Source organism: Arachis ipaensis, chromosome B10 (assembly GCF_059453495.1).
Source record: "Arachis ipaensis isolate K30076 ecotype BB chromosome B10, ASM5945349v1, whole genome shotgun sequence".
Taxonomy (NCBI): domain Eukaryota; kingdom Viridiplantae; phylum Streptophyta; class Magnoliopsida; order Fabales; family Fabaceae; genus Arachis; species Arachis ipaensis.
In genome coordinates this window covers 145,035,882-145,180,060 of record NC_142435.1, presented here as the reverse complement: position 1 = coordinate 145,180,060, position 144,179 = coordinate 145,035,882, and the positions used below count along the sequence as shown (strand labels likewise).

At 31.9% G+C, this 144,179-nt stretch overlaps 11 protein-coding genes, 1 long non-coding RNA gene and 1 pseudogene across 14 annotated transcripts in view; 5 read left to right on the top strand and 8 right to left on the bottom strand.

Annotated features, from left to right (window-relative positions):
* The window catches only part of LOC107621799 (zinc finger protein CONSTANS-LIKE 1-like), a 2,930-nt gene extending 2,546 nt beyond the window's left edge, over positions 1 to 384 (bottom strand). The window contains exon 1 of the mRNA XM_016323795.2: positions 1 to 384. This exon is cut by the window's left edge and continues 595 nt beyond it. Within this exon, the coding sequence (XP_016179281.1) occupies positions 1 to 227 (227 nt within the window). The 5' untranslated portion in view covers positions 228 to 384.
* A 47,486-nt stretch (positions 385 to 47,870) lies between these two features.
* LOC107622424 (P-loop containing nucleoside triphosphate hydrolases superfamily protein) lies at positions 47,871 to 53,517 on the bottom strand. 2 transcript variants are annotated; one of them, XR_015881086.1, is made up of 13 exons: positions 53,248 to 53,468; positions 51,817 to 52,753; positions 51,064 to 51,176; positions 50,843 to 50,962; positions 50,648 to 50,735; positions 50,161 to 50,252; positions 49,960 to 50,064; positions 49,594 to 49,871; positions 49,116 to 49,225; positions 48,906 to 48,993; positions 48,787 to 48,822; positions 48,580 to 48,676; positions 47,871 to 48,200 (listed from the first exon to the last, which is right to left on the bottom strand). XR_015881086.1 is itself a non-coding variant. In XM_016324300.3 (12 exons), the coding sequence occupies exons 2-11, from the start codon at positions 52,664 to 52,666 to the stop codon at positions 48,593 to 48,595; spliced, it is 1,686 nt and encodes a 561-aa protein (XP_016179786.1). In that variant the 5' UTR covers positions 52,667 to 52,753; positions 53,248 to 53,517; the 3' UTR covers positions 47,871 to 48,200; positions 48,580 to 48,592. The 2 variants fall into 2 exon arrangements, 1 of the variants encoding a protein (XP_016179786.1); XM_016324300.3 differs by lacking the exon at positions 49,594 to 49,871 and having other exon boundaries at positions 53,248 to 53,517.
* A 10,409-nt stretch (positions 53,518 to 63,926) lies between these two features.
* Positions 63,927 to 66,562, top strand: LOC110268211 (uncharacterized). Its single transcript, XR_002356318.2, has 4 exons — positions 63,927 to 64,068; positions 64,152 to 64,208; positions 64,294 to 64,351; positions 66,319 to 66,562. It is a non-coding gene; the product is annotated as an uncharacterized LOC110268211 (long non-coding RNA).
* A 4,585-nt stretch (positions 66,563 to 71,147) lies between these two features.
* LOC148582015 (protein GLUTAMINE DUMPER 5 pseudogene) lies at positions 71,148 to 71,914 on the top strand (annotated as a pseudogene).
* A 5,765-nt stretch (positions 71,915 to 77,679) lies between these two features.
* LOC107622426 (putative calcium-transporting ATPase 13, plasma membrane-type) lies at positions 77,680 to 80,983 on the top strand. The gene has a single exon (XM_088485239.1). It carries the CDS (start codon positions 77,810 to 77,812, stop codon positions 80,840 to 80,842), a length of 3,033 nt encoding a protein of 1,010 aa, XP_088341365.1. The 5' UTR covers positions 77,680 to 77,809; the 3' UTR covers positions 80,843 to 80,983.
* Positions 80,984 to 84,553: 3,570 nt separating this feature from the next.
* On the top strand, positions 84,554 to 89,744 carry LOC107622427 (alpha/beta-Hydrolases superfamily protein). 2 transcript variants are annotated; one of them, XM_016324304.3, is made up of 9 exons: positions 84,554 to 84,730; positions 84,901 to 85,109; positions 85,841 to 85,870; positions 85,971 to 86,097; positions 86,192 to 86,338; positions 87,228 to 87,358; positions 87,453 to 87,590; positions 87,737 to 87,835; positions 89,407 to 89,744. In XM_016324304.3, exons 1-9 carry the CDS (start codon positions 84,685 to 84,687, stop codon positions 89,626 to 89,628), a joined length of 1,149 nt encoding a protein of 382 aa, XP_016179790.1. In that variant the 5' UTR covers positions 84,554 to 84,684; the 3' UTR covers positions 89,629 to 89,744. The 2 variants fall into 2 exon arrangements, with proteins under 2 accessions (XP_016179790.1, XP_088341361.1); XM_088485235.1 differs by having other exon boundaries at positions 84,598 to 84,730; positions 84,884 to 85,109.
* A 1,434-nt stretch (positions 89,745 to 91,178) lies between these two features.
* Positions 91,179 to 93,661, bottom strand: LOC107622388 (6-phosphogluconate dehydrogenase, decarboxylating 2-like). The gene is made up of 2 exons (XM_016324262.3): positions 93,342 to 93,661; positions 91,179 to 92,747 (listed from the first exon to the last, which is right to left on the bottom strand). Exon 2 carries the CDS (start codon positions 92,611 to 92,613, stop codon positions 91,276 to 91,278), a length of 1,338 nt encoding a protein of 445 aa, XP_016179748.2. The 5' UTR covers positions 92,614 to 92,747; positions 93,342 to 93,661; the 3' UTR covers positions 91,179 to 91,275.
* A 766-nt stretch (positions 93,662 to 94,427) lies between these two features.
* LOC107622389 (uncharacterized) lies at positions 94,428 to 96,435 on the top strand. Its single transcript, XM_016324263.3, has 4 exons — positions 94,428 to 94,620; positions 94,785 to 94,845; positions 95,020 to 95,218; positions 96,038 to 96,435. Exons 1-4 carry the CDS (start codon positions 94,507 to 94,509, stop codon positions 96,078 to 96,080), a joined length of 417 nt encoding a protein of 138 aa, XP_016179749.1. The 5' UTR covers positions 94,428 to 94,506; the 3' UTR covers positions 96,081 to 96,435.
* Positions 96,436 to 100,934: 4,499 nt separating this feature from the next.
* On the bottom strand, positions 100,935 to 107,588 carry LOC107622390 (plastidic glucose transporter 4). Its single transcript, XM_016324264.3, has 14 exons — positions 107,366 to 107,588; positions 107,004 to 107,270; positions 105,896 to 106,010; positions 105,664 to 105,731; positions 104,984 to 105,116; positions 104,798 to 104,897; positions 104,579 to 104,691; positions 104,039 to 104,132; positions 103,636 to 103,789; positions 102,949 to 103,095; positions 102,793 to 102,866; positions 102,083 to 102,171; positions 101,847 to 101,961; positions 100,935 to 101,547 (listed from the first exon to the last, which is right to left on the bottom strand). Exons 2-14 carry the CDS (start codon positions 107,263 to 107,265, stop codon positions 101,365 to 101,367), a joined length of 1,647 nt encoding a protein of 548 aa, XP_016179750.1. The 5' UTR covers positions 107,266 to 107,270; positions 107,366 to 107,588; the 3' UTR covers positions 100,935 to 101,364.
* Positions 107,589 to 110,310: 2,722 nt separating this feature from the next.
* Positions 110,311 to 113,169, bottom strand: CCMH (cytochrome c biogenesis protein family). The gene is made up of 4 exons (XM_016326674.3): positions 112,796 to 113,169; positions 112,001 to 112,189; positions 110,873 to 111,004; positions 110,311 to 110,755 (listed from the first exon to the last, which is right to left on the bottom strand). Exons 2-4 carry the CDS (start codon positions 112,142 to 112,144, stop codon positions 110,552 to 110,554), a joined length of 480 nt encoding a protein of 159 aa, XP_016182160.1. The 5' UTR covers positions 112,145 to 112,189; positions 112,796 to 113,169; the 3' UTR covers positions 110,311 to 110,551.
* Positions 113,170 to 113,645: 476 nt separating this feature from the next.
* On the bottom strand, positions 113,646 to 116,696 carry GAUT9 (galacturonosyltransferase 9). The gene is made up of 3 exons (XM_016325321.3): positions 116,194 to 116,696; positions 114,674 to 115,891; positions 113,646 to 114,284 (listed from the first exon to the last, which is right to left on the bottom strand). The coding sequence occupies exons 1-3, from the start codon at positions 116,344 to 116,346 to the stop codon at positions 114,009 to 114,011; spliced, it is 1,647 nt and encodes a 548-aa protein (XP_016180807.1). The 5' UTR covers positions 116,347 to 116,696; the 3' UTR covers positions 113,646 to 114,008.
* Positions 116,697 to 121,720: 5,024 nt separating this feature from the next.
* LOC148582014 (uncharacterized) lies at positions 121,721 to 122,233 on the bottom strand. Its single transcript, XM_088495022.1, has one exon. It carries the CDS (start codon positions 122,231 to 122,233, stop codon positions 121,721 to 121,723), a length of 513 nt encoding a protein of 170 aa, XP_088351148.1.
* Positions 122,234 to 125,821: 3,588 nt separating this feature from the next.
* Positions 125,822 to 126,826, bottom strand: LOC107621896 (uncharacterized). Its single transcript, XM_016323872.3, has one exon. The coding sequence runs from the start codon at positions 126,737 to 126,739 to the stop codon at positions 126,089 to 126,091; it is 651 nt and encodes a 216-aa protein (XP_016179358.1). The 5' UTR covers positions 126,740 to 126,826; the 3' UTR covers positions 125,822 to 126,088.
* Between the last annotated feature and the right edge of the window lie 17,353 nt (positions 126,827 to 144,179).

Sequence of the window (144,179 nt, the reverse complement as noted above, 5' to 3'; positions counted from 1 at the left end):
GCTGCCGGGGCACGCTCGCAAGCCTCGCAGACCCACACGCGCTCGTGCCTCGACGCCACCCTATTTGCCGCGTGGACTCTGTCGTCACATGCGGAGCAGAGATAGGCAGAGTCCGCGCGGCAGTACACCACGGAGGGTGCAGAGCGGCACGTGTCGCAGGCACGTGACCAGTTGTTGGTGGAGCTGCAACTCCCGCCAATATTGATGTTTGTTCCTTCCCTCAGCATGTTTTCTGTTGTAACTGTTTTTGTGTGCGTTTTCAGCTAGTAAGTTAGTTACGGAGCGCGTTGTCTTTGGTGTTTTGGGTTGCTAGAAATTTGAAGGAAGGTAGGGAAAGGAGAGAGAGTTTTGGGGGAAAGGAAGTTGAGTTGAGTGTTGAGTGACGAGTGATGAGTGAGGGGAGTAGTGAACCAAATAGTGGTGAGGAAGAATCCGGGTGGCCACGTGGCGGGTGCTTATTGGTCCACAAAAGTTCTTCGCACTATCTTGTGGAGGTGTGCTTATTTGCTAATATTTGAAGTTTGAGTTGTGTAAAATAAAGGGTAAATTACGCTATTAAATTAAAGTGGAGGAGAAATTATGTAATTTAACTGAAGTAAAAAATGTAACCGTTATTTTTTTAAAATTGAATAAATATAATTAATCATACGAGTACAATAATATGAATATATATAATTTTATAAATTATTAATTTAAATTATATCTATTTAAAATTTAAATTATAAACTAATATAAATTTTATAATTTAAAAATTTAATTATTTAAATAAAATTAAATTGATTAAAATTTATAAAAATATACTAATACAATTTAAATCGTATTAAAATGTAAATAAGTTTGTTGGGTTCATAAACAAACTTTACATAAATAAATAACTTTAGTCAATGTGATGGATGAATTTTGTACAAATTTTATGAAAATATAATAAAAAAAATTAAATCTTAAAAAATAACATGATTTTTTTAGAATTAATTTTTTTATATTTTATAATAGAAATAAAAAATCTGATTAACATTGAACTGATCCAATATACTAGATAATTTAATTTTTTTTAGTGTAATTCGAATTGCATCCCTTATAATTCGAATTAGTGTAATTCGAACTACCCTGAATCAACCTGCATGCATAATTCGAATAAGGTAGGTTCGAATTACGTATAAATTTTGGCTGCATACTTCGAATTGATCAACTTCAAATTACCGTTGATAATTCGAATTAGTTTGATTCGAATTACATATAAATACGCTTCTAGTTGATCCATGTTACGTTTTTAGTTTTGGTTGAATCATATAATTTTTCTTCCACTTTGTTTAATAGTGTGATTTACCCTAAAATAAATAAATCGAATCAATGTAAGCTTTGCTCCAACTAGAATGCCAACAAATCCCGTGGAAATGAGAAATTAGCATCCACATTATTTATATATTTATATATAAAATAAACTAATTTCTAATCATCTCGGATAATGTTATCAACAATTCAAAAGACCAAATGTTACTCTATTTTTATAATTTTTAATGGACCTATTAACTATTTTTGTAACACGTGTTTCTTGATTTTTAAAGATTTTGTTATTCCTTTTCAGCTAAGTGTTCTAAATAATAGAAAAAAAAAATCAACCACTTGTTACGTTTTTTCTTTTTTTACCGCTATACATGTCCAACTCTCAAAATATTAAAATATTACTTAATTGAACCTAAAATATACCATGGTTTATTATAAGCACACAACTAAGCACACTACACTTGTCAAGTAAACTCACAACCAATAAATAAATGGTAACTATTCTCAATATCCTGTTTACATAAAATATAAATACTATCATTTTGATCAATGACACTAAATTTATATAATCTCTCCTTAATATTGACTCTGCCTACTAACACAAACTAAGTGAACAACTCAATTCATGGTGGAACCAAGCCCTTCCAAATAGAACTAGTAAGACTGTAACTTGAAATATCCTCTAATAATAGTTTAGCCTGCAAAACTAATCAGTCCTCTCTTCCATATATTAATATGATTGACTGAAAGACCCTATAGAAATAATTGTATTCTCCATTGAAAATGTCATATCTACTCCAATCTATTCTAAAACCCACAATATCCTATTACCGATTCGCGTTGATTTGAAATCGAAAAAAGCTTTAGAAAAACTAATTTCAGCATACCACATGATAACCAATTATCTTCCCAAAAGTAAATTCTTCTACCATCTCCTACTTCCAAAGATAATCCTCTGATCATATTGTCTCTCACATGTTACTCTTTTATTTGTAATTGACATATATCATTTCATGAGTCTCATATTTTTGGTACGGGCTGACAAGAAAGAACAATGTTTAGATTCAAATCATTATAGGAGTACATAATTTTCTTTCATAATGAACAATTTTTTGTTTTTGAAAATCTCTACTACCACTTAAACAAGAGAGCTGTATTCCGAATGACTGCATCACCCATTCCCAAACCTCCTAACTTTTTTTAGAGTTTGGACAATATCCCACTTTATTAATGGTTACCCATAATTGCCATCCTCCTTATTCACCAAAATTTTCTTTGCAAGAAAATTAACTTCTTTATCACAATTTTGGACATCTTATATAAGTTGAGGTAATAAATTGATAGATTATTTAATATTTATCATAAATTTGATGAGGACTAATTTACCAATTTTATTAAGCGTTTTTGTTTTTTACAAGTTGAACTTCTCTTCCACTTATCTATTAAAATTTTTTATATCAAAATAATTAAAATTAAATTATTCTATTAATTTCTATTATTTTATTAAATTTGTAATTTAAAATTTTTTAATTAAATTCATGCACCATTTTAAATTTTATAATTAAGATATTATCGTGTCAAAAATATTGAAATTAATAAATTTTTATTTATTAGATTAATATAAAAAAATTTAGATCGAATATTTTAGTTTTAAAAAATTTTTATTCTTTAAAAAATTTTTAAAATTATTATTAAACAAATTAATTTCTATAGCATTTTAAAAGAGAATTATTTAATTTATCTTAGAGTATTTTTCAAGATTTAATTGTTAATAATAAAATTTATTAAAAGTTTATTTTTTTTAACACGCATGTTAAAATTTTAATCAAAAGAGATAGAGTAATTAATTTGTTCAACAAGAATAATTTTTATATACTTCTAAAAAATAAAAATATAATGAAAATCCAAGTATCCAATCTAATTTTTTTAGACCAATTTAATTAAGTGTTATTTTTTAAAATTATCAGTGTTTTATTTTATTCAAAATTCAACTTCTTCCTAATTTCTACTACTAGTGTAGTATAATAACTAATAACTTAATAAGAGTATCTTCTTGGTAGGACCAAGCTTGTTCCTCTTTGGCTTTTGGAATCATTAAAGAGATGGGAAAGTGTGAAACCCTTTTGTTCATAATATATTGATTACACATTTTGGAGACATGTGTCACTTCGGATCCACAGCCGTTGATTCCTTACAACTTACATGCGGCTCAGCGGGATGATTAGGGACGACTAGGGGTGTGTATGGTCCGGTCTGGCCAGAAGATCCGATTCGGTCCCGAATACTTTAGGAATTATTTTGGTGTGATTTTACCAGGTCTAGAGTCGGATAAGGGTCTCAAAAATAAACCCGGTCATTATTTTGGGTCAGGTCCGGGTCATGGCTCGGGTCACCCGAAGTCGGTCCGGTGATCCGGTCATCATACACAATTAATATTTTGTGTTATTAGTGATGGATGATGGCTATTCTTTTGTGGAATTTAAGTATTGTAAACCTTAATATTTTGTGTTATTAGTTATTATAAGACTATAATTTAATGTTTTATGTTTAAAATGCATAAGATTTTAGACTAATGTATAATATTGTTATTTATATTGATTTAAATATTTGGTGTTATTAGACAATATTAGTATTGATTATGGTTATGCTTTAATTTTAGAGAAGAGTTGGTTCTTGTTTTTCTAAGTGAATTTTACCATGTCAAATAATGGTTGGAGTCTTGGAAATTTGGATATTTTCACATGCTAACTTATAAGAAGCTATCAAGGTAATGTAGTGTTAACGGCCCGGTTTTCACCCGGTTTTTACCCGTTATAATCGTGGCCCGAAAGTGTATAGATTTTATCGGGTCTAGGGTCAGTTTCGGGCAGTATATATTTCGGGGCGGGTCTGAGTCATATCAAATCCGGTTTTACTTGGCCCATGCACACCCCTAGGGACGACAATACTAACTTATGCGACTATTCAATTCAATTCGTTAGGTAGGATAGGGTTAAAACTTAAAAGCAAAGCAAATTAAGTTACGGACAAGGTTGCGAGAACTGAACCGGTCAAAGAACCGATAGAGTGACTGGTTCATTGGTTTAATGGTTCGACCGGGGTTCAACCGGGGTTCAACCGATTTAATTAAATATTAAATAAAATTATTAAAAATTAAATATATAATTTCAAATTAAAAAAAAATCATCAATCATCAATAAAATTATTTCAGATAATTTAACAAAACACCATCAACTATCATCCATCAAAATTTAAGAGAAGTAAAACAGCAGGACAAAATTATCCCAGATTCACTATTATCCCATATTCACTGAAATCAACCATCAACAATTATTCCAATTACATAACAATTATAGAAACCAAAAACTTAACACACTGAAGTTTGTGTGACCTACTATTATGGTATGAAGAGATCCATTGAGTGGAAAGTCCAAAAAGAAACCATGGAGGTCTTGAGTTACTGGGATGTCAATATGAAAGATCTCTGGAGAAAATGTCAATTCTTGGAGGTGAGGCAGTAACAACAAAGCATTGAACCATTCATGTCGAAAGATAGTGAAAGATCAAGAGTAACCAAGCATGTAACACAGAGGCAGCAACAACATTATTTTTCCACAAATCCAGCATGTGACAAGTTCAAATAAGTCAAGTTCTCCAATTAACACAGAGGCAGCAACAACATTATTTTTCCCTGAATTCTCACGAGTAATTAGCCATCTTTATCAATCAGCAACAAAAATATAAAACAAGAAAATTTTCAAAAATAATTTCTTATAATTCAAAAATAGAAAAATCAAAAACAAAAAATAACCTCAGAAAACCATGAACAAATAAATAATTCAGCAACCAAAATCATGAAGCAGCAAACAAATAAATTATGAACATATAACCTCAGAAAATCAAAAATCAAAATCATGAATCCAGTAAACAAATAAATCATGAACAGATAACAAATAAATCAAAATCTTGAATCCAGCAAACAAATAACAAATCGCCGTGAGAGAGACAGAGAGAAAGGACGTTGAGCTCTGACCCTCAGACAGAGAGAAAACTCGAAGAGAGAGACGGACACTAACAAATCGAGCAGCGACGACGACGGAGCAGTCCTTCGCGACGGCGATGCCAACAGCTCAGACTCGACGTCGAGGGGAGGTGACGATAATAGGTGTTGTTGACCTTGAAGAGAGCGACAGAGAGAGATCGCCGAAGAGACGACGATCGGCCGACGGCGACAAGAAGAGTAACGATTCGAAGAGACGACGACCGACTGACGGCGACGAGGAGAAGAACGATGAGAAGAGTGCGACGGTGGGATAGTGATGGTGGCTGGGTTTAGGGTTTCTCAAGACGGAGAGAAAGGGGAGGGGAGGGGTGGGGTGGGGTGAGAAGTGTGCGACGGTGAAGAGTGATGGCAGCTAGGTTTAGGGTTTCTCAGAGACAGAGAGGGAGAGAAGGGGGAAGGGTGGGGGTGGGGGTAGGGGTGGGGTGGGCTGGGTATTGTTGGGTTGGGTTTTTTATATATATATATATATATTATAAAAAAAATCAGTAACCCTGAAAAAACCTGGCCGGTTCTGACGGTTCACTGGTTAACCGCCGGTTCGGCCGATTCTTAGCCCGGTTTTTTGCTACGGTTTTACAGTGGAACCGAACCGACCAGATGACCGGTTCCCGGTTAATCCAGTTGAACCGGCCGGTCCGGTTTGATTTTCAGAACAATGGTTACAGATTTAGGCTTATTTTCATCCGAATTAATTTGGGGAGTGAATTTTTTTCAGTGAAAAAAAATTTGGATGGTGTTCAGTGTTAAATTTTATCTTTTATTATTCTCTCTCTTCTTTTTATTTTTAGTCCCATTTATAGAATTAAAGGTGAGAAATCACACTTTATTATCTCAAGTGTTAAAAAAACTGAAGAGGATCCATTTCCATTAATTTGCACTCTTGACGTATTTTATTATGTAATTAAAAAGTACTATATATCTATTATATATCTCTAATTTTAAAGCTAAAATGTGCCACATGTTATTTTTCATTGCAATTAGAATTAAATCTTTCCCTCTAAAATTAAGGAATTCTTCTCTCCTCTATTAATTTTACAACCAAAATATGCCACATGTCACTCTTTCATTGTAATTGAAATTAAATCATTCCCTCCAAAATTAAAGAATTCTTCCATCCTCTATACTAATTTTACAACCAAAACATGCCACATATCACTCCCTCATTGCAATTGAAATAAAATCTTTCCCTCCAAAATTAAAAAGTTCTCCCCTCCTCTTCCTTTCTCTATTTCTCTCATTCCTTCAACCACTCTATCTATTTTATATATCATTATTACTAATTTGATAATCAAAATGTGCAATATGACCTTCTTTAATTGTATTAAAATTAAAATTGAAATATTAAAATTGAAATTAAAATATACCTATATTATGTATCATATATTACTATCTAATTTAATAATCAAATGTGTCATATAACACTCTCTTATTAAAATTGAGAGAAAATATTTTTTCCAAAATTAATAAACTTCCTTCCTAAATTTTCTCATCTTCCTCTCTCCATTTTTCTATTTCTCTCTAATATTTTTACTCTATATATAATTTATATTTTATATTAGTAATTTGACAAATCAAAATATGTTATCCGATATTTTTTTACAATTAAAATAAAAAAATTTCTTCCAAAATTAAAAAACTCTCACTCTCTCACTCTCATTGTTCATCTTTATCTTTCTCTCTCTTTTCTCTCATTCTCTATTTTTCTATCTTTCCATTCTACATAAAACAAAATTAACGAAATAATATAATTTAAATAAAATTATTATTATTATTGTTATTATATACATAATTTTTTAGTTTTTTTATTTAGTTTTAAATTTTCACTGCTTATATTTCTAATTTACATTTTTATTTCTCTTCTTTCAAATATTTATTACATATAATTTTGAGAAAATACTAATGTTATAATTAAAAGTTAGAATCAAGATTCAATTATTTAAAAAAAATTAATTTTGAGTTAATTTTATAACTATCAATATAATTTTTTTATACTAATATCTAATTATATTTTTATATAGCAAGTATAAAAATTAATTATTTCTATTTGTGCAACAGACTTAACAGTTAACACCTAATTAAATGTAAAAGTATACACGTTAAATTATTTTAAATTTTAGATAACGAATGTTAAAATTAATTATTAATAAAAAATTAGACTTTTTTATATAAAAATAATAAATAAAAATATAATTATTTATTTTTTATCTACAGATACCTTAATTTTTTTAGCCAAATACTTTTGTCAATTTACAACTTTTTTTGTAAAAGTAGTTTGATTTTATAAATATTTTGTGCCATACATAATCTATACTGTCAAAAAAAAAGTAGACCATAATTTTAAAAAAATTTTATTCCCGTAATATTATTACGGGTAAAAATACTAGTATATAATAAAGTTGATAGAAATCGAACTCATATTTTTTTGGACAATTTACATAAATAAAATGATTGAAGAAAAATGTTACGCAAATACAACATTGGCAAACTCCAAACGCAAATGCAACAAATGCAATTGTATGTAATCTGCTACACCCTGTAGCGGAACCCAAATGCACGTAATCCGCTATACCCTCTCGCGGATTACGTTGAGAGCATGCATACCATAAACTGCTACACCCTGTAGCAGTTTATGACCAAATTTTGTAAAAGCATAATCCGCTACACCCTGTAGCGGATTATGAGGAGAGTGGCATATTATATAAACCTGTGTAATAGTAACAACCCATGTAGCAAAATGAACGAATTGATACAAAACGTAATCATCATTTGCAATAAGTCGTACAAAAATAATAGCCACTAAACATTAATACTAACACAAAATAAGTGAACTACATAAGTCATACAAATATATCTGTCACAAGTCGTTAACCCTAACAGAAAATAAATAAGTTACAATTCATACAATGATAACGGTCAGAACAAAGACAATGGGCGCTACTGCTGGTCACCATCAACATCATGGTCGCCCCCAAATGAACCAAGTAGGTGCGAGCCTGTGCCACATCGAGTCGGACGCCTAACCCTGGCCACTCGCCAATCTCCGAGTGGAGCCTCCTGTAGCCCAACTCCAAATGCAGATGGGGGCGTCCCCCATGTCGAACCAAGTGTCATATGGGCTGCCTACGGGCTCATTTAGGTCGACTGGGAGCTGGGTCTTAGGAACCTAGGACGGAACATCCGTTGGTTGTGGCCTATACTCCGGAGGGTCGGATGGGCCGCCTGGAATCGGACTCTGGTATTGATGAACATCGTCACCCCGTATGATCTCAGCAAAATCTGCATAAAACTGGGGTCCAGTCAGCTGATCGTCTAAATCCATGGTGATAGTAGTGGTAGCAAGATTAGTCATGCACCCGAAAATAGCCTGGTCATCCACGGGCTGCCCCAGCTGGTATGCCACATCCTGGAGCGTGATAGTACAATCTCCGAATGGCATATAGAAAGTGTGGGTCTCAGGCCGCTACCTCTCGATAAATGCGCTGACCAGAGGCTCATCCAACCAGAACCAATGCGCGTTCAGCCTAGCCAGGTGGTACAACCCAGCTCTCTCCAAGTAAGGTATAATCCTATCATGTAACGGCATATTCTGTTGCCTACAGACGCTATACACACATCGGATTGGCTGCATATTCAGAAATAAAGAACACCGGCTTAAATTCTAACAATGACATCACCAAACTATAGCTTATGTTTCTATTCTTAAGCTACTTAGGTTTTAAAATTACTAACTTACCATCCACAACTTAAAATCCTACTTCTCTACCTTTACTTTTAAATGTTAAATGTCAAAGTTTAAATTTCAAATTTTGATTTTCAAACCAAAAGCTAAACTAAGTCTCTATCTTTCTAATTAATAAATTACTTCCTTAATATTGAATAACATATACAGTTATTAAAATATTGAAAGAAAATAAAGACACTTACCTCTTCATTGATGGTTCTGGCTACGTGAGCAACACCGTCAAGCCGGTACACTACAAAAAATTCTGGTTAAAATGGCGATTTTTTGGGTAATTACGGCGGTTTGAACCGCCATTATTACCAGAAATGGTGGTTTTAGAAAACGACGTAATTCTGGGTGCCATTCTGGTTATTACGGTGGTTTTCAAAAAAATGCCACAATTTCTTGGGTTAAAATGGCGGTTTTTGGATAGGTTAAAACGGCAGTTCAAACCGCCATTTTTCCAAATAAAATAATATTTTTTGGTTGGTTAAAACGGCGGTTCAAACCGCCGTTATTTCCAGGATTAAAACGACGGTTTTGGTTGGTTAAAACGGCAGTTCAAACCGCCGTTATTTCCAGGGTTAAAACGGCGGTTTTGGTTGGTTAAAATGGCAGTTCAAACCGCCATTATTTTCAGGATAAAAATGACATTTTTGGTTGGTTAAAACGGCATTTACGAACCGTCATTTTTACCCTGACATAGCAACATTTTTATTGGTTAAAACGGCATTTTTAGTTGGTTAAAATGGTATTTGAAACCGCCATTTTTACCGAGTTAAAATGGCATTACATGTTGTTTAAAATGACAGTTACATACCGCCATTTTTACCGAATAAAAATGACATTTTTTAATCATTTATAAAAGCCAAATTTTAACCGTCATTTTTATTGCATTAAACAAATAATTTTTTTATTAAACTTTTTCAATAACAAAAAATCAATACTCAAACAAAATATTATATAACTCATAAACAATGTATTAAATATAATATATTATTTTTTAGTATTAAAAATAAAAAATAATAACCCCTATACAAATAAAGTATCTAACATAATATTTTTTTAATTATAAATGTCTTAACATGTATCTTTTAATACATAAAATCTCCATCATAGCTTTTGGTGCACTTTGTCATGATAATTTCTATCCTCACTCCAGTCCTTCTTTTGTCTTGATTATTTGCCTGAAAAAAATCATATTCATTTATTATTTACCTGAAAGAAAATCATGTTTATTTTAATTAATTTTCTTTCACAGCTTGGTTTATTATTATTATTATTATCTATAATAATGTCTAATTAATTATTACTAGCTATCTAAGAAATTCTTGAATGAAACACAAACTAATCAACAAGCAAACACAAAGTACTAACCCTTCAAATTTTCAAACAAAGCCAATAGAATTAGACCATTTTTTCTTCACAACTTAATAAGTGATCAGCAGTTATTCTTGTTCTTCAAGTATACTGAGTCTAAAAGAGATGGATGCATACAGAATTTTTATACCTCATACTCAAAACTTTTCTGCATGGATTAGATTCTAAGGAACAAGCCACTACTGCTATTAATAGATTCTTTAATTTCTGTCACACAAACACACTCTTAGTAGAGGAGATATCTATTATTGACTTAAATATATAAACTAATAAGTTATTCTTATGATATATACATACCAATAACTAATAAGGAATATTCTGTTTGAAAATTTTTTTATTATACTTTATATTTTTATAATTACTATTTTCTTGATCAATATATACTCATAAAATTTGAGAGAGAGAGAGAGAGCACCTTTTCTCCCTGTTCTTTTCCATCAGTTCCCTCCAAATCCAACACAAGTGTGCAAGGCTTAATGCCTGCATACCGAGCAACCAGATTCCTTCGATTGTTTTAAACCTAAAAACAAGCAATGCAAATACCATCACATATCACATCTATACTTACACCTGTCAAATAACTTTGTATATAGGGAATGAGGATTACAAGAATTACTTGCCTTCCAGCATCAGCATTCATCTCTTGGAAATTGGTATAAAACAAATGATTCAAGAGTGTGCTCTTCGCTGTCCAAAGTGAAGAGAATAGTAAGTTACCATCACAACAAGAGGGGGGGCTCCAAAATGAGTATTGCTGAATATACATAACAAGAAACCATCATGGAGAATACTATTAATACCATAAAAGTTGACGAGCCGACTTCAGATAAAACAGACTTCGCTAGATCTTTTGGAGAAATGATCTGATAATTTACAGAATCCTTCATTCCATTTTTTGAAACCCTGCAATGATACAAGAACATATAAATTATTTGTCGAATTAATGCACTATACAATGCAAACATTAGTTGAAACCTAGAATAAAATCAAGAACAAGTTACAACCCTTTTCCTACATGTAGCGGCTCAATCAACATGTATATGATATGTATATTTTAAAGTTTGCATTTAACCTTGTTCAGCATTTTTTGCTTACCTGCTAAGCTGTTCTACAACTTCAAATTTCAGTAAGTTTACATTCATCAACCTAGTTTAGTTTATTATTCAAGTTATACGTGAGTTACCATCAAGAATCCTAACACTTTAATGTTACAAATGGATGAAAACCTTAAGGTCTTATATAGATCTAAGAGAAATACCAGACCTAAGAGGAAACTAACAGCCAAAACAAAATTCAAACACCAACAGCAACAGAAATGAGACCTTTTACTAAAAAAATCAATAAATCAATCACTGTCGACATAAAAAAATTCAAAAACTAAGAAGAAAATAATACCAGAAACAAAAAATAAAATCCCTAACAGAAACGGAACATAAATGAGACCTTTGGAAGAGTGAGGGACAGTGACAAAGGCACCAAGCAGAGAAATGGAGGAACGTCAGCGGCGGCAGAGCAGCGGAACAGAAATTGCTGTTGATCTTGCTGCGCAAATAGCGGAATCGACTTCTCCACTCACGATGAATCCTCGCAAATGGCCTTAAAAGAGAGATTTATCACAGAGGAAGGAAATTAAAGGAAAGGAAAGAAAGGAAAGAAGGAAGGAAAGGAAGGTGTTGACGATTTTGGTAGAGAAGACACAGAGGTCGACAAGGAGAGGAAGCTGGAGGAGACGTCATCGGAGGAGATCGCCGCTGTAGGAGATGTCGCCGAAGGAGATCGACGCCGGATGAGATGTCACCGGAGAAGATCGTCAGAGAACGCAAGAAGATCGGAGATCGTTGCACAGGCCAGGAGCAACAGCGTCACGCGCGTGGTGTTTCGACTTTCAACTAAGGGTTTCTGAAATGTAGGTATTACTAATTCTGCTTTTATACCACGTGATAACCGCGGTTCAAGACCGCCATAATTACAAAAAACGCCACAAATCCAAAAATTAATTACGGCAGCAGCAGAAAATGCTGGAATATCCACACATTATGGCGGTTCTTCAAAGCCGCCGTAATATAAATGTCATTTTAACCTCTTTTTTTTGTAGTGGTACAACCGCCGTTCATCCTCCATTCTTCCAATGCTCAAGACTTTTCTCTCCCTTCTCTCTACTTTCTCTCTCTAACTTTCTTTCCAAATTTCCTCAAATGAATTTCGCTACAGCCTCACACGGTTTATATAATAAGCCACTCTCCTCATAATCCGCTACAGGGTGTAGCAGATTATGCTTTCACAAAATTTGGTCATAAACCGCTATAGGGTGTAGCGGTTTATGTTATGCATGTTCTCAACATAATCCGCGAGAGGATATAGCGGATTACGTGCATCTGGGTTCCGTTACAGAGTGTAGCGGATTACATACAATTGCATTTATTACATTTGTGTTTGGAGTTTGCCAATATTGTATTTGCGTAACGTTTTTCTTCAATCATTTTATTTATGTAAATTGCCCTTTTTTTTGTTTGTTATGATTTTGTTATTTTTCTATTCTATTAGTATATTTATAAACTATGAAATAATTAAATATTATATTTAATAAAAAAAGATTTATTATAGATCAAATTGAGTGTATAATTTTAAAATATGGGCAGGATCAAAATTCAAAAATTCTCAACCTACAATTAAAATAGAATTAAATTTCAAAAAAAAATTCACAAACAAAATTAGTGTAAAATATAAACCTTATCTTACTTTATTTATTGTCAACTCTAATGATAATAAGATATTGATATTGTAATTTTTATAATCGATAATGATAATAAAAATAAGATATAATAAAAAATAACATTATCAACTAAAAAGTAAAAAATTTCATTCCCTTCGTATTAACTTTCATGTATATCTTCTCTCCATATTATTAATTGTTATAATCATATTATATATATATAATTAATAATTAAATCAACTACCCATATAAAATATATACATTATGATTTAATGATTATCTTTTAGGAAGACTTTCACGTGTGCCATTTACTTTATTGGAACATTGATATACCGTGTATGTACGGGTATGTCTAAAACGAGCACAACCATTATGTGCTTATTGAATGCGACACATTTATATCGATCATTAGATTTGATTAGATGAAAATTAAAGGCTAGTATGAAAGAAGAGCATTGATGGACTCTAATAAATACAGAATATCTTAGTACAAAAATAAATACTTTAAATGACAATACTTTAATATACAATATTTTGAATGATAACAGAATCTTTTATTTTTAAATAATTAAATATAAAACATAAATACAAAAATATGAGTATTCTTTATTCAATAAGATTAATTATTATGTAAAATTTTTTTATGATATTAAAAAATCATATTAAAATAAAATTTTAAACTGTAACATAAAATATAAAATAATTAAAACTTTATTTTATATTACTTGACAAATAATTATATTATTATATTCAAAATTTATTAATTAACTAATTTTGTTAAAGATATTATTATATAAAATAATTTTTTATCAAAATATTTTGAAAATATAATTTATTTAAAATATTATATATAATACATGAAAATATTAATTTTTTTTATTTTTTTTCAATTTTTTTTAGAAAAACGGAATGAAAATAATATAATTCTAAATACATGCCTATTACATTGTATATTTATTTATATTAGTAAGGCCTAAACTAACCAAACTTACATAATTAAAAATATAAAATATATAAATATAAAAAATAAATATTTTTTATTTATTGAAATTAACATTTAAAGTTTTATATATATAATATTTAAAATTATATATTTATAATAAGATTATTTTTTATTGTTTTAGTTAAATTTTTTATTTTCTAACTCGACCAAATTTATATATATAGGTAAATTTTACCCAACATTCTCTAAAACAACATGTAAATTAGCCTCTATGACGTGACACATTTTAATTAGATGTTTAATTTTAATTTGAGTTAATTTAACTCAATGAGAGTTCACATCTTAACTAAAGTAGGACCATTTTATAATTAAATATTTTTTAAGATGGATAATTATATAATTTTTGTAAATATTAAAAAGTAAATTTATATTCTTTTACCAAATCATTATTACTTAAATTCGTTCCGCTCTTCTATTGAAAAACATATTCTCTGTTGACTGAAGTATATTTCCTCCCTTCCACTGTTCCTTCATCACTCAAAGCGCGTTGAAGGAACATACACTGTAACTCGAAGCAGGACGGAGAGTAAAGATGCAAGTATCCTTTGAATATCTAATGCAACGGATCTTGTGTACGATCCAATGATCCATAGCCATTCCAAAGAACGGCTTTGATCTAATTGATATAGTCCAATTTGAATTCTAATAGACGGATGGATCAAATACATATCTAATTCAAATATCACTTTAATGTATGCAATAATTATCTATCACAACCCTAAATCATAGATTAATGTATCCTGATAATCAAGAATTTATATGTGACACGAAATTATGTGAACTACAAAATAGCAGCACGACCAAATACACTATCTTCAACTAATCACATATCCACTACAAATTAAAATCAACACAGAAGAGTAATCAGAGAGAGAAACAACGAGGTTGCAGAGAGCAAAGATTCAGTTTTTAGTATTTTATCAAATTATGCATTTATTCTTTTAAATAATTTTTTAATTACAAAATAGCTTAATCATAGTTAACATAACAACCAATTAGAAAGTGACATGTCATATAGGGTAATTTACATGTTAAAATATAAAGAATAGAGTAGAATTGACCACACACACACACACACACACACACACACATATATATATATATATATATATATATATATAATTAGTGTACAAATGTCATAATATTTTCAAAATACTTTTATTTTTTTGTATTTATATGTTTTATATTTTTAATTACGTAAGCTTGATTAGTTTAGGTCTTACTAATATAAGTAAATATGTAATATGATAGACATATTTTTAGAATTATATTATTTATTTCTTTTTTAATTGAAAAAAATAAAAAGGTTAATATTTTCATGTATTATATATAATATTTTAAATAAATTATATTTTTAAAATATTTTGATGAAAAATTATATTATATAATAATATCTTTAATAAAATTAGTTAGTTAATAAATTTTAAATATAATAATCTAATTATTTATCAAGTAATATAAAATAAAATTTTAATTATTTTATATTTTTATGTTACCGTTTAAAATTTTATTTTAATATGATTTTTTAATATCATAAAATTTCTTTCATAATAATTAATCTTATTGAATAAAGAAGACTCATATTTTTGTATTTATATGTTTTATATTTAATTATTTAAAAATAAAAAATTCTGTTAGTATTTAAAGTATTGAGTTACTATTTTTAATTATTTAAAAATAAAATATTTCTATTTAAATCATATTTTAATATAATTTTTTAATATCGTAAAAATATTTAATTATAAAATAGTCCTATTTTTGTTAGGACGTTAGCTCTCATTAAGTTAAATTAACTCAAATTAAAATTAAACATCTAATTAAAATGTGTCACGTCATAGAGACTAATTTAATGTTGTTTTAGAGAGGGTTGGATAGAATTTACCTATATATATAAATTTGGTCGAGTTAGAGAATAAAAAATTTAATTAAAATAATAAAAAAATACTTGAAAATAATAAAAATAAAAATGATCTTATTATAAATATATAATTTTAAATATTATATATATGAAACTTTAAATGTTAATTTTAATAAATAAAAAATATTTATTTTTTATATTTATATATTTTATATTTTTAATTATGTATGTTTGATTAGTTTAGGTCTTACTAATATAAGTAAATATATAATGTAATAGGCATGTATTTAGAATTATATTATTTTTATTCTATTTTCTTAAAAAAAAATAAAAAAAGTTTAATATTTTCATGTATTATATATAATATTTTAAATAAATTATATTTTCAAAATATTTTGATGAAAAATTATTTTATATAATAATATCTTTAACAAAATTAGTTAATTAATAAATTTTGAATATAATAATTTAATTATTTGTCAAGTAATATAAAATAAAATTTTAATTATTTTATATTTTTATGTTATAGTTTAAAATTTTATTTTAATATAATTTTTTAATATCATAAAAAAATTTTGCATAATAATTAATCTTATTGAATAAAGAATACTCATATTTTTGTATTTATGTTTTATATTTAATTATTTAAGAATAAAAGATTCTGTTACTATTTAAAGTATTGTATATTAAAGTATTGTCATTTAAAGTATGGGGCCTGCTACACATACAAGCAAAGAGGCCCTACAAGTTTTACAAGTTTCCAGCCCACACTTCATTCACACGCGCACTCATCTCTCTTTGAATGGAACGTAAACTACACGCGCCCCACTCAACGGTTGCTCTTCGCAAAATAGCGCTCCTTAATGGCGCACTCTTCCACTTCTCCGAGCCCTTCGAAGAAAACACAAACTGTCCGTTTTCGAGCAACATTCCAAACTGCAGAGATAGGACTCGTCGCGAAGATTAGAACTCTCCATCAACACAACATAGAACTCTCGATCAACAATCTCCAGAAAAAACGAAGTTATAATACTCAAGGTACGTTACGTTACTATTTTACTCATATTGTATATTTTTCACATTTCGAAAACGAAGAACTAGGTTTTACTATTCTTCTACGTTCTTCTAGGTTTTACTGTTCTTCTTGTTCATTGTCTCATTTTACAGTTTTTAATGTTCTACTTGTTCTAAGTTTTATTGTTATTCTTGCTTCTAGGTTATTCTGTTCTTCTTAGTTGTTCTAGGTGTTACCGTTCTTGTTGTTCTAGTTCTTCTGGTAACTGATTTTTGGGAGTATATTGCGTGATTTGGTGGGTGTATATTGAGTATTTTGTTGGGTGTATATAGCATAATTTGTTGGGTGTATATTTCTGAACTGATATACTGTAATATAGTCAACAGTTGCAACTGTTCTAATATTTGCTTGTCCATGGGTGTATATTGCTTGACCTTGTAATATTGCTTGACCTTGTATATTAATCCATGTTTAAGTGATATTTGACTGATATCTATGGATGTATCTGACTCATATCTATGGGTGTATTTTTCATTTCAGAAAAAATGGCAGGCAGAAACCAAGCTGAAAAAATGTAAGAACAAATACATGTCTTAGATGAAATCGGTTTTATATAATAGAAATATATCTGACTATAATTTTGCTTTGTTTACAGCAAATCAGAGACCTTAAGTGTGCAACACATTTGTTAAGTGAGAAATTCAGAAACATGAGCGAGGAGAAGAAAATAATTGTTAGGGATTCGGGATTTGGTGGCCTGATGCACATCCCGCCGCTAAGGGTGCATCACCAAATTGTCAGATAGATTCTAAGGATATTGACACTGATTAATATAAATGTTATATAGTCCTGTAACAAATTGAACACATGCTGTAAAAATTTTCCAATTATAATCCAGTTTATTGTAAAATTTCTTTCAATAATTAAACTCTCTCTGCTGTATTCAAAATGTATGAATTACAGGTACTATAATATGAAGGAAAACATCAAACCAAATATACACCCATAACCTGCCATTTTTTACACCCAAAGAAAGTTGAATATACACCCAAAAATCTATCCCCCTGATGCTTTATCCCTAAAACCCTGAACCCTAAATACTTAAAACCTAAACCTTAACCCCTAACCTGTAAACCCTAAAACATAAACCGTAAACCCTAAAACCCTAAACCCTAATACCTAAAACCCTTAAACCGTTGTAAAAAAAACAAACAGTATTTTATAACATAAAAACAAGATTCTGAAGTATATATGTATATATATGTAAAATGTGAAATACAAGAAAATTTAGAAATACACCCAAAAGAACACTGCTTTTACACCTAAAAGAATGCATGCTCTCGCTCCTTTGTGTGCTTCTCATCCCTGCCCAGAAGTGGTGATCCAGGTAGATTGGAATCCATATATGACGGTCTTCATAGAGATCTGTAGAATACACCCAAACACAGACTATAAATACACCCAAAAAAATTAAATTTACACCTCTGCTGCAGATTTTAAACAAACATTACCTGAAAGCCACTTGTTGTCCACAAGACCAAAATTCAGCAGAAAATTATTCCAATTCCTATCAAATAAGTCTTTAAGCACACCCATGCTTCTCGCACTTCTCTCGTAATGTAATTCCTCACATCATTTTCAATAAAATTTAACAAACTGGTCATTAACAGAGAGAGGCTGCAGAATACACCATGTCAAAAACAAAAAATACACCCAATCATGTCTAATCTAATACACCCGAACGACAACAACTCAACTAAAATAACAAAAAAAAGCCATAAATTGTAAATACACCCACACTTCCCCCAAAAATACACCCAAAAAAGTCTGATCTACACCCGAGCGTCTGCTATAAATTGCAAATAATTAATCAAAACTAATACATTAGATTCAATCCACAGATTTATGTTCACGCGTTAGTTTCACAGTCAATGTTCACGAATTATTCAGCTACACAATGCTATACAAATAACTGCAACAAAATTCAGAGTAATCATATGTAAATCGCTCTCGCTCCTTTGTGTGCTTCTCATCCCTACTCAGAAGTGGTGATCCAGATAGTTTGGAATCCATATATGACGGTCTTCATAGAGATCTACAGAATACACCCAAACACAGACTATAAATACACCCGAAAAAAAAAATTAAATTTACACCTTTACTGCAGATTTTAAACAAACATTACCTGAAAGCCACTTGTTGTCCACAAGACCAAAATTCAGCAGAAAATCATTCCAATTCCTATCAAATAAGTCTTTAAGCACACCCACGCTTCTCGCACTTCTCTCGTAATGTAATTCCTCACATCCTTTTCAATAAAATTTAACAAACTGGTCATCAACAGAGAGAGGCTGCAGAATACACCATGTCAAAAACAAAAAATACATCCAATCATGTCTGATCTAATACACCCGAATGACAACAACTCAACTAAAATAACAAAAAAAGCCATAAACTGTAAATACACCCACACTTTCCCCAAAAATACACCCAAAAAAGTCTGATCTACACCCGAGCGTCTGCTATAAATTGCAGATAATTAATCAAAACTAATACATTAGATTCAATCTACAGATTTATGTTCACGCGTTAGTTTCACAGTCAATGTTCACGAATTATTCAGCTATACAATGCTATACAAATAACTGCAACAAAATTCAGAGTAATCATATGTAAATCACTCTCGCTCCTTTGTGTGCTTCTCATCCCTGCCCAAAAGTGGTGATCCAGATAGATTGGAATCCATATATGATGGTCTTCATAGAGATCTGCAGAATACACCCAAACACAGACTATAAATACACCCGAAAAAAATTAAATTTACACCTCTACTGCAGATTTTAAACAAACATTACCTGAAAGCCACTTGTTGTCCACAAGACCAAAATTCAGCAGAAAATCATTCCAATTCCTATCAAATAAGTCTTTAAGCACACCCACGCTTCTCGCACTTCTCTCGTAATGTAATCCCTCACATCCTGAGGTTGAATCATCCATTATCTTCAAAATGAGTTCAAACTTTGATTTCAGAAACCAGAAAATCGAAAAGAAAACGAAGCTGGAGTTACAGAGAGAGGAACTAACGTCAATGACGAAGAACAAACCAGTGAGGAAGGAGGAGAAAAGAACGATCGAAAAAGAAGGGGAAGACGCGCAAGAAGAAGAACGAGCAAATTTGGAAAGAAGGAGATATATAGCGCGTGTAAGGAACGTAGCACTTGCAGCGTGTTTTGGGGGGTTAGGGGTTAATTGACTTGTAATGCTTACAAGCCCTAATCGCTTGTATGTAGAGCTTTTCCGTTAAAGTATTTATTTATGTACTAAGATATTCTATATTTATTAGAGTCCATCAATGCTCTTCTTTCATATTAACCTTTGATTTTCATCTAATCAAATCTAATGGTCGATATAAATGTGGCGCATTCAATAAGCACATAATAGTTGTGCTCGTTTTAGACATACCCTGTATTAAACGGTAATAGATAAAGTATTTGTCGTCTAACACGTGATACAATGTCCAAAATATCCCTGAAATAATGCATAAAAAGACTAATATAGCACTGACAAAGTGTGGGCTTCGTTGTTATATGATGATTGATGAGGAATGTTTCAAGGCAAGCCAAACTTTCTATGAATTGCAGCTCATGGGCTAATTTTTCTAAGGACCCGTGAGTTAGTTGGAGTTTTTTGGGGTTATTTTGTTGTAACATAATTAGGATTTATAGCTGTATTTATTATTTTGGGATATTTTTTTAGACATTGAAGTTTATATTTTTTAATATAATTAAACAATTTATGTTATAAAAGGTTATTTTATTTTTTCTTTTAAGATTTTAAGAGATTTTAATTTTTACTCTCTAATACAATAAAATAATTTTAATTAATTTTTTAAAAGATAATATAATCTTTCTAAAAATTCATGATTATAGTCTATGTTTTGTACCTTAAATTTGATATCTAAAAATATTTTTGTCTTTTTAAATTAATGTTAAAAAAATATTTTAATCTCTTAAAATAAATCCTGCAAAAATCTTAGTATTTTTTAAGTCATATTAGGATTTTATTTTCTAATACAAATAATCATACTTAAACCTCAAGTATTATAGTCTTTTAAAATTAATCATAAAAAATTACTATTTTTTAGAGTTTTAAAGAGGGTACTTTAATTATTACACTACAAGAGAAATGTTGATTATCATTAGATTTAGCGGCGGACATTATCGTTAGATTTACTGGCAGTTGCAACACTAAATTTGTTATCCACAAAATATTACTGTCGGATTTATATTTTCGATCCTAAATCCAACAGTAACAAATGGCGCGGAAAAAAGTTTGGTGGGCACGCATTTTACCATCCACTTCCAGAAGCGATATCTCAACAACCCTAAGATAAATGGACGGTTATCCATCTTTAGAAGTGGAACTACTCTAACGGTGGTTATTGGATCACCACTATAAATACACTGACACACTCAGGTAAAATAAAGTTCCAATACTCTAAAAACATGCTTACCCCCTTACTAACTTAGGCATCGGAGTGTCTTTGCAAGTACCACCCCCATTTTTCGAAACATACAACTCGGACGGCGGCTCCCGAACGTGAACAAGTCGGAGACCACCCCCCCACACTGACGCTTTGGCCAATCCTTCAAGTCTGATGGTTTTTCAGTGGCTAAGAGAAGGAGGGTTGAATCTTAGCCTCCTTTTTGCTCAGTAACACTTGCTGGTCTTTGAAGTAACTTCAGGAGACTTTTTGATTTTTGTCTCGTCCCTAGCCACGAGACTTTTATTTTTGTCTCGTCACTTGGCACATTTTTGTCTCGTCACTTGGCACGAGATATTTTTGTTTTAGCTCTTGTGTAGTAGAAACAGAAATGGAGTGGAGAAGAGAGAAAATTACGCCCAGATATATCCTGGTTCAGCTGCTAAGTGCAGTGCAGCCTACATCCAGTCTCCATCACAACCATGATGGAATTTCACTATAATCTTCTTGATTACAGACTGTAAAGTGCTAACCCAACTTACAAGGAGATTCCCACAAAATCATGAAACACAACATAGATGAACAAAGGAACTCTAAGGACATCTATGGCTTTTTCTTTTAATTGTGCACTCTCTGCCTTTTTTCGCTCTATGATTTTTTCATACAAACCTCACTGTTTGCCTTTTTCCATGAGACTCAAGACATGACAAAATTAAACAGAAAATTACAAAACAGAATACATTGAAGGAGAAGAGAAATCTGTTAGCTCAGGTAGCTCTGATAACTCTGTGCCTTGCACTCTCACACTTTCTCCTTGCTCCAAACCGTGGCTGTTCTCTCTTTTTATAGAAGAGGAAAGCCTCCACATTTGAAGCCAAAAACCAAGCCAACTTCTTCTTCTCCAAGAAACAGAACCGGTTCGGCCAGAGAAAGAGAAGAGATAACACATGCAACACCCAACATGCAATTACCTCTAGTCCTTCCTTGGTCATCACTCTTCATCAATCCGAGCGCTCCATCCTTGGCTTGCTCTCCAAGATGGATTTCTGGCCCTTAATGCTTCATGATGATGATGGCTTCTTCTACTCCACTTTTGCTTTCTTCCTCACATAGCCACCCTAACTACCTTCTGTGATGAGTGAACCCAAAAGCAGTGACAAGCCATCTTCTTCAAGATCTTCTCCGTGCTGGCCGAAATCTTCCTTCAACCATTTTTTGGTATGAAGAAGCCAAGATCTCATCACAAAATCTTACTACAAGTGATAAGAATTTCAGCCACTATATTTTTTATGTTTTCTTGCCATCATTGTGATGGTCTTTTAGCGTGCCTTTCCCTCTTTTCGGTAGCTCAATGTAGCTTCCATGGTTTGCTAGGTATTGTCCGAAAGAGAAGAAAGAAAGAATGAGAGAGAAGAAACAATTGGAAGAAAAGTAATTAAATGAAATAAGCAAATTAATTAAAAAGTTGTTTTTACTTCCCTGAGTAGCGTGTAGCTTTCAATGCCATCAATCATATCAATGACAGTCTCTCTCATGTTTCCAATGCTAGCAAATTAAAATTTAGAATCCACCCCAAAGGAAGGAATGAGATCCGTTGGAGGCATGAAGCAATTTTGCTTCCTTTTATAATGAGTTTCGGATTAAGCATTGGAGCAACAATTATGTGCTTGTAGCAATAAAACTCATTCTGGCCCAATTTCTTTTTTATTTCGAACCAAGTATGCAAAACAATTTTGGGCTTATGATAATGTTTGAATTCTGGCCCAAATAATCACAAATTGCTTCAGCCACTTAATATAGGAAACATTAAACAAGGTTGAATGATTTTAAGCATATTGGGCTTGCAATAATTCTGCTTTTATATTCGGCCCAATAAAAAAACCTGCATCACAAAATTATTAATTAACATATGTTAAGTGAAAATTAAATTAATAATTTTGTAATGAATTATTTCAATAATGTTTGTTCATTATTAAATTTAAAATAGAGTTTTCCAAACTCATCAAAGTCCAATCCACCTATCTCAGGTTACCTACATAACGTAACAGTATACAATTTGATTATGTATCATTAACCGAGTGGTTTGAGATAGAAAGTGTGTATGAGGTGTTTAAATTTGGGGTGAAAGATGAGAATATGGTATTTTGAGAAGATTGGGTATGAGAGTTGAGTGAAAATGAAACTTTAATAAACTTTAATCATAAACTTTGATGTTGGAAGTTGTTTGTGAACTTTGAATTAAAAAATTTAAAGAAATTATTATAATAAATTGTAAAATTTTAAATTTTGTTAGTTTAATCATTATTGAATTTAAATTTTTAAAATTATATATTAAAATTTAATTTTTTTAAAAAATTAAAATTTAAGTTTATCATAAATTAAATCTGCTAACAGTTATTAATTTAATTATTAATAAATAATATATTACCGTCAAATTTCACCGATTACAAATTCATATCCACTGTTAAATTCGTCGGTAATTAGTGACAGACAAAAAAATTTACCGTTAATTAAATAATTACCGACAAAATTTATACCGTCAAATTTATTCATTGCTAAATTCGACGGTTCCGGCGACTTTCTTATAGTATTAAAATAAACTAAATTTTTTTTTTTCGTTTTTAAAATTAACATGAAATTTCTAGTTTCTAATTTCTTATATAATAAAATAATATAAATTAATTCTAAAATGATATTATTTTGAAAATTAACCTTAGAATATTGTTTTGTTATTTAAAATCTTTTAATAAGTTTATTTTGCTCAACCTTAGTTTTTTTTTTATTAAAAAAAATCAAAATTACCATGTGTAATATAATTATACAACGTTTTACTCTAAAAGAGTAATTACTCTTTTTTAAGTAGTATTTTAGTAATTTTAAAAATGTTGCTTAAAGAATATTTTAATTTTTTTAAAATAAATGCTAAAAATTATTTTAATTATTTAAAATGAACTTTGCGAATATTTTAATATTTTTAAAGTAGAATACAAGTCTTTCGAAATACAATAAACAATATTAAAACAAAAGATTTTTTAGTCTTTTTAATATTAATAATAAAATACTGTTTTTTTAGAATAGTATAAAAAACTTTAATGCTTTTAATAAATTTATTTAAGAGAATATTTTAGTATTTTTATAATTAATTTAAAGGATATATTAATTTTAAAGAATATATAATATATTTTTACCACAATAAATTATTTTTGCGGATGATATAGTCCACATGTTAATTTATTATTAAACAATATATGTATTAAATCAATACGTATTTATTTAACGTATTATAGTAATCAGTATTTATTTTTTAACGTATCGTGGCAATCATTTTAAAAAATTTTGTTGTAAGAAATTCACAACTGCCAAACACATTCAAATGAAACCCAGAATCACACGTACTTCCGTCCTGGCTTGTCTATTGATCGGCTCCCATAATAAATAACAGCTGACTAGCATCTATGTTAACCATCAAATGATCAAATCACAGGAGGACAAAGCTGGTATTGTAAACCTGGATTGTTGGGTGAAGGAAGCAATACGTCTAGTCTCCACAGTGTTCTACATAAAAAGACTCCCATATGAAAAACTACCCTGTCAATCTGAATCTTATGTTTATTTTATTAAAAAATCAAACGCTTAATAGACAAGGACACAAGGTATAACAGTGTTTTAATAAAGTGCAATGGAACATGCGAAAACTTTCCTATCTTTTATTATACATATAAAGGTTTGATGCGATCACTACTATGTACTTTAACTTTTTCGTTATATTGACATACCAATTCAAAAGTTAGTTTCACCGGTAAGATATCATATGATTCATATCATTCGGTTAATTATTCAACTAGTAAATCACAATGGAACCACTTCAATTAAAATTAATTAATTAAATATTTAAAAATAAAACCTATATAATATATTTAAAAATAGACTACATACACTAAATAAAATAATAGCTTAATATTTAACAAAGTCTGAAATACTATAGCATTCAATCGATTCACTCGTTTAATTTGACTAAATTACATATTCAGCTCAATTACTAACTCAAATTAGTTTAAAGTCCAATTTATCGATTTGTAAAGAGTATTTTTGTAGCCAATGAGTAATAGCTCAAATGGTATAGACTCTCCATACTCAATTAAGAGGTTGCGGATTCGAGTCTCCTATCTTTCCAAATTTTGCTCCATACTCAATTAAGAGGTTGCGGGTTCGAATCTTCTATCTTTGGTAAAAAAAATTACTTTAGATCCCATGCGAATTAAGGTATTGTTTGATGAGTTGTGCTACATGGCTAAATAATAAATACTAGCTAAGTCACAAAAAAGTAGGGGCACCACCACTTCTTCCTTTTCTCTCTTCTTTTTTCCAGCATATTGTTTTCTTCTTTTTCTTGAACTTGGCAAAATTAAAAATTAGAACTTTTGAGAGATTTGATTTTTGAATTTGAATTAGATAATAGTATGTAGAGGTGACAATCAAGGTTATAGACATATGAATAAGAAAGAAATTGAGAAAAAATATTTTGAAGAAATATTTGGAAATAGAGATGCTAAAAAACCAATATCTTTAGTGAAAAAGTCACATACATTTATCCAAAAGGTAGTTTGTTTAAGAGAAAATAAAATAAAAAATCAAATACATAAATTTGTGTTGAAATTTTTGTGTTGTTTCGACTAAATTTTTGCATTATTTTTTGTAGAGTTTTTACTTTATTTTTGTAATAGCTTGTGTTATTTTGTTAATTTCTATATTAAAAAAGAAAAATAATAAAAAACAAAAAATAAAGTTTCTAATTTTTTTTGTCACTTAGTTTAAAATTTGATTGAAAATGATGGTACGCCTAGCTTTTCTTTTTTCCTTATTTTTCATGCTTGATATTTTATACGTAATCTTATCATAATTAAATATTCTTAAATGTACTATGTTATATATAAAGTGGAATGCCAACTTTGAGTGAAGAGTATGTTGCTAACCTTATATAATAGAAATTCCCTTTTCTTGGTGTTTAATTTTTTTAAAATCTTTAATTTTAAAAGTTAATTTAATCTTTTAAAAATTTCAATAATTTAATTTAGTCTCTAAAACATACTTGCGTCAGTTAAGTTGTTCGTTCCATTAACATTAGTTGACATATGAGAAAATTTTTAGTATCACATCCTTGATGTGTCACATGAAGACTGCACATAAATAGTTAGGGAATTTTTTTAGTTTTTTTTATAGTTATTACCGTAAGTTCTCAACCTCAATAAGAAAAGAGGGAGTTTTAGTATGAATAGCAAAAATAAAAACGAAACATACATGACACATATTTTTATTGGGTTTCTAATTTTACCTACTCTATCATATACATTAAAACACCAAACACTAATTATACAATAATTTTTTCGACATTAATATCAAAATTATTGTAAATAAAAAATTTATTATTATTCACCACATACCAAAAAATACTCTTATTCACTTCTAATACTTCTAGTACAATTCTCTTAATTTGCAATATTTCTCCGATTTTTAAATGAAAGTGAAGTCTTTTGGATTAGTTTTTTCAAATGTGTCTAATCTATTAGATAAAATTGTTGAATTTATTTTTCTCAAAGTTGAGCTTCCATTAAACTTGTGATGATCTAATTGTCACTTCAAAAATTGTTGTTCTTTGTTTTAAAAATCAAGGACTCCAGTTGTCCTAGTGCTTCCTCTAACATGCACTGAACTATAATTTTCAGCCCATCTACCATTGCCATGAACTATAATTTTCAGTCCATCCACTATTGCCATTAACTTGGATCTTGTACATACAAATTCATATAATAAAAGCACTATTTTATCTAAAAAAAAAAAAGCACTATTTTATAATTATCATGAAGTAGATATCTTCCAACAGCAAATTTTTGTTTCTCCTAGATAAATTCAAAATATATCCATCATGATCTAGTATGAGAAGTCGAATATGTTCTCTTCACAATGTTTGTTTTTGTCCATTCTAAAGATTAGCGAAGAGTGACGTTTGGAGAAGAGTGAAAATCATAATTATATTTTGAAAAAAAAAAAAAAGTTATGTATTGCACATGATAACTTTAATTCTTTTTTATTTTTTTTCTATCATAAAAAATGCAATCTTCATTCTTCACCGAACTTCCAACTTTACCGTAATATTACCAAATAGTTACAAGAATGATCAATTGGACTCATGTTGATATTTTTTAAGAAGCTAAGTTGAAGCATTAAATTTTTTAAAAACCAATGGAGTAGTGAAGAACATCACGATAAAACAGCCAACAGAATACTGAGGAGCAGCAGGAGTGTGAATTAGAGGATAAGAAATGTGCGGTGAAACACTGTGAGTATTGAGTTGTTTGTGCAAATATACGATTGAGGGGAGAGATAGCTGAGTGAGTGCATTAAAAAAAGAAATTATAAAACTAGAATTAGGATTGCATACACATACAAATGTGGAATCACAAAGAACATAATAATAGAAATAAAAAGTGACGAGTAATTAAGGTATTTTACTTTTAGGTTACCCTCTCAATTCAGCTGATGAAGCCACAAATCTTGCAATCTATCTTTGGAACCATTTCTTTGGAGCATCACCATCTTCAAATTTAAGACCTTTTTTCTTTTTCTCTTTCTTTATCCATGTATAAATACACACATGCTTTGTGTTAGTCTTAATTGGTTCACACTTTAATTTCTTTAAGATTTATTTTTCATCTTAATTATTAAGTGCTTATTATTTGAGAAAGTTCCTCTACTTTAAACTAAGATTGAAAAGTTCATCTTTATTTTTTCATCTTTTGGAGGCGGCGAGAAAGCGGCCTAAAACACTATATGAAAAGTCATCAACTAAATCTATGTAATCTTATTAAAATACAAACTCAAAAGTTAAATAAAAAAAAATCTAAATATTAAATATCAACCTAAGAATTTATCAATCATCAAAATCGGTAAGAACTTGTAACAAAATAATTTAATTTTTAATTTTTATACACGAATATATATAAATTATCCCATCAATAAAACTATAAAAGTAACAACTTAGTTTAACACCACTCTTCTCCCGCTCTGTGTCCGCCACAGTCAAATCACCATCGCCATCGATACTGTCACCAGCCAACTACCGCCAACTCCCTTCTACAGCACTGCAAGAGAGTTCTGAGGTGGTGGTAAAATGTTAAAAGTGAGAGTGGATAGATAATTAGAAATGGCTGTATCTGCGGCTAGGGCCGTCAAAATGGGCTAAATTCATCGGGCCAGTCCGTTTACCCGTTTAAATGGGCGGACTTTGTCTCTAAAATTAAGCCCGTTTAAATTTCGGGCTAAACGGGCTAGCCCGCGAGCTAAACGGGTGGCCCATTTATTTAATATTTTTTTAAAAAAAAGTAGCACTTTTAGCTAATATTTCCCCCAATCCGACCCGAAAATCTGACCCATCAACTAAAAAATATATTTTTTAAATGATTTTTTTACCTAAAAGTGGTATTTTTTGTCAAAATATTTTTCAAAAAATAAAATAAAATGATAAACGGGCTGGTCCGTTTAACCCATCGGGCTGACCATAAACGGTCCGGGATAGAAAATTCTGGCCCGCGAGTAAAGCGGGCTTAAACGGGCCAATCCGTTTAACTCGCGAGCTTAACGGGCCGGATCTAAATGGGCTGGGCTAACCCGTTTGACAGTCCTATCTGCGGCTGTAATTTTATTGTCAAAGACAAAAATATTAAAAAATCTGTTTTGTCAAAAATCACATGTCTTGAAAAATGAACTTTAACTTCGTGCCCACGAAAAAAGACCTCTTCCAATGAAGCAATTTTTTTGAGACCTTATCTTTGACATAAGCAAAAGTCTCTATTTTTTATCTTTAGACATAAAACACGATTAATCGCGCTGAGGAGTACACGAGAAAAATATATTTAATTTCCATTTTCACCGAAAATTCTAATTTATGTGAGTTCTAGTGTAAGATACACTTTGTGTTTATTTTTATTTACTTTATTTTAATGCTGCAAGCCTACTTGTACTATTATGATATATGAAAGAAGGGGTACTCTTTCTCCTTACCGTCAACACGGAACAAGGACAAGGGATTTTGATGAGGTCATTTTTTTTCAAACTACTTGTACTTTGTGTTAAAATTTATTGTTCGAAAACTATTACTAAGTTACGAGTGCGGCTTCCCAGGACTGACCACCTCGAGAGTCCCAGCACATCATTTCATTCACCAATTCTAATCTTTTTTACTTAAGATAATGCATATTCTCATGAGCTATTAGAATATTGTCGGATATTAACCTTCCTTTCAAGAAAGTTCTTTGGGTAAACTTCTTTATTAGAGTCCACTGTATATAGGGTTTTGAAGTATTCCGCCCCATATTTTTTTAACATCTCTGCGTCCTCAATCTAGACCCCTTCATTATTCTTTAGTGTCGTGATCTTATTACTTTTCCTTTTACTATTCGCTTTTTGATAAAAATATCTAGTATTTTTGTCTTCGAAATTTATATTTTTATTCTTAGACATCTGTAACTAATAGCTTTCTTCTTGGATAGCAATATCCATCTCGACAATTAGACTTGTCTTAGAGTCTAATATACTTAGACAAGGGATGTCTTTAACTATAATCTTAATTTTTTAAACTATCTTATAGATGTTTTTTGTCCAGTAAAAAAGTTGTTTTCTCAATCTTTTATATAGTGATTCACATAAAATTCTTATTCCTAATAAAATTGAGATTGATTGCATTTTTTAATGAAATAGAAAATGTGCAAAAGAATGTTTTTGTCGTGTCTACTGGATATAGAAGGATCCTTCTCATTTTTTGAGAAATTGATATGAGTTAATTGTTTTATCATACATTGGAGTCTCTAAGAATAGAAGAAAATAATGTAGCATAATCCTTTGTTATCCTCTGCCATCAGGTCCAAAGGTCTTATTCTTAGAAAAATTACGTTATAGTAGGTTTGGAATTTAAGGAAACCAAAAATTTGAATGCAATAGCGCTGACAAAATTCTCATTACTCCCCCCTTGATATTGAAATGACAAAAATGGCTCTTAAACTCGTATAATTTCTTTTCACTCTTGCTACGGTTAGATCCCATGCGAATTAAGGTATGGTTTGATGAGTTGTGCTACATGGCTAAATAGTAAATATCAGCTAAGTCACATAAAAGTAGGGGCACCACCACTTTTTTTTTCTCTCTTTTCTCCTTCCAGCATATTGTTTTCTTCTTTTTCTTGAACTTGGCAAAATTGAAAATTAGAACTTTTGAGAGATTTGATTTTTGAATTTGAATTAGGTAATAGTAGAGGTGACAATCAAGGTTATAGACATATGAATAAGAGAAAGAAATTGAGAAAAAAATATTTTGAAGAAATATTTGGAAATAGAGATGCTAAAAAATCAATATCTTTAGTGAAAAAGTCACATAACATTTTTTTTTTGGTGACTGAAGTCACATAACATTTATCCAAAAGGTAGTTTGTTTAAGAGAAAATAAAATAAAAAAATCAAATACATACATTTTTGTTGAAGTTTTTGTGTTGTTTCGACTAAATTTTTGTATTATTTTTTGTGATATTTTGTTAATTTCTATACTAAACAAAGAAAAATAATAAAAACAAAAAATAAAGTTTCTAATTTTTTTTGGTCACTTAGTTTAAAATTTGATTGAAAATGATCGTACGCCTAGCTTTTCTTTTTTTCTTATTTTTCATGCTTGATCTTTTATACGCACGTAATCTTATCATAATTAAGTATTCTTGAATGTACTATGTTATATATAAAGTGGAATGCCAACTTTGAGTGAAGAGTATGTTGCTAACCTTATATAATAGAAATTTCCTTTTCTTGGTGTTTAATTTTTTTTTAAATGTTTAATTTTAAAAGCTAATTTAATCTTTAAAAAATTTCAAAGATTTATTAGTCTCTAAAACATACTTGCGTCAGTTAAGTTGTTCGTTTCATTAACATTAGTTGACATATGAGAAAAATTTTAGTATCACATTCTTGATGTGTCACATGAAGACTGCACATAAATAGTTAGGAAGTTTTTTTTTTTTAATAATTGGTACAGTAGAAATAGTAAAAATAAACAACAAAATATACATGAGATATATTTTTTTATTATTTTTTATTTTTACCTATTTTATCATATACACTAAAACACTAAATACTAATTACACAATCATTCTTTTGGCATTATCATCAAAATTATTGTGAATTAGAATTTTATTACTATTCACCACATACAAAAAACTCTTATTCATTTTTAATACTTCTAGGACCATTCTCTAATTTTGCAATATTTCTCCATCTTTAAATGAAAGCGAAGTCTTTTGAATTAGTTTTTTTGAATTGAAGGGTCTAATTTATTGGATAAAATTGTTGAATTTATTTCTCTCAAAGTTGAGCTTTGATGATCTGATTATCACTTCAAAAATTGTTGTTATGTTGTTTTGAAAATTAAGGACTCCAAGTCTCCAATGGTTCTGTAATTCCTTTAACACACTGAACTATAATTTTCAGCCCATCCACCATTACCATAAAATATAATTCAGTCTATCCATTGTTGCCATTAACTTGGATCCTGTATATACAAATTCACACAATAAAAACACCATTTTAATATTATCATTAAGTAGATATCCTCCAACATTAAACTTTTGTTTCTCATTGAAGTGTTCTTTCCACAATATTTTTGTTTGTCAATTCTAAGGATTAGTGAAGATTGATGTTTGGTGAAGAGTGAAGATTATAGTTATATTTTGAGGAAAGTATGCATTGCACGTGATAACTTTAATTTTTTTTTCTATTATAAAAGTGCAATCTTTATTCTTCACCCAACTTCCATCCTCCTCACGGTAACATTACCCAAATAGTTACGAGAATAATTAATTTAACTCATGTTGATATTGTTTAAGAAGGCAAGTTGAAGCATTGAATTTTTCAAAAACCAACTAATTTAAAAATCAATGGAGGAGTGAAGAGCATCACGGTAAAGCAGTCAAAAGAGAACTGAGAGCAATGCAGGTGTGGATGAGAGGTAATGATACGAATGACGGCCCAAGTAACAAAGAGCCGAGTCAAGAGTCAAGAATCAGAGACTAAGAAAGAAGATGAACCGAATAATAGAAATAGGGGTGAAAAGCAAAAAAAAATAGGAAATTTTCAGTATGGATACCATGCATGAGAAATGTGCGTACCAGGAAAATATTGGTACTGGTATTTTTATGTAACAGAATTGGAAGTATGTAGAGGGAAGTGTGGAGCAGCGGTAAGGGAGAATTAATTTTTGGTAATTGAGCGCGCGGACTCGAATAGGGAGAATTAGTTACTGCATCATTCTATTTTTTTTGTTGATTCTCTTCTTATTCATTACACATTATTCAGTTTTATATCCAATTATGTTGATTTATTATTGTCTTTGTTCTGATATTTTACTGTTCTATTGAGCACACTAACAGGTAAGGAATGTGCAGTGAAATAGTGCGAGTATTGAGTTGTTTGTGCAAGTATAGGTGGCAAAGCGGGCCTGTGTGTCCCGCCCCGCCTAAACCCACCCCGCCAACTAAGATGGGTTTAAAATATTAGTCCGTCCCACTCTATGACGGATTGGCGGGCTAGTCCGTTTGTTTAAAATTAACCAAAAAAATAATAATTAAAAAATTAAATACAAATAAAAAATAGTCAAATTATAATATAATTTTTTTCATTATATTTTTTTAATTTTTAATTTCAATAAAATTGTTCAAAATAATATTTGTCAATAAAATCATCTTTATTTTAAAAAATAAGTCACATAATTTGAGCAAATATACAAAATTGTAAAATAAAATAAATAAAATTAATAACTAAAAAAAAAAATAAAAATAAAAACAAAAAAAGTGTTTGAAAATTCTATAATTATTAATTTTATAATAGTAATCACTCTTTTATTTAATAAAAAAATAAAAAAAATAAAAATCTTTGGCCTGGCGGACTGCCCCGCCAAAATCCGCCAATTTGGCAGATTTTTTTAATTTGGCGGACTCCAAATCCTAGCCCAACCTGCCTTTTTTTAACAGGTTTAGCGGATCGACCCGACGGGTTTAACCCGTTTTGCTACTCCTAAAGTATATGACTGAAGAGAGAGACCGCTGCTGAGTGAGTGCATTAAGAAAAGAAATATGAAACTAGAATTAGGGTTGCATATATATGCACACACAAAGAACGTGATAATAGAAATAAAAAGTGACGAGTAATTAAGGTATGAGTAAAAGATAAAGGAAAAAAGACATATAGGTCCCTGATTTTTTAAATTTTTGACAAATACATCCCTAACAAAATTTAAATACAAAAAAGTCCTGACTTTAACAAACGGAGGACAATTTAGTCCTTTCGTCTATTTGCCTCTCATTCACCAAACGGAATTGGCTGACCTGGCTGAAACGGTGTCCAGGTGTCCGTTACGGTGCCACGTTAAAAGGAGAATAAAGTTCGAAGGACAAATAAGTCCTTGATGTCATTTTGCAAATAAAGTTCGAAGGACAAATAGGTCCTTGAGAATTTTTTTTTTCATTATGCTTCTATTATGAGATTTTTTTTTCATTATACTTCTATTATGCTTCTATTATGACAAATATAATTAACTTGCTGTATTCTGCAATTTAAATTATTTGTATTAAAATTACAGAAATTGAGCTTGTTCTGTTTCTACTTTTTTTCTTAAATTGCATTAGTTCAGCTTTAGTGCATTTGTGTATTATATTAGAATTTGTTAAATTGCATTAGTTCAGTTTTCATCATACCAGTGGCATTAGTTAGCATCAGTTCATTTATGCATCAAGTTATCATTAGTTCATTTGTGCATTATTCATGTATTAAGTTAGCATTAGTCATATGTGTATTATATTAGAACTAATATTTTTATCCATAATAACATTACGAGAATAATTTTTTTTTTAAATTATAGTTCACTTTGTTCTAACAGTATAAATTATGCATGATACAAAAGATTTATAAAATCAAACTACTTTTACAAAAAAGTCGTAAGTTGACAAAAGTTTCTGACCAAGAAGACCAAGATATCTGCAGATAAAAAATTAAATAATAAGATTTTTAGTTATTATTTTTATATGAAAAAGTCTAATTTTTTATTAATAATTAATTTTAATATTCGTTATCTAAAATATAAAATAATTTAATGTGTATACTTTTAGGCTAAAAAATTTGGTTATGGGGTTTAGGGTGGTGTATTGGGTGGGAATGGGCGAACCTAGTGTATTTACGCATGGATGGAAGTGTCAGGTAGAAGGGTAACACGCAGGGAGCGTGTTGCAACACGTGGGGGCGTGTTGGACACGTGGCAGCATCCTGATCAACACGTGGCGGGCGTGTTGGACACATGGCAACATATTAGCCAATACGTGGGGGCTGGGGGACGTGTTAAAATACGTGGGGGCGTGTTGAATGATTTTCACAATACTGTAATACACTTTAAATATCAATATTCAACCAAAATACCATCTCTATTTCCATATTAAAAATAATTTCTGTATACTTTTATATTTAAAATATTTTAATTGTAAAAAAATATCGAATCACATATTTTGATTTGTCAAATTACTAATATAAAATATAATTATATATAGAGTAAAAATAGTAGAGAGAAATATAAAAAATGGAGAAAGGTAGATGAGAGAATTTAGGAAATGAGTTTATTAATTTTGAAAAAAAAAATTTCAAGGACCTATTTGTCCTTCGAACTTTATTTGCAAAATGACGTCAAGGACTTATTTGTCCTTCGAACTTTATTCCCCTTCCAGCGTGGCACTGTAACGGACACCTAGACACCGTTTCAGTCACGTCAGCCAGTTCCGTTTGGTGTATGAGAGACAAATAGACGAAATGACTAAATTGTCCTCCGTTTGTTAAAGTCAGGGACTTTTTTGTATTTAAATTTTGTTAGGAATGTATTTGTCAAAAATTTAAAAAGTCAGGGACCTATCCATCTTTTTTCCAAAGATAAATTATAAATAAGTCCTTAACCATTTTTCTGCATACATTTTTATCCCTTAAGATTTGAAAATATTTTTAAGTCCATAACCTCTTTAAAAATTAGACAAAAGAGTCTTTCCGTTCATATGGGTCTATCGGAGCCGACGAAAAAGTCTGACGTGGTCCCATTATCCTGACCTGGTCTTACGGATACATATGTGGATGGAACATTTTTAAGACGGGACAATTAATTCCCCGGCTGCAAAACAATGTCATTTCAAAGGCAACCCTAAATACGATGGAGTTCCTTCTTGCTATTCATCATTTGCAGCTTCATCCTCCCTTCACTACCACCATCTCCATCTTCATGAACCTCCAGCCACGACCACTGACGAGCTCCTCCGCATTTGAAGAAACCCCACAACCGTAAACTCATTTTCAAATTCTCTTCTTCCCCTCTCCTCTCCTATGACTTGCATATCGATTCACCATCACCACCACTCCATAGTTGTCGTTCAGACCCCAACAACCACCATCTTCCTCTTCCATCGCCGAAACCACCACTCTCGCGGTCCCAGAACCACAGTAGTCTCCACCATCTGTGATGAAAACACCACACCGAACCACCGCGGTCCTCTCTCTTCCCGCTCCTCTTCGTAATCCGACATCATTGCCGCCTCTCGCTGTTTCATCACCAGCAGTCCACGCCACCGCCACAGCCTCCTCCACTTCCTTCTCCTTTCTCCTTTCTTCCTTCCCCCAGTTCTAGCTTACATTCTCACTCTTTCTTTCCCTTCACGAAAACATAAGAAAAAGAACAATCCTTCTTAGTCTCCAACCACTATCTTCATCAATAATTTAACATCATCGTTGGCCATTTGTCTCATCTCTGGTGATCATATGTCTGGCCACCATAAAACCACCACCTACTACTTTCTTCTTTTTTACCTCCCTTTGGCCCTCACCTAATCTCTCTCTAGCTCATCCTCTTTGAGATTACAAACCGTAAAATCATAAAATGTTGTCGTTTTGTAGTGCAATGACTTATTTGTCCTTTACTTTTTTGGGAGACATGCCACATCAGCACCGTAATAGACATATAACTCTATAACGAATATGTGGATGTCACTTCACCAATCTCCGTTTGTTTTTTGAGAGGCAAATGGATGGAAGGAAGGACTTATCCGTCCGTCGTTTGTAAAATTCAGGGATTTAAAAGTATTTTCAAATTCTAAAGAACGAAAATATCCACAAAATAAAAGGTCAAAGACTTATTTATCTTTTACTCTTAAAGTATTTTACTTATTTCTCATTATAGATTTTGGTGTTTCGAAAATTCTTGCTATCTTTTTTTTTGGTGTAATAAACGGGGCCTAAGCGTAGAAAAAAGATTACACATTAATTATACGAGGCAGAGATGCCCCTTGTTCATCATCTACTAATAACTGTACTACTTCTTCTCTAGGAGTAGTGTTCCAAAAGTGGAGCCCTAATTTTAAATTTACACTTTTTCGTGCTAGGCAATCAGCACATCGGTTGCCTTCTCTAAAGAAATTCACAAAATTGATATTTAAATTCTTGTCTTTCCATCAGTTGATGTCTCTAATTAAGACATTTGGATGGTTATTGAGGTTTCTTTTGCTATTGAGTACTTCTATCACTACTTTGGAGTCACATTCCACAATAATATTCTTCATTCCCATTGTCCTAGCTATTTCAAGTCCCTGTTTAATTCTCCAAATCTCAGCATTGAAGGCTGAACATCTTCCAATATGATAAGAAAAATCAACAATCCCCTTGCCAGCCTCATTTCTTATGAGCCCTCCACACCCAACTTGTTTGGTACTTTCCTTCGTAACACCATCTGTATTAAGAGTCACCCAATCTTGTGGTGGATAATTTTATTTGATATTTATCTGATTATCTCTTCCTTTCTCTTGAAACATTGTTTCTTCTGACTGCGTTCAAAAACCTTCCTCATATCATTGACACTTTTTAAAATTTTCATATGTGGGTTCGGTGGTCTTCTATAACCTGTTTCATGGATTTCTTTGTTTCTCCATACCCATAATTTCATGTAATTTGTGAAGAGTATGTCCTTTCATCTTTGATTGGGGTGCTTGCTTAAATTTTCTATCATGTTCATCTCCAACCAATCCCTCAAATTAGATCTGAAAAAAATCTTGTATCCTCTTTGGTTTGATGAGTTGTGTCCAGATTGTGAATGTGCTCGGACAATCTCATAGGATGTGAATGGTGTCTTTTTAGTGTTCTCCGCAAAGTTGGCACGTTCCTCCCCTCCCAAAATTATGGCTTTTCTTTGAATTGTGAAGAGTCTGTTGTGCAAAACTCTTGGTCGTGATTTTGTTTTTTGGTCTTGATTTTAACCCAACGTAATAAGCATGAGGTAACCTAACTATTATAGCTCAATTATTCGATGCTAAGCCCAAATTTTTTTCGTAAGAGAAGGACAAGAAAAGCAACGCAACTCTTATTATAGCCCAATTATCGATTCTAAGCCCAAACCTATTTCGTAAGAGAAGGGCAAGAAAAGCAAAGTAACGAACCTTTCTTGGAAAATGGAAACCAAGTCAATTAGTGGACCTCGTTAATATAAACCAAGTCACTTCTCTTTCTGAGGGTTTAGTTTCATGACTTCATCTTCCTCTTTTCTATTTCACCATTTTTACCTTCCATATTTATAATGGTTATAAATTTATGAATTTAAAATGAAATAATAAATATTTTTAAATATTTATTAAAAATTATCTTTTAATTTTTTAGTATATAAAAAATTATTAAAATTTTTTATATTAAAAAATTATTATAAAATATAACTTTGACATAAGAATTAAAATTTTAAATTTTTTTTGAATTAGAAATATTTTTTTGATATTTTAGTTGAATCTAAAGAGTATTTTTTTATTGATATTTATATTTTAAAGTTAATGGTTAACTTAGATGAAAAAAATATCAATAATCTATACAAGTAGTAAATTGAATCAGTCTTATTTGATTTACTGTAGTTATCATGCACAAGTAATAAATCAAATTAACTTAATTTGATTTACTATTTTTATGTAGTATATACATAGTAAATCGAATTAACTTGATTCGATTTACATATAAATAGCGTAAATCGAATTAATTTAATTTAATTTATATAAAGGCGTTCAGAACAGTATGTGTAATTAATTATAATTTAGGTCATTTGTATAATTTTAAGATGGAATCATTTTATTTGTGTGATTTACCCATTTATATGTTTTCCGTGAATTTTCACATTTACACCTCAACTAAAGATAAATAAAAAATAGGTAAAATATAAGTTTTTATCGTGAAAATTTGTTAAAAAAGTAAAATATTTTTAATTTTTTTTTAAATTTTTAAATGGTATCAAATATATTCTTGCAACTAAATTTTTAAGAAATTTAAAATTAATCTAACAATAATATTTGACAACTAAGAGCTAGTTTTTTGTGTTAAGAGTTGTCATTATAAAATTTTTGTTGAATTGATCTTAATCTTCTTGAAAAATTAACAATTCGAAATATTTTTTATGTTAATAAAAAAATTTGAAAACAAAATTAAAATAAAATAAAACTTAAGAGTATTTTCAAAATTTTTAACAAATTTTAAAAATAAAAAATATATTTTATTCTAAAAATATTTAAAAGACAATAAAAATTAGTTTAAAATAGTTCAAAAGCTTTTTGTTTCGTACTTTTTAATTATTGTTAAAATAAATAAATAATTTTAAATATAATAAATGAGTCCAGCTACACATTCAAGTATTTTTGGAGACCAAGTCTAACTAAACTGACCCAAATTTAACAAAAACCACTCTCATTACACCAGCTTGTGCCACGCACGCATTTCAATAACGTAACTTCTTTGTCTTCGTCTCCGTCTTCTCCTTCCTTTCTCCTCTCCTTCTTCTTCCCCTTCTCCTTCTCCTTCTTCTCCTCCTCTTCCTCCTCTTCCTCTCCCTCATTCTTCTTCTTTCAAATTTGCGCACGTAGGTTCTTCTTTGCGCACGCAGATTTTTCTTATTCTTCTTCTCTTTCGTTATCGTCATTACCAACAATACCAACATTTTGTTAACATTTTTATTAGTTCTGATTTTCTCTGATGTCATCATTAAATAATTTCGGTTCATTTTTTAGTTTATTTTAGTTCATTTGTGTATTAATTAATGTTCACTTGATACTGCTGATAAATATTGACCAAATTTTTTATTCTTTAAGTAATATCTGTTCATTTCTTAGTTTAATGAATTTGATGTGTTTTTCTTAATGATTAAGTTTTTTTTATTGCTTGTTAATTGAATAGAATAGAGTGGAATCTAATGCAATTGAATAAAATGATAATGAACTATTTTATTTTATTTTGTTAAAAAAATTGGTCAATACTTATTAGTAGTATCAAGTGAACCTCAATTAATACACAAATGAACTAAAATAAATTAAAAAATGAGCCAAAATTATTTAATGATAACAGCAGAGAAAATCAAAACTAATAAAGATGTTTGCAAAATGTTAGTGTTATTGGTGATAACAATAAGGAAGGAGAAGAAGACGAAAAAGAAGAAGGAGAAGAAAAAAGAAGCGCGTAATTTAAAAAGTTGTTATAACAACTTCGTTAGACTTGAGTAAGTATTTTGTTTGAATGTAGAGATTTACACATAATAAATATATAACTATAGATATTATATATATAAAATTATAGGTATTAAATTAAATAAGGTAGTTTAGAGTTAGGAGAATTATAGTGTACAGATTGGAGGATACAGATATTCTTTTTGGAGTTATCTTATGGTGACAGGTGTCCAGGGAGAGCCGCTTGTTCGCTGAAAGGGGTGACGTGAAGCGTGCACGAAGCCGAATAGCTCATGTTGGAAGGGAATTGGCTCCGTTTGGGAAGGAGGTGCTGTGCTTTTTTTTTTTTGGTCTTGGAAAGGAGGTGCTGTGCTTGGATGGGGGGAATTGGGCCCGGCTGGACTGGACTCCATATTCCATACAAGGCCTTGGATGAAGGTGGGCTGTGAGAGAATCATGGTTGAAAGGGTGGGATGGGTTTTCAGTAAGTAAGTAACGGGTATATGATCCCTTGACCCGAAAAAAAAGAAAAAAAATAAATAAAAGATTGCATAACCCAATTGAAGGCAGAAAAAAAAAAAAAGGAGGCACTTTGATAAAGATGTTTAAAATAGGGGTGAGCACGGGTAGCAGGTACCCGATTATCCGTCCGAATCCAAACCGAACCAATTAAATTGGTTCTAAAACCAACGGGTAATCGGGTCCAACTCGAACCAAATCGATGGTTTTTGTTAGTGATTGGTTCGGGTATCGGTTTTGGGAGTGCGGAACCCGAACCAACCCGCGAACCCAATCATATATTAATTAAATAAAAAAAATAAAAAAATATATATGGCTTTTCCATTAGACAATGATTATTCATTATTAATATGTTTGGATTTTAATGAGTTTAGTTTTTAATGTATTTGGTGTTTAATATGTTTGGATTATTTCTATTGATGTTATATGTTTATTGTACTTGTTGAATTTTTAAGATAAAAATTTGTTTTTTTTTATGAATTTCAAAGTCATCGGGTACCCAATTACCCGAACCGAACCAATCCGTTCTTAATCGGTTTGGTTTGGTTCGAGTATATGTACAAAAAAATGCAAATCCAAACCAAAACCGAACCAATTACATTTTGATCGGTTCGATTCTAATTTTATCATAAACCCGAACCAAACCGACCCGTGCTCACCCTTAGTTTAAAACGTTTTTTTTAAAAGATGTTTGTTATTAACTAAAATTTAATACATATAATTGATTAAACTATATTATTTTTGTCAAAATTAGATAAGACAAATTGATTTGGTAAAAAAATAGTAAACCAAATCTTGAATCGATTTAAATTAATATTATTTTTTATAGAAAATGACTACAATAACGTTATTATAGAAAATTACTAAAATATTTTTATTATATATTTTTTAAATTTTAAAAATCCTAAATACTAACACTATAACGACACAAAGAAAAAAAAAGAGTTAGAATTTAGGGTTCTTAAAATATATATATATATAAATATATATAAAAGAATATTTTAGTATTTTTTATAATAGAAATATTATAATTATTTTTTATAAAACTTATTAATTTAGACCGGTTTAAGATATAGTTTATCGATTTTTGGCCAAATCAATTTATCTTATCTAATTTTAATAAAAATAACATAATTTAATTAGTTATATGTATTGAATTTTAATTACTTAAAAACATTTTTAAAAAAAGACGTTTTAACCGTTTTTATCTAAGTGGCTCCCAAAAAAAAAAGAAGAGAAAGAATATATGCGCCTGCACGAAATTTTTGGTGACCACAGAAGACTTAGTTTATTTAGCAGGTAGTAGTTATTTTGGTGTTGTATTCATTATAGGATAATTTTATATAATTTAAAAAGTAATGAATAAAGATATGATTGAACAAATATTAAATATCTGAGTAGGCACTACTGGATTAACAGTAAAAATATAATTCATGCAGTATCACAGGAATGTTGAGATGTAAAAATATGTTGAAGTGAATACAGTTTAGCTGCAGTTTAGATATGTTGATTCTATTTATTTGTTAGAACGTTGACTAAATAAGATAGTGAAATATTCAAATATGTAAGTATACTGGTTGGCGATATAATGACTGAACGCTGTATAAGACGACTATTTTTTTTTAGGTATGGAAGTAAGAGTAGTGATATAATGAAACACTATAATTTTTGGTATTGTACGAAATTGTGGAAGGTATAGAAATCGGACGGTCCAATTAGTGAACCTCAATTTCATTAAATTTTTTTTAACATAAATCGGATAGTCCAATTTGTATACTATCTACTAATCGGACGGTCCGATTTCTACTTCTCTAATTAAGCGATTCCACATTTAAAAATAACACCCCATCAATCCACATTTTTATAAAATACCGTTGTAACTCCAATATCAAAAACAAAAAGTTCGTATTTACATTACAGAGTTTGATCACAGTAGCTACAGCAGAATTGAAGCTAAAGCATGTCATTTAATAGCTCATTATTCATTCAGCTTTCACTCTCATATATCAGTAAATATCCCATTTCTTAATTCGTGTATCTCGTTTGGTGAAATAATACCGTAACACTATATTAATACCAATAGGCAATAACAATATTAATTAGTTAAGACAAAAAATATTAATTAACTAAAATATGAATTTAATTTTAATTGATATAATTATTTTTTAAAAAATTATGGCATAAGCGTTTCTTAATTGATGGAAAAAATTGATAACTAATTCTATATAATATATATCAAAGAGAACTTTTTTCTTGTATAATTCAAAAATAAAAAATAAATTATATAATTTTCTTTAATTCATTTGTAAACTAATACTTTGAGAAAAATTTTTGAGAATTAGCAATTTTTAGTACTTTTGGTTATTATTTAGCTAGCACAAATATTAAATTATTTTTAATAAATAAATTTTATTAATTCATGTATATAAATTTTGAAAAATATAAGTATAAATCGTATTAATTTATGTGTACAAAATTTTAGTAAATATAAATGTAAAGTATATATTTTTGTGTGTAAAATATCTATAAATATAATTATAAACTATTGTTGGTTAAAAATAATAATATTTGCTAGTAGTGATGTAACATTGCTCATATTTTAATTCAACTTACTATTTCTTTATCCATAATTCTGTATCCTTTTTAATTACTTGTAAATTTTTTATCCATATATTTATATTATGTCATATATATATATATATATATATATATAATGCTTAAAATTGTTAATAATAATACTAATAACATTTTATTTATTCAATTATGAAGTATATTTAAAAATTGGCATTATGTTTTCAATTATTTACATATCTATTTAACTATTTTTTCTATTAATCTGCTAAATACTTTTAAAGTCTAATAGTATTTAATTTATATATTGGTACATGTATTAAAATGGCTAAAAATACAAACAAAGAAAAATTTTATAAGAAGCGTCTAATTATACAATGTTTAAATACAAATGGTCCTTGGCTGTGACAGTAGGAAAATTGACTTAATTTTTTTTTTAATTTACAATTAAGTGAAATAATTACATGAGCGAAAAAATTTAGAATAAAAAATTGGAGAGTTATGTATTTATAATGTACGTTATCTTTGATTCTTAGAGTAAAAAGCACAATTCAACTTTTTTATAATATTTTTTAATTGTATATAAATCAATTAAAAAAATATTTTAATTTTTTAAATTAAATTTAAAATTCTAATTTCTATTACAATTAAAAAACTTTAACCCTAAAAATAATTACTTTAGGATATAAAAATTAAATATGAAGATCATAAACTCAGCTTTGAATCAATACTTTGTTATTGATTTTATTTAATTAATAAATACTACATACTAGCTAATATGTACAATTTAGATACTATGACAATAATTAACACAAACAATTTAAAATGAGTTAAAAATGAGATTTTTTAAAAGTTATAAGGAAAGAGAATATATATTTTATAAATAGAAGAGAGAAAAATGTCATTTTAGTATCTTTTAAAAAAAATTTCTTTTAAATTTTACTTAACACATTTTAGGTTCTTGATGTTAAATAATGCTAATTTTATCCATTTTTCTCAAAAGAATAATTTTTTTTTAACAAAAATATCCTTTACTAAAAATTTTATTTTCTGTCATTGAATTTTGCTTTTCAAAATACATTTTAGTAAATTACCTTTTAACGATTAAATTGTATTTGCATGAAAATATTATTTAAAAAATTCGAGAGTAAAATTATTTTTTTAAGATCTCGTTGAATAATTTTTTAACTATTAAGTTATTACGTTAATTCTTTTTGTTAAAAAATCTTTTAACAATTTTCTATGAATTTTTTGATACCAAAATATACTATTTTAACACTAAAAAATGTGTTAGTAGAAATTTTTTTCAATATAGATATATTTTCATTGTTGTGCATATTAGTAATGGTAACATTCTTTAGGGTAAAGTACTAAATTGGTCCTCTATATTTAGGCGTAATTTTGTTTTAGTCTTTAAGGTTTAAAGTGTTCTATTTGAATTTAAAAAAATTTTATTTAGCATCAATTTAGTCCCACAGTGATGTCAAAGTTAAATAATTAACGGAATATTCCACATAATAACAGTACAAGAACAAAATCGATAATTTAGAGAACAAGTACAAGCTACAGAGGCACAAAATCAACCATTGATGCATCAATACATTTATTTATCATTCTTTTTAGTTTTATAGAAAATATTTTATTTATATTGTAAGAAAAATAATAAATAAATGTATTGATGTATCCATAGTTGATTTTGTGCCTCTGGAGTCTATATTGTTCTCCAAATTATCGATTTTGTTCTTGTACTGTTGTTATTTATGACATTCCGTTAATTATTTAACTTTGACCTCACTGTGGGACTAAATTGATGCTAAATGAAACTTTTTTGGATTCAAATAGAACACTTTAAACCTTAAAAACCAAAACAGAATTACGTCCAAACATAAGAGACCAATTTAATACTTTACCCTATTTTTTATTTAATGTAAGAAGAATATACATTAATATCGCAAAACTAATAGTAACATAAAAAAAATGTTAACAAAAATTTTTGTGGAAAAATAATAATTTATTAATTATAAAAATTATTGAAGGATACTTTGAAAAAAAATTAATTTAATGATTAAATAACATTTGTAACTATTGATTCCTTAATATGTTTATGCCCGTAAAATAATTCGTTATAATTGTTTTTAGGATTACTCAGACGGGATTCTATTCTTAATAGTTACCTATGTTAGTTATGTATTTGCAATTAATAGGGTTCCTTCAATGTTAGCAGACTAGTGAAGCTAAGACCCAACTGCTAGCTTTCCTACATTTTTTTTTTCTGAACCCCCCAACATGGCCCACGTTGTAAGCCTCCAACCAACGGAATGAAGAATTCTCAAAACTCCGTTCCATCTCACCCAACGAAGCCGGCTTATTTGCCCATCCCATCAGCGCCCTCAACTTTCTCAGAGCCAGCTGCTTCCTGATCACGAGAACAACACGTGTCAAATGTTGAAATAAGATGATTGTAGATCTGTATATCTGTACAGAATAACATTTGTACACTAGTGCGACCCTTAGAGTTATTGTGTCTTTAGTATTGTTGAAATAAATAAGAATAGTGACTTAGTGTAATGTGTTCATTTTGTATTGGACTTTCTCTGTCTTTGGTGCTTTTAACCTTTGACATGATGACATCTACAATGTTACATAGTAGTGGAACAGTAATCAACTACTACTCCTTGAGTTTGAACACATTAACTCTCTAACTGTTAAGTTAAGCTGGTACTTTCTATACGATGTAACCGGATAATTCTCTTGCATTGAAATTTATTATCTCTATTAGGTGGTTCTCAAGTAAATGAGAAAAGAAAGAGTTAATTTTAAAATTCCGTGGTCTTAAACAGTATTTTGGTACTTAAAAAGTTTAGTTTTTGACATGAATACTCAATAAAATGGTATTTTGCCTCTCGCAAATATTATTTCTATTTTTAAGAAGTTTTAAAAATACATTTTTTTGACATAATTTTTTTGTAAGGATGCTTAGGAAAAGATATTTTCTCAATATTTAAAGTTAATGAATTTAGGCTAATTGTTTTTTTTTAATATTTTAATTCATATATTTAAATTTTTAATAAAAGAAAAAAAGCATAAAAATTAAATTTTTATCTCAGTTTTTCTTATGCATCCAAAAATTCCTATAAAATATATCAAATACATCAGTCATTTACTATTTATAAAAAAATAAATAGTACATTTTTTGTCATATTAAAATAATCTTTGGAATTCAAAATGTGATTTTTCCTTTTGAAAATTATTGTTAATTTATTAAAAATGAAATCTTTTGAAAGTAAAAAAAATAGTTTAGTATTTAGCTTATGAATAGATCTCGATTGAATTCAAATATTTTTTCCTTTTTTTTCAAATATTTATTAAGATAAATTACATAAATAAATCAATGAATACTCAAATTTTTTTTTTTTTTTTACCAAAAATAGGGAGACTCAAACTCGCAACCTCTAATTGAGTACGAGAAAACTATGTTATTTGAACTATAGCTCGTTGGCAAATACTCAAAATTACATTATAACAAATATATTATGGTATTTTATATTTTATAACATTAAATTTAAAAAATTATTAGCATTTTCTATAAAATTATAATTGCAACGTGTCTTATATTATTTTTTTGAAAAAAAAAAACTCAACACCAAAGAATAGAGCTCACTACAGATTAGGAAAAGAAATAAAAAAAAAAAAACTAAAGTGTTGAACAAAATAAAAAACAAACTAAAATACTCATCATACTCTATAAAATATCAATATACTCCCTACTCGTGTCTTTTGAATTAAGATTAATTTTTTTAAATTAAGAATATAAAAAAATTTTAAACCATTACCAATATCCATATTATAATTTCGTAAAGCGCAATAACTTGTAGAGGATTATATATTTTTTGTTTTTTTTTTTTTTGTTAGAAAACACTTATGACTTGTAACAGCTTCTCCTTCTTTGTTTGGCGGTGTATATAAAAAGAGAATCGCACATGCATATAAAACATTCTCAAATGTTGCAATCATGTATGTAATTTTGAGTGTCCATTAATTTATTTATGTAATTTGTCCTATTATAATTTTGAAAAAATATTATATTATAATTAAAATTAAGATTCAATTGTACTAAAATAAAAATTTGGTTTTAAGTTAATCTTATAACTATCAAGATTGCATATCAATCCTTATAAAATAATATTGTATCTAGAAGTGGTGTTGGTGAATATTAAGTGACCACAAAATAACAAAAAATTGCGTATTAATCTTTGTAGATGAATTTGGATCCTCTAAAATTTTGAATTTTTATTTTAGAGGATAAAATGTGATCTCTCATCCTTGAATAATTTTTCTTTCGTATTTTCTCTTGGTCCCACTTATGAAATAAATTGTGTGAAATTACACTTTATCTTCTAAAATAAAATTCAAAATTTAAAAGATTCAAATCCAATTCCTTTCAACAAAGTGATAATATATATATATATGCAGCCATTTTTAAGGACCACACTGCAAGGTAGATGGCACTTTCATTCACGAGTCCTGGTTTGCGGAGGAAAGAAAATAAGGGGAAAAAAGAAACAAAGTTCACGGAGAAAACAAGGGGAAAAGCGAAACACGAATATTAATGTAAAATTAAAACAACTAAATTTTCGAATTAAAGAAGTGGTTTATATATTGGTCATATGCAGTAAATTACTATTTTGCTTAGTGAAGTTATTTTGATTAAGAGTAAAATTTTAAATTAATCACCAACAATTTCTGAATTGGACAATTTTGTTTCTCTAAGTTTGAAATCTCTAATCATGCACATTATGGAACAAAAACGTTTCTCAGAATTTGAAAATGATAAATTCATCCTCACCATTCTCTGACAGGTGACTGGACAAATTCATTCGACAGAAAACAAAGATTAGGTTTAGCACGAGATCAGAAGAAAATCAAATCAGCACCTTAGACTAAAAAAAAAATTAACTGTTCCTTTGTGGTACCCCTCAGTCTCGGACTAAAATATCTGCATCAGCAGAAGATCATGGCCTGCAAGCAAAATTAGATGTTATGATGGCAAATTAGAGCAACTAGCTTTAATTATTAAGTTTTACCCCTGATAATAATGTCCAAAGTCACTAAAGGAAGTTCTTAATCACTTAGGACTATAATTTCTATTTTTCCATTAACGATAGGATTTAGCTAACTTAAGATTAATATAGTAGAAATTTTTAAACATTTTTACTTTAATAAATGCATAATAAATATATTAGAAACTTAAACTTTATATATTTTTTATATTTTTTGTTTATAAAAACTTTTTTAATTGTAATTTTAACATATGCCCTACATGTTAAGAAAACCATTAACAATAAAAAGAAACAGTTAATTTCTCCTAACATGATGTGTGTAGAATAAAAATATTCACCTTGTGATATGTATTATACTTTGACAAATCTAGCTATATTGGCAAGAACTGTTCTTAAGCTTCGGATACCTGCTCCAGATTTTGAGCTTACCATCATCTGCAATAGACAAAAGACAGTAAAGAGATAACTTACCTCCAAGTTCCAACGATATTATATGGAAAAAAAGGGGGAGAGAAGTATGAAGAAATCTGCAGAAAGAAGTTTACCAGAGGCTGAACTACAGACTTGTTCTGCAGGAGGCTCTGTGGACAAGCCAAAAAGAAACTTTCAATCTCCAAAAAGGATAACATTAACTTTCAGACTGAATGATAGTTTTGAATATTACCTCTTCAATTTGTGTGGCCCGGCGTGCCACATCGATTGGGAAAACTGTGTCTGTCTTGGTTAATACTATCTGGTATTTAGTTTTTGATCTGGGTTGATATCACTCATCAAATAAATTTAAGCATATGGACATGTAGCATTTGGTGTTATATAAACACATATTAAGCCATGCTTCTATGTGTGAGGCACGAATTGAACAAGTGTGTTGTACCTTTCCATTAATTCAATCAGTTCATAATCTCTTGCCTTCATACCCCATTTCGTGTCAATCAAAAGGCACACGCGTTTGAGTCCAACTCTTGTGGAAACATACTCCTTCACCTACAATTAATCAGTGCTTTTAATATAACAAGGAAAAGACAAACATGATTTCAATACCCTGCTTGGTGCACTTAACTGTAAAGCTGAAAGCAGCATATGAATGCAAGACATTTATAGTTTAGATTTAGAGCACACAAAATCAGTCGCATAAGTATATTTTACTTATCCTACTAGTATAACAGTTATGAACTGGTAGACCACTGATAAGACCCCAATGGTAGGAAGGCCAATTAAGGGATTTAGCAAAGTTTATTGGAGGAAAACAGACAAAGAAAAAAGAGAAAATAGGAGGTCACAACCGTAAATAACAAGAATTGAGTCTTAGTAGGACAGATTGCCCAGATAGAAGGGGGGCAGATCTGACTTACCTTTATGGGAGTACACTTTAAGTTTAAGTTTTATGAGAGGATTGAGTTCTGGACTGCTTAGAGCTTCTTTGTACTCTAGCTTGTTACCTAATTCCAGCTATATCTCTATTTGTCGTTTCTTCTTTATTTCCCTGAATTGGGGAGCTTTTGATCATCTCTTCAGAGTATTAAAATAAGAAAATTACTCTAGTTCTATTCGTTGTTGAGTTGTTTCTGTTTCGCCTTAACAGTGTTCTATTAACTGTGTTCTATCAATTTCTCATGCCAGCTGCCATGACCTAAACAGACAAGCATGTGTGGTATGATTGCACTTGTGAGGATTTAAGACATGAACACTAAAAGATAAAATAAAATCTGTAAACTTACAAGCTCTTCCCAAGCTTCTTTGACTTCTTCTTTTGCATATGCAAATCCATATCCTGGCAAATCAACTAAACAAAGCTTCTTTCCCAATTGGAAGAAGTTAATTGTCTGCATAAAATTCATTATTAGATCGACAAAATATTCAAAATTTTGATACCTATCTTTTGAATTGCCATACATGACAATTTTTAAGAGCATAGTCACCTGGGTAAGGCCAGGCTTGTCTGACGTTCGTACAACCCCCCACTGTCTAGTGAGTGCATTAAGAAGTGATGACTTCCCAACATTTGACCTTCCTGGTAACAAGAACATAAATCAAAATAATATCATTGTACTTGTCTCTTGAGACATCTATGTTAAGAACTACCCTGAAATATTTGTTATTATTGCACCAACACTCAATAAGAATAACCAAATTACTTTTAGTTAATTTTTTGTTGTTATTATAATAATTAGTTAATTAGTTAATTACATAATAATAAGCACATCAAACAACTTTACAAAGTTGAAGGTTTTTTTTTTATCAAAGATACAGCGAAGATAAAAACAGATAAGAAAAGGAACTAGAAACAAGATAAAAGTTACCTAGTAACCAATTGAATGCAACAACGCAATAAAATAATAGAAGTGAACCAAGAAAAACAAAGAGACAAATAAATAGAGATGAATTGATGTTTGCTCGGAATTCTACCAGCAAATGCAATCTCTGGCAGATTAGGAGCCGGAAATGATGATGAGGCTTTTGCGGCAGCAAAAAATTCCAATTTATTCCTAAAAGCCTGTTGCAGGTAATCAGCATCGAATGTCAGCATTGAACAAACTACTTATGAGTGTCTTTAATAATTCTACAAGTATATTATGTCAAATGCATTAAGCAGTCACATACATTTTCTTCAATTCTCTCTCTTTCCGAACTGCTGGAGAAGGGAATATTGTCTAATGGCGCGGAAAGATCTATGTTATAGCCTGCCCTTTTTAAGTCAATCAAACGTCTCCTCCCCAAAAGCTGCAAATAATAACCATTGTTCAAGCAATCAAAATACATTCATAGCAACAATGAATGAACAACATAATCAACACAACGATATCCCTACTCATACAAATTACATTTTGTTCCACAAAAGAAAGTATTTCAGGGGTAGGCTGTATCGCACGGAATTGGGCATTCTTGGACATCTGATGCTCTTCCTCACATTCTTTTTTCTTCACTTCTTTACTTCCTGAAATTACTTTGTGTATCAAAAGGGAAGTCCTCAAAGCACTCGTGTAAATCATAGAAACACATTTGAGAAAAATAATAAGTAATTATGGGTGTTCCACAGACAAACAGAAACATAGAACTCCACCTTCTTGATCATTCCTTTGTAGCTTCTAGATTGAAACACAAAAACAAAGACAGTCTATGCAAAGCAGATGTTAAGCATGGAGTCTCAACCTTCAACCTCATTCAGGAAAAACATATAATTGATTCATTGGCACCGCTGAATTCCTAGCATGTTGTTCTTAGTTCAGGTGTAAGTCCTCGGATATACTTAGTTTAAATTTAATAAACCTAATATTTTCCTCAATGGAGAAGGCATAGATGTCCACGTTCTTCAAAAAAACTAAGACTGTACAAACTAAAAAAAAAAACAAAGTGGGTGTAGTGGAAATCTGGGTTTGCCATTTATGCTCATGGAAAAGGAGAGGTTGCATAAAATCATTAGGGAAACATAAAATCATTATCAAACCTTTAGTAATCACCAGTATATTACTGGAATATATTTTAGAGATCCTAATGCAAATATGCAATCTAAATAAAACAAAGTACAACAGGCAAACAGCATATATTATACAAAGAGAGGAATATAAGTTACCTACCATCAATACCAATGCCATCATCTAGTCTCTTGTTTGAGATATCATTCGGGTCAATCTTGATTATCCGTTTCTTCTTCTTTGGCTTAATGTCTTGTGTCTCGGCATCATCATCACCCTCCAACCCTGCTTTATCTTGGGTTTTCTTCTTGCCAGAACTCAGAGGAGATGCAACCTTTAGGCTTTTCTCCTTGCTCACTTCAGATTTCTTTTCTCTATTTTTCTTCAATAAACCACTACCATAATCATCCTCCTTCACATTCCCTTTCGGTTTCTCAGTAGCCAATACAACACTCTCCTTGCCCATAGCCTTTCGACTCAAATTCTTTGCTTCAGACCCGGCACTGTCCCTTTGTTTACCTTGAACCCACATCCTCCCCCCATTGGTCGAACTCCTCAGTCCAACAACTTCATCTTTCAACTTCCGATCACTCCCTCTCTTCAACGAGCCTTTCTTCTTCGATGCTGCTATGCCATTCAAAACCTTCCCATTCTCAACTACTACCTCACTATCCTTAGTTTTAAATTTCTCTTCTTCCTTACCATAAATTCTCTTCTTCCTTCCACCGTCCTTAGTTTTTAATTTCTCTTCTTCCTTACCATAAATTCTCTTCTTCCTTCCACCGTCCTTCCCACTATAATCCAAAGTTTTCACATTTCTTCTCACACCAAATCCTTCTTCACCTCCTTTGAACTTCACCCTTTCCTTCAATTTCCCAGTAAATCCACCATTTCCATTTTTAGCTTCAAAAGAACCCTCATTTCTTTTAGTTCTCCCAGAATTTCTTGAAATTTTTCCAACTAGCTTAGCCTTTTTCTTGAGTTTAAGCCTTAAGCTTGCCTCACTAGACATTCTACCGAAGGATGTCAAACTTGCAAGTCTAAGTAAATTAGCGGAGATCACCTTGAGTCAACTTGTAGACACGTAAGAGTTTACCTCCTATTTTAAATATTTATAAAATATAAAAAAGTGAATAAATACATATATTAGTACTACGAAAGAATCTTTCATATAGAAATTTTACACAAATATAAGCAGTCTAAGTTAACAATTTTATCACAAAGCACATAAAAGTCAAAACAGAAGTTCTCTTGTGCTGCAGTGCATTCAAATCCTTCACAATTAGATTACAACAATTCATGATTAAGCAATCTAAGTTCAGATTCTGATATAACAATTAAAAGTTCTATTTCCTGGTGCATTCTCAGACATCCTGAAAAATGTCTAACACTCAAACCAACTCAGAATCATTCGGTAGCCACAACCTACAATCATCAACAGAGTAACAGCCATAGCAGAGAATCAATTATCAAATTACTAACACTAACAGAGTAACAGACTAAGCGACAAACATGCAACAAACTAACAGCCACAACCAAATGCTATTTCTAATTCTGAAAGAGATATAATGGAGCTGGAGAGTGAAAATGTACTCGAAGGAAAGAGAGAGGAAGCGGCAGAAACGGCGGAGCAGAAGCAGAGGCGAATGGCGGAGAAGCACAGGCGAAGACGATCACCACCGACCAGTAACTTAACAAACACGATGTCGAACGTGAGTGGACGGAGCAGAAGCAGCAGCGGCGGCGCCGAGCACAGAAAGAGCGGAGGCCGGAGAGTTTTTCTGAGTTTAGGAATAGAGAGTGAGAGAGGGGATTAGGAGAAAAAAAGGGGCTTTTGGTAAAAACCAAAAAGAAAATATTACTGTCACTAAAACAACGTCTTTTTAAGTTTTATTTAAAAGGTAAAGTATTAATTTTGACCAGGAAGTTTGCTAAAAATATTTAAAAATATTTGTAAGTTTTATGTTTTATTTAAATTTTATTTTAAATTTTTTTTATTTATATTAAATATATTTTTAACAGTTAATTTTTTAAAAATTAATGATTAATTCAACAATAATTTCACAAAGACCTTCTTTAATATCACAAAAAAAAAGACATTTTTTAATATAAATAAGTAGAACAAACACAAAGTTCTGACTCCTAATTGTTAAACAATATTATTGAATTAATTCTAAACATTTTAAAAATTTAGCCGCCATAGATACATTAGATACAAATCATAAATTTTTAAGATAAAATTAAAACAGAATAAAATTTAAAAAAAAATTGACAAATTTTAAGAATAAAAAATATATTTTATCTTTATTTAAATAATATGATAATTTCACCAAATCTAAATCTTTATTAGTTTATTATATTATTAACTAATAATGTTCAAAAATTAATATTATAACAGTCAATTTTAATTAATATTATAATAAATTATCAAATAAATTTAATGTCAAATCTATTAAAAATTAAATTTTATTTAATTTAAATTTCATATATTTTTTTAATATTTTTATTTTTAAAATAGATCAAAATTAAAATCATAAAAAGATAAAAATGCTAGGTGTCCAAGTGTTTTCATTAACTAAGTTAACCAAATTATTAAAATTTAAACTTCAGACCTCCTCCTCCTCCAACATCGTCATCGTCGCTGCCGCCAGGGACGGATTCAAGGGGGGTAAGTACAGGGAGCTCCTGGAACACCAAATAAGCAATGGTAAGGCTGACCTATCTTTTCTTTCTTGCTTGTTAGAATTGATATTGAATCTAAATTCTAGAGAAAGGAGAAGAGCAGCGACACCAATAGCAAATCGCACAAGAGGCGAAAGCCTTGGGAGTCGCTCGAGAGATGGAGATAGGTGAAACACTTGACTTTACAGAGTATGATCGATGGTGGACGGAGGGTCTAAAGAGATCTTACAGAGGAGACATGGTAGGCGATTGGTAAGCCGATGTTCTGATTCATTTTTCTAGTTTTAGACATAAAGAATGCTTGTTGAAGAATGAGCCGGCGACTAGTAAAGCCGCTGAAGAAGTGTTTGAGGCAGAAGGTATCCATTGATGCACCTTTAGCTTAGCATCAACTTTTGTGTTGTGCTCTGACGGCTCAGCACGAAGGTGCTTACGAGACGCTACTCGAAATTAGCTACAGGCGGTCAGAGTTGGGAAGGATTGGGCGGCAAGCACACAGTCGATGAAGTAGATCCGGCCCAGGGTGTTACCCTGCACTTGTAAGACGGCCCATACAATACCAGGGAGGAAGCAAAAAAAAACGTTAAGTTAATATTCTAGCGGAGATGAGGACCATCAGACACCGATTCTAAGGATTCAAGATACAATACAAGAGAGAGATAGAGTCATATGGTTGCAACACGACTTGGGAAACCTTTTTGTGGCCTTGGCCTCCAACAAATTTTAAATTCATATATTATTATAATAGATGCATTATATAGAATAAAATTTAATAGTGTAATGATAGTAAAAAAAAGTTGGTATTCTTTATGTATTAGGGTTTAAATTTTTCTACTTGTATTTATATTATTTGTATTTTTTTATTTGATTTAGAGTTTTCTTTTTTACATTTCTTTTTTTAAAATTAATTTTAACATCTATAATCATATAAAAAATAATTTAATAATATTTATAATAATATTTTTTTCTAATTTTTTTTATTATTTTTCTATTAATTTTTACCTTTATTATTATATAAAAATACTTTAATATATTTTAAATTCACATAACAAAATTGTTAGTGCAATTAATTTATATTATTTTCTATCATATTTTTTAATGATATAAAACATAAAAATATAATTCACTGTCACATAAATACTTAATAAAGTAAATTAATTAACAAAATATTTAAAAATAGATAATTTTATATTTTATTAGACGTAAAACCATAAAAAAAATTATGAAAGAATTATAAAAACTAAGATAATTCTTTTATTTAACAACTATTTATTAATTTTTTAATTAAAAAACTAACTATAATTACATTTATTATCAAATATATGACATTATATATGATTATATAACATTTTAATTTTCGGCCCCTCCATTCTTAGATTTCTGGATCCGTCCCTGGCTGCCGCCGCCATCACTACCGTCGTCGTCGCTGCTGCTGCTGCCGCTGCCACCATCTTCTTCTTCTTTAATTTTTTTTCTTTGTGCATTGAATGTACCTTTTTTATTGAGTGAGATTGAAAAGGTATGAATGCCTTTTATATTATTTTTCTATACTCAATATTTGTGTGGCATATGTATGAATTTGCGTGCTATGTTGAACAAAAATGTGTGCTATGTTTAAATATTTGTGTTTTGTAATGAACCAGAATTTGTTTAATGATTCCTGACAAAATAGTGTGAGTTACCAGGCTATTAGCTTCGGTTCATAGCTGTAAAAACCGAACCAAACCGGTCGGTTCGACTGAAAAATCAGTGAGCCAGACTATAAACCAGTTCGATTTCTTTTAGACCGTTTAATGATAAAAAACGACATGAACCAGTGAAAACCGATATGAACCGGTGAAAACCAATCAAATTTGATAAGAACCGGTAAAAACCGGTCCAACCACTTCGATAACTCTGCCACTCTATGGTGCTTCATAGCCGCGCATCTCCACCTGTGATCTAGTGCTCCTACGGTCCTCCAGTGTGCCACTTGTCAACCTGGGATCTCTTGGTTATAGAATCTCGTAGTTACCACTCTGCCACTATGTTTCTCAATACTCCATATGTCAAAGACTAATTATATAATAAAATCTTGAATTAAATAATTTTATAATAAATATCTAATTTAATTTTAATTTTAATTTTAATTTTAATTTTAATTTTGTATTCTCTATTTTTTGAATTAATTATATTTTTAATTATGTACCATTATTAATAGAAATATAAATTTTACTAAAAATTTATTAATTTACTTTATCTTTTTCAATGTTAGTGTTGTGATTAAAGTTATCTGTTTTGATACTAGTATTGAAATTTACTGATATTATAGATTGTTATTCTTATTGTGTAAAATTAAGATACTATTGTACTAGTACTAATCAAATTTATGTCTATCTTTATATTAGTTGTCTTTAAAATTTGAGATTTAGTTATTCTTAAAATGTTGAAGATATGTATTTTAAATTTTTGACTATTTTATATTTTTTATTTACATGAGACCGATTTTATTGGTTCAACCAATAATTTATCGGTTGAACCAATAAACCAGTGAACCAATAGTCTGACCGGTTTGATCACCGGTTTGATTCTTATAACTATGGCTTCGATTACTTGTGTTGTTTTTTTATACTCAGATATTTGTATGCTATTGTATATCTTTTTGTTTTTTCTTAATTATGGTTATTTATGATGTTCTTAGTTTTCTTAATTGAGTTGTTTGAAAAATTAGTGTTATTCTATGATTCTGGTTTTTGTGTTATATATGTGAATTTGTGTGCTATGCTAAACAAAAATATGTGCTACGGTTAAATATTTGTGTGCTATGATAAACCAGAATTTGTTTAATGATATCTATCAAATTAGTGTAAGCTACCAAGCTACTAGCTTCGATTACTTGTGTGCTATAAAAATGAAGGGGTGTGTGTTGTTTCACTTTATTTGATTTACACATGTGATGTGGTATGGTGTAACATAACTCAATAAAGAATATACACATAAAATTTGCTGTCGGAAAATTTGTAGCAAAATTTTTGTGTTATGGTTCAAAAATTTGTGTCCTATGTGCAAAAATTTGTGTGCTATATTATTAAGTTTATGTTACGTTCTAATTTTTGTGTGTTATACTTCAAAAATTTGTGTGCCGCAGAAAGTGTGAAATACTCGTACATGTTGTGCAAGCTCTTTGAATTGTGCGCTTATAGAGCATTGGAGCACGTGTCACGCATTTCATTTTGAGAGTGGTTTTTATTGTAGTTGGGTCAACTTGGTTGGACTTAGTTCCCAAAAACACTTGTACATGTAGCATCTATAACACCCTAATTATCCTAAGCCTTACCCCGCGTTGTAAAGCAAAGGTTAATCAAAGGTTATGACAGTTCTAAGCTTATACATAAGATATATAGAAGGAATTTGTAATATCTAGAAGCCTGATGAAGGTATACAGCTCAAAACAGGATTTCAAAAGCGCACAACGTACTCACAAAACTACTAACTTGAAGCATAAGAAATAAGTATAGAATAACCAAACATCATAGTATAATAGTATAATATCATAAGACGCTAGCCACGACTCGCGGAGTTTAAGCCGACTAGCCATATACAGAACACGTATGAAACCAGACAGTAAAAATAGCTTATACAAGTTTGTTCTCTCAAATACAAGCCTCTAGGCCAAACAAAATACAAAAGATAGATGTATAAACAAGATAAACCAAAAAGACTCCAAAAGAATCCAAGATCCTTCGCTTCAGTCACCATCCAAAACAACTCACCAAGGTGGGTTGCGACCTGCATCTGAAAAACACAACAAAGATATGGTATGAGAACCGGAGGTTCTCAGTATGGTAACAGTGCCCAGTGATGTAGGATATAAGACCCCGGGACGCCGAAGGCAATCCTAAGCTCCATATCCATCACAAAGTTTCATCTTAAAGCATACTAAAACCATAAAGCATATACACATAAATCTTATCTTGACTTAAAACCTTAATAGCATATAGAGGGAAATCTATCTTAGGGGATTACTAACTAAACTATTCACTGCTGTCCCACAGCCTTCGCCATCCTACCCTCCGTGCGATCCCATCGCCACCGTCTACCTAACCTCCTCAAAGTCCATACAAATACAGATAATACAAGCAAGTAAAACACAGGTAATATTCAAATATATAACAAGTAATTCAAGAAGCAAGTAAGCATATTATACACTTAGGCAAACTCAAGTAATCAAGCAAACAAGCACATAAGAGATGCATATGATAAATGTCTATCCTATTGACTCGTGATATCACTTGTCGGTCCATAAATGCCAACCCAACACATCCTCCCGGATGTAGCCTTTTCTGTTACGCCAGGGATATAGTGCCCTGCACACTCATGCAGCAATTCTTCTGCTATGCCAGGGATATAGTGCCCTGCACACTCATGCAGCAGCTCTTCTGCTACGCCAGGGATATAGTGCCCTGCACACTCATGTGGTAGGGAGTCTACTACGCCAGGGATATAGGCCCCGCACACTTCCTGCAGCAGAGAAGGAACCAACCACAACAAATCATGCAGCAGAACAAGCTGCTACGCCAGGGATATAGGCCCTGCACACTCTCAACATCCAACAAATCATGCGGCAGAAGTATCTGCCACGCCGGAGGTTTAGGCTCCGCACACTCTGATATAATCCAATCATTTCCTCATCATCACATCATCACCAGACGTTACCATTCCTCATCTCAAATCACTTTTAGTTATCAATTCATATATATTCATCCATATCATCATTTCTCTTCGAGTCCTCGACTCATCTCAACCGTCCTCAATTCATGATTTCCATTCCGAATGCATAGTCCCTCAGTTCTCATCTCATATACCAATTCTTCTGTAATCTCCACCCAACTCATTCTCAGTACACCAGAAACCTAAACCTCCATTTTCTAATTTATCATATAATTATCTACGAGAACCCTTAGGTTATATCCAATGTTCCAATACTCAAAACTAGGCCCAAAAGTCTTAAAAAGGTGTTACAGAAGCTTACAACCGTGTTGGGGAGGTAGAATAGTTGAAAACAAAGCAAAATTTGAAAGATAGGGCGTATGCGTCCGCACAGGGGTGTGCGTGCGCACGTCCAGGAAATTTTTAAAAGTGTGCGTACGCACAGGGGTGTGCGTACGCACAGGTAGCAAAACACAAAGGGTCTGTGCGCTCGCACAACCTATGTCAGTGCCCCCAACAGACAGTTCTCCCCGACGTGTGCGTCCGCACAGGTTGAAATGTTTCGTTAGATATGCGCGCGCACAAGCTGTGCTGGCGCTGCCACCAGCACGCACTTCCCTTCCTGTGCGTGCACACAGGTGTGTGTGCGCCCGCACTGGTCAAAATTCTTGCAAGGTGTGCGTGCGCACAAGGCTGTGCGTCTGCACATATCAGAAAACTCAGAATTTTGTAACTTTGCAAAATTTTCAGATTTTCAACACCAACTTTGAATGATCATAACTTCCTCTACAAAATTTCAAATTTAACAAACTTTATACCGTTTAGAAGGGTTTTCAAAGATCTTTAATTCTAAGAAAATTTCAACAAATTTTAAAAATCGAGGCAAAAGTTATAATCAATCAAAATTCACCAAAATTTCATTTTTACCCAAAATCACAATTTTCACAATTCCCTTTCAAAACACAACCAAACCAACCCAAGCCACTCCAAAACTCCAATTCTCATCAAATTCAACACTCTATGGCATATTACACCAAATCTACCACATTTTTCCTTATCTACAACATCAATATCAATATATCTCATATATCCAACTTCATTAACAATTTTCCAACTATATTACCAATAAATCAACATCAATATCACATTTATCAACATAATCCACTACTCAACTTCACAAATCATGCATCCTCAACATATCACTATTAATCATCATTATCAACTCAAAATTCATCATCAATCATTATCATACAATTGCACCCAATAACTCATCAACCATTCAAAATCCAATCCTATCCTATGGGTCACTAGCCTAAGTGTCCATGAATATTATATACTACATAAAGGAAATCGAAATCATACCTTGGCCGATTCCCAATATGAACCAAATGAGCTTTCAACCAAAATCCAACCACCAAAGTAGTTCCAACAAGCACCAACAAGCTCCAAACTCACAATAATCAAGCTATATGCATATAAACCACCATAAAATCAACCTAGGGCTCAACATAAATCAAATTTCACAAGAGTTTAGTATATCTTACCTCTCCCAACAGATTTGATGGCTAAGATCCAAGGCTAAGTAAGGATTAAAGTAAACCTAAACATCCAAAATCACAAAACCCATTTAACCCAAACCCTAACAAAACCCAAAATTTTGGAGAGCATAACTGGAAGGATTTAGAGCTTACCTATAGAGTTTCTTGGGTGAGTTTTGTAGAGCTCATCACAAGGAATGCGTAGCCGCTGACGGCACGCAAATCAGAGCTCTAGAACTCAAGATATGATCTTGGGAAGATGGAGGTGGTTAGGGTTTTCTTCTTCCTCTCCTCCCTCTCTCAAATCTGAAGTGTGAGTGTTTATGGAGGCTAGGGTTCATTAAATGAACCTTTATATATGTTGGACTTGGGCCCAACTTGGGTCCGGTTCAACCCGTTAGCGTTTTTAGCCCGTTTGGCCCAACTTCGGGCCGAAATTTTAAAATTAACGCCCGATTTTCTATTTCTAATGTTTTTCTAAGGTTTTTTACTGTCTCAACTTTTTCTCGCGCAGCACCGGGCAGATTTGAACTGGTTCAACTGTCAGTTCACGGTTTTTCACAGTTCTTCGCAGGAAACACATTTTCTGACTCAGAAAGACCCATTGAGTCCTAAAATAACCTTTAAGTCCTCAAATTCTTATTCTAACTTTTTGGAATCTAATTTGGGGCAATATAATCACTTAATTAACCGGTTAATTAATTGCGGTTCTTACAACATCACTCTACCTGTAACACTCTATCACCCTAAGCCTTATCTCTAGCCGTAAAGCAAAGGGTAACAAAGTGTTATGATAGTTCTAAAGCTTATATATTAATATGTATAGAAGAAAGTAATAATACTAGAAGCCTGATGAAGAAAGAAAGCTTAAAAACAGAGATACAAAGCACGTAACGTTCACACGAACTAACTACAAGCGTAAAGGTGCAAGAGATAACATAATACATATAGAAATCAAGATAAGTGTATATATGATATACAAAAGAAAACTAGTCACAGCCTGTGAAATTTAGGCCGGCTAGCTCAAACAGAAATATAATAGAGTTTTTGAAATAAAACAGCAACATCCTAACTCTCAAAGTAAGCCTCTAACACAATTAATGCAATATACAAAAGAGAGAGTATAACTACATCAAAATAACCAAAAGACCAACCGATAGAAGAGATCCTCTGCTCCGTCACCGTCTCACAAACTCACCGAGGTGGGTTGCGACCTGCATCTGAGAAATAATAACAACATATGGTATGAGAACCGGGGGTGCTCAGTATAGTAACAGTGCCCAATAGATAAGATATAAGGTTCCTGGACGCCAAAGGCAATCCTATAACTTCACACTGATACAAGATTCAAATTTAAAGAAATATATAACTTAAACCAATAATAGGGCAAACTAACTTAAGGGATTTCTAACTAACATAAACATCGCTGTCCCACAGCCTTCACCAATCTATCATCCATGCGATCCTATCACCACTGCCTACCGAACCTCCTCAATCCTAGCAGAAAACACAAGTAATGCACGCAAGTAAAACACAAGTAATATACATTTACAGCAAGTATTCAAGAAGCAAGTAAGTATATTATACATTTAGGCACAAGATGTAAGTAAGCAAAGTAAACAAACATATAGAAGATACACATGATGAAACCTGTCCTATTGGCCGTGATATCACTTATCGGTTCAACTACCAACCCGACACATCCCCTCAAGATGTAGCCTTTCGGTCACGAATAATTGGTACCCTAGGGATATAGTGCCCGGCACACTCTCCAAGGATATAGTGCTCGGCACACTCTTGCGACCCGAAAGAATGCGAACAGAATACTCAGCCTCAAACCTCACATCTCAACGTAAGCGGAATTAACCATCGTCCTTACGGCGGCACCGCAACCTCGACAAGCGGGATTAACCACCGTCCTTGCCAAGCGCATAGCGACTCATCAATCTCAATATATCAATAATATAGAATCAATCTCAGTGATCACTGCTCATAGCACAAGTTCATTATTACTCATATCATCACAATCATTCATTTTCAAGTCTCAAACTCATCATCAGTTCTCAATATATTATCATCTCAACTCTCCGCCAATCCACTCAAGTCATTCCATCCACAGAACTTCCCAAACCTAAGTCTCCATCTTCTAAATTCAAACAGAAATTATCTAGTCTAAGTTACCAATCCATCCTCACTAGCCTCAAAGTCTAATTACTAGTTAGGAGTCTTAAACAACATTTAAAGAAGTTTAGAAAGCTAGAGAACCATTTGAAATTGCAAGAAGATAAGTTTTCAGCAAAATACGGGTCATGCGTACGCACGCCCCTGTCCGCCTACGCATGGGTTGGAAAAAGGTAGGGTCGCGTACGCATGCTCCATTTGCGTATGCGAGTCCTTAAAACAGCAAGGGAGACTCGCGTCGAGTGCAACATGCCACATACACATACCTGTAAGAGTGTCATTTCCGAGTACACATGCATGTGCCACGTACGCAAGGGTGCTTTGTAACGGCCTAGCTTTTAGCCTCGAAGAAACAACGGTTTTTCGGGATCAAACGGAGATTTTTGGAATTTTTAGGAATTTTAGTGCATATAAGCACCTCTGCTGCACAGGTACTGTGTCATCAAGCTGCTGAGTCAACAGCTTGACTGCACGAGACACCTCTCCTGATCTAAGTAAGCACGTCGTGAAAAGTTGCGTTTTTTAGCCACTTTGAGTCCGAATTTCAAAATTCTGATTTCCGTGGTTAGTCTCTATGTGACGAGCTGGTCTCGAATTTTGAGAGAAAAATTATATTAATATAATATTCATATATTATTATTTTATTTGGAATATTATATTATTATTTCCTTTGCTGTGGTTAATGTTCATCTATGTTTAGTAATATAATAACTGAGCTAGAAATTTACCGGTAATGGATAATACCGGCATTCCTAGATGAACTTAGCAATGCTAATGCTTCATCATATATCTTTTATTCTCATGATTATCATGTTACTAGTATCATTTATACTAGTAAAGCTCATGCTTATCCTTTAGTAGTGTAATATGATGTATCTAGTTTTAGTAATTATCTCCAAAATGATATTTTATTATTAAACTCTGATGAGTCAGCACCCAGTGACATGTGGCTCTCCCAGAGTTAGCCACCACATGTTTCCTTTCTTTCTCTACAAGCAAAGCTTTCTTAAGGAAAAAGTAAGAAACACTTGTATTCTAATACATCTAGCTTTAGTAATTATCCTTTCTTGAGATGTTTTTACACCAAACTTTAGGATAATGCTTATCCTAACCCACGGTCTCCTAGGCATCATCATTACTATCATTTTTCTTCCTAAACAAGCTAGAATTCCATGAGAGAAAACCAAGACAACTTCCATGAACACCTGAGCTTCAATCTCCGTTCTTTCTCAAACTAAAACCTCTATCAAAAATCTAATCCGACCAAAGTATTCATCTCTTCCTCCTCTTCATTTCTATGCCAATCTTCAAAGAGTAAATCAAGGTATGATGGCTGCTCCTCCTCCTTGAAGTTTCAGCCATGGTGGAAACTCAAGCTGATGATGTTTTCTTCATGTTTTCTCTTAGGATCTCTTGTTCAACCACCATAGGCTCTAAGTAAACGTGATTTCTAGCTGCTTTAAGGTGAGAATAACCTTCTTTTCATCATCATGAAGCTTCAGCCTTCATGGTTCATATGGTTCTAAATTTGTTTTTGATGTTAAAATAGGCGTAAAAGTGCTTTTGGAAGCTTGTTTTTGGCTCAACTTTTGGCAGCAGCAAAGGAGGTAAGGTTTGGTAAATTAATCAATGATTGGCTGTGTTCTTGAAGTGTTAAATCATATCTTGTTGCTGAGGCTTGATTTTGAGTGTTTCTGTGATGGTTTGATCATAAGATCTTGTTGTTTAATGCTTGAAAATCATGTTTTTGATGGTTCTGAAGTTGTTGTTATTGTTGCTGGAAAACGTGGCTTTCCAGCCATGAAATTCATGATATTTGATGTGTTTTTGATGTGTATTTGATGGCTGAAATGTTGCTCTTTGGTTTGGTCAAAATCAGGTAAAAATCAGTTACTGAAAAGTTTGAAAAACTGGTTGAAAATCAAGCTGAAATCTGATGAACTTTTGGAAAAATATTTTTGGTCTTTGAAGGACAAGAAAAACGTTGGTTTTGATGATTTTGGGGTCAAATTATAATTATTAAAAAGTTTAGGGTTAAAAGTTAATTAAAGAAAAGTTAAAGGGCCAAAGTGCAAATATTAAAAGTTAAGGGGTCAAAATGCAATTTCCAAAAAATTCAGGGGTCAAAATGTAATTTTAAAAGTTGAATAAAATATTATTATTTTAATATTAAAATAATAAAATATTATTTTATTGTTAATATTATTTTATTAATAATATTATTTTATTAATAATAAAATATTGATAAAAAGACAGTTTTTCCTAAAAGTCTCAGGATGGAAGTTTTAAGTCTATAACTCCCTAATTCTCTTTATTAAACACCTAAGTGAAGGTATAAGATAAGATATCGAAGAATGTAAGGTAATGAAACAAGTTCTAAAAACTTGCAAACATGTTAGAAAGAAAGGGAGTTAAGAACTATATAGCAGTGTGCTGTTGTGATGTTGTGATGTATACAGAGAATTGTGAAATGAGATCACTGTGATGCTTGACTTATGATTGTGGAAAGATGAAAAATGATGATTTCTAAGTGATGGAAAGTATGGTTATATGTGACTTATGAGCCTTCGGGCGATGCTTGAGAACGGTTATGTAAGAATCTGCTGCAGAGAGGCAGTCAGATAAATGGTGGTGCGACCACTGAGAATGCTTTCCTGGGATACTTAGCTATAGTGCTGTTCTGTAAGTCAGAGGACTCTTACAGAGGTATCGAGAAAACACAACTAGCATATGCTCCTGTAAGTCAAAGGACTCTTACAGTGAGTGTTTGTGTGTGCTCTTGTAAGTCAAAGGACTCTTACAGTGAGTGTGTTGGGCAGACTAGCTCCGTCCTGCAAGTCAAAGGACTCTTGTAGTGGGTAGCTAGTGCCACTCTGCAAGTCAAAGGACTCTTGTGGTGGTTTGCCTTGCAAGTCAAAGGACTCTTGCGATGGGTATTGCCAACAGGAAAGCCTTACCTGGTCAAAGGGCTCTGGGTAATGTCGGGAGCGGGTCTATAACCGACAAATGAGCTCATTACCTGCAGTAGGACTAGACATGCATCATACTTGCTTGTGCATATTGTAATTGATTTTCCTATGTGAATAATTCTGTTTACTTGCTAATTGCTATACCTGATGTAACTGCTCTTGATTGTGCTTGAACCTCATTACTTGTGATTGTGATTGAAGTTGGTTGGGTTGTAGTGTATTGGTTGTGAATGAGCTATTTTGGCCTGAAGCCATGATTGATTATGTGATGGGCCAGAGGCCATGATTGACTTGAGTTATGGTTTAATGAGGTATGAAATATCAAGCTGGTTCAGCATAGACTTAATGAACCTATGTTTGGAACAGGTTGGTCATTCATACCATTAGGAAACTTTTAAGATTCTTTTATCTGAAAAGTGAGTTTTGATTTTTGGTTAATTAACTGATTTCTTTTAAAAAGGTTTTGCGTTTTTGATGGTTAAACCATTGATTTTCAAAGGACTTAGAAACTTGCAAGTGGACATTATAAATGAACTTAACTAATAACCCCGACCTTACTAAGAACTCCCCAGTTCTTACCCCTTCTCTCTCCCTTCTCCCTTCAGATGGAAGCATGAGTACCCTTCCGTAGTTCGCTGAAGACGCTCTACCTGACTTGAGTTTTGAAGACCTAGAATGTACTTTCCCTCACATTAGTAGTTTAGAGGGACTAGGTGAGTGAAGAGTCTAGGCTAGCCTGGGCGCCAGCTTATGGACTCCTTGAACAGGTCAGGGCCTGGGATGTTGTATGTATGTATAAGGTTATTATCTAGCTATATCTAGGGGTGTTCTAACTAAAGATCTATGATCTAATAAAGGCTGGATGACTGAATGACGTCAGTTGTTTGTGATGTATGAATTTATATAAATGTGTGTTTACTTTTGACTGCTTATCTTGTTGTTTCTTATGATATCATCTATGTATGTTCATGCCTGACAACTTAAATGTTTTGAAAAAATAATTTACCCCGCAAAATAACAACACTTCAACAACGAATCAGGCTCATATGATAAATAATAGATAATAATTAGGAAGACAAATTAGTAGCACTCAGTTTTCGGTACGATCTAGACATACTGAAAAGTGGGTCGTTACATGCTTGGTAGCAGTCAGTCCCCGCGTTGCGTGCAACAGTTCGCGTACGCATGCCATAAAATCTTGGAAAATTTTAAAAGCTGCAGAATTCAGATTTCTGCACCGATCTTTGAACGCGCATAACTTTTTCGTTTTAAAATATTTTCCATCCGTTTTTTGAATGTTTTAAAGCTCTCGGACCCAACTTTCATTTAAATCAAGTTTCATCAAAATTGAGGATCCGAAACCAAATTATGCCTCATCAAATTTAGTAAAAATCAGTTTATGCAAAAATTTGCAAAACCTCTAGCTTTTAAAACTCACAATGCCAAATCAAGTTTTCCACAGCCCAAACAACCCCAATTCAACCCAAAAGCAATAATAAACCTTCTTCAACCGTTCCTTAATTATATGACTATCTAAACCATACAATTCTCTCTCAATTCTTTCAACAATTCTTCAAAACCATCAACCTCAACAATTCCAATCCAAACCTCAATCATACCTCATTCATACCATTCTAATCCATTATAATCATTATTTATCAACATACCATCATAAGCATGCTCCAAAACATACAATTTGTTCAATCTTCATCAAAATACATATACCACAAACACAATTCAATCAACCATTCATTTAATTCAATCCTATCCTAGGGTCCACTAGTCTAAGTTTCACGAAATATTGCATATTAAATAAAAAAAATCGAAACCATACCTTAGTCGATTCTCACGTAACTCAAAACACTGAAAAAGATCTCCAAACAAGTTCGTCAAGCTCCACCACCAAAAGTCCGACTCTAATTCCACCAACTTCACCCCAAACACAATAATTCAAGCTACATACATATAATTTACCATACGTTAATTCTAGGGCTCTAAATATACCAAATCACAAGGATTTCGAAGTTACTTACCTTATCCGACGGTATTGGGACAAAATCCAACAATAATCCAATGCTAGATCACCCATAAACAACCAAAATCACAAAATCTATTCAATAACTAAAGCCAAATTTTTGAAACTGTTATTGCTGAATAAAGAAGTGTGAAATTTGAGTTCTTACTAGCAATGCCTAGCTAGAAATGACGGGTTCGGCGAGAGCTACGCGTGGCCGCAAATGACATGCAAATCGGAGCACCGTAGCTCAAGTTATGAGCAATTAAAGAGAAGAGTGAATACTGTTTTTCTTCTTCTTCTCCTCTCAACTCATCACTCAGCTGCAATCCTCACTCTCTAAGTATTAATGTGGCTGAAATGGGTTCATTTAGTGTGTTATATACGTTAGACTTGGGCCCGATCCAACCGCGTAGCGTTTTAGGCTCGTTAGGCTCAACTTTGGGCAAAAACATTTAAGATTAGTGCCCGATTTTTAATTTTAAATACTTTCTTAAGTTTTTCTACCGTTTTTATCACTCTCACGCAGTACCGGACAAACTTAAGCTGGTACTGCCGGGTAATTTATCGGTACGCATTTTTACGCAATTTTTTGCAGAAAATTACATTTCTCCACTCGAAAAAATTCACTGAATTCAAATCTCACCTTTAAATTTTTAAATTAAGACTTATAAATTTTTAAATCTATTCTGGGCAATTAAATTGTTATTTCATTTTATTTTTAAACGGTTCTTGACCTAGACCTACCTTTATTTTGTTAGGTGGGGTAAAATTTTTCAACCACATGTTTGGTAGAGCAAGCAGATTCACCTTATTTATTGGCATATTTTAAACCGTTTACCACCTTAGATTTGGACAAAAAAAAAAAGAGTTAATTACCAATTCAGTATCTAAAAGGTTCAGCTGCAAAAAAAAATTTTTAAGGATGTGTTTGTTTTGAGGTATTGGGACAGAAATTGAGGGATTGAGATTTAGTATTATGGTTGTTGGTCCAAAGACTGGTACTAAAATTTCAGTCTCCGTTTTCAAAATTCCAGTATTTCAGTACCTTCAAAAAGTGGAGACATAGGAGACTGAAATTTTTGGAGATAGAGACTGAAATTCCAACTTTACCCTTTGTACAAATCAAATTAGGGCTTCATTCTTACTAGCCCCTCATTCTTTCATCTTCTCATTCTTTCTTCGAAGACCTCCAGTTGCAGCCTCTGCATCGCCAATGCTAGGACAGCCACCTCGTTGCCGCTGTCGTAGCTGCTGTCGTAGCCACTGCTAGGTAGGTGAGTCGCCATCGAAGTTCATCTCCTATCCCCTGTGTTCTCATCTTCTCAAATAAGGTAAAATGACAACGTTTTGTACCTACCAAGCTTGCACAGCATCCGTAAACAGAGGAGACCAGATCCGTTGAGAGAGAAACAGAGAAGACCAGCGAGACAGCTCCGAGATGGTGGTGATGGTGGCGACGTAAACCCAGAGGTGCGCAAACAGCAGCAACAAGCCAACAACGCAACCCTCGAAAAAGACCTGGCGGCGCGATTGTGAACCGTGCGAGACTTGTAGACGCACCTTGTTCGTTCGGAATCTTTGGCGGTACTGTTGACGGCAGGAAAGATTGGAGGATTCTTTCCCTTCTCGGTTAAAATTTTAGGGGAGAGGAGAAAGGGACTGGATTGAGTTAGAATTGCATTTGATTACTGAAAAAAATGAAATTAGATTTGGGTTAAGGTTGTATTTTAAATTTAAAGGTATTTATGTAATTTTAAACATTTTTATTTCTACTTTTATTTCAAATCAAACATAATACTGAGACTTTTCAATCTCTATCTCTTAATTTTAGTCTCTCTTTTAAACACTACCTAAAAAAATATTATCAACAAAATAATTTTTGAATAATTTAAAAATACGACAAATATTTATTTCCTTCTTTAGTTTCCACTTTCCACATCCAGCATGGCGTTGGTTGTTACGTGGATGATGCAATGGATCATTTAAGAACACAAATATTACGATATCAAATACATTTCTTGTGTTGGCAAAAGACTTGGATCAGCATCTGCTAGAGAGAGCTTATTATACAAGCAATTAATTAAGGGACGAAGTTCCTATTGTAGTCGCATACCGAAGATATTCAACGATTTCCTCAATATTAATAGAGATACTGATCCATCTTATAGCGGATATAGTATTAATTATATCTGTCTTTGCATGCCCAGCTTAAAGATAAATACACAAAGGATAAGTGAACAACTGAACATAACATGCATATTATGTAATTCTTTTTAAGTAAATATGTGATATTATTTTAAAAAGTTTTAACCATGCATTAACTATGCATACATGATATATGTATATCATGATTGCTAATTTTCGTTGACTTATAGACACTTTGATGAAGAAAATATTTATAACTAAACTTGATTTATTTACATTTATAATAAATATAAATAGAAAAATAGAATAATGATTAATTATTTGTGATTATTTTCAATGTTCCAGAAAAATTTTGATTTTTTTATTATTTTGTGTCAAAATATTTGATTATTCTATTATAAAAAAAGTTTGATTATTGGTAGTTGATTATGTTATTAGAAAATATATGAAATATGTATAATATATACATAAATATATAATAATTAATTTTTTATTTTTATAAAGTATTTTTAATAAAAATAACTAATTTCAAATTTACGTTATTTCCCAAAGAAGTCTATAATAGTTCTCAATTTTCGCAAAATAAAAATTATATAATCGTTTCAAGATTACTGGGGCCTTCTTTGACTTTGGGATGCAATGCATGTGTGAAAGATGAAAGAACAGATAGCCACATAGAACTTTCATTAAAAGAAAAAAGGAGAGAACAAAAATAATATATATATCAATGCTTTAAGATCAGACCAGTATAATTTTTTTAATTAATAATTAATTATTAATATTTAAAAATATTAGCTAAAAATATAATACTGGACTATTTAGTTAAAGGTATTGAAATGTTAACCACAAATACTAATAACCAATATAATCTAAAATCGTTAATTTTTTCACATATATTTAAATATATATATAAAAAAAATTATTCATACATTAAAATTAGTCACTAATATATTTATATATAAATATATAATTTAATTTATTTTTAATGTATATTATATTTTAACATATATTTTATACTAGTGAGTAGTGACTGATTTTAATATATACACGCCTTATAATTGCATATAGAGATAACCCCTAATGATGAAGAAACTTCCAAGAGAGGCGAGGATGCCCGGGATATGATGCTTCAAAACACACGAAAGAATATATTATTTATGGACGAGTTCAAGCATTAGCCTATGTTATCCAAAGAAACGAATAACAACAACAAAAATTCCATTCATCACAATTTCAACATAAGTGGGTCCATTAATGTGGATGTAAGTCACCTTATGATTCAATAATTCATATATAAATAAATAAATCCCTTCTTCTATGCCATATCCCAATAACACGACTACAAGTAACTAAAACCCATCCTCAAAGCAAAGCAAAGGAGCACTAAAATTATATGCTCTTTAATAAAATAAATTCATATAATTGAGGTCTTTAATTGCAATTTGCAAGAAATTAAAGTACTCCGTAATGGATGCAGCAGGAGGAGGTGCAACAAATTTGAGAAACGTTTCATCTCCAACTCCGTACCTGTTTGGTGGCTTAGCATTCATGTTTGGACTCATTGCAATGGCATTGATGCTTCTAGCTTGTTCTTATCACAATCAACAACATTCTTCATCATCTACCGATAATACCTCGCCGGCAAAGACAACAACGGGAATGGAAGTGGAAGATTCGGAGCCTAAGATTGTTGTTATAATGGCTGGAGATAGCAACCCTACATACTTGGCCAAGCCTATGTCATCGTCCACATGTCACACTCAAGAATCCGTTTAGAGCAACATGTTTTCATCGATTGCAATTTGGATTGTCCCTGTGTGGCCGATAATCCGATACGAAAATTGCACAAATTACAGTATCGTGGCTACATGAAGATGTCTTTATACATCATTGCTATAGTACAACGATTCTCTTAGGAAATTAATTAGTAGGTGTAGCTAACTTAGAGTCAATTAATTGAAAAATAAGTTTATTAAAAAAAAATTATTATCTTAATTTTTTGAATTTTAAAATTAAAAATAAAAATTATTTTTTAATTAGTTAGCTCCAAATTGGTTACACCTTAGTTAGTTTTTTAGATTTTTTTATAATATAAATAATGAGTTATTGTATATACAAAGACGAATTCGAATTCTTATATTTATTTAAGTGGATGAGTGAACGGATTACATTTTCCTTTAAAATATACCGATGACAAAAACTATCTAACACACGGCCAAAGAAGTAGAATACAAAAGATGAAAAAATTGTATTGGACATATATTATTTTTTTATGTAAATTTTTTGTTATTTTTTAATTTAAATGTGATTTTTTAATTTGTATTATAAAATCAATGTGATTTTCGTACACACATGTAAATTAAATAATTGAAATGATTAGGAATGACAAAAGAAATTCATATTTGTAAATACCTATAAAGATTACCTGCAATGAAAATACTAACAGGATCATAAAATTCTCATAGAGACAAAAATTTGCCCCGCGAATAAATGGGGACGAGGTAGACATTAAGGTATTCGTCCTATGAAAATCAGCGAAATTTTAGTGAAAGTAAATTTATTGAAATACTCTTATATATATAAGTTATGTTAGTAATTCTAATTTATTTCATTTTAATTATATATTGAAATTTTTATGTGTAGTTATTATGTTAATTTGTGTTTATTTTAATATATTTGTTTGAATTGTATTAGATTTTATTATGGTTGTGTTAATTTTGTTTTAAAAAACTTAAAATTTAATATCCATGAATATCTGCAAGTATCCCTATCTCTCACGGAGATAAATAAACGACATTTTTTTTAATAAAAGAGCTCAACACAATAAAGTGGAGCGACAAACAAGGAATACTACGACATGAACAAATATGAAAAAAACTTACTTAATGTCATCTCCAACATAGTCATCAACAACAAAAAGGATCTAAATTACTCCATTCTCTAACACTGTTTAAAGATTTCTAAATAAACGACATTTTATTAAACGAAAACAAAAATAAAGAAAAATCCCATCTTTATAAAAACCCATGGCCATTCCTAGAAATAATAGCCTTTAGATGTTTTGGTTATGCTGGATACGGTGTAAAACATAATTGGTATATCACAAAATAAAACAGTAATAAAGATGAAGGGTTGAAATTTTTTTTTGTCGCCAACCCATTTTTACTTACAAAATCGTCCATAAGATTTAACTTAGTTTTAAAATCGTCTATTTTTACCAAATTTTAAATTTTTATTCCTAAAATACCCCTAACTAAAAAAAATAAAAAGAAAAAAGAAAAAAAAATGGGTTAAGGGGGAAAGGAATCACACTGTGGGGGGAGGGTTGGTTTAGGAAAGAAGAGCGGGAAGGGAAGGTGGGGAAGGGAAGGGGAAAGGTCATCGCCGCTGTTGCCGCTGCCGTTTCTTGTCGTTCGATCCTTGCCGCCGTCCCTGCTCCTCATCGTTCAGTCCTTGCCGCTGGATCTCCCGCGAGAGTGGACGTCGCGCGCCGCTCGCTGTTTCTGCTCCTTCTCCTCGTTCGGTCGTCGGTCATCGCTGCTCCTCGCCGGTCGCCGCTCTCCTCATCCTCCTCGCCGGTCACTCGCCGCTGTACTTCCTAGGGTTCCAATTCTTCTGTTTCTTCTATTAATTATATTGTTGAATTTTTTTATTTGTGGATTTGTTGATTTGTTGATGCTTCTGGTTGTTTCTACTTCTGGATCTTTTGTTGTTGTTGTTCTACTGATTCTATTATTCATTGTTGTTGTTATTCTTCTATTTCTGGTTGTTTTTATTGTTGTTCTTCTTCTGATTCTATTATTCATTGTTGTTGTTGTTCTTCTGCTTTTGGTTGTTGTTTCATTGTTGTTGTTTCTGCTTCTGTTTTAGGCTTTTAGCTTCTACTTAAGCTTTAGCTTCAACTTCAGCTTCTGGTTGATTTTGGAAAAGAAAGGGGAATGATATTTTCGTCCGAAACACGATTTTAAAACTAAATTAAATCTTAGAGATGATTTTGTAAGAAAAAAAGGTTGGGAATGAAAACTTTTCAGCCTCTACCTTATATACCAAAATCGTACTTAACCTTAAAGATGAACGAGGGTGAATGAAAAAAGAGGTTTTTTTCTTCGAAGTAAATAGTTTTTTATTTTTGATATATTAAGTTAATTCTATTCGACCTTTTTTAATTTTAAAAAGTAAATTATTCTTGTAATATGTCACATTATTATTAAATGAAATAGATTGACTTATAATGATCAACTTAAATTACTCAAACTCAATCCAACCGGAACATCAAAATCTCACTCATTATGCTTGAAGATAATGAACCGTAGCGCAGATGCACAGCGTACGGACCTCACGACCATAACATGGTTCGTGCTGGACAAACAATCAGAACACCCTGAATCGCGCGGTGACTTCACCATCTTACTCGATCACATTGTTCTTGGTTGCAATTTCCTCTGCTCTTTTGTTAACAAGGAAGTTTAATTTATTTTCTAATTCGCTCTCATTTCATTTCATGTAATTCCGTTTCATTTATTCTATTATATGATGATACTTTACACTTTGCACGCTGATCTTGCCAAACTGATTGGACTTGCTAGAGAGACTAATGTTTAGGCAATTATATATAAATTTTGTTGGATTTGCATTTTATTTTCATTTCAATTTTAATTTCATTTTATTTATGTTCTTTTGATGCCTTGAACACGAAAAAGTGAAGAGTATAAAAAACTTGATGTGATTTTCAACGAAGTCTTTATCAAGACATGATAAACAAACTAACTTTTTTTAATAATCCTAAGACATTTCATTATTCGAACTCGGAACACTTATTTAAGAAATCTAATGAGTTAACCACTAAACCAACTTAACTTAATTATATACTTATATTATAATATATAAATATTTTTTGTTGTGGTTTTTTTTTTTGTTGCCTTGTAGATAGGCCCAAACTAAAGACCAAACAAACCATATTCAACTACATTATTAACCCAAAAAACTACCTTCTCAACCCTGACAAAAAAAAACGTCTAAACCAAGTATTCCAAAAGCCCCAAAAAGATCAGAAATTTCATTTGCTTTTTTTTTTTCTTTTGAGCAGGTTTCCAGTTTTTGTTATTTATACATAATTTCTATACTTATCATCCAAAACTTTCTATATATTTTCAGAAAATATCTATTATTTAAAAGAACAAAAAGATAATAACTTTTAGAAAAATTAGTTTAAACTTCTTTATAGAAATATTTGTTGACCCAATATTTCTCCATGTTTTGACCTTTGCCCTTAAGTTTTAGGTGTATATGAAAAGCATATTTAAAGAAAAGTTATTCTCCATTTCTATTTTTCCCCCTTTAAACTAAAAAAAGAAATAGAAGATATTAGAACAGAAGTAAAGACAAACGCGGAATCCTGAGAAAACACAAAAAAGCAGAGGCTCCTTCTTCGTAACATCATCATCTCTTGCCGCCTCTACTTTCCGGAGAAGGCTAAGGCAAGTAAGCAACAAAAAGAAAGAAAAAACAAAATAAAGCAACTTAACAACGAGCATTCATATTCTCATTTTCGATCGACGTTCCTTCCTTCTTAATCAATAATTAGTTAATTACTACGAAGTTTCCCTAGCACTCACCATGTAACCATGTACCATACCGTACTTGGAATCCAAACATTTTTCTTTTGTTTTTTTGGTGACAAACATTTTTCTTTTGTTGCATACGGTATCTTTAAGTCGGACAGATAAAAAATTATTGGTTATAAATTTAAGTTTTATTAAGAGTTTGTTGTTAGTTAATAGATTATTATTTATAAAAAATAATATTTAAATTTTTGACATTTATTTAAATAGACGAATGAATTGTTTAAATTCAAATTACTTGAAAAAAATTTGTTCTTAAATTACAATAAAAAAAGTATCACCAATTAATTTAACACTCGATTAAGACTATCTAACTATCTGTGTCAAAATGATTCTTGTCAATATAAACAAATGGTATATATATTACAAAAAATTAATTATTGAATCAATAATTATATATTTATATATAAATATATATTTTTAATTTATTTTTAATATATATCATATATTTTAAATATATTCAAATAACTAATTAAATTACTTATTTTTTACCTACATATAACATAATTGGTCAAGATAATTGAATGTTGGATCTCTCTTGAGACTACTTGTTTCCAACCTTGCAACTAACTGCCTGGATAATTTTATGTGATGATCTGGCTAATAATAATATCTTGGGACATCATCATCATCAAAGTTTTGGTTGGGTGCGACACCAATAATAGCCTCCCAAAAGAGCACTTTTTATTTTTAATATGGAGAAAAGTATAAGGTGATACAATGTTATGGAGAATAAAAGTACTTTTTCTGCATGTGGTATTAGAGAGTTGAAATTGAATCGAAAAATTTAAAATAAGGAATTTGGACGATCCAATTAGAGAAAATCTACAAAAGAATATTTTTTTAATAAATTCGGGTCCGTTTTGATTAAAAAAAAATCTAACAACGGAAGATTCGTTTTCATTTTAAGAAAAAATTAAGAAAACAAAAATTGTAAACGAAAAATCCGTTTTCAGTTTAAGAAAAAAAAATGTAAATAGAGTCCGATTTAATTTTAAGAAAAAAAAAATCGGACGGCTCATGTACTTTTTAAACACGTTTTGAGTTTTGAGTCTTTATCACTTGTACTTGCCAATTCTCTTTTTAAGAATTTGTCGTACAATTTTGTGATAGAAATAGTGAAAAGACTAGGAAAGTAAAAGGAATAAATTTACATATCTACCAAGTGAAAAGATAAAATATTTTTTTGTCTTTTAAATTTGATAAAAATTTTAAAAACATTTATTAGTTTTATTTTATTTTAATTTTATTTTAAAAAATTTTAATTTACATTAAATATATCTTAACGACTAATTGTTCAAAAAATTTAAGATAAATTTAACAATAATTTTATAAAAACAACTCTCAATACAAGTAAATCAAATATAATTTTTATATATTATTATTATATTGATCTTAAATTTTTTAAAAATATAACTGTTCGAAATATATTTGATGTAAATAAAAAATTGTTTGTACAAAATTAAAACCAAATAAAATTTAGAAATATTTTTAAATTTTTTAACAAATTTTAGAACAAAAAAAATATACTTTATCCTTAAAAAAACAATGTTGTCAAATTTCTTAGATGTTCTATCTAATTTTGCATGTATTCATATATTCCGAAAGTAGCTACGTTAATTCATGAATTTATTTACAATTTTCGGAGTGATTGGAAATTCCCCTCGAAGAAAATAACAAGAAAAATAGATAGTCATATTAAAAATATTATTTTAATAATTATTATTGTGAAAGGAGGAGTACAGTTATTAATATCCACAGAAGTGATAAATATAAATATAATACACTATAGAAGAGTAGTAAAATATTACAAATTAAGCGTTTAGTTTAGAGTGTAATCCTTATATGGTATCTAATTTTCCTTGCAACAAGTTCAGTCTAAAGAGGAATTCTTAGTCGAACAGAAACCGAGAGCATATATAATTATATATACACACATGTATTTCATAATTCATAGTAATATAAACATCATAGCAACAGATTAAGCTTCGGCTATATAGTTCGTTTTTCATAATCGCTTAATGGTTAAGAAAATATAAAACATAATCTTCGTTTAAAGAAGACGTGTACGTGACGGTAGATGGTCAAACACAGAAAGAACACGCCATTGCATCTGCTTGGAAATGAGTCATCAGGTGACATATCTATAAAACCCAATTGTTTATGATCCAAATTTCATTAGCCATCACACACTAAACAAGTAAGCATTGGTAACAATAGTTTCATTCTTCAATTAATTCCTTGCCTTCTAGTATATACTGTATAGCCTTTGTTCTTTCGATTTCTCGTTGTTCTTGAATTTTACGGATTTGAATGAGTTTACTCACAAACATGGAGCGCATTGAGTCATTATTCAACGCACCAAACACCAAGAAAAAGTGGCACTCTGCTTTCTTAGTCATATATTGTTCTCGAGCCCTCGCGTCACACTTCACTCTCAACAACAAAACCAAACAAAGGAAAATCAATCCTTCTCCATCATTCACCGTCATTGATTTGAATCCGCAACAACCCTTCGCAATTGATCAAACCACCCTAACCACCATCGTCAAAGAAAAAGACCATGCTACCCTCAAGAAACACGGCGGCATTGAAGGCATAGCTAAATCCCTTGAAACCGACATCGAACATGGCATCAAAGGCGATGAAGACATGTCACGCAGACGCCACATATTCGGCTCCAACACTTACCCAAAGCCACGTTCTAAAAGCTTCGTTCATTTCGTATTGGAAGCTTTCAAAGATGTCACCATTCTCATCCTTTTGTGCTGCGCAGCGCTTTCTCTCGGCTTCGGAATCAAGCAACATGGACTCAAAGAAGGTTGGTACGACGGTGGAAGCATCTTCCTTGCTGTGTTCATTGTCATTTCTCTCTCTTCCATAAGCAATTTCAGACAGAATAGGCAGTTTGACAAATTGTCTCAGCTCAGCAACGATATACAAATCGATGTGGTGAGACTCGGAAGGCGGCAACAGGTTTCGATCTATGATATCGTCGTCGGCGACGTTGTTTGCTTGAAGATCGGCGATCAAGTCCCCGCCGACGGGCTATTCGTCGACGGACACTCGCTGCGAATCGACGAATCAAGCATGACTGGGGAGAGCGACCATGTGGAAGTTGGAAAGGTTCATAATCCGTTCTTGTTCTCCGGAACGAAAGTGGTTGACGGTTACGCGAAAATGATGGTTACTTCCGTTGGAATGAAGACTACATGGGGTCAAATGATGAGCTCGATTAGCCGCGACGTTAACGAGGAAACGCCGTTACAAGCTCGCCTTAACAAACTAACTTCATCAATCGGAAAGGTTGGTTTGGCAGTTGCTTTTCTTGTTCTTGTTGTTCTTCTTATCCGTTACTTCACGGGGAACACAAAAGATGAAAATGGAGTGAAAGAGTTCAACGGGAGCAAGACTAAGTTCAGTGATATAATGAACTCTGTCGTCGGAATTGTGGCTGATGCAGTCACCATTGTGGTTGTTGCAATCCCTGAAGGGTTGCCGTTGGCGGTTACGTTGACTTTGGCTTATTCCATGAAGAAAATGATGGCGGATAAAGCTATGGTGAGGAAGCTCTCAGCGTGTGAGACTATGGGTTCTGCTACAACTATTTGCACAGATAAAACAGGAACACTCACACTCAACGAAATGAGAGTCACAAAGTTTTGGATGGGATTAGAACCTGTGTTGGAGAATGCGTATTCATCGGTTGCGCCTTTTGTTCTTCAATTGATCCAGGAAGGAGTGGCTTTGAACACAACTGGTAGCGTTCACAAGTCGAAATCTGAATCCGATTTCGAGTTTTCCGGTAGTCCTACCGAGAAAGCGATCCTCTCTTGGGCGGTTTTGCAGTTGGATATGAAGATGGATGAATTGACGAAAGGATGCTCCATAATTCAGGTTGAGACCTTCAACTCGAAGAAGAAACGGAGCGGAGTTTTGTTGCGAAGGAAATCGGACAACACGGTGAATGTGCACTGGAAAGGCGCTGCTGAAATGGTACTGAAAATGTGTTCAAAATACTACGATGCTTCTGGAATTTTGAAAGATCTTGACAGCGAAATCATGATGAAATTCGAGAACATCATTCAAGGAATGGCAGCTAGTAGTCTTCGCTGTATCGCTTTTGCTCAAACGGAGGTTTCAGATTCAGAGATAGAGGTTGAAGACGGAGAGGGAAAAGCTATGGTGAAAGAAAATGGATTGACTCTACTAGGACTAGTCGGAATCAAGGATCCGTGCCGGCAGGGGGTGAAGAAGGCGGTGGAGTCTTGCCAGAACGCCGGAGTAAATGTGAAGATGATCACAGGGGACAATGTTTTCACTGCAAGAGCAATAGCAACAGAATGCGGCATACTGAGACAAAATCAAGACATGGCTGGCGCGGTGGTGGAAGGCGAGGAGTTTCGCAACTACACGCCGGAGGAAAGGTTAGAGAAAGTGGACAAAATATGCGTGATGGCGAGATCCTCGCCGTTCGACAAGCTCCTGATGGTAGAGTGCCTAAAACAGAAAGGTCACGTGGTTGCCGTGACAGGGGACGGCACGAACGACGCGCCGGCACTGAAGGAAGCTGACATTGGACTCTCCATGGGGATCCAAGGCACAGAGGTGGCGAAAGAGAGCTCTGATATTGTGATTTTAGACGACAATTTCGCCTCCGTCGTAACGGTTTTGAGGTGGGGAAGGTGTGTTTATAACAACATTCAGAAGTTCATACAGTTCCAATTGACCGTGAATGTTGCTGCACTTGCAATAAACTTCGTGGCGGCGGTGTCGGCCGGCGAAGTTCCTCTCACGGCAGTGCAACTTTTATGGGTGAATTTGATCATGGACACGTTGGGAGCATTGGCACTTGCAACGGAAAAGCCTACTTTGGAGTTAATGGAGAAACCGCCGGTTGGGAGAACAAAACCTCTCATAACAAACGTGATGTGGAGGAATCTTATGGCACAAGCTTTGTACCAAATTGCGGTTTTGTTGACTCTTCAGTTCAGAGGTGAGTCTATCTTTGGTGTTACTAAAGGGGTTAATGACACTCTGATTTTCAACACTTTTGTTATGTGTCAAGTTTTCAATGAGTTCAATGCAAGGAAATTGGAGAAGAGGAATGTTTTTAAGGGGTTACATAGGAGCAAGTTGTTCTTGGGGATTATTGGTGTGACAGTGGTACTCCAAGTTGTGATGGTTGAGTTTTTGAAGAAGTTTGCTGATACTGAGAGGCTGAATTGGGGGCAATGGGGTCTTTGCATTCTTCTTGGTGCTGCTTCTTGGCCAATTGGTTGGGTTGTGAAGATGATTCCAGTTCCAGAAAAGCCATTTCTTGATTTCCTGAGTATCAAGAAATGAACAAGAGATTTAGAAAGATGAGAACTAAATCATTATATCTATTTATTTATTTCATTTTATTATAGATTCTTTATTCTTTTAAATAAAGATTTCCTTGTATATCATTTGATTCTTTAATTAAAAAATTGGCATTTCATAGCATCAGTTTTGTCCGCCAAAATAATTTGCTTCGATAAATGGGTTGCAAAATGGTTTAATTTAACTCATTTTAGGATATATAACTCCTTGGAGCACGTTTTCTTCCTAAATAAAATAAAATTCATTTTCTATCATTCAGAAATTCTGACAAAAATTATGTAACGTTACTTTAACTAGTTTGAATAAAATATTCACATCGTACGCAAAGGAAAAAAATGGTTCTGTTCACAAAATAAACACCCATGCCTTAACTACATGTTCCATGGTAAGATCAAAGTATTAGAAATGTAAAAATAACTCGCAAATCACACCTCTCAAAGGTATTAAACAATATGATTCCATAAGCAGAGTTTCTCAACATTAGAACAGTCTACCGCTTATGGTGGGTGCATAAGTGGTGCATGGATCACATGGTGAAAGAGATTTTGCAAGCTACCTCAACTTGCAAATCTCAATTCTGTTGCATAACATAACCGAAAGATATTTTGGTTTCGTCTCTCAACTTCTCAAGAGATTATTAATTCCTCGTGGCAAATTACAAACTGCACAAGTTACTGAGAAAGGTTGATATCTATTATTTCCAATCACCTTACTCCTGTTCATCAGATTACATTTTCCTTATTCTGTTAATTCATATGCAAATATTTTGGTTAGGGAAACTGTTGCTTTATGCATAGCATCTAGTTTTAACCAAATAATCAAATACAGTTGCCTTTCATGTTTGCTAAATTGATGGAATATTCTAACCATGTTACGAGTATATAAAAAATCAACTACTAAATTAGTTATTGATATAAAAAATAAATTAAAATATTAAATAATATATATTTATATATAGATACATAATGAATAATTTGGTGATTTATTTTTTATTTACACATAGCATTAAAAAGTATTTGTCATAAGGCCTTTTATGTTTGATGCCCAATAAACACTTTGACATAAATTTAGCATTCTTTTAATTTTACTAGGTAAAGTAAATTTTTTATTCTAAAATTTGTCAAAAATTTTAAAAATATTCATAAATTTTATTTTATTTTAATTTTGTCTCTAAAATTTTTAATTTATATCAAATGTATTCTTGGCAGTTAATTTTTTAAGAAACTTAAAACCAATTCAATAATTCTACAAAAACAACCTTTAGCACAAGTTAAATACAAAATTTTATCACTAACTTGTAATTGTCAAGCATTGTTGTTATACTACCAAATTTGTCTTAAACTTTTTGAAAATTTAGTTGTCAGCAGAGATATATTTAAAGCAAAATAAAATTTAAAAGTATTTTTAAAATTTTACTTTATTCTTTTGTTAAAAAGAAATGTAGCAACAATAGTACAATACAGGTTCTTATGGTGTGTTTGTTTGAGGTGAAATTGAGAAGAAGGAAAAGGGAGAGAAAGAAATAGGAAGGAAAATAGTTATTTTCCCTTGTTTGGTTGAGGAGAGAAATGGGAGAAAAAGGAAAATGAATGGAAAATTATTTGTGGGACCCACCAATTTTTTTTCCTTCCAACAATGGAGAGAAAATGGAGAGAAAACTAAATCTCTCTCTCTACTTCCAATATTATCCTTTTACTTTTTCTATATAATTTATAATATAAGGGTAAAATTGTCTTTTTATAGCATTTCTTTCCTTCTTATTTTCCTTTCATCCAAACACATCTAAAAAAAATAAAAATTCACTCAATTTCTTTCCTTTCTTTTCTTTCCTCTCTATTTCTTTTCTTCCAACCAAACATAGCCTTATTGCCTATATAATCTTACAACTTTTGATACAGAAATCATTAATACTTTTGACATGCGCATGCAGCATCTGCGCAAGCATAAAAGGAATCTTCCGTCAATAGCCAAAGGGTACTTATGTAAATAAACATGTTCAAGTTTTGCTATAAATTGCAGCTCCACGACCTCACTTCATGTCAAATATAATTGTACCAACCAAAGTACACAACTCACTCATACAGAGAGAATTAAAGAAAATGAAGCACATAAAAAATGCATCATTAGCAAGTGAAATTAATATATGGAGGTCTCCAATTCCGTACCTCTTTGGAGGCATAGCTCTTCTTTTTCTTCTTATTTCTGTGGCATTGGTGATCCTTATTTGCTACCACAGAAAGCATGTTGCTTCTTCTGTACATTCATCATCTGAGGGTGAAGAAGGAATGAAAGGAACAATAATGCCTAGTAAGGTAGTTATTGATAATAATGAGCCCAAGATTCTTGTGATTATGGCAGGGGATGAAAACCCTTCCTACTTAGCTGAACCAATTGCTTCTTTGAATCGTTGCACTTGTGATTGTGAAGCTAATCCAACAACATCTTCATCAAGTTTAATCAATGGAAAAATAACAGAGAAACAATGATTTTTGTTATGATGCTTCTTCTTTCCCTTTCATATTCGAGTGGTTTTTAGGTCCCCTGAATATGTCAGGCAATTAAGAGTATCTATGTAATTTTGTCTTATAATGAAGGATCAAGGCCTATAGATATTACTGAGAAATACTAGGTGAATGAGTAACTTAGTATAAAAATAAATGCAGAAGAAACAAAAAAAATGCAAAAAAAAAAAAAAAAGCAAGTCAGCAACAGTTTGATGAGTTTGATTGCATTGCAGAGAGGGATTTTGCTGAATAATGCTCAAAACATTTTGTTTGCGGCAGCTCAGAAAGACATGGATATCATTTTCTGAATATAGAGCATTGGTTTTGCTTGGTTTTCATTGTTCTGAATGCAAACATGGCTATGAATGCTACCTATGTTGTAATTAACTTTGATTTGCATTCAAAGTATGTTACATGCTGAAGCATGGTTTATGGAACATGTGGAAGAACAAATTTATATTTATTGGAACATGTGCACTTAAATTTATTAGAACATGTTGAGGACTAAGTCTATCTGAAACATATCTGTATCTGAACTTTGGCAATGAATATTGCATCATATATAGAATGTGCTCTTGTGCAAAGAGAAAAAGTGCACTATAATTCAAACATCAGATAGCCAATTTTTTTTTTTAACCAAAAATAGGAAGATTCGAACTCGCAACCTCTTAGTTGAATATGGAAAGATTATGTCATTTAAACTATAACTCATTAGCAAATTGTTTGAATAAATTAGGGAAGTGACAAAGTAAAAATTTAATTATTCCTAAATTTAGAATTAAAGACGAATATTTTTAAAATTATAAATTTAATAATAATAATTAATATTTTGTTTTTTATTTTCATATCACAAATGGGTATCCAATGATAACTGTATTAGATAAATTATTCTTTAAAAAGAATATTAATAAATTAATTGTTAATTTTAGAATATTATACAAATTAATCTCAAATTTCTAAAAATAATATAAGTAAGAAATTAAATTATTTATTTAAAATTCTTAAAGATTAAAAAGTCAATTTATCAAACTTTTTTATTTAAATACTAATGTATACGAGTTTGGGGTTTCATTCTATTTTCGCAAAGCAAGGGTACGAAATGTGATTCTTCAAACTAGAGGGGCCAAAATGTAGATATGAAAGAACTCAGGGGTGGTAAATACGTAAATGAAATTTGTACTATTGTTTTGATCTTTTCTCTTTTATTATTCTGGCTGTCATTTTCTTTTTCCCGTGTCACTCAGATTTCCCTTCCTTTTTGGAATCTCCTTCCATGTTGTCACCAATAATAAAAATAGATAAAAATATTTTTAAATTCAAATGGCTCTCACTCCCACGAAGCTTCGCCACCCTCCGGAATTGAATGGTAGGTACTTTGAAAATTAAGAAAAAGCAAAATTTAATTTAATAAAGTACCATAATATTCCATTCCCGAAAACTTTATTTCCGTTTTTAGGCCGTGAGTCAAATTTGATGTAATTTTTTTTCCCCTTTCTGTTAACGATTTATTTATCGGAAGTGTTTGGAACGGTGTAGAATTGAAGGAAGTAATTGGTATCCAGAGGAAGAGAAAGAAGAGGAAAGAGGATAAGTTATTATTTTGCAGCATGAAGCAGCAGCTACCTGGCGTTGATGCTAAATTGCAGAAGATTGCAGATTCTAACATGGATGAAGCACCCGCTAGAAGACGTGCCCGTGAAGCCTTCAAAGATATTCAGCTTAATATTGACCATATACTCTTTAAGGTACCCCTATCTTTTGTTTTCTTATGAATCCAATAATTTCTTTGTTAAAAAAAAAAAATTGTTTCTTGTTAGGTATTTGTAATAAATCTTGTGTGTGTGTGTGTGTGTGTGTTTGTTTTTATTGAGAGGGTATTAATTGGGGGTGGCACAGGAGTAGTTGGGATCTGCTTCAATTCAACAGTTTTGGTTGAGGTGGATATAAAAACATTTTGTGATTGGTACTAGTAACAGTATCATGTGGCAGTTTGGCCACTCCATTAATGGTTTAAAGTGTGAGAAGGAATTAGCCAAGGTCTAACTTTTTTAGGTATTTGAGAGAAACTGTGGTGTCCCCTATAATGACCTTGTGATGATTAAGACAGTGGAAGTACTAGGTAGTTAGAGGTTCATTCATACATATAAATATATATAACTCTTAATGGAGCTCTAGTATTTTGGCCTGCTTATTTTTTTCGTTACTCTTTTTGACATTTACATAATCTTGGCTTTTGGTATGAACATCTTTGTGAAGTGATCACCTCATCCAAAGTGCCATGTCATGCGAAAGTTAGTTAAATTTTACTTCCAATTGCGCTAAAGGCACTTGTTAAGGTGTTAAATGTAGAATATATTTATTTTTGTTTTGAAAGCCTAAAAGTTTTGAGTTTATTTATTGTATGATTTTTTTTAGAAAAACTTTTTAAACTAGTTATCAAAACCATAATCTAATTCCTTTATTTTCTATTTTGCAGACTCCATGTGATGGACTAAAAATGAAAGAGGTGAGAAAAACGGCTTAATACTATTCATTGCTTGTTGTCTTTATCGTGTTTAGTTGTTGTCATACGATGATTGATGGGTATCTGATATGCAATGTAACAGTCATACGAGGTGAATTCAAGGGGCATTGAAATATTCTGTAAGAGTTGGCTTCCTGAGGCATCCAAGCCAAAAGCAACAGTGTTTTTCTGTCATGGATATGGAGACACCTGCACTTTTTTCTTTGAAGGCATGTTCCTGGTATTAATAACATGTATCTGCAATTAACTAGAGCAGTAATGCTGTGAATTAGCAACTCAAACGTGTCATGGAATTATTTTCAGGCATAGCTAGGAAGATAGCATTAGCTGGATACGGAGTCTTTGCTATGGATTATCCTGGATTTGGCCTTTCACAAGGCCTCCATGGCTATATCCCTAGTTTTGATGGTCTTGTTGACAATGTCATTGAACATTACTCCAAAATCAAAGGTAATTAAATTCTCACCATCTGCTCTGTCTTGAATTTCAGTCGGTGTTAATTTTGCTGTCATAAATCTGTTGAGATGCCATTAGTTTCTCCTCAGAAAGTAGATCAAATATGATATCTCCTGGTTGGTGGTTTTTGTACTTTAGATAAAGTGATTAGAATGGCATAATATTTACTTCTGTTCTATCATTATAAATTAGTTTGTATGAAGTAATGCTTAATAGTAGAAAGTTCAAAGAGGATATCAGAAGGAATGAGTGTCAACTAATGGTTCATTTCATGCAGCGGTCTTAGGCAATAGCATAACTAGAATTAAAGCATCAAACGGTCCAAAGTGAATGTGAAAATTTAGAGTCCCGGAACTTTAGATTTCTTTTTTTCTATAATTGAGGGTCTGAGAAGGAGGAGCTAGTTCTGGTGTCTCACCTGTGTTTGAAGTGGAACGAGAAAAATTCTTGAGCTTCGTGAAAACCTAATTCATCAGGTTGAAGTTTTTCATTCATCTTTATTAGTTGACTGAAGCTTCTATACCATGTCTTCCAATTCATGCAGTAGCTTAAGTGTATTTGTCAGTTTGAAGTTCTCTAAACTGAATCACTAGGAATTAATAGTGAACCGGTAAACTTTGATTTGTGTTTCTAATAAGAAAACTTATAAGCCTCTTCAATAGTTTCATTTTCAGTTCAAAGGGATGTATGTAACTTTTTCAAATGTGTCTTGTTGGAAACAGGTTGCCTTAACATGGAAATAATGAAAGTTCATTATTTATGAAATTGCAAATTTATTGTTATATGTATTTTATGCTGGAAACAAGTTAAAAACATTGAGACTGAGAGTTTTGATCCTTCTGTGACTGCATTCATTCAAAAGATTTGATTTATTATTTTGCAGAAAATCCAGAGTTTCATTCTCTTCGTACCTTCATATTTGGACAATCAATGGGTGGTGCTGTTGCACTAAAGATGCACCTGAAACAACCTAAGGCTTGGGACGGTGCTGTTCTTGTTGCACCTATGTGTAAAGTAAATTATTATTATTACTATTGAGTGCTTAATCAATTAGGTGAACTCTGGTCCTCTTTGTTATGATCTCTCTTTGACCAGATGCTCTGTGTAGATTGCAGACGATATGGTTCCATCAAAGTTGGTCACTCAAATGTTGATTGCTATGGCCAATGTTTTTCCGAAGAGGAAGTTAGTTCCGCAAAAGGATTTAGCAGAGGCAGCTTTCAGAGAGTTGAAAAAGAAAGAACAGGTTTGTATGTTGCAATTTAGCATAATTTATTAGTGTCATCTTTCCTTCTGCTCCTAGTTTTGACTGTTATTGTCCAACTTTGTAGTTTAATTCTCTTCATAATACATGTGTTAATATCTTCTGACACCTTTTTAATGTCACTACAGACAGCGTATAATGTTATTGCGTACAAGGATAAACCACGTTTGTGGACTGCTTTAGAAATGCTCAGAACTACTCAAGAAATAGACGATCGTTTGGAAGAAGTAAGTTTCAACTTTCAAACCAGTCTAGCCTTTGTTGTTTAAGTGTCTCAAAAAATCTATCCTTAGCTTGTAGACTATTTGGAAAAAAATTATTCTAGTGTTGAAAATAAATGACATGCTTGAACCCTACTTTGTTGGAGTAATGTTGACCTAGGAGTCTTGTTATATAATCAAATAAAAATGTTTCTATTTCTAATATGACTTTTATTATCTATGGCAATGGAAATTCCTGCCAGGCTCTGATACCTGTTTTCTAAAAGCAATAGTTACTCTGTAGAAAGCAAGCTTTTTTACTTTACTTGAATTTGTATTGTCTTCTTAACTCCAATTCATATCCTCTTCACTATGTTCTACCTAACTATCTTAATATTAATTTTTTACGTTTAACAGTCATGGCAATTGATCTCAGTTTCTTGCCTGTATATTTTGACTTAGTTTATCTCTTGTTCTTCTTCACCTTTTTTTTTTAATTTCATAACAGAAATTTATGCTTTATCTGGTGGTTTCGTTTTGAATATGGTTTAAGATAATTGTCCAAAGTAGGATTATTTTTCCTTGATATACCAAAAACAGAAGCTTGAGCATTTGTGGCAGTGAGATGTAGCGAGTAGCAAAAAATCATATTTAAAAAACTTAGATGGTTGAAACTAATGTGAAGCAATTCTAACCTAGGTATTCAAAACACCCTTTGATTTCTTAGAGTAGCTGAATATAGATATAGGTTCTTCTAAGGAAACTTTAGTTTCTCGGGTTATTTACTCTGATCACATGTTTAAATTGATCTAAAATAAAAGGAAAGATGGCAAATGAATTCATTTCCATGTTTTTTACAACTCAACAATCTCCTTTTTAATCCTTCGTCTCACTAGATAAGAGCTAACTGTAGTTTTGCATGTAAAGTTTTGAACCACTACATCGGTCCACATGAGTCAATAATGAAATCCCCTTACTCTGTAGCTAGCAGCCTCACACGAGTCAATAAGCTTGATTACAACATTTTCTTTCCTGTTTGGTTAGTGTCTCGGTATATAAAATTTAAATATAAGATTGAAAAATTGTGTATTTGTCTCTGATTTTACCTTTTCTAGTTTTGGGTGAATAAAATATTAGGCAAATTTTGTCTCAAGACATACATTCTATCTGATTTTGTATCTGTATTCTTTTTCAAACTGGTATGTCTCCCAGTGTTCTTTTATAAGACAATTACCAAACAGGGCCTTATTATCCTAATATTTGATCATCAAGACTATATTACTGAGAATGATCTTAGATCCACTGAATCTCTGCTTAGATATGAAATTTCATTCTCTCCCTCCTCTTTTCCGTATACTATTTTGAGCATTAAAGACTTGCATGGTCCTCGAGCACATTTAATTTGTTCTTCAGGAGTAACCATAACCACTCATTATCATTTATATTAGTTAAAAGTTATATTAAAAATAAGAATGCATGGTTGTTATTACTCCAGAAGCATGCATTAAATGTGCTTCACGAGCATGCGGGAATTACTCATGTTGAGAGCACTGCAATGAAATTAATTCATCTTCACCTCTAATGGCTGTAATTTACAGGTCTCTTTGCCAATATTAATCCTTCATGGGGAGAATGATACTGTGACTGATCCATCAGTGAGCAAAGCTTTGTTTGAGAAAGCAAAAAGTTCAGACAAGACACTTAAACTTTACAAGGATGCTTACCATTCTCTTCTTGAGGGAGAGCCTGATGAACTAATAAATCAGGTCTTTGGTGACATCATTTCTTGGCTTGATGACCACTCTTCAAAACGTACATAGTCCTCCTCTTGTTAATTTATACTGATTATTTTCCTCTCTCTCTTAAATTCAAACGAATAATGATGTTCAGATTGTTTAAGAAAAAGAAATAAAATAGAAAATTGGTATTGCTTCTCTATGGTTAGCCACAATTTTAATCAATTTTCCATGCTTGATGTGAATACAACCATATTACCAAGACACACAAAATTTCAGCCACCAAATTAATTACTTATATAGAATACATATTGAAATACAAAATATACATTAAAAACAAGTTAAATAATATATGTATTTATACATAAATACGAATATTTATGTAGGAGACGGGATAGGAGTACGATTAGAATAATTTCCTATTCATACATAAAACCATTTAAACATTAATATTTTGTTAACAAATAACACGGGTTATCTCTGTATTTTGTTAATAAAAAAAAGATAATTTAAATATACAATTAATTAATAGCTATTATGTTTTTTATGCGAGGTTTAGAGAGTAATGGTCAAATTAGTTCCTGAAAGATCACTTGTTCTTCAAATTGGTCTCCAAAAATTGTTTTTAATCAAATTTATCTTTTAAAGATTTTAAATTAGTCATGTTAGTCTTTCCATCACTTTATTTATTGATAGTGTCAAAATTTGCTAATGTGACACGTTAAGTGACACTCCAAGTCTTCAACACACACTTAGGAGTTTTAATTGACTATTAACATAATAAGTTTATGAAATTAGATCAAATTAAAACTTAATTGAGGGGAGAACTTGAATCATTGAAATCCCTTAATTTAAAATTGATTTGATTTAATTTCATAAATTAATCATGTTAATAGTCAATTAAGACTCCTAGGTGTGTGTTGGGGTGTCGCTTAACGTGTCACATTAGCAAATTTTGACATCATCTACAAACAAAGTGACGGAAGAACTAACATGACTAAGTTAAAATCTTTAAAGGACGAATTTGATTAAAAAAAAATTTTCGGGGACCAATTTAAAAAACGAGTGATTTTTCAGGGACTAATTTGACCATTTACTCAGTATTCAGTGTACTAATAATGTTTTGGGATTAAAAAATTTCCTAGAAATATGGAAGAATTTCTGTTTTCATAGATTACATACTAACAATCCTATCTAAGATGTGGTGGTGGAGACCCTTCAACCAGTTTGTTTGGGAAAGTTGTTGAAGTATATTTGTATAGGAAGAGAAGTGTTTAGATTTGTCAGGGATGAACAACTTGAAAGTGGAGGGATGCAGCATCATTTCAACTTGGAAATGACAAAGATTATATTTCAAAGGAGATTCACTGTTTGAACTTTGAATGTTGACAGCTGAGAACCAAATCACAAGCCAAACAGAAATTCAATTTTGTCATTTGCTCTACAAGTTTTTGTTACCCCAAACAGTTTGCACCTAGCTAATTATCACTAATGGAGGGGTGAAAAACATCAATTAGAAAAAGATAATTATTTCCTGACAACTAAAAAGACTTTAGTCAACGGGGACAAATCATAAACATTCAGAAGAAGGATCACCAAATCATACAACACCCAAGCAATTAACATAGACAAAGTGAAATTGAAGTGCTTCTTCAATTCAATTCAATTCAATTATTCATGATGAACTCAGCACAAAGCATTGCATTACATTACATTACAAGCACCAGAAATCTAGCTTCTTGACTGTTTAGCAAGCTTGAACCACTCGGTATGGAAAGATCCCTCAATGTCAGTCCTTTCGTATGTATGTGCACCAAAATAGTCCCTCTGAGCTTGCACTAAATTAGCAGGCAATCTCTCTCTTCTGTAGGAGTCAAAATAAGCAAGACTAGCAGACATACCGGGCGTGCTGATGCCCGAGTTGATAGCAAGACACACGACTCTGCGCCAGGCCGATTGGCGATCGATGATCTCCTTCGCAAACTCCGGATCCACGAGGAGGTTAGCGAGGTTAGCATTCCTGTCATATGCCTTTTTTATTCTGTCTAAGAATATGGCTCTTATGATGCAACCACCTTTCCAGATCCTGGCAAGTTCACCCAACTTCAAATCCCAACTCTTTTCGATACTCTTGGCACGGATCAGATTCATTCCCTGTGCATAACTACAGATTTTTGCAGCATAAAGAGCCTTCCTAACATCATCAATCAGCTTCTGCTTGTCTACTGGTTGATCACTCAAGATATCGCCAAAACCACCGGATTTGAACACCTTTGCAGCTTCAACTCTTTCCTCCTTCAATCCGCTAAGGAACCTAGCATCCAAAGAAGCTTCGATCGTGGGTGCAGCAACTGATAACTCAGCAGCTTGCTGGACAGTCCACTTACCGGTACCTTTCATGCCGGTTTTGTCGAGAACCTTGTCGACCAGATATCCATCTCCTTTATCATCCTTAATTCCAAATATATCTGCAGTGATTTCAATCAGGAAGCTCAGGAGTTCTCCCCTGTTCCATTCTGCAAAGACATTTTGTAGTTCCTCATTTGATAACTTCCCGACGGATTTTAGCACATCATAAGCCTCGGCGATTAGTTGCATATCACCATATTCAATTCCATTATGGATCATCTTAACAAAGTTACCGGATCCACCTTTACCAACATATGTCACACATGGGCCGCTGTCGGGGACTTGAGCTGCCACTTTGAGAAGAATGTCTTCTATGTATTTGTAGGCCTCAAAGGAACCACCAGGCATCAAAGAGGGACCATTGCGAGCACCCTCCTCGCCACCCGAAACTCCCATCCCAAGGTAGAGAAGGCCTAATTCAGCCATAGCTTTCTCTCTTCTCTCAGTGTTCTCATACCATTCATTACCACCATCAATGATGCAGTCCCCTTTCTCCAAGTATCCTGAAAGGGTCTTAATGGTTTGGTCCACGGGTGCACCGGCCTTAACAAGCATTATTATGACCCTAGGCTTCTGAATGGACTGAACAAAGGATTCGGGGTCATGGTAGCCGTAAACGGGAAGATTTCCTTCCTGCTTCGATGCGTTCCACAGTCTCATCAACCTTGGATGTGGTTCTGTTGTATACTGAAATGGGAAAGCCCTTCTCAGCTATGTTGAGAGCAAGATTTTGCCCCATTACAGCAAGCCCTGCAAGCCCTATTCTCGTCTTCGGTGGAGCCATTTTTTGTTTCCTGCTCAATGATGGTTAATAATTCACTCCAGAAAAGAATCATAAAAGAAGAAAGAAAACAGCATGAGGTTCTTCTAATTTCTGAAGAACATGAGCTGTAAAGTGTAAACAGATTAAGCATATTCCAAGAATAAATATGTATGGAGAAAGAGGAATCTTCTAGTTCCAAGAATCACAACAGATTACTTTATCCCCAGAAAAGGTACTTGTTTCCTTAAATTTGTACATATATGTGAATAACAGTCCTGCAATTTTTTTTTTGTTTCTCAAATATTTCTAATTCTTTACAAAAATTATTCAGCAACCAAGTTGAAAAAGCTGCATGCAAAAATGCAAACTAGTACCACAAAAAAAAATGATCCAACGTCATTAATAATGATGGCATGATCAGCGAGAAACTAGAAGTAAAGCCCAGATCATCAACAACACTATCTTATAGATTTCTCAGAAAACCACAACACAAACTAAAGAAGATAGATTCATGAATCATGATCACTCATTTGTACCATCAATCGATCATACACTAACTAAAGTGCACATAAAATACAAAAACAAAAACAAAAAAAGAAAGAAAAATAGTAGGTTTAATGCAAACCTGGTTTTATTGAAATTCGAATAGAATCAGCGAAAATCTAAGGTGTGGTGTATGTGGGAGAAAATGAGAAAGTAGAAAGATATTAAATAGAGGTGAATTTGGTATGCCAAGACAGAGAGGTGAGTGAGTACCAACTACACCAAGAAACGTTTTTGGAAAAAAGAAAGAAAAAAGAACCACTTTCTTAGTTATGAATAATAATATGAATTATTATGAATTTTTTATATAAGCTGGGGTCAAAATTGTCCGACCAATCAACAAGTTGGGGTAGGTTGGTGGAGATGCTCAAATGAATAGCATGATCATTTGATTCCATTCAACCTCAACTTTCATAAATCTAAGTTGCAAATCCAATCGATTAAGAATGATTTATTTAGCTTCAGCATCAGCATGTGTTACAAAAAGTCAATTTTTTTAAGATGGTTGTGTTTTATATTTTTACCTTTTTTTTAAATAAAATTATTTTAACATTTGGTTAAAAATAGCTTTTTGCCATTATGATTTGTCTTTCCGGAGATACGTAATAGTAAAAATGGTAATTATAGTGATCATAACAATAAATGTAGTGATTTAAAAGTTAATTTTGATTAAAAACTAAATAAAATTTTGTAACAAATATATAATTTTAAACAATAGAAAAAAATTAGAATTTAACCAAAACTAAAATAATATTTGTCTAATTATTTATGATAAAATTATGGTCAAAATTCACATGCAGTTATTTTTATATAAAATTAATAGTTAAAAATTGATAATTTAATATGTTTGACTCAAATGATATAGTCTTTTCATATTCACCTAATAAGTCGTGAGTTCGAGTTTCTCTATCTATGATAAAAAAAATTTCATAAAAAATAATTGAATGTAAATCTTCACATAAAACTATTTTTACACCAAATTACCATTACATCCGTATAAAACTGCAGATATTGTTAATTAATTACGTATTTTTAATCATTTTAAAAACCAAAAAAAAAAAGAAAAATAAGGTTTATATTATATTTTTTGTGTTTAAATCTTTTATTTTGTGTCATTGACCAAAAAATAAAGCAAATCTCATAATGTATTTATTTTGTTTTTTTTTTTTCCACGGTAAAAAATATTAGTCTTGACCCTGCATGACCGAAAAATCAAATTGAGACGTGAAGAGCAAACAGAGGCAGCCATGGAAAAAGAAGAAGAGGAGCGAAGAAGAGAGGCAGCAATCGCATCATCACCATGCCTGCGACCCAATTTCAGCGCCAAAGGTGTCACCCAAGATCAGCTATCCAAGTTTCGTGTGGGTATTCACTTTAATTTTCTGTTTGATTTTTTTTTTTCTGAGATTTTTCAACATTCGAAAACCATTGCGAAAATTTGACGTTTTCCAACGGTCTAGGATCTGGGTCGTTTTTCTTCCATTTGCATTGATATTAACAGTGTATTTGCTTTCAAATGGTATAGGAACTGCACAAGAAGCGCTTACAATTGAAGTCCAAATCAAAGTTCAAAACGAAACTGAAAGGTTCCTATTGTGATTTTTCATGTGCATGGTGTTGTGCTGTTGTGTTAGTTATTTTCAATTGAGAGGGACTTATGAGTAATTAATTTTAGTTAGTAACTTGCGAAAAATAGTTAATCCTTCACTCTCTTATTTTGAATTTTCTGTTATTTTTAACTTCACTTTTGGGTTTTGTAGATGATGCTAAGACTTCTCAAGGCAATGATCATGCAAGAAGCCAAAAAAGTGGAACTGAAGATTTACAAGTTGATGTCAAAGAATCATCATGCCCCTTGAAATGTGATGCTTTTGCTGCCAGAAAGAATGATAAGGACTCAAAAGATAATAGTAATACCTCTCTGGTTTCTGCACCAAAGAAACAAAAGTTGCATTGGGGGTATAACTCTAACTCCACTTTGGTTAATTGAGCTTCATTGGTACTTAGTAATACTCATTCAGTTCTTTGGTTTCAATTTGCCCCTTTTTATCCTTAAGAGTTAGTACTTAGTAATAGGTATACCCACTAGTTATTTTGGTCCTTTAAATTTTGATAAATCAAAATAGTTTCTGTAGGTAGCAAATGTGGGTCAAATCAGTCCTTTGAGGGAGTCTCTTGAGGGATTAACTTGTGTTACTCATAAGGACTGTTTTGACCTATCAAAATCTACAAAGACCAAAATGATTCACATGTGTACCTACAAGGACCAAAGTGAGCATTAACTGTAATGTAGGGAATAATTCTATTATTGATACTCTTAAAAATCTGTCATATCAAATTAAGATAACAGATTCATGTAGTCTAATATTAATCAAATCAGGTTACTGAGTGACTGTTAATTTCTGTAAAACAATCTTCAGAAGCATCAGATTTAAGAGAAAGAGACACAAATTACGTTTTTATTTTGTTCGGTAGTAGTGTGGGACAGTTTCAGAAAACACAAGAAATTTTTGTCATAGTGTTCTGTCTTCAACTCTTCATCATCTCTTCTTTTTTGGAGATACAGAAAGCACAAGAATTTTTTGTCTAGTGACACACTATCTCTGCCTTTGTTTCTCATTTCAAACAAAACGTTAAAGACAATTTTTGTTTGTGTTTATGGGTTGTTTCAAACCAAAAAAAACTGCTATAATTGTGTTCAGAACATGTAGTTTTATTTGTGATACTTCATGTGAACAGTTCAGAATCTTAGTTGATGTCTGTTATTGATATTTGTAGGCTTGACACCAAGGAAAGGTGGGAGAGGAAGTCCAACATGTAGATATCACCATGGAACTGCTGTGAGGAGGATTCATGGAATTTCTTCAAAATATTTAAACATGGGTTGAGTATTTGGTAAAAAGACCTGTAAGTGCTCATGTTGCGCTACGCATGCAGAATAGTAGGATAAAGGGAAAATCAAAATTTCATGTTTGGAGGCTTGACAAGTTGACAAAGCTGGATTCATTATAGCTTGTAAAGAAGATAGATGACAGAGCTAATTACCTTATAAGGAATTATAACTAGTTATATTAGCATATGATCAGACATTGTATAATGTAGCCATGAAACACATCAATGTCATGCTGAAGTTCTGTAAAAAATTTTACAACTAAGAATTCACTGTGTCTCTCTGCTAATCTTGCATAACCTGTTTACTCCAAAATCCATACTACTAGATTATCCTGGTGCAGGAGCATTGTCCCCTAAGGGATTGTTTGTCAGATGAATTTTGATAAAAGGAGACCGGAAGAGAAAACTTGTGCAAATTTTATACCTCCAAAAATTCAGATACTTGAATGATGAATCTAACAACCCCTACAGATTCAGATGCTTTATGATTAATCTGAAATGAGAAATTGTAAACCTTGAAAATACCTTGATGGCTAAATCTTGGGAAAACAGTAGTATAAGCTAGTTAACTGAATCCCTTTATCAAGTGGAGTGGATCTCACACTACAGATTAAATTGCTATTTGGCAACTTTAGGTTTATTTGATTGATCAAACACTACAATCTTTTGGCATATCACTTTTGTTTCTTTGATCTGTTACTATTATTTTGTGCACATTCTTATATCAATATATTCAAATGGAGTATATACTCAAATAGGTCCTTAAGAAATTTTGAATTAGACGTTTTTATTCCCAAAAAAAATTTATTACATTGAGGTTCCTGAACTTTATAAAAGTAAGATATAAGAGTTCTTCGGTCACATTTTTGAAGATCTATTTGTCTAAGTGAAAACAACGGAATTGACTAAAGTAGGAACTTATATGTCTATTTTTGTAAAGTTCAAGGACCTCGACGTAATAAAATTTTCTAAGGGACAAAATGTAACACCTTACCACACAGAGTCTTATGCTTAAGTCATAAAACAGAGGTGGCGAGGCATTACGACCTCTAAAAATAAAATTTAGTACGTATAGTATTGCAAGGATGTTCATAACTAGGAGCCTTTGAAGAAAAATGGGTAAATTAAAACCGATAAATCAAAACGCGCAACACTCCAATTGGTAACGTAGATTAACAGATAGAGAGTAAGATGACGCTAAGAGATATACCAAAGAGTGCCAAAATACATATATCAAGACTCGGGACTCGGCTTGCGAAGATAACCGATCCGAGCATATAAGTATACATACATATATATAAGAGAATTACCTAAACAACCCCAAAAGACAAAATACAAAACCTGCTTCTCCAAAATAACCTCTAAGAAGAGTAAATACAAAATACATATACAGTGGAGAATATAGTATCTAAATAGGTATATAATAACCAAAATAAAAATCCAAGATACTAAAGATCTCCGCCAAAAGGAAGTCTCCAGCATGCCTCAGCGAGGAGCCTCACGTCCTACATCTGAAAACCACAAAATTCGCATGGGTGAGAACCGGAGGTTCTCAGCATGGTAACGGTGCCCAAATATCTAACATGTAATGTCCTGGGAAAGCCGAAGGCAATCCTAGAACTTCCAGATTATAATCAAAGCGTGTAAACAAGTCCAGACCATAAAAATCAAACACAGGTAACTAACTAAGGTCTTCATCCTAACTACAATTTCCCATTCCAATCCAGCAAACCTCCCAACTGCCAACAACAATTGAAAAGCAAACACAAGTATATCAAATATGAGATGCACAAGTAGGAAGCAAATAAGTCAATCAAGCAATTAGCAAATAATGATGCAGTCAATTAGGCAATCCAGATAAATCACACATAATGCATATGATGCATGCCTGTCCTAATGGCTGATGAGTCTCATCTGTCGGTTATCTAGCCAACCCGACATGTTCGGTAGCTAACCCGGCCGCAGTCTCTCTATTGCGCGTCAATACCATTAGAGGGAATACGTGCCCTGTCACCGTTAGATAGTATATGTCCCTGTCGCCATTAGAGGGTATCTGTGCCCTATCACCAATTTACCATTAGAGGGTATCTGTGTCCTGTCACCGTTAGAGTATATCTGCGCCCTGTCGCCCATTTACCATCAGAGGGTATCTGTGCCCTGTCGCCCATGGTATAGGGTATCGGTGCCCTGTCACCCTTACAACCAGAGAGAAGCATTTCAAACGTACTCACACCCAACCTTTCCATTTATTATTCATCTATTATATCACATCATGAATTTACATATACAATTATCCTCAGCCATAACTCAACATTCATCTCAGCCATCCGACTTAAATTCATAATTCATTTACATTCATAAACTGTCATCACACACAGCTATTCGGCTCACATCATACTCGGCCTTTCAGCTCATATCATACTCAGCCATTCGGCCCATATCATATACAGCACTCCATCATCCTCCCCAACAACTCATATCATCATAATCCATCATACTCAACATAACATCCCCTTTCTTCCTCCACAAGTTACCCTCTTCCCTAGCTCACTATCATTCACTAGGCATTTTACATCAATTTAAGATTAAGGGATGAAATTTGGGGTTTATAAGCCTGAAATAACATCTCGGAAGATTACGAGTTTGTTGGGAATGTGAAGAGTTTGAAAACAAAAGGTTTAGAAAAGAATTGGGTCACGTGCGTACGCACAGGGGTGTGCGTGCGCACGCCCAGAAGTATTTTTAAACGTGTGCGTATGCACGGGCCTGTGCGTACGCACAGAAAGTAAAATCTCCAGGGTTGACGCGCGCACAAGGTGTGCTAGCGCCACCACCAGCATGCCATTCCCAACGTGTGCGTGCGCACAGGCCTGTGCGTACGCACAGCTCGCAATCCTTCATTGATTTCGCGTACGCACAGGGCGTGCTGGCGCTGCCACCAGCAGCCCTGTCTCCGCGTGTGCGTACGCACAAGGCTGTGCGTGGGCACAAGACCAAATTCTCGCCAAATGTGCGTGCGCATAGGGCTATGCGTCCGCACACAAACCAGAAATCACAAATTCTGCAGAAGTTGCAGAATTCAGATTTTTTGCCCAAACTTCCAACGATCATATCTCCTTCCACAAAATTCAGATTTCAACCAAATTTTAACCATTTTAAAGCTTATGAAATTATATTTTCATTGATATAAAAATCATCAAATTTCGAAAACAAAAGCTCAAGATATGATCCGTTAAAATTCATCAAAATCCCGATTTTACCAAAACTTATAAACTCCCCATTTTTAAACATACATTTACCAATTCCATATAAAATCAACCCAAAACTCATCCATTCCGACATCAAACATTTCCAAACCTTTTCCAATCAACAATCCACCAATTTCACCATATTTAACAAAACTTCAATTTAACAAGTTTCACCTCATAATCAACATTTCATAATTCAAGTTCCAAACAAATGTTCAATCCATCAATTATCATATATACGTACATATTTCAATATCACCCTTCAACACATGCTCACCAACAAAAGTCTCAACATAATCATCAATTAAACACATTAATGCACATCACATACGACATCACATACTTGCCCACCATTATCATCATAATTCACATATCCAAATCCAAATCCAAATCACCCCACAATTACATCAAATATATCAACATGTCACAACCCACCAATGTTCATACATAACAACACAATTTATATCATCCATCAACTAACTCATTATTTCAAAACCCTATGCTAAGGTCACTAGCCTACGTTTTCACACAACATTACATTTTAGATACAGGAAACCGAAACCATACTTTGGCCGATTCTCGTTCTACCCGGAACACTCTCAAATTCAACTTTCAAGCTTTCCAAAGCCTCACCAACAGATTTCCCACACAAGGCTCCTTTCCAAACTTTCCAAAATCACCAATCAAGCTCCAAAACACACATATATAATGCCTAAGCCACAATATCACATAAAAACACAATACTCAATCATTAAATACCTCAAATTCAACACTTTCACTAGGGTTTGAGATTCCTTATCTTACCCAAGGATCAAGGGAGTTAGAACAAGCCTTCCCTTCAAGCTAATTTGATCCTATAACACAAGGAGCTCACAAATTTTAATATTTTTGCCTAATAAACTCGAAATCAAGGGCTGGAAATCGAAGGAGAAAACGTGGCTTACCTCGAGATTGATTATATGGGTTTTGTAGAGCTCGACGCCGTGGTCGCAAACAGTGCGTCAATCGGAGCTCCGAATCAAAAGTTATGATCCATGGAAGTTTGAGGTGGATAGTAGCAAGGGTTTATGTTTTCTTCTCCCCGTTTCCCTTTGTGTTCAGCGTGTGTGTGTTTATGGAGGAGGGAGAGTGCTCAGCTCTTTTATTAAATGAGAGCTTGGTTGGGCCTAAAGGCCCAACTTAAGTCCGGTTAGCCCAGTTTAGCCCATTTAGCCCAATCTTAGGCCGATTTTTTTAAAATTTGTGTCGAAATTCTCGTCTTTAATTTCTCTATCACATTACACCATAAAAACCTCATTTCTCACTTTCTAGAAGATATTTTAACTTATTGATTAATTATCCACTAATTAACCGGATTTTACACAAAATCGTCTAATACGAAATTCCTTAGGGACCTATTTGAAAATATACTCATTCAAATGCAAAGGGAAAGGAGGAGTAGTTTCTTATCTAACTTGAAAGTTTACCTGAAGTTATGGATTTTCGGTAAATTTGAATTTAACACGTAAACTTGATTCAGGGTCTGAACTTGAGAGTTTGATAAACTTGGAAATCCAAGAAACCTCTAAACTTATTGCTTCCAGAAACAGAAGTGTACAATTAGTGCCAACCTCATGGTTTATTACATCAAAGGAAACTCTAAGGCTAGAGGAATCTTATTCAACCCTGATAAATTGAAGCGAGAAACTGAGAATGTTCTTGACAATATCTACCAAACATACATTCTAGGCAAAATTTGTCAGTTCCAAAATAGATACAAAGTACAGACGCTTGACAATAGCTCTCACACATATCATTCTCATATTTTCACAACTGAAACTTGGCAACAATAAACTACTAGCTGCCGACCAGCTCACTAGGCAAGATGATGACCATTGAGTAAAGAAAGCTAGCATCAGTTCTAAAGGCAAAACAATTCCATGAGCAGCATTGTAATTATGACCACATGCACCTTATGGAAGATTTTCAATTCGTGGGACTGAGGGCACGTTCTATTTCCTCCAAAGATCGACCCTTTGTTTCCACCACGTTACCTGCTATGTACAAGACAGCGAGAATGCAAACGCCCGAGAACCCCAAGTAAACAGAGCTGATGCCAAACTTGTTCACCACACTCAAAAAGTAGAGGCCGATGACAAAGTTGGAGATCTGATAGGACAAGGAAATAATCCAAGTTTCGTTATCAGAAAAATATTTAGGCAACCAAGAAAGGCTGTATAGCAATAAAATTCAATGCAAAATAAGTCATACCAATCTGGGTATCACATAGAAAGAAATAGATCCAAAATTTTTGAGGTAGAATAATCAACCTATTTCCTAAGTAAGTTTCTTCATTATAGTATCAGGCAAATCAATATGAATATGTACAGACATAAAATGATAGCAAGATGTATACAGTAGTTACGCGTAAAACATTAGAGTTTAGACTGCTATGCAAAATCACTCACCCAGTGTGTGCCTAATGACAAAGAAACTGCTTTGGCTCTGATTCTAGAAGCAAATATCTCTGGTAGAAGCAAGGCAGGCACAGGACCAGCACCAAGGGAGAAGGATAGGACATAGCTGGTTAAATTCGTAGATCGCAGAGTCAACAGAAATGGAAAGACTAGATTATAGAGAGAACAATAGGACATAGCCATATGTTAATTGAGGTTTAAATCTTTCAGATATTCAAATGACTTACAGAACAGTCCCAAGGACTGCAAGTGTGCCTGAGTATGGCGCAAGGACCTTCCAAGTAAAAGACAGGGAAAGAAGCAACATAGAAGCAGCCTGTGAGAAAGAAAAATTGGTTAATTAGTAAAGCCAGTAGTAACGGACACATGGTTAATTGGAATAGAAGATACACCTTCCCCTTAACCAGTGCTCTTGGGTATAAAAAAATCGGTGCTGGGAGAACCATGTCCCCTATGGGATACCAAATGCTCAAATAGGATTGCCTCCAATAGGAGGATACCTATAGTTTAAACCCAAAAGTATCGGCATGCTAATGTAGATGAAGACTAGGGAAAAACTATTCATATATAGAAAACGGAAAATTGGCATTCAAATAATTTAAAGTATTATGGAAACACTGATGTACCCAGTGCTACTTACATCCATAATTTGGCATGCAGGCCTTTGGGATATCATGGCTGAGTTGAAAGCCAAAAGGAGATGGGTTTTAACTAATCATGGTAATTTAAAGTGTAAAGTATATAAGCCCTATTGTCGCACACAACAAAAGTGCAAGAAATGTCTTTTAACCCAAGGAAGTTTAGCCAGAGAGCATTAGGGCTACGAAAATCACATTATACATTCAAGCTTGTGATATTCCAGAATATCACCAATCTATAGTTAATATATTATGTTTTTATGCTTTAGGTCTGGATGCATGCAGAAAATAACTAGTACCATCCCAGTAAAACTTGTGATAAGGAGACTTTTCCTTCCTTGTTTGTCCATCAAGGAGGAAGCAATAGCAGTTCCTACAACAAAATAAAACATCAATCATAAAAAGTATCATGCCATGCATATTGCACAAAGCTAACTAATATTAAAAATACTAACCGAAAACATTTGATGCACCAACTAGGGCACTTGCTGCAACATCAGAAGCGATTCCGGCACTGCGAAACACAGAAGTTGAATAATAGACGACAGCATTTATTCCAGCCATCTGCTGGAACAAGAAAAGTGCGGCCCCAACGCTCACAACTGGGATAAGACATTTTAGGGAATTACAACACCATTTTATGTAAGAAAGCATTCATCAACACCAGACTCCAGAGTAAACCAAAGAAAATTCAGCAGTGAAAGAAAAAACATAAACTGTTGGATGATTATCATTAAGATATAACACTTCACAGTTCACACAAATATTTTATGTATAACGGGCATGCCTCAGTGAAGTCAGAACATTAAAGGTAGTCTCTTGGGTTATAAAATCTGACAATGCTATGGGCTTATATCGGAACAAGAGAATTGGCTTTCAAAAAACATATTCAAGATAAAATTATCACAAATCACAATAATTATGTTATGTATATAGGACTATATGGACCCCCCTTGAAATAAGGAATATGTTTGAAAAAGCCTTCAAATGATGAAGCTTAGCACAAATGATAACAAGCAGATAAAATTAACTGAAGTAGGGATGATATGATAGCAATTCTTTAAATGACATTGAAAGAAGTTTTTTAATGGGGTTATTAAAACTAGATTAGTCATCATTCATCAACATAAGTTTTTTGGTACCTTTCCAATATCTGCTACTAAACAGATCAAACCACCCTGCTTCAGGTTCAGAAGAACCTTGAGTTGCTGCTGTTAAGTCACGCATAACTGCAGCAACTCTTTCTTTCCCATATAGTGTTTTAATAGCCTTTTCAGCTTCAGCTATTTTTCCTTGCTGTAAAATAATAAATGGAATTTTCTCAAAAAAACTACCATAAAATCATTGCATCAAATCTTAACTGACAAATATCATAAAGAGTAAAATATTCATGTTCTGATGAATTAAACGAGTAGAATACTTGACAAAACTCATTGATAGATCCAAAAGCAGCAGCTTCTTTTTTTTTTTCAATGGCTATTTGTCAGATAAACTTATTACTCCCACGAGGCCACGACATAAGATAACACTTAATTGCAGGACAACCTGAAAAAGCCATCGGGGACTCTCTGGAGAAATTGCCATTCCAAGTGCTAACAGAACTGATGGAACAATTGCAATGCCAAACATAGTCCTCCACCTAGAAAAAAAAAAAAAAACAATAAAATTGAGTCAGTTGGAGAAGGTAGAAAAACTTGCCAATAAGTGACTGTGTATCGAAGTTTGTCTATTAACTCAAGTTGAAAATAACAAATTGAAAACATCCTCGAAGATTTCTCTTTGAAAAGGAAAAGAACAGTAGGAAAATCACAAAGGAAAGAGGGTCTTGTTAATCTATTTGTTTCTCAATTCAAAAAAAGCCACAAGTTTTCCCACTCGTCACATGGAATACAAGAAAATAATAGAACTAAGAATTTTGCTTCCAAAGTTATTTACACTGAATACATTAATTTGCATCTCCAACATACATGCTACAACATCTGAACGATATGATTCATCAGGAGAAATAAACAGCTCACAAAATGGTAATGGTGAAAAATTCCCAAATAAATAAATAAAAAGCTTTATGATGAAACAACTCAATACCATATAGGGTTTCCTGCTAGAGGTAACCCAGCCACCAGAGCCAGAAGAATCCCAATACAAATAAAAAGTTGATTAACAGATCCAAGAGCTCCACGAATTTCTGTTGGTGAAATCTGCCCAGTATATATATATATATGTAAACATTGTCACAAGGATCACATAAATACATAAAAATTTAAAAATGTTGACAAATGTAAGAGTAATTTTAAAGGTCACAACCTCAGATATGTATAGTGGTACAATAGCAGATGTGACCCCAATTCCAATACCAGCAAGCAACCGACCAATGATCATTGTCTGAACACTTTGGGCTGTAGCACTGTAAGTATAGCATAGCTCAAAACATCAGATATATAGCACATTATACAAAAGATAAAACCTTGTCCTAAAGAACAATTAACATACCAAAGAAATGCTCCAATTGCTAGTGGGATTGCATCTAACTGAAAAGTCCTAGTTCTACCAAATTTGTCAGCCAATGTTCCACCGGTAAAGGAACCAACAGTTGCACCAGCTAGGAGAGTGCTGACAATCCAACCTGCTCAAGGATTTTCCAGCCATGAAAATCAAGAGAAAACTACTATCGGGCCTATACAATAATACAGGCAAAGCTAATATACTTTATAATCAGAAGATGTAAACATAAGGCATACAAATTCACATGCTAACAAAAATAATAAACCTTTTTTTACTTATGTTTCTGCACCCTTTCATTTTGTTTATATAACAGGGTCATAACATGGACAGAAAGTAATCTGAGAACTTTGTTGGCTACACACACTAACATAAAAATATAAGAGCAGAGTTAAAAAATAGGAGAAACTATTCTCCTTTCTTTTATGTAAATATATGGTATTTTCATAGAAATGTACAGTTTTCATTGGGGAGTGGATAAAACCACTCCCAAATTGATAATGTCACTCCAATTTGATAAGTTTTAGGTATAGATGTACTTTGCATTGAGGGTAGTATCTCCCAAATTCGGAGTGACACTGTTAGTTGCAATATCCACTCCCTTTTCATTGCTCATAAAATAAACATTTCAAAGTAGTTTAAAACTATATATAAAAAGAACTAAAATGTACCTTGTAAAACAGTATTTTCAACTATTCCAAGATCCTTTGCCATGTATTCTAGAGCACCATTCACCACCCTACCCAAACAAGGCATTGTTAGAAGTTTGCAACATAAAGATACTATCTAATGAAAAACAGTGATATAACAATAGAATCCAACAATGTATTGCAGGCACAACATTGTTGACATAACTTAGATGGTTATAAACATGAACAGATACTGTAAAGAGGCAATCCATACCCAAGATGATAACCAAATAAAATGGCTCCGAGGCAAGCAACACCAACATAGGGCAGAACAGTTCCAGAAGATTTCCCCTGAGGAACGGTGGGGACAACATCTTCGACACCTCCATCTGCAACTCAATTTTACTTACTATTATGAGCATATTAATATATCAGAAAGCCCAAAGCGCCAGATTCACACAGAAAGCTGCTGAACCTTGGAAAGCGGCCTAAGATTTTGAAAATATTAGACATGTAAAAGAAACTTCCAACACTAAAAGGAGTGTTTTCAGAATTAACTCAATTAATTAATGCCTATGCAACTGCACATTGGGCAATGTAAGCATATTCAAATGATACACATTCATGAATCATGAGATGACACCAGGACTTGAGAGCCACCAAGAGCTAAAAACAATAATAAGGATGAATGGATACTATAATATACACTTTCAAAACCTAGATTTTTCAAAAGAAAATTAATTCTTCAAAACCAATGTTCCTAACAGACCAGTTGATACGTGTTTGAGACATGCAAAAAGCATGGCAGATTTCAAGCCTCACAAATGGTGCCCATCCCAATTTAACATCACCTATCTCCCACTCCATCTCCTACGCCACAACCTCATTAAGAGGTCATCAAGATCTTGACAAGGAAACTCTACAGCCACACACACATAACCTGTATCCAGCCTTAACCAAAAAAGAGTATAGACTTGCCTAGCTACAAAAATTTACAACCACATTGAAATTCACCACCTATTTGACGAATCAATGCTTTACTTCATACATTATGACCCCCAACCACTTATCAAAATAATTTCATTCCCACACACACACCCACACACACACACACACACAGAGAGACTAACACGGATAACATGTACACAGAGAGAAGCAGAGAATTGTCAGAGAACAACATTGCAGTTCAAATGTTCAATACAAAACAACAATAAAATGATAAGCAAACAATCTCACCATGAAAGCAGGCATCAAGCAAATAAATCATGGCTCCATACATGACTCAAATCATATTTCAAATCTTTGGTAAATGTAGTTAATAAAAAAAATCACAATAATCAATAAATCCAACAAATTAAAGCCACTAGAAACAGCATACAAACCAGAAGCATGAACTCTGAGGGATCTAGTCTTAGCAGGATACCCAAACATGTGATTAAAACCAAGTGAAGCTCTATCCAGGTGAGTTTCCACAGTAACAGAACCAAGCCTTAAGCCAAAGCAATTACTACTATTAGGCATGCATACTCTTCTAAATCTCACACCACTCCCATTTCTCAAGCTTCCAAAATCCACCAAAGAATTCTGCTTTTGAACCCTTATAGTGGCACTGGTTCCTTTAAAGGCAAAACTTGATGCTTGCATGGTAACTGATCAAAATTCCAATAAACAGAAAATTAAACCAAAATAATACACATTAAATATATTAATAGAAAAAAGAGAATGGCTCGAGATGAATTATTACCGTGTGAAAGAGAGTGCAGATTAAAAGGGTGCGGAAGATTTTTGTGTTGTTAGTGTGGGTTGTGTTCCACAAAGTAAGAAACAGAGAGAAAGAGACTAAGCTCTCCTTCGATGGAAGATTGGAGCTTCGGAAGGACCGCATAAACAATGACGAAGATTGTGAATTAATTATTATTATTAATAATTTTGGTGTACTTTAAAATGTTTTTAGATGATTATTTTGATATGCTAATTATTATATCTTAATTCAATCACGTTTTTATTCATGTGCAGAAAGTGAAACATTGAAACGTAAAATATTTTTATATTGATATATGCAAATTAAGATATTTAAATAGTAAGATATTCATTCCGAATACTGAAAACCATGAAGAAAATTATAAAATCTTATGTTGGAGTATCATCATATTTATTAAAAGAATAATGACATATATATTTTAAAGTATAACTTATGTTCTCTTTTCCTTTATTTTTTTCTAATTATAGACGGTATTGGAAAAAAAGGGATGGAATCAACATAAAAATTTTAAATTTAAATGAGACATACAAGGAAAAATTACAATTTTTATAAATATTTTTTATATACTTTACTAGATATTTTTGATACAAATTATGTGATGGATCAGAAACTTACGAGGTCTTTAATATGAATTATGTGATGTATCGAAGACTTGTGAGTTGAGACGGTAGCCGGATTATCTGACTGAAGTAATGGAAATAGATACCTGAAAAGACACTACTATATCCCCTTTATATAGTCGATAGTTGTTATCTTATCTTATCTTATTTGGTTAAGATAAAGGAGATATTTGAATTTAAATATTGAACCGTAATATTAGAAGTTATTAGTAGACTAGAGACCGATCCGGAGTAGATACCAACTAATTTCCTAATTATGTTTCTTTATTGGCATTATTTTACACTAGTGAAATAATAATCACACTGGTATTGTTAAACAACTTTTTGGATACAAGTTTTTATGATAATATAGAAAATAATACATCAAAAATTTCACTGAGTGTTATTTAATGTTTTGCTAAGTGTTGCAAAATTAATAAAATTATTGAGCAAACAATATCTTATTTTTCAATTAGGGAAATTTTTGAGGAGCAGCAATTTTTAGTATTTTTAGTCATTATTTGGTCAGCACAAATATTAAATTATCTTTAACAAATAAATTTTACTAATTTATGCGTGCAAATTTTAAAAAATTTAAATGTAAATTGTATTGATTTATGTGTGTAAAATTCTGATAAATATAAATGTAAATTATATACTTATTGTATACAAAATATTTATAAATATAAACATAAATTATTGCTGGTCAAAAATAATAATATTTGCTGGACATATAGCATTCTTCTTTCAATTATTTGAAAAAGTCTATAGATTTATGAAACTCACCTTAAAAGACATTCGATTTATTTCTTAAAATAATATACTTACGATTGGAAAAAATAAAAAATAAATCAATTTTAGAAACTTAAAAACTAAAACTAAAAGCTGGAGTTGTTAAAGTCAACTAACGTAAATAAAAAAAAAAAAAAAAAACAACACTCAGTTGACACCTTAACTGGACTGACTCACTTTGTACATCAGCTACGTTAAGAAAATAATATTTGAGAATGCTAAGGTCTAAGTGACAATATGGTAACAACTAACAAATAAAAGAAATTTGAGAAAGCTTTGACTAAAAACATCTTGCAGTTGGTAAAAGTAAAATGAATAATTTTAAAGGTTATTAAGTATTGGATCTGAACCAATATAAGCCAAATCAGTAAAGATTCTGTGTTGAATTTTCTCATCCTTAACTCTCTTTTAAGTTTTGTCAATTAAATTTAAATTTTCTATTTTGAAGAAAGAACACAAAATATAATCATCATCATCATCATCAAGAGTGCTTTGAACAAAATGAAAGTAGATAAGAGAGAAAGTGGACGTAAGTGACGTGGGAAGTGTGGATTAGATCATATTATGGAATTAAGGAATGAGGTTGCGTTTTGATGTCGCCACTCGCGACATTGGATTGGATCCTCTGCCCTTACTGTCCTTTTCTATACCATTCTCACATGTACTTGTCCCCATTTTTCAACAGGTCAGCTATAAGCCTATAACTATTACTCTTTTTATTATTATTATTAGAGAAAAGGATAAATAAGTCCCTAACTTTTTGTCCCGCAGACATTTTTGTTCATGACCATTAAAAAATACTTTTAAGTCCCTGACCTTCACAAAATCTGGACGGATCAGTCTCTCCATCCAAATGCCTCCGTCAGAACTAATCCGTCCAAATTTTGTGAAAGTCAGGGACTTAAAAGTATTTTTCATTGGTCAGGACGAAAATGTCCGCAGGACAAAAGATTAGGAATCTATTTGTCCTTTTCTCTTATTATTATTATTAATATTCTGTTATTCTTTATAATTTTATTAAATTTATAATTAAATTTTTATATTTTATAATTAAATTTTTACACTATTTTTTAATTTTATAATTAGATCTTTTTATATTAAAAACGTTAAAATTACTAAAATATTTTTTTTAAAAATATGTAGACAGATTTAATTAAATTCTTAATTATAGATACATTTAATATACAGAAAAATATTTAATTAATTCTAATATTTTCTATCCTAAAAAAGACATTATTATAAAATTAAAAACAATATAAAAACTCAATTAAAAAAGAATATAAAGAATTAATTGCAAATTTTATAAAAATATAATGACCAACAAAATAATTAATTTTTTTTTTCATTCTATATATTTCTAAAAAATCTTTTCATTCGTTTCTTCTCCATTTCCTCTTTTACTCTTCTCTATATTTCTAATTTGTTATAGATCTGTTACACAAAGTTATTTATTTTTCAGAATATAATGTCTGATACTTTTACCTGATTTTATTTCAATAATATTAAAAACATAGAAAGCAAAGAACAAAAAAAAAGTGATACAATTCCCCTTATAACTTTTTTAATAATAAAACACTATTAAAATATTTGACAATACATCATAGTCTTTGTAAATGCCACTAATAACATTGTCTTGGAAATGAATTACCGATTCTACCTTAATAAATTACATCAAATTTTCTCTTCAACTTGATATTTTATTTCTTTCTATCCATAAAATTCACCAAGTTACCCAAGCAAGGATTAGAGCCATTACAGGAAGATATAATCAACGGGATCATTGACCTCGCCATCTCCGCCACCACGAAGAAGTTCTTGCTACCTGAGAAGGAGGCGGTGTAAGAACATCAAGCATGGTTTCCTTCTCCCTTGGAGTCAATGGAATGCCTCTAACAAGATTCAAAGCCATGATATGAACATTAGTCTTTTGTCTATGCTTACTGTAAGCCCATACCCCAGCAGCTGCACCTGCAAATAGCACCTGTTTGAAAGCAAACATTTCTGGACTCAGCACAAATTCAACTACATTATCGTGAAAAACTAAAAATTAAATCAAGAAGTTCAAGTGTTTTTCATCATCTGAAAATATTTTTCTTACCGGTGATAACCACAAAGCTGCTGTTTGCATATCAAACTTTGGTGCATAAAGTACAGTCTCGCCAAAATCATCCTCGAGTTTCTTGTAGATCTCCTTGTCAGACTTTCCGGACCGAATTTCATCTCGAATTAACTACAAAATAGTTCCAGTGTTTACATCATAGCACAACAATTTGTTTCCTAAGGCTTCTAGCAAGCATGTTTATTTTATATTATACAGCATAAATGTATGGAAGGACAATGATCTTCCGAAACATGTTACAGAAACAGTTATTTCAAACACGAGAAATCTCATAGGAAGCAGTCTGGTATACGCTGTTTGATTTCCTTAACTTCCCTTAGACAGTAGTTTGAATAATTGGCAAGGAAGGAAACAAAATTAAGGGGGATGAAAGGCTCTTGTGTATTTCGACACGAAGTTTCAAAATTGTTTATTTGCTTAAAGACGCTATTAAGCATACATGCATAGGGAAGTTTTTTTAAAATTAGAAACAAAGCCGAAATAAGAATTAAAAAGATTAACTATATCCATAACTCACAAATAGTGCATTCATAAGCAATATAGTCAAATTGAGCATTGATAACTCACCAGATGAGATAATATCATAACAATTAACAAAGTTTGGCCATTAGGCTTGTTTAGAGACATATTTTTAGTCTCCTGAAACCAAAAAATCATCTCAATCCTAATAATTCATGTTCCCTTTTTCTAATTATTTCAACTTTGGAGACTTTTAGAACTTAGAAGTTTGTTAGGATCACATTTCAATTAAATTTCTCAAGCAAAAGAGTACATGGGTTTATTTATACTGGTAGGGGAGCTGGGGAGGGAGAATCTTTGTAAACTAGATAACGTGGAACTTCTTATAATAGATAGAAAAACCAACTTATTCTATTACACATAACAAACAATGCAAACACAACTCATATCTGCTCCTGCACCATGATGTGTGTCTAATTCTATTGTTGTAATTCATTCATTCTGCGTTCATCAATAAACGGTATCTTTTTAACCAAATTCAAAATAAACTGTTTAGACTATAAAAGGACATTCAAATCAAATATTCTTTGAAAGAAGAAAAAAGTTGAAATGGTAAGGGACTTAGAAGAAACAATAGAGTAGAGGTACCTTTCTGAGCAGAATTGCAACGTCTGCTTGAGATTCTTCAATGGATTGACTCCCACACTCTGTACACCTTACATTGTGGCTGATGTTTCTTGCTCTCGCCTCTACTATTTGGTTCTTCTTCAGTGGATCCTCCTCACTCGCCATTCAAAGCTACCCGACAAAGCTAGTAATATTAATGTGAAAATGCAGCTGCAAAATCCGTTAAAACTTAGTAACCATACCCCATCTACTTAGTGTGTTAAATAGTTGCAATTCACTACTGCTAGCATATTGAGCTTTGCAATTCACTTTTATAAAGCCATATTTCGACCCGAGATGTTTTCGAAATGCCTCTCATTTACTGACAAACGGCATGAGTTTTTCCCAATATGGATCCTATTTCAATTGGAAGTAATGAGTTGATCCTTCATGCAAATATCAGAAAGTTCATCTTCTTCATTCAATTCACCCTTGTTTAAACCAAGGTTCTGAAACTGGACCATTCAGACTAGCAACAGCAACCATACCATACCAAATCAAATCAATAAGCTCATAACATAACATCATCATCATCATCATCATCAACAACAACAACAACAAAACTTTAACATACCAAATCAAGAATATCATAAGCCACAGCAGAAACAACAAATTAAATTAACAGAACTACAGAGGCAACATAAGAAAAAATTACAGAAACATTTGAAGGAAGTGACAATGGAATCCAAAATTCGCAAGGAGGGGACAAAAATTTCCAGAAGCAACTAGATTCGGTGGGAAAAACAGGAGAAAAAAAAAAACAAGAAGAATACTAACCAGTGAAGGGACGGCGCCAGCTGAAGAAAGAGAAGCGACGTATGGCGGAGTGACGAGATGCGACGGAGGGCGAAGTATAGGGACGCGGCGGCTGGAGGAGGGAGGGAAGAACGGCGGCGGCGGGAGACTGAGAAGAGGAATGGGAGAGTGAGGAGTGAGGAGAAAAAGTGGAGACTGGAGAGCTTGGAGGGCTAGGGTTCCGGTTTTACTGAACCGTTTTTCCGGTCTAACCAGTTTTCAGTTTGGACTTTGAAGGGTCCTGCCATCTGATTGAACCGACCGAGCTTTGGTTTCTGGTTTGACCAGAAGGTCCGGTTTGAGATGCATATGCCGTTGGAGTTTGTTTGATGCATTGAAAATTTCTTCATTGCCATGGTATGTGTGTGATCGGTTACATTACCTGAGGTGTAACTCTGTGATTACTCACGATAACTTGTAATTGAGGATCTTAATAATTAAATAGAAATAATATCAATGTCATTTTATAATCTATAATCTAATTGCTATACAAATCATGTTTTATCTCTCAACAAATGATAAACTCTAAATTATTTTAATTATTTTACTGGTATAATACATTTCTCATATTGACTTGAATATTAGAAAGCCTCTTACAGATTCCTCATCCAGTGAATAGTAGAAAAGTCCCTGTTAACTTCATATGGAATGAGCTATACACGACCAGTGTTATCAAAACACAAACAATAGTAAGTATTCTGTTGTGCTCTGTACTATCTTTTTATTTCTGTCATGAGATGGTTGACAACAATATCTAAATTCCAAGCCAAACCCAAAAAAAAAAAAAACATTATACAATTTTCACCAAAAAAAGAATATATGCCCAGAAACATGAAAAAGAACAGAATACAGTGGTATATAGATAAAACAGTAATATCTTCTAGTTAATCATAGTCATTACATTACCATCAGCAATTGAACAAATACTAAATATGCTCCAAACTATAGAAGAAAAGAGAGAAAGGGGGTGTGACTACGTGTACATTTTCCAATTCAAAATTATTGGTTACCATCTGAAAACTATCAACAACAAATTCTCAGACAGAATTCCCATTAGAATATAAACTTGATGACAACACAGAACTTCTCTGTGAAAAGGGTATATTTAACTTGATAACCCCAATACAATGAACACTTGGTTTCAAGTATATCATATAATAACAGCACCAATGCACTGTTGCAGTGTTGATCTCAATTACAGGCCAAAATTACACATCTGCACAAACTCCATGTCATTGTCAACATATTTAGTCCAGAGATTCTTGTATTGATTCAAAGCAATGTCGAGCCATGGTTTCATGTTTCCATTGTAATGGATGACAGCCGCATTGTTGATCTCGTCCATGCTGATACTAGGATTGTATCCTAGCCCTAGCACATGCCAGGATTTGTCCAATGACTTGGTTGTGGAGTAGAAGGTGATCAAACCAGGCGCAAGGGTCCCTGATTTCCATAAAGTTTGGTCCTCATTCTGATGACAGATTTAGACCAAAAAATTAAATACAATAGTCAGCACCACAGTTATAGTAACCTATTAGTATTGTACAATGTTGGACAAATACGAATACGAGTATTAAATGATGCACCGAAAAATACGGAAATTTTATAAAAGATAAAAATTAATCACAGGTTAAAGAAATTTAAGGCAGCATGCATATGTGACTAAAAGTGAAGTATTTGTGCATCATATGTATTGTATAAAGGGAAGCTCAAGCATTGTTCGGGGAATTTTTTCAGCTGAAAACATTAACCCATGTATTTGTCAAAGTATTGACATAGAATCCTATAGCAGCAAAAAGTAATAGCACATATTAGAGAAGTTAAAAGTTGCACAGATAACTAAAGGCAGAAGAAATTTACCATGCTTTGCCAGTGATGGTAATTATCCGTGCATTTTTCACGCCTCCAAGTATCAAGATTGAATATATTCACACCATAGGACCAAGCACAAGCTTTTGGATTGAAGTTATCCTTGATTGAAGGATGAGAGAAATTTAAGTAATGAGAGAATCGGTGGAAAGAGCCAAAACAGATCTCTACGGCACCATTCACCTTCCCATCCAAATCGATCTTCCACAAACCTGTCAAGTCTTTTTGAACCACAACATCATCATCCAAAAGTAAGATTTTATGCAATTTAGGGTACATCTCCGGCAAATAAAACCGAAGGTAATCCAACATGGACAGGTACTTATTGCTAGTTTTCATGTCATTTGTTGTGTTTTCAGCTTGATTAGACTTCTGCAAGTTTGCTAAGTCTCGCTGCTTCAACACAGGGACATATGATGAATTTAAGAAAGTGAATTCTTCTACGGCTTTCACCTCCAAATATGCTCCTCCTTCTACTGGCCTCATCTTAAACCACACCTTCATCGCCGCAACATTCATCCTGTTCGATACTACATGAAAAACATGCTTCCATGGCTCTGCTGCATTCTTCACCACCGATCTCACCACCACTGAGACAGCTATCACATTATCTGAAAATATTGCATAATGATACAAACTGGGATCTTCAAACTCCGGCTTAGGACCCTCATCCCGATATTTCTCCGGATTTGAAATCTGCTCTCCCATTAATCTCATTGCCAAACAATGCAAGCTCTTGGGAACCGATCTGGCAGATATCAAGCTGGCCAAGGCCCCATTCTTCTTGGCCTTGTTAAGCGACTCGTGAACCGCAAATATAGTATCCTTCAACTTCTGAATCTTCAACTGATTATCATAATTCTCCTTCGCCTCAACAATCATCATCCGTGCAATCTTCACTCTATCCTTAACCTCTTTCTCAAACTGCCTCAACACATCCTCATCAATAGGACCATCCGTATCAAACAGCGAAGCTCGGTATGTCGGCCTCAAGGAAATATCCGAGAAATTCTGCGCCAATTCATCGAACATCTTCAACTGCTTAGAAATGTCAAGCTTGAGCTTCCTTGCATAAGCAGCATAGGCATTCACTAGGGTTATGTGATCTCTAGCTTGCTGGTGTATCAAATCCACTCTGGTCCTAAGAGGGTCAGATTTCAATGCCAAAAACGTTCTATGCACATATGCATTACCAGTCGTGGGAAGAGTCTGTAACACAAAAATAAACAAAAGGAACACAAATTTTAAATCCTTACATCATGTAATTAACTTACCAATTCAACTACGCTGCACAGAAACCAATTCGAGTATTCAATACAACACACAAATACGGCAATTTCATGATTAAAAAAAAAAAATCAGTCACATATATAAGAACTTTCAGACAGCACTATATGAAGCAAATACAGTATTTGTACATCATAAAATGTCGATTATGCTTTTATATGATCAAAATCCTTTTTTTTTTGGTACACATAAAATCCAATGAAGAAAGCATAAGGGGAACTTACAGACTCATCAGGTGTTGTGGAGGGATTGGTGGTGAAGAGAACTGAAAGAGTTGCAACGAAGAGGAGAAAGAACATTGCAGAGATGAAGATCCGGAAGGAGAAGAAGCTTCGGAAGCTAGATCCACCTCTGGTTCCTCTCACCGCAACCGCCATTGGATCAGGAACAGAGCCCTCTTTGGATCTTGAGGTTTTATCAATCGAAGGAAAGGAGGCTTCTTATGCCGCAGAAAATTTTGTTAATTTCACTGTCAGTGTCAGATCCAAAGAAGAAGAAGAAGAAGAAGAAGAAGAAAAAGAATCTGCGTGAGTGTGTTAGAAGAATTCTTCTCAACTATTTCTGTTGAATTTTGGTAGCAAAATTAATTGCGGGGAATGGAAGTGTGTTATGTGATTTTGTGGAGTTAGTAATGATTATGAATGTGAATGTGTGTTGTGAGTGCTACTTCCAAAAACTGGGTATTTCACTTCCAAAATGTTTCATAATAAAAAAATTAATCAAAAACAAATAAATTTATTTTATTTAACATTTATTAATTATAATTAATAAATATTAAATAAAATAAATTTAGATTTTTTTTTTATCTTCCTGATATTATCCTTTTGACTTATGAATCTAAATCCTGGCTCAACCACATACCTTGTTAGAGATCATGGATTATTTCCTAATTTTGACTTTCCTATTTATTTATTTGGGACTTAGCTTTGGGGTTTATTTCTTCCATATTTCTTTAGTTAGTGCTATTACAAAAAATCAATTATTAATATTATTATTATTTATATATTATGCATATATACATCTAGTATAGTTTATTTAGTTATTTAAATTGCTTTTGGTGGTTTGATCCGGAACAATAAACCTTTGACGTTGATTCATCCGTGTCGGTGATAATAATAATCAATTATTTTCCAAAATCAAATTGGTTCCGTAGATTTGATGGCGCTGAGTGAGTGCCATAAGAACGGAAGATAAGTTGGGTTTAGACTTTAGACACTTTTTGTTCTTGGTTAAATACCTTGTAGGGTTTTTTTTTATTCCTGGTATCTCTTAGTCCGACAAATCAAAGATTAATCTACTGTGGTACTGAGTTCTATTTAAGAGTTTATCGTTAGTCAATGAAGTTGTTGCATATACAAAGCGCAATTTAAACTCTCGACACTTGTTTAAGCAGACTAATGAGCTAATCACTAAACCAAATCAATTTGGTTATATACCTTTTAGGTTTTTTTTTGGGGTCTTTTTTAGGCTTTTGTTAAAAAGAAGTATTACTATCTCTTTCTAAATATAAGGTTTGCTTGAAACAAAAAGGGAGGTAATTTATAAATATGATGTTGCAAGAATTTGGAGAAATAGTACTGTAGGTTGGGAGTTTGTGGAATCTGTTGGAGCGGCCGGGAGACTCTTGTTGATGTGGGATGACATGATGTTTCAGAGAAGTAATTGCTATAAAGGTGAGAGGTGGTTGTGCATTGAAGGAGTGTTAACAAAGAATAATTTTCATTGTGCTTACTGCTTGGTATATGGGGCGCATGGGAGGGATGAAAAGCGGGTGGTGTGGGAAGAGTTGAGTTATATTGCGGGCCTGTGCCAGATTCTTTTCTGCTTGCTGGGAACTTCAATGTGATTTTGCAAGTCGAGGATCGCAAAGAGGTGACGAGTTTGCCGGCATCAGCGGAAGAGTTTAAGGGTTGGGTCCAAGACATGCAATTGATAGATCTACTACTTACCGATAGGAAGTTCACGTGGTTCAGGGGTCGATCATGTAGTCGTATTGATAGGGTACTGGTTAATATTGAATGGGTTGAGGAGTTCCCTGACATTCGATTAAAGGGTGGCCCAAGGGGATTGTCAGATCACTGCCCGTTGATTGTGGAGGATACGAGAGTAAGAGGGGGCCCTCGACCTTTCAGAAGTCTAGATTCCTGGTTTACGCATGAAGGCTTTCTGAGAAAGGTCAAAGATGAATGGAGAAAATTGGGAGATGCGCCGTTCATTGGTAAACTGAAGGCCTTGACGGTACCTTTGCGGCAATGGCACAAGAATAACTTTAGTGATATGAAAAACAGACTGATGAGGTTTGAGGATGAGATCAAGAAACTTGACAATTAGGTTAGTGATGGGATCTATGATAGTACGACGGAGGCTCGAAGGAAGGCGTTGGTGAGCTTTTGTGAAAAGTGGTACTTTAGGAAGGAAATCCACTGGAAGCAGCTATCTCGGTCAAAACATGCTAGGGACATGGACAAGAATACCAGATACTTTCATACCATTGCCTCGGCTAGAAGGTAGAATAACAAGATTGATGCTCTGATGATTCATGGACGGCTTGTGCGGAATCAGGCAAGAATAAGGCATGCAATTACGGGGTTCTACAAGGAGTTGTATCGCCAGGAGTATGCTCCGAGGATTGGTGTTCGGGATGGGTTGGTGAAGCAAATTGATAGAGCTGAGGCTGAAGCCTTGGAGGTGTTGCCGTCTGCGGAGGAGATCAGAGAAGCAGTATGGGATTGTGAATCTTCTAAGGCCCCAGGTAGTGATAGGTACAATATGAACTTCATCAAGAAATGCTGGAAAGAGATTGGTCAGGAGTTCACTGCAACGGTGATGGAGTTCTTCCAAAGAGCTGAGTTACCATCTGATGTGAATATAACATGGGTGATGCTGGCCCCAAAATTTGTGGGTGCTAAGGAGATCAAGGACTTTCGGCCGATTAGTATGGTGGGATGTGTGTATAAGGTGATTTCAAAGGTTTTGGTGAGAAGGATGAGATCAGTTATGCCGGGCTTGGTAGGAGAGACTCAGACTGCATTTGTGAAGGGTAGAAAAATTCATGACGGTGCACTCATCGCCTGTGAGACGGTCCATTGGCTCAAGGCGCGGAGAAACAAAGCGACAATTATCAAGCTGGATTTTCAAAAAGCTCATGATAGAGTTAGATGGAGTTTTGTGGATATTGTGTTATAGAAAATGGGTTTTGGACAGAGATGGAGGAATTGGGTAAAGGAGTGTGTCAATACGGCCACTATGTCAGTCCTGGTTAATGGATCACCATCCAAGCCGTTCAACATGGAGAGGGGACTCAGACAAGGAGATCCTCTTTCTCCACTTCTGTTTGTGCTTGTGGTCGATGTGTTGCATCGGATGTTGGGGGAAGCCATCAAGAACGGGCGCATTGATCCACTACTGGTCGGAGGTGAGCATATAGAATTGTCGCACCTACAATTTGCAGACGATACGATCTTGTTTTGTCCCCCAAAAACAGAGACAGTTGTGAATTATAAGAGACTGTTGTGGTGTTTTGAGTTGATGTCAGGGCTGAGAATCAATTTTGATAAGTCGAATATGATATCTGTGAACTGCAAGTAGGAATGGGTAGATCATGCATCTGGCCTACTGGGGTGTAAGCAAGCTGTCTTACCGGTTAGGTACCTCGGGATTTCTTTAGGTGCAAATCCGCGGCTGGTGAAGACTTGGAAACCAATCATAGATAAGGTGAAGAGAAGCTCAGCCTATGGAAAGCTAAGATTCTAAACAAAGCAGGTAAGCATGTCCTCATTAAATCGGTGCTGAATAGCCTACCGATATATTACCTAAGTCTGTACAAGATGCCAAAGGCGGTTGCGGAAAAGCTGATTGCTTTGCAAAGGAGATTTATGTGGTGTAAGGAGGACGGTAATGATGGTATCCCATTAGTTAAGTGGGAGATGGTTCAAGCACCGAAAAAGGCTGGGGGCCTGGGGGTTGGGGATGCAATGCTACGAAACACAACGCTCTTGTTTAAGTGGTGGTGGCGATTTTCAAAAGAGGATTGTCCCTTGTAGAAGAAGATTGTGTGTTCGTGTAACAATTTGAACCCTGATGTAATGCTAGTAAATCAGCAGTTACCGGTTAAAAAGGGTTTTGGAAAGACATCTGTCAGTTAAATATAAAAGAACAAAGGATAAAAGAGAAAATGGTTACTGGTTTGGCGATGGAAGTAGGGAATGGAAGGAGCACCCTGTTTTGGGGAGATAACTGGTTGCAAGGAGGGCCGCTGAAAGCGACTTTTCTAAGACTCTTCTCTATTTCAAACCAACAAGGATCTATGATAGGGGATTGTAGGTTTTGGGATGGGTTTGAGTGGATATGAAATTTCCAGTGGAGAAGAGAGTTATTCCAATGGGAGCTGGAACTTGTCCACCAGCTTCATGAGAGGCTACGGTTAGTGAAGTTATCAAATGGTAGAGAGGATAATGTGGTTTGGAAGTTTGATAGCAAAGGTATTTTTTTTACTAACTCTTTCATGCAGGTCCTACAATCGGAGATTCTATCAGACGAGATAACGAGCTATAGTTTCACAAGTTCAATTTGGAGAGGATTGGTGCCGCCGAGAGTTGAGCTTTTTGGTTGGTTTGTGCTTGTTGGTAGAGTTAATACCAAAGAGAGGTTGAGTCGGTTAGGCGTTATTATTCACACTGACAATATTTGTGTACTATGTAAGAAGGAGATAGAATCTGTCCAGCATTTATTTCTTCTATGTGAACTGACATGGCAGGTGTGGTGCAGTTGGTTGAGGTCTTTTGGTAGAGATTGGATTATTCCTGGAACCATAAGACAATTGTTTGAGAGTTGGACTGGTGTGCACAAACAAAAACAGGAGCAGAAGATGTGGCTAACTGGGTTCTTTGCAGTGATTTGGAACATCTGGTTGGAACGTAATGCTAGGATTTTCAATAATAAGGAAGCGGGTGTTGAGATCATACAAAGGAGGACGTTTTTGAGCTACAAGAAATGGACTGGCAATGATCTTTTTAGTTGTTAATGACAATGCCAGAGATCACAGAAAATTTATGAATTTGTTTGCTGTACTGTGATGTCTAGTCTGTTTGCTCCACTCTAATGTGTTGAGCTTCCTTTATTTCAAAAAACCTATCTCTTTTTTGGCACGGGATTATTAAATTGATCCATTGTAACTTGTAAGCAACTGAGATTGCGCTCAACATTTTCAAGTTTATATTTCGGCCCTTTTCAACTTCAATAGTCCCAAGCTTGGACTTTGGGAATTTATAATTATGTTTGCAAACTTGGGCTAGAGCCCAATGGGTTACCACTTCAAAACGGAACACAATTTGGCAATATAATGACCAAAAAGACAAAAAACATAAGACAAAAAAAAAAACATATGGCAACATTGGATGTGACTATGCGAGGACCAAAATTGCAGCCTATTGGGTAAAAAACCCTACTCACTCTCCTGGTCCGAGTACATAATGACCAATAAGAGTTGGTACTCCAGACCAGAAAAAAAATAACTAAGAGTTGATACTCAACTGGGTTGATATCTCACGGTAACAATCAATTATTTTATAATACGTGACATTAATATATTATATCTTTGTGCCACGTAGCACCTAATACTTAATATAACATATCATCATTTTTTTTTTTTGAATTAAAGGGAGCTCAACACAATAGAGTGGAGCAGGTACAATGCCACATGGTTCATGAAAACATAAATTACAAACAAACCTTATTAACTTCGACATTATGTCAACAACCAAAGGGTTCACCGCCAATCCATTCCTCTGCAGACGCAAATGACTTGTTTATAATTTCCCGCATACTTGAGCTGTGATTTCGAAACAGCCTGCTATTCCTTTCTAACCAGATTGTCCAGATAACAGCAAAGAATCCAAGGAACCACCTCTTTCTCTCCACCTTCCATATTGCCATGTTTATCCAGCTTTCGAAGTGCTCCTTAAGATTACCGGGAGGGCACCAACTCCTACCAAACGCATGCAGCCAAGCACACCACACCTGCCAGGTGATATCACAGCCAAGAAACAAATGGAACACAGTTTCCTCAGACTTGGAGCACAGCACACACAGCGTATCATGCTGATCAATAACACGTAGTCTACGCAACCGGTTCTTAGTGTTCACCCTTCCAATCAACACAAACCAAGACAAGAGCTCGATCCTTGGAGGGACGAACCCTTTCCAAATGGCCCGCGTGAAACTATAACTTGTAACTTCAGCCGGAAGGGCTTCCGCTTGCATCATCTGTGTAAAAGAGTTCGTTGAATAGACACCTGTGTTATCAAATTTCCAAATCACCGTATCCTCTCTTTCATTTGTAGGCTTAGCTGACTGTAATGTCTTATATCATCATTTAAATAACAAAAAGATCAATTGACTTATAGTTGTATTTTTTAAAAATTAATATAGTTAACAAAATTTTTTAGACTAATTTAAATAACAGACTATTTTTTATGGACAAATTTGAATAATAATAATAATAATAATAATAATAATAATAATAATAATAATAATAATAATAATAACACGGTGAATTGGTGATGACCACAACAATAACACCAAGTTTAGTTTCAAAGGGGAGGTCATCTGAAGGAGTAGTTAAACGATATTATAATATAATGCAATGCCACAGAGCATGTTTTTGTCTAGATGGAGAAAAACAAATAAAGAACATAGAATCCGAATTTTGGACGTATAATCATGGAGGATATTAAGGCTGATAATTTTAATTATAATATATATAAACTAATTCAATATCCTTCAAAGATGGGATTAATTCAATAAAACAATAAAAAAATTATGTAACTTATTTGATACTTTATCAAATATTTTGAACAGTTTTATCTAACCAATCAAACCTTTGATAAGTATTGAATTAATTTACATATTTTATAATTAGAATCGTCAATGCTCAAAATTTTCATAGTAAAAAGTGATAGTTTATTCGCCTAAATATGAACCTTTGCATTTGCTATAGCTAGGATGTGGGAAATAGTATATAAAATGTGTCGGTTCAAATATTATGGATTATATATGAAAAATGATATTGTCATTTTTTTTATAATGATATTTTACACATAATTCTTTTATATTATATATTTGTATGAATTTATAAAAAAGAGTAACATTATATTATTAAAGATAGAAATGACAATATTATTTTTTATATATATAATAAATTTAAAATACACAGTGGTTATTATTGTTGTTATTATTGTGTAATTTTTACATATAATTTTCAAAAGAGGTAATTAAGGCTCAATTTGATTGATAAGTTTTTACTATTTAACTTTTAATTATGTTTATTATGATTCATGTGTTTTATAATTGTAAATTAAGATGGACTTTTTTCACCAATTTAGTTAACAAAATACTTTTGTGTACAGTTAATTTTGTTTTTTCTAATTAAACCAATTATTTTAATTTGGTTTTAATCTCAGGAGCCATATACTGTCAAAACTACTTGGGGTAGGTAATAAATAATCAAATATGCATTTATTTTCCAATAATATGTAGTCAAGGTAGCTCCTAAAATAAAAGGGGTATAAAGATAAATTAGTACTAAGAATTCTAGGGGATGGCTTGTCTAAATGTTTTTCTTTTTGTGGAAACTTTTCTATCATCAACCAATGACCACTATAGACTCCCTTTTATTTTATCACTCTCTGTCTTGTCCAATTCTCCCCACAATGCAATTCCACTAGAATAATTAATTACTACTTAAATATTATTAGTTTATTGAAACGAAAGATTTTATTATTTCCTCCTCACAGTCACATTTCTTTTGGCAAGATATTTTCACTAAGGCATGGTGTGTAATTTTTTTATTCATACATTTAAAATAGATGAGAAGGAGATCAATATAATGGAAAGTTTATCATATATTTTTTTGAGTAACTTATTAAAATGATATCCGAAAATTTATATTGTTGATAAAAAAATTTTAAAAAATACTAACGACAAATAAGTTCTTCAAATGATTTAAAAATGCGACAAAAAGAACTAGATATTAAATATCATATCTAAAAAATGATTTTAGAGATAAGATTTTTTTGCAAATTTTTGCAATAATTATTAGAAAAATAAAATCTTTTTATCTTTAAAATTTGATAATTTTATGTCAAATAAATTTTTTTAAAAAAGTTTTTTAATGACCATATTTTTTGAAAATAAAAAGAAAAAAATTAAAGATTAAATTTTGCTTTGAATTTTTTTTGTACACCTTCTAAATATGTATTCAAATGTTGCCACAAAAATTCAGATCAAATAAATAAATCGTTTGTTAATACAAAAGTTTTTTTGTCACATTCAAAAATATAATAATTATTGATTATTTTTTGTTGTATTTTCAAATCATTCAGAATGTTATTTTGTCAATAACATCTTTTAAGTATCTTTTTATCAGCTATTGAATCTTTTAGATATCAAATTGGTAGTTAATTCTTTTTTTTTTTTTTTTACTATTTTATCATGTTTTAAATAAGTTATTAGAATGAGTATATTTTGTAACAGTATTATAATAATTTATTTGGATGAAAAGACAAATTAAATTAGAATTTGATGAGAACTTCTCCAATTCGGAAAAAAGTAGAAAAGAAAGTATTTGAAAGGTCATCATGGAGAGTTTAATCAATTCTAAATGAGGTGTTTAAAAGTAAGAATATTATTTAAATATGTAAACAACATTAATGATGATTTTTTTTTTTTTACCAAAGATATAAAGACTCGAACCTGCAACCTCTTAGATAAGTATGGGGAGATTATGCCATTTGAACTATTATTCATTGGCAACAACATTAATGATGATTATTAATTTAAAAGTGGGAAATTTAATCTATAACAAAATTTAAAAGAGTGGGGGAAAAAATGTTTATAAGATATTGAAATGAAAGCCACATCAATTCAACAACAATAATTTTCCTTTTCTTTATAACATGATATTATTATCATCTTTATGCAATCCTTTTTCTTTTTCCTTTCTCTCTCTTTCCTTTATTTAATTTATTTATTTTTCCCTCAATTCTCTGTTAATTACTGGAAGATGAGGTCAAGAGAGCTTTGTACATTGTTTTCCGGGCCAGAGAATCATGATGGTGTTTCTGACTCTGATTATTATTAGTGACCAACAACTTAGTACTGCTAACCATTAAACCAGCATGTTTATGGATTACACCATTTTTAGAAATTACTAAATACTCAAACTCAATAACATGCTGTCAACAAGAAGTTTAATCAAAGAAGAAAATCAAAAAAAAAAAAAAAAACTACTATTGAGACTACAATATTATTGATACTTTCTAAAATAAGTGTCTGACGATACAAGTTTATAATTTTTTTATTAATTTAAATTTTTAAGATGAATAATTTTATAATATATATGATATTAGAATTCTACTTTTGAAAAATCTAAAATTCAATTCTTGGTAAACTTTAAAAATAAAAAAATAACATAAGATAAATAAAAAAAAAGGATCTATACAAAAATTAAACTGTTAATATAATGATTTAGTGACAATTTAACTTTCTTGAGTTCGTTAAAAAATTAATATATCTAAATAAAAAGGCACTTGTTTTAAAATTGGAGGAGTATAATTTGTGTTGCAATTTTTTGCAAAACAAGCATTATCTCTATGAGTCCTGCTAGAGAGATAATGGGCTATATGAGTTATAAAATGAACATTTTTCATATTATCTAGAATCTCCATACTATCTAGAATAACCATCCTAAAAGGTTAAACTGATTTTCGGATTCACTAAGGATCAAACTCTTGATCTTTTGGATCTAGAGCTCTAATACCATGTCATGATACCACTCATTCCAAAAACTTCAGCTGATGGAAAAAGATAACACTAATAGTTATATCTTTAATACTCTCTAAACATCTATTGTACACATTGTACAAATATTCCATTAACTCCTCATACTTTCCCTATCTCTATTTCACAAGGATACTTACTTTAATTTTGGATACAAGATCTAATTAAAGCAAAATAAATTAATTATAAACTAGGATTATGAGAGCGGAGGAGTAATTAATTAACAATCGCAATGTGACTATGATATTATAGAAGTCACAAATTGGAAGGTAGTGAATCAAATCAAGCAACAAGGTCCATAGAACTCGAAAGAGATTGGTTTGAGGCACAAGAATTAGGAACATCTTGTTCCAGTAATGGAGGAGGAGGAGGAGGAAGATGATTAGGGCTATGAATCTTCATGTCACTAAGCATCTGTCGAAGCTCGGAAGCTTCTTCTTTGAGCTGAGCATTCTGTTGAAGAACTTGTTCATGGCACTCCGAGACATGGTTGAGCTTGTCCATCAGCTGGTGGTTCTCGTTCCTCAGCCAAACAACTTGTGACCACAGCTCATCAAGGTGCCTTTGCTTTCTCATCCTCGATCTTCGAGCCGACTCGCGGTTCGATATCATCCTCCGGTGCTTCCTCTCGTTGATGAGGCTCAGTTGCTGCTCCTCCGCTTCGTCCGAAGTCGAATTACTACTCATGCTTATGTATGAGTAGGACGACTGAGGACTGAAATCGGAGGAGAACATTTGTTGGTGGTGGTGAGGGTAATTTGGGAAATTCGCGTATATTTGGTTGCAAAATCTTGTTGTGGGAGTGTAGTTGTTATTGTTTTGAATTGTAGTGTAGTTATTAAGAGGGTATGGAGATGGGTTTGTGTTATTAATATTATTATTTGGGAGTAAATAATTGAAGCTTGTAACAACTTCTCTGGGTTCTTCTTGCATGGTTTTAATTTAGGGATTTGAATAATGAGTAGTTTTAGCAATGAGAGAAAATGAAAGGGATTTATTTGGAAGAAACCAAGGAAGGGATTTAATTTGTGGAGAAAGAAAGAGTGGGAAGGTTAGGTATTATATAGGGAGAGAAAATGTGGTACATTATTGGACCTACTTAGCTCTACTGTGTTGTAACAAATTGTTGGTGTTTTGTATCTTAAAAGGTTATTATTTATTATTATTTAGATTATAATTATTGATTGGATGCCATGCAGATGATGATGATGATGATATTTACAATTTTATATGCCGGAAAATAGTGTTGAATAAAGTAGGTATAATTAATAAGAAAGTTAATTTTGATGTATTCACAGTGTAATAGTCAATCAATCGAGCAATTATATCCGTTTTTTTATGATCATTCACGTCATTAATATAAAAAATAGTTATTTTTATTGATTTGATATTACGTAATTAAATACACATCTAAAATTATTTTACACTAACAGTGCATTAAAATTAAATTTATTAATAAGATCCTATAAATAAATTAAATAAGAATGTGTTGAATAAAGTTGGTGGAATTTATATTTACGGTATAAATTTATATTTGTGTAAGAATATCTTTTAAAAATGTTTTTTTTATTGAACTCATTTTTTTCGTGGGGTACCAAATTATAAACACTAAAAGGAGAAATAAAGTGTAATGTGTAGTGTATGGTGTCTAGTAAAAAAAAGCAATGTTTAGGTGACACTTTTCATTACATTTTTTTTAGTGATAAAATTAAACAATAACAACAAGTGAGAGTTAAAAAACGAAAATGATAGTTTATATAATTAAAAAAAATATTTAGAAAAATACAAATATCATTTGTCCTTAAAAAAAATGGAGAATGCTAAGAACAATATTTTTAGTAGAGAAAATGTAGAATTGGCTCATTTTAACTTAAATCCATATCAAATATAAAAACAAATATTGATCACCTAATAATTATTTAAAAAAAATTAATAATAAAGATCAAAAGACATATAGTTCCCCATGCATGCATGTGCACATATAACATACATGCTTTATGATGTAACATGTCATGTGTGAATGACATGATGATAGCACACAAGTGAGTGAGTGAGTGACACAAAGGTGGAGAGCAACTTGGGTTTGTGGATAATCATTTTGGAGAAAATTATGCTTACATCATTTAGAGATATACAAAGGCATTTCATATCATGGAGAGCATATAATAATTAATAAAACTATTGTAGGACTGTTTCTTTGAAAGCAAGCACAAGAAGAAAAATAATTTGGAGTTCAACACTTAGTTTTTTTTTTTTTCATTATATTATTAAATTGAAAGGATGTTTAGTGTCCATGGACAAATCCATCTGTTATGTTAATGGGATAAATAATACTCCACTAGAATTTAAAATTTTTTTTAGGAGTACACGATAATTTTATTTATTTATCTCAGTTATGTTATTAAATTAGACTCATTAGATTAAATTATTATAAAAAATATTTTATTATTATATTATACACATTTTGATTTTTGTGTCAAAATTTTTTAAATTCCTCACTTTGTATGTCCAAAATGATTATCTTTTGGACAGTATTCATTATTTCAATGACGTAAGAAATTGGAGGAAGAAAAATACGAGGATGTGAAAGGGAATTGTCATTTGTAAATTCATAACTTAAGAGAAAAAAAGAAAGAAAGGTTAAAAATTTTGATGACTCAAGAGTCACTTGTTATGGGACCTCCAAAAATACAATAATAATATTACTACTAATAATAATAATAATATGTATATAAGGGGTTAAAAATAGAGAAGACAAATCTTTCATCAGCAATCACTTCTTAGGTTTTATTTTTTTATTTTTTATTTTTTTTTTGGTTCCTTTTTGAAGGGTTAGGTACTTGAGTACTAATCAGAGTCTGTTTAGGATGTGGGAATGACTGCTTTTAGTGTGGGAAAAAAATTCAACATCTAAATTAATTAATTAAATATTTAATTAGTCTCCATGTCAGGCCAATCATGTATGCGTCAGAAATGCTTAATGCTTCAAGCAATGTACTGCGTGTTTATTTTACAGATATGCTGAAAAGTGAAATGAGTTTAATTAATGATACATATTTTAATAAAGATGTTAATAATATTTTTTTATAAAAATATTTATTTAAGATATAACTTATTTGTTTAATTATATTTTAAATAAAAATAATATTTTTATAATATATTAAAATTAATTTATAATTTACTATCTAATAACTAAAAAAATATTTTTATATAAAAATAATTATATAATCTTTATTAGAACATCACCTAATTAATTGCATTGTTTCATCATCCTCTATAGTATGGTTTTTCCACACAAATAAAAATTGACCTTTATTCATTATTATTAATAAAACGATACAATAAGTTATGACTGAAAAGATAGTAAATTGTGATATAGCTTTTCTTTATTTTCAAAAGAAAAAAGAAAAAATATTAGGTGTTTCGAAAATAAGTTAGTGCTACGAAATTTTTTTTTAGAAGAGAACTCTTAGGTTATATATATATATATATATATAATAAGATTAAGTACGATTTTAGTCCTTAAAATATAGATCAAACATTTTTTTTTTTTTAATTTTTTTTGCATACAAAAATCGTCATTTTTATTTAAATATTAAAATTTTGGATTAAATTATTCATAAAAAAATATAAAATAAAAAAAGATAAAATAAGAGAAAGAAAGTATTTTTGCTCCTACGAAGAGAAAAGGAAAGAAGAAAAAGGAAAAAAAAAAAAGTTGTCCATCATCCACTTCTGCCTCCGCTTTTGCCAACACTTGCCGCCACTTTCGTACGATTTTGGTCTCTAAGGTACAGACGATTTTAAAACCAAGTTAAATCTTACGGACATTTAGAGACCAAAATCGTACTTAGTCCTATACAATACTATTCCAACATTTGAGATTGTTACAGAATTCGATTCTTTCCGTATCATTTTTTCATACCCAAAATTTAAATTTGAAATTATTATTCATTCAACAAAGAGAAATAATATATTTGTGGCTCTTACTTCTAATGGATGGTGATATAGCTATTAGCTTCTGTTTTTGTTTTCGTGACATATTTGTCATCTAAATGAACAAATAAAATAGAGGCATGATTATGATTTATTACTGTGATAATTTGTATGATTGTTGTAATAATTTGTAAAATATTTTGACAGTAACGCCTCTTCAAACAACAAAAGAGTCACCTCATCACCACCTAATGATTAAATTGCACGAATTTTCAAAATCTATATTTTCCTCTTCAATTTGGCTCATCCTATTGAATATCGTTATTTTTTAAAAATCTTTTAATTAGGAGTGTGATATTGTCACTTGTTTTTTGTTTATTATATGTTATTCCTAAATTACTCTCGCAATCTCTTCATTATGAAAAATAAAATAATAATGATAAAAGTTAATTTTAAAAAATCAAACAAAAAGAGAATAGCATTATAATAATTATAAGAATGGTAATATATCACTCTCTTTTAATTAAATTGGTGGAGGTGGTCTACAAGACGGATTTAAGGGGGACAAGCATATATAGGTCTTTGTCCTCCAATTTTTTTAAACAAAAATTAATAATTTTAAGTATATAAAATTATTATATATAATATAATTTTATTTTTTATTTAAAAATAAAATAAATAATTATCTTATATAAATAATTAAATTATTAAATTCAAAAACAAATAATCATTCTTAAATTGAAAAAATATTATTATTAATCAATTTTTGATTAAACAGATTTTTAAATTTTTAAAATTTAAACATTTTTTAAAATATTTTTTCTTAATTTTTATATATATTATCATATAAAAATACTTCAATATATATATATATAGTACATATATAAAAGTAAATTATTTTAAAATTTATTTTTTTTATGATATTAAAATAATAACATATTAAGTGATTATTTAAAAAAAAAATTCATGATATTAAAATTATAAAATATTAAGTGATTCATTAAAACGATTATATTTTATATATTTTATTTACGAATATATTTTAAATGCATATAACAAAATTATTAGAACTTATTTATATTATTTTATAGCATATCTTTATAATATGGAATATAAAAATATAATTTACTGTCATAATAATACTCAACAAAATAAACTAATTAAAAAATTATAAAAATTAAAATAACTTTTTATATAACAAGTAATTTTTAGTATTTTTTTATTAAAAAATAAATAATTATGATTATATATATTATTAAATATATTATATTATATTTAATTACATAATATTTTAATTTTTAGTCCCTTCAAATTTCTGGATCCGTCTAAATGTAAAAAATTTGAATGTGGACAAGTCTTTTTACACTAAAGCAAAGAAGAGGAAAAAAAAAAGAAAGAGTTGTCCTTAGCTTTTGTTTATTTTGATCTTTGATGTATGTATAACTCAAGACTTAACACTCAAGACTACTTGAGCATTACAGCGATATATTATTTAAATTCTTAAAAATTCTATGTCAACGCCCTTTGATTAATGATTTTATCTTTTAACACACTCCTTTAAATAATAATTTTTTTAAAATTTATTTAAATTTTTGCATCAATTTTTTTTATTTATCCTATGTTATTTTTTTTCAAGAATAACAATGATCGAATTCTAGACTTTTTTTATTTTTTTTTTTATCATAGAAACTTCCTATGATACCATAGTATGATACCAGTTTTTTCAAAAACTTAAACTGATAAGAGGAGATATGTAACAAATATTCTCTACATACAAGTTATTTTTCGATACAAATCCATATAAGTTTCTTTAATCTAATTCACCACACGCACCACTATCTAACTAACCTTTCAATTAACACGGGAATATATAATTGCCTTTTTTTTTAAAGGATTTCGTTTTTGTTTTCGAATTTTCTCAGCGTTTTTGATCTACGTTCTCTTCCATCTTTGTGTTTTCTGCGTTTCTCTTCGTTCGTTCTCTGCGTTTTCTTTCTTAGTTTTTCGTGATTTTCTTCGTTTTTTACGTTTTTCAAATCAAGTTCTGAAATCATTTTTGAATAATTATCTCATTGTTGAAGATAATGAATGATTCAAGTTCAGATTGTCAATTGAATCAGAGCGAAGTGGATTATTGTTTTGAATCCAATCAAGTGATTGAAATGTGGTTCGATTCTAGTTAATGTTTTCGTTAGTAGTTTGTGATTCTGTAGGTGAATAATGTTGTTTTTGTTTGTGAAAATTGATGTTCATCGTTGACGGTTTGAATTGAATATAATGTAGGAGTTCTGTATTAAAAAAATATTTGTGTGTATTTGCATTAAATTTCGGTGTAAAACTAAGATATTTATGTGTATTATTTAAGAATTTTCGGTATCTGTGTACGGATAAGTTTTGCATAATTCAAAACTCTTATTCTCCCTCCTCTACCCTTTTGCTGCTTCTTCTTCTTCTTTTTCATTATCATCATCATCATCATCTTCTTTTTTTTTTCCTTATTCATCTTTTTTTTTCTTGTTTTACCTTCTCAAGTTTCTTCTTATTTTACTATCTTAACAAGAATAAAAACAAAACAAAAAATCAAATAAAGAAAAAGAAGAAGAAACACATAATGCTACAAAATTACTTGGAAGATGATGAACATACATTCATTCAACTAAAAGAAAGAAATAAATAAGAAAAAATATAGTATTAAAGAAAACATTTTTGTGTATTTGCAACAAATTTTCGTGTAAAACTAAGATATTTATGTGTATTATTAAGAATTTTCGGTGTATGTGTACTGATAAGTTCTGCATAATTTAAAAATCTTTCTCTTCCTCATCTTCTGCTGCTTCTTCTTCTTTTTTTTCATCATCATCACCTACCATCTTTTTTTTCTTATTCATCTTTTCTTTCTTGTTTTATCTTCTCAAGTTTCTTCTTATTTTACTATCTTAACAAAAAAAAAAAAAAAAAAACTCAAACAAAGAAGAAGAAGAAACATATAATGCTGTAAAATTACTTGGAAGATGATGAACTTACATTCATTCAACTAAAAGAAAGAAAAAAATAAGAAAAAAAATAAGAAAAAAAATACAACATTAAAGGAAATATTTTTGTATATTTGCAGCCAATTTCGGTATAAAACTAAGATATTTTTATATATTGTTTACGAATTTTCGATATTTTTGTATTGATAAGTTTTGCATAATTCAAAACTCTTCCTCTTCTTCCTTCTCATCTTCTGCTACTTCTTCTTCTTTTTCTCCATCATCATCACCATCTTCTTCTTCTTCTTCTTCTTCTTTTTTTAAATTTTTTCCTTCTTGTTTTACCTTCTCAAGTTCTTCTTGTTTTGCTCTCTTAACAAGAATAAAAGCAAAAAAAATCAAACAAAGAAGAAGAAAAAACACATAATGCTGCAAAATTATTTGGAAGAGCATGAATTTACATTCATTCAACCAAAAGAAAGAAAGAAATAAAGAAAAAAAAAGAAGAAGAGAAAAAATGTAGCATTAAAGAAAATATTTTTGTGTATTTGCAGCAAAAAATTTCTGTGTAAAACTAAGATATTTATATGTATTATTTAAGAATTTTCAGTATTTTTGTACTGATAAGTTCTACATAATTTAAAACTCTTCCTTCTCCTCATCTTCTGTTGTTTCTTCTTCCTCATCTTCTTATTTCATTTTCTCATAATTCTTTTCGAATTCAGTTTCGAAACTTCCTTCATTTTTCGTGACGATTTTGAGAGATTTTGATCATTGTTTGAATTTTGAGTGTTGCGATTTTGATTGAGTGAGAAGAACCGTTTGTCATAATAGTTTTGCGCTATTCAAGAGTTGGGAAAACGCATATTTACAGGCAATCTAAACTGAAGGTTGTTTTTGTTAAGTTTGAACCAACTTATATGAACTTATATACCAGAAAGACTTCTATGTATAGCTGTCCTTATTATATCTCTAACAATAAGAGTATTTTTTTAAAATAATTATTTAAGAAAATCATTAATGGATTCCTTGAATATTAATCATAGTTATCAAATTCGGACCAGATCGACCGGTTTGATTGGAAAACTGATGAACCGAATCTTAAACCGATTCGAATTAACATTTTAATTGGATAAGTAAACAAATCGGTCAAATTAGGTTTAAACCGAGACTCGAATCGAACTGGTTGACCCGCTGATGTCAGCATCACTCAATAGGCACTGCCTACTGGGGTCGAACTTGAGTTATTCAAGTTGCAAAAGAGTCTGCAAGCACTGGGACAAGTTTTCTCTTTGTATTACATAGTATTTTTTAATAAATATATTACTAACTATTAGACATATTCTAATTAATAACTTGTGTATTAATTCTTTTAGTCATGTAAATTTAAGATATTTTTTATTTTTTTATTCTAATGAATAGTATTCATATTAATTTAATTTATTTTTTATTTTATACTTACTTTTTTTAAAAAAGAATTATTTTTTAATTATATATAATTATTAAAATAAAAATTAAACTTTGTTAAATATCTTTAAATAAAAAAAGATAAGCAAAAAATTTTTATTAATCAATGACATATTTTTGTTATTGATAATTATATAACATCTATTAATATTAATATTTTTTAACATATATTTGAATAATGTAATAGATACTAATTAATGAATTAGAAAATAAGTTAATTTAATATAAAAAATTAAATTTTTATATAATTATTTAAATATGATCGAATCAACTGGTTGAACCAGTTCTTCAGTAATCTGGCCGAGTCAATTGTCGGGTCAATTCTGATAACTATGATATCAATAAATTAAAATATTATTTTTAATTAATTTTAAGAAGTCACTGACATTTATAAATTTTTACTAAAACTCCAAAATTTGGATTTTGTTTTTCGATATTAATTTTGGACTTTTTTATTTTATTTATCTAAACATAAATATTCTTTTATTTATATTTATATAAATTAATTGTCGAATTATTACTTGTTAAGTTGTATTATTGTTAGAACTTGTTTAGCTGCACTAGTGTACTCCTTTTACAATCGGAAACAATATATAGTCTCAGTTTAATTTGTAGGTCATTTTGTGTTCACCATGCTTAGAGTGGAGTGCAAATTCATTTAGTAAATGCGGTAGCTACGTACAAAATGACCCATAAATATTTTTGAAAGTATTTTTTTCGCATATTTTGAAAATTAACTTATTTTTATATTTATTTAATTTGAATAAAAGAAACATATTTTATATATCTAACCACAAATTAAACCTATCTTGTCTAACATTTTCTTTTGTGAGTTCATGCATCATTTATTTTCTTTTTTCCACACACAGTCTTCGAAATAGTGTTAGGTCAACTTTAAATAATAAATTTTTTTTACGGTTTTTTTTAGCCCAACAGACAAAAAATTAATCTGTCACGAATCTGAGTGCAATTAAAGATTTGTTGTTGGCTAATAGGTTGCTATATGTACAAAACAAAATTCGAACCCTCGACATTTGCTTAAACAACGACCACTCGACCAACCTAAATTAATTAATTTTAAATAAAAAATTATGCTTAGCATTTGACAATAATTAATTTGGCTAAATTTCTTGACTGTAGGGTGACTCAAGTTTTGATGGTAAGAAACTAAGAAGTTGCATATACTAACCTTAAAGGCTTAAATAGCATATCCAAAATTAATGTACATTCTGAGTTGGGTTTTCTTTTCCCACCAAAGGAATCCATACTACCAAATCATTGGAGTGGGAATTGATCTTAACCACTCATAAAAGAGTGGAGAGTGAACACAACATATGGTGGAAAATAATAATAATAATAATAATGATAATAATAATAATAATGGTACTTTCTATTGCATCGTCCACTAAACCAAAAATCTAAAAATTCATTCACAAGAAATTAAATGAGAATCAAAATCCTTGGTTAGAGAAGAAGAAAATGCTTTCTACCTTCACTTCAATTTCCGTATGTGAGTTGGACTGAATGGTCAACAATGTCATTAGACAGTGTTGGACTCTTTTCTTTTCTTGTCTTTCTATTGTTCTTTACTTTATCTCTCACTTTCTCTTTATTTTTTTTTATCCTGTGGAAACTTGCATCAATCATAAAGCTAGTTTGTAAAATAATGAATTAATATATTTTTTTATTAATTAAATATGTATAACAAGTTAACAACAAAATATAAAAATAGTTAAAATAATAAATATTTTATTAACAAATAGTATTAAATTTAAACTCTAGAAATAGGCACATAGATTAATATCCTTCTTTATATTATATAGGAGGAGACTTTGACCATTAGTATATGTCTCTCATTATTGACCAATTAATTTGTACTATATAGTACTCTACAATATATACATGTACATACTATACACATTAGTTTTGTCAAATCAAAATGCTACATGAGCCACTAAGACAAAGTGGACAGCCTCAGCAAATTGACTTTTTCATTTGATTAAAAATATTATAATATTGTTCTATGAATTACCTCATTTGAGATTTAATTTATTAGCAAACATGGATGAATATATGAATATAGACATATTAGGTGAGAGTGTTTATATATAGAAAACTGTAAAAAATTTCAACTTATTAAAATAGGGACATTATCTAGATCTTATATATAAACTACTCAATTTCACTTTTTACTTAAAACATTGGAATATTTGTAAGCCTTCCTTTATCAGCTAACATGAACCACTCCACTTTATTTTACATGCAAGAAAGAACAAGTTATGTGTCATTAACTTCTAACCTAAATTGTTTTGGTCAAGTTAATATTCTTCTCATGGTTTTAAATTATGGTTTCACTACATATCCAAACGTTTTTGTCAATTAAGTTTAATTAAATTGATTTAAATCTAACAAAAATCATTCACGCAACGTGCGTGAATAATACACTTTTTTTTCTTTATGTATTTTCTTCTCGCGTCGTTCTTTTGTTATTGTTGTTGTTATTTTATTTTTTTATTTCTTCCCTTCCTCCTCCTCTTCATGGTTTGTTATTGCAGTATTTTTTTTCTTTGTTTAATTTTTCTTCTTCTTTTCTTATTTTTATTCCTGTTAAGAGAGTGAAACAAGAAAAATTATGAATAGGTGAAACAAAGAAGAATAATAATTTTGAATTATGCAGAATTTATCCAAAAAAGTAGCACCGAAAATTTTTTAACCATAACACAGAAAATTTTTTATTTTTGACGCCGAAATTTTTTAACTGTGAGACAGATTCTTATTAGGATAGTGAAATAAGAAAAATTATAAAAAAGAATCAGAAGAATTTAGTAGGAGAGTTTTAAAGTGTGCAAAATTTATTAGAAATAGTACCGAAATTTTTTATCCGTAACACAAAAATTTTTTTAATTTTGACACACGAAAATTTTTTACCGTGACACAGTTCTTGTTAAGAGGGTGAAATTAAGAAGAATTATGAGAATGTGAAATAAGAAGTAAAAGAAGAAATAGCACCAAAACATTTTAACCATAACATACAAAGAAAGTTTATTTCTTAATTTTGACATTAAAATTTTTTAACTGTGACACATTCTTTTTAACGGAGTAAAACAAAAAGAATTATAAAAATGTGAAACAAGAAGCAAAAGAAAAAAAATGATGATGAAGAAGAAAAGGAAGAGAAATGTTTTAAATTGTGTAGAATTTATTAGAAAAACAAAATAAAAATTTTTTAACTGTGATACATAAATTTTTTTATTTTAATATTGAAATTTTTTAACCATGATACAAGAAAATTTTTTTTATCATTGAACTAATTGGGTGGTATTGAACTCATATATAAGAGGTTTAGTTATTTCTGTGTCGTTTGTAATAAATTATTGTATTTTTTTTATTCCAAAATGCGTTTAAATGTATTCTGCTGGTTGAGTGAGTTAAGATTTTATTTGGATCATTTATTTAAAATTTTTTTATGTCATTTATAAAAATGTTGGTGTCATTTTTAATGGATTTTTTGTGTTATTAATAACAAATTTTTGTGTCTCTTTTATTATCGTTAAACTAATTATGTGATATTAAACTAAAAAGAATAAGGAGATAATGATAATGATGATGATAGTAATGATATTGATAAAAAAAAAAAAGAAAAGAAATCAAATAAAAAAATGATAAAAAAAAAAGAAGAAAGAGAAAGAAAAAAGAGAAGGAGAAAATATAGTGATAATAATGATATTAAAAATGAAGGAGAAGGAGAAAAAGAAAAAGAACAAAAATAAAAATATAAATATAAATATAAATTGTGCGTATATAAATTTAATTTAATTAGTTGAATTCCGTTAAAAAAAAAAGTTTGATTATTTAATTATGATTACACTGAGATACAACTGTGTGATTGCAATTATTGCAATTTTGAGCATTGATTTTTTTATGATGTAAATTATTATTTTATATGATTAATTGCAAATTACTTTGAATTTATATTGCATATGTGATTGTCTATTGTCTATGTATTGAGTTATTAAATGACTGTACATATGCTTTGGTCTTATTTAAACTCTGTATCATATTCTTTTTTATTTTGAGCTTGATATTTTACTTATTGAAAAGAAATCAATTAGGGAGCTAATTTTTCTAATTAATTATCAGTTATTTTTTAAAATCTTAAATATTAAATTTTAAATTTTCAAAAAAATCAAGAATAATTTTATAATAAAAAATTAATTAATATTAATTAATTAAAAATTAACTTTCTATAGTTATTAAAAGAAAAAATTCTATTGTATGTAGTCTTGATATCATATTATGCGGACCATTACATATCGAATAATGCGGTTTAGTTTAATTTGTGGGGTTACATTAATTAGAGAAGGACTCAAGAGTCAATAATTTTATTTTATATTAGTTAGTATTTTTAGTTAACAGTTTAATATTTTTAATTCATCAACATAATAATATATTTTTAAGGGATAAGTATTGTTTTGGTCCCTAACGTTGGGGATCAGAATCGAAACCGTCCCATCGTAATTATCGATTTAAAATCATTCTTAATGTTTTTTTCGTATTAAAATCGTCATTTTTAATAAGATTTTTAATTTTATTCTTAAAATACCCCTACTTTAAAAAAATTATAAAATAAAAAAAAAAAGAAGAAAAGAACGCGTTTTGGGGAGGGGGAAGGAAACGCGTTTTGGTGGGGGGGGGGGAGGGAGCCGAAAGGAAACGCGAAGGGAGGAGGGGAGAGAGAGGGGAAAGGGTAAAGGGAAGGGGAAGGGGAAGGGGAAGGGGGGAGGGGAAGGGGAAGGGGAAGGGGGGGCTTGGAACTGCCGTCACCGTCGCCGAAAGAAAGAAGAAAGGAGAGGGGCTGCAACGGGGGAGAAGAAAAGAGGGGAAAGAGAGAGGGAGCGCCGGTAGGGGGAGGGCCGTTCATGCATGCTTCTGCTGCCGTGGAGTGCGTCACCGGGAAGAGGATCTCGACGCGAGAAGGGCGGCGCGCGAAGGAGAGAGAGAGGGATCCGAGGCTGAGCTAGTCCGCGCACGCTCCGTCGCTGGTCCGTGGGTGATGGGTGGCCGAGGAGAGAGAGGGATCCGAGGGTGGAGTGCGTCACCGATCCTCGCATGCTCCGTCGCCGCCGCTGGTGATGGGTGGCCAAGCGCCGGTGGTTCTGCATCTGCTTCTTCTTCTGCTTCGCTTCTGCATCTGCTTCTTCTTCTTCTGCATCTGCTTTTGCTTGAGTTTTTGCTTTTGTTTCTGTGACTGTTTCTGCTTCTGTGACCGCTTCTGCTTCCGATTTTGATTTGTTGTTTTTTTATTTTATTTTTATCTTTCTTTGATTTAGTTATTGAATTTGTTGAATTTGTGTTGATTTGTTGAATTTCTGATTCCTTGATTTGTTGAATTTGTGTTCATTTCATTGATGATGTTATTTTTTGTGGTGTCGGTGTTGGAGGTAAAGGTGCTGGTAGTGGTGATGGTAGTGGTGAGGGTATTTTTGTTTGGAAAAAATTAAAAGAACGATTTTAATACGAAAAAAACATTAAGGATGATTTTAAATCGACAATTACGATGGGGACGGTTTCGATTCTGACACCCAACGTTAGGGACCAAAACAATACTTATCCCTATTTTTAACTAATATTTTAAACAATATTAATTAAATTATTGACTAAAAATAATAAATTTTACTCACTTTCTAGTATTACCCATAATTATAATATAGTTACATGAATAATTATTACAATACAACTGTAAGGTATATAAAATGATGCTAATAAGCTATAATTTAAATGATATAGTCTGTTTATTTTCATCTAAAAATTTTGAATTCAAATTTCACTCCTAACTTTAGAAAAAAAAAAAAAGTATATAAAAGGATGTGATTCGCAATTTAAAATCTTTATTCTTATATATTTATCAATAATATTTACATTCTTTTAAGAATTATTATGTTAAATAGATAACCAATTTGAATTATGTATGCAATAATTCGCTAACTAGTAACAATTGTTAAATAAAACTAAAATACGTAGCAAATCAATTAGTCTTTAGTCTGGTGGTCAAAAAATATCGTGGAAAACTTATTTTGTTAGATGGGGTGGCCTCAATGATTTAGTTTTTGTACCAGTCAAATTTTGGTTTTTGTTTTGTTTTATAGTCTCTCTTTATTTAATTTTGTTCTCTTTAATTTTCAAGTAAAATTCCATCCCAATCCTTAATTATTTTGTAAATTCTCATTTTACCCCTTATTAATTGGAAAATGACATTGCGGCTTCTAACCACTATTTTCGTCAGGTTTTTTGTGCCTTCTATTAATGTCTCTGTCTATAATTAAGGTTGTGTTTGTTTCTGAGAACAGGACAGGACAAGACACTAATGAATAGAGACACAAAATTTTGTATTCTTGTATTCTGTTTGGTGATAAACTAGATCAAATTATGAAATCTAATTTATTCTTATTTTTTTATTCAAAAAATTTGAGATGAAAAATATAATAATAAAAAAATATAATTATGAAAAATTAACAAAAATAATGAAAAAAGAATGAAAAATAAGTTGTGTCCCTTGTTAGTGTCCCCGTGTCCTTCTTGTCAGGATGGACACAAAATACACTAATTCAGTGTCTTTGGACACACTGTCTCTGCCCATGTTTCCTCTGTCAAACATGATTTTGTGTCTCAGTGTCCATGTCTCAGTGTCCTGTCTCTATAAACAAACGCAGCCTAACGGATGTTGTTTACGTGTACCGTTAACTCAACACGTGTCAAGCAATTATTTAAAGAACAAATCGTCCCCTGATCACTCAACAAAAACGCTGCATTTTGCCCAGCTTCAATGATTTCTCCGATGCTAATTTTGCTAACGGTTTAGATAATTTCACACTCGATAGAAGAGGTAGGGTGGAGACGAATCACGACGGTGATTGAACGCGAAACCTCCGATACGATTCTAGCGGATTGGAATATTATAGAGATTGCAGTGATGATCTTGCTATGATTGTGCTACTTATTAGAATTTAGTAATGATAGGATTGAGAATTACGATAATAATGGTAACGCTATGGTTGAGGATAGTGAGAAGTGTGGCGTTGGTGATGGTACGGTGATGCAAAATCAGAAAGTGGAACGGATCAATTGGATGATGTGGAAAGAGTAGAGGGTGATGGGTTATCGAATTTGGAGGGAGAAGATTCAATGCGTATGATAAGTAATAGTGATGTAAAATTGGAGGGTGGATTGTGTGGTGAGGGTGGGGGATTGGATCAATTCGATAATTTTGGTGTGCAATTGAGGTTGGAAGACAAGGAGAAAAGAGAGAATGAGAGGGTTGAGGAGGGAGGGTTGTCCAATTTTGAGCATTCAGAGGGTGAGGAATCAATGTATAACTATGAAAGCGACATCAGTAATGGCAATAGGAATGAGTCTTTTATAGCAAAGAGTGTGTAATATCACAAGAAATTGAAAGTACGGAACAATAATCCATTGCTTATAAACTCCTTTGTGGCCTTTGGCTCAAATGATTTGGATGATTTTCTGCTAGATAATGATAGGTTTGATCGAGGTCCTGAGATGTCTAGTTTTTTCTGCGAGAAGCAAAAATGAAACAATGAAGTTGAACGAAAAAAAGAAAAAGTAAAGTGTTCTTGATCTCTCCAAAATACAGCGTTTTGTTGAGTCATCAAGGGACGATTTATCCCTTTTATGGTCATGGTGTCACACGTCCACCGTTTGTTTGACGAGATACAAATTTTTATAGACATGGTAATTGTAACACCCTAATGCTTTTAAACTGAGTTAAGCTTTATTTGGGTTATACTTAGTAGCTGATATTCAAAACCTTGCGAAATTTTTCTTTTAAAACAAATGTGAAATATTTATATAAAATAATTTATAGATAAAAATATTGAATAACTAGTTTTTATTAGAATATTTACTAGTTGAAAAATATAAGTGGATTTGAAAATACTAACATGAAAAACCGGTGTGCTAAACTATGAAGGCACAACAATGACAAGTTTTACTCATACCAAATAAAAAGGGAAACATAATAGTTACAATTGCAATAAGTCAATAAGAATAAAACAAGACACATAGGAAATCCTAATTCTCTTAATTTGTTTAACTATAGCTAAAACAATCGCATATTCTTCCTTTTTAAGGTAAACATTTAATGTTTTGTATCTACGTCCTCGATGGCTTGCTCCCACTAGTGCACCTGTCTTTTCACCTCAACTGTATTGCTTCGTACTACATCGTTCCTGAAGATGGTACGGAGAGAGGGGTGAGAAACAAAAGTTTCTCAGTAGTTTTTATCTATATGGTGTCATCGTATCCATCCCCAGCCACTCCGAGTTTTAAAATAAAAACAGTGATGATGCAATGTTGTTCAATTATTATTTTCAAAAGCCCTTGTTAGTCGGAGTGGTGTGACTTTTAGATGCTTCTCATTTACTTATGCTATGACATGTGTGATGCATACAAAATGCCTATAGCGTTAAAACATTTAAATGTATCTAAACTCATAAACCTTAGTTTAATGTTCTCATAGGCCACAAAGCAAGACAAAATAAATAACAAATAAGAGAAAAATACTAACATTGGCATAAATAAGTCAAGTAGAATAGATCTAAATAAAAATAAAGATCTTAAACAATATCATCCATCAAATAAAAAAGGAACTTTGGATAAAAGAAGGATCTTTGAATGCAATAATAAACATAATCATAAAAAAAGATAAAAGAAGAACAATCATGATCACACTTTTCATTGCACTTTTCATTACTTTTTCTCGTAGCTTTTATGGAAGGTATTGAGCTCAAACCGGTATAAAAAGTGGGAGTCCCCTTCTCTTACCGAAGGTTCTTATCCCAAACGTTTTGGCGATCACCTTCCCTTACCGAAGGATCATCTCGATCGATCACCTTCCCTTACCGAAGGATCATATCGATATCTTGTCTTTGGGGGTCACCTTCCCTTACCGAAGGATCATTCCCTCAGTTCAATTTACAATCAAGGTTATTTAAACATACACAAGAAGGGAGTCATATCAAAAAAGATATATTATTATATAAAATTGATGGGATAGTCCCCTTCCCTTACCGAAGGTTCTTATCCCAAAGGTTTGCCGATCACCTTCCCTTACCGAAGGATCATCTCGATTATCTTGTCTTTGGGGGCCACCTTCCCTTACCGAAGGATCATTCCGTCAGTTTTTTAATGCACATAAGATTGTTATTATAATACATAATGGGTATGGAGAAAAGAAACATTATATCATGACGTGCAATGCTAACATATATGTTCAAAAACATTTAAGATATGACATAAAAATTATCACAAAACCCCCTACCTCGAGTGAAGTTCCGCTAGGTATTCCGATGTAAATAGATGCAGTTTGTTAGTGAAGAGAGACTTATTTCATGGATAGACTTTGTGTATACTAGAATATTTTTTATAGAAAAAGGGAATAGAATGAGAAGGGAAGGATCAAATAGCTCTCAGGTATGTGCAGATTATGTTAGGAGACATTTAGGTGAAATCTTCAATCTGGATCGTCACTTTGTGAGCCCTATAACTTTTTCTACGTTTGGAATTTGGAATCAGCTATTAGAGACAAATTTATAGAGAATTGAATTAGCTTTAAAACGAATCTTAAACGAAGTCAATCGGATAACCACAGCTTGAGATATTCTTGAAATACTGTTAATATGTCAGGCTGGCTGATAAGAGCGCGATTTTCTACTCTAAACTTGTAACCGATTTATCTACCTAATTTAATTTAAATTTGATTTTATACTAAACTTAAGGGATAGAGCTAGTATTCTTATCTTTTCATATAACTAAATATCATTCAAATATAATAAATATAGAATTAATTATGGCTATATTTTAAAAGGTCGTTTATTGTCGGTTAGAGATTTACTACCACTAGTGCTTTCATGTGTTTAAATTTTAAATTCAAATCTTAAATCATTACCATTTTAATTAATTAATTAGTTATTAAATAAATG

Excerpts from the sequence above, each read along its gene's own strand:
- LOC107622426 (XM_088485239.1), top strand. The coding sequence starts at position 77,810 with ATGAGTTTACTCACAAACATGGAGCGCATTGAGTCATTATTCAACGCA.
- LOC107622427 (XM_016324304.3), top strand. The coding sequence starts at position 84,685 with ATGGCTCTCACTCCCACGAAGCTTCGCCACCCTCCGGAATTGAATG. Across the intron at positions 85,110-85,840 it reads TTGACCATATACTCTTTAAG|ACTCCATGTGATGGACTAAA; the intron begins GTACCCCTATCT and ends TCTATTTTGCAG. Across the intron at positions 86,339-87,227 it reads ACATTACTCCAAAATCAAAG|AAAATCCAGAGTTTCATTCT; the intron begins GTAATTAAATTC and ends ATTATTTTGCAG.
- CCMH (XM_016326674.3), bottom strand. The coding sequence starts at position 112,144 with ATGGCGAGTGAGGAGGATCCACTGAAGAAGAACCAAATAGTAGAGGCG. Across the intron at positions 111,005-112,000 it reads TTGCAATTCTGCTCAGAAAG|TTAATTCGAGATGAAATTCG; the intron begins GTACCTCTACTC and ends ACTATTTTGTAG. Across the intron at positions 110,756-110,872 it reads CAGCTTTGTGGTTATCACCG|GTGCTATTTGCAGGTGCAGC; the intron begins GTAAGAAAAATA and ends GCTTTCAAACAG.
- LOC107622390 (XM_016324264.3), bottom strand. The coding sequence starts at position 107,265 with ATGCAAGCATCAAGTTTTGCCTTTAAAGGAACCAGTGCCACTATAAGG. Across the intron at positions 106,011-107,003 it reads CCTCAGAGTTCATGCTTCTG|ATGGAGGTGTCGAAGATGTT; the intron begins GTTTGTATGCTG and ends ATTGAGTTGCAG. Across the intron at positions 104,898-104,983 it reads GCAATTGGAGCATTTCTTTG|TGCTACAGCCCAAAGTGTTC; the intron begins GTATGTTAATTG and ends CTATACTTACAG.
- GAUT9 (XM_016325321.3), bottom strand. The coding sequence starts at position 116,346 with ATGGCGGTTGCGGTGAGAGGAACCAGAGGTGGATCTAGCTTCCGAAGC. Across the intron at positions 115,892-116,193 it reads CCACAACACCTGATGAGTCT|ACTCTTCCCACGACTGGTAA; the intron begins GTAAGTTCCCCT and ends TTTGTGTTACAG. Across the intron at positions 114,285-114,673 it reads ACCATCACTGGCAAAGCATG|AATGAGGACCAAACTTTATG; the intron begins GTAAATTTCTTC and ends ATCTGTCATCAG.
- LOC107621896 (XM_016323872.3), bottom strand. The coding sequence starts at position 126,739 with ATGCAAGAAGAACCCAGAGAAGTTGTTACAAGCTTCAATTATTTACTC.
- LOC107622388 (XM_016324262.3), bottom strand. The coding sequence starts at position 92,613 with ATGAGACTGTGGAACGCATCGAAGCAGGAAGGAAATCTTCCCGTTTAC.
- LOC148582014 (XM_088495022.1), bottom strand. The coding sequence starts at position 122,233 with ATGATGCAAGCGGAAGCCCTTCCGGCTGAAGTTACAAGTTATAGTTTC.
- LOC107622389 (XM_016324263.3), top strand. The coding sequence starts at position 94,507 with ATGGAAAAAGAAGAAGAGGAGCGAAGAAGAGAGGCAGCAATCGCATCA. Across the intron at positions 94,621-94,784 it reads ATCAGCTATCCAAGTTTCGT|GAACTGCACAAGAAGCGCTT; the intron begins GTGGGTATTCAC and ends CAAATGGTATAG. Across the intron at positions 95,219-96,037 it reads AAACAAAAGTTGCATTGGGG|GCTTGACACCAAGGAAAGGT; the intron begins GTATAACTCTAA and ends TGATATTTGTAG.
- LOC107622424 (XM_016324300.3), bottom strand. The coding sequence starts at position 52,666 with ATGTCTAGTGAGGCAAGCTTAAGGCTTAAACTCAAGAAAAAGGCTAAG. Across the intron at positions 51,177-51,816 it reads TGATGGCATTGGTATTGATG|GAAGTAAAGAAGTGAAGAAA; the intron begins GTAGGTAACTTA and ends AAGTAATTTCAG. Across the intron at positions 48,677-48,786 it reads AGTCTGTAGTTCAGCCTCTG|ATGATGGTAAGCTCAAAATC; the intron begins GTAAACTTCTTT and ends TGTCTATTGCAG.